The 114,918-nt window shown below is 42.0% G+C and overlaps 13 protein-coding genes across 23 annotated transcripts; 8 read left to right on the forward strand and 5 right to left on the reverse strand.

The window, feature by feature from the left end:
- Positions 1–445: 445 nt before the first annotated feature.
- cdca3 (cell division cycle associated 3) lies at positions 446–3,025 on the forward strand. The gene is made up of 6 exons (XM_079165012.1): positions 446–520; positions 980–1,121; positions 1,212–1,314; positions 1,409–2,293; positions 2,371–2,438; positions 2,626–3,025. The coding sequence occupies exons 2-6, from the start codon at positions 993–995 to the stop codon at positions 2,716–2,718; spliced, it is 1,278 nt and encodes a 425-aa protein (XP_079021138.1). The 5' UTR covers positions 446–520; positions 980–992; the 3' UTR covers positions 2,719–3,025.
- Positions 3,026–3,323: 298 nt separating this feature from the next.
- Positions 3,324–10,568, reverse strand: gnb3a (guanine nucleotide binding protein (G protein), beta polypeptide 3a). 3 transcript variants are annotated; one of them, XM_079165015.1, is made up of 9 exons: positions 10,438–10,568; positions 7,525–7,646; positions 7,197–7,342; positions 6,701–6,764; positions 5,476–5,638; positions 5,300–5,366; positions 5,013–5,214; positions 4,713–4,929; positions 3,324–4,527 (listed from the first exon to the last, which is right to left on the reverse strand). In XM_079165015.1, the coding sequence occupies exons 2-9, from the start codon at positions 7,579–7,581 to the stop codon at positions 4,421–4,423; spliced, it is 1,023 nt and encodes a 340-aa protein (XP_079021141.1). In that variant the 5' UTR covers positions 7,582–7,646; positions 10,438–10,568; the 3' UTR covers positions 3,324–4,420. The 3 variants fall into 3 exon arrangements, with proteins under 3 accessions (XP_079021141.1, XP_079021139.1, XP_079021140.1); XM_079165013.1 differs by lacking the exon at positions 10,438–10,568 and adding an exon at positions 8,603–8,732; XM_079165014.1 differs by lacking the exon at positions 10,438–10,568 and adding an exon at positions 7,820–7,919.
- Positions 10,569–14,258: 3,690 nt separating this feature from the next.
- Positions 14,259–20,509, reverse strand: p3h3 (prolyl 3-hydroxylase 3; the record flags this gene model as incomplete). The annotated part of the gene is made up of 16 exons (XM_079165526.1): positions 14,259–14,710; positions 15,454–15,594; positions 15,677–15,752; positions 15,929–16,046; positions 16,202–16,352; positions 16,483–16,578; positions 16,665–16,792; positions 16,882–16,961; positions 17,048–17,100; positions 17,180–17,269; positions 17,436–17,578; positions 17,715–17,846; positions 17,976–18,168; positions 18,776–18,934; positions 19,020–19,204; positions 20,215–20,509. The coding sequence occupies 16 exons, from the start codon at positions 20,507–20,509 to the stop codon at positions 14,540–14,542; spliced, it is 2,211 nt and encodes a 736-aa protein (XP_079021652.1). The 3' UTR covers positions 14,259–14,539.
- A 573-nt stretch (positions 20,510–21,082) lies between these two features.
- On the forward strand, positions 21,083–31,545 carry usp5 (ubiquitin specific peptidase 5 (isopeptidase T)). Of its 4 annotated transcripts, none has more exons than XM_079164998.1 (20): positions 21,083–21,307; positions 21,870–22,004; positions 22,166–22,232; positions 22,332–22,459; positions 22,852–22,997; positions 23,302–23,486; positions 24,151–24,245; positions 25,118–25,311; positions 25,444–25,515; positions 25,854–25,941; positions 26,092–26,217; positions 26,299–26,452; positions 26,675–26,837; positions 26,928–27,016; positions 28,153–28,338; positions 28,664–28,807; positions 28,899–29,035; positions 29,452–29,602; positions 29,743–29,827; positions 30,614–31,545. In XM_079164998.1, the coding sequence occupies exons 1-20, from the start codon at positions 21,200–21,202 to the stop codon at positions 30,705–30,707; spliced, it is 2,547 nt and encodes an 848-aa protein (XP_079021124.1). In that variant the 5' UTR covers positions 21,083–21,199; the 3' UTR covers positions 30,708–31,545. The 4 variants fall into 4 exon arrangements, with proteins under 4 accessions (XP_079021124.1, XP_079021126.1, XP_079021125.1 ...); XM_079165000.1 differs by having other exon boundaries at positions 28,153–28,281; XM_079164999.1 differs by having other exon boundaries at positions 21,870–21,998.
- Positions 31,546–31,704: 159 nt separating this feature from the next.
- On the forward strand, positions 31,705–36,257 carry cd4-2.2 (CD4-2 molecule, tandem duplicate 2). The gene is made up of 9 exons (XM_079165018.1): positions 31,705–31,902; positions 32,951–32,993; positions 33,334–33,492; positions 33,615–33,755; positions 34,575–34,799; positions 34,901–34,975; positions 35,101–35,249; positions 35,390–35,457; positions 35,672–36,257. The coding sequence occupies exons 2-9, from the start codon at positions 32,966–32,968 to the stop codon at positions 35,754–35,756; spliced, it is 930 nt and encodes a 309-aa protein (XP_079021144.1). The 5' UTR covers positions 31,705–31,902; positions 32,951–32,965; the 3' UTR covers positions 35,757–36,257.
- A 9,281-nt stretch (positions 36,258–45,538) lies between these two features.
- LOC306700100 (T-cell surface glycoprotein CD4-like) lies at positions 45,539–52,024 on the forward strand. Its single transcript, XM_079165010.1, has 10 exons — positions 45,539–45,577; positions 48,433–48,503; positions 48,598–48,759; positions 48,848–48,985; positions 49,405–49,647; positions 49,748–50,116; positions 51,045–51,302; positions 51,452–51,552; positions 51,649–51,692; positions 51,892–52,024. The coding sequence occupies exons 2-10, from the start codon at positions 48,446–48,448 to the stop codon at positions 51,920–51,922; spliced, it is 1,404 nt and encodes a 467-aa protein (XP_079021136.1). The 5' UTR covers positions 45,539–45,577; positions 48,433–48,445; the 3' UTR covers positions 51,923–52,024.
- Positions 52,025–52,365: 341 nt separating this feature from the next.
- Positions 52,366–54,268, reverse strand: LOC306700110 (perlucin-like protein). The gene is made up of 5 exons (XM_079165024.1): positions 54,148–54,268; positions 53,644–53,838; positions 53,386–53,537; positions 53,168–53,289; positions 52,366–52,650 (listed from the first exon to the last, which is right to left on the reverse strand). The coding sequence occupies exons 1-5, from the start codon at positions 54,170–54,172 to the stop codon at positions 52,488–52,490; spliced, it is 657 nt and encodes a 218-aa protein (XP_079021150.1). The 5' UTR covers positions 54,173–54,268; the 3' UTR covers positions 52,366–52,487.
- Positions 54,269–55,286: 1,018 nt separating this feature from the next.
- Positions 55,287–62,136, forward strand: LOC306700108 (C-type lectin domain family 4 member E-like). Of its 3 annotated transcripts, none has more exons than XM_079165020.1 (6): positions 55,287–55,646; positions 56,844–56,954; positions 58,516–58,647; positions 58,743–58,894; positions 60,161–60,282; positions 60,661–62,136. In XM_079165020.1, exons 1-6 carry the CDS (start codon positions 55,556–55,558, stop codon positions 60,821–60,823), a joined length of 771 nt encoding a protein of 256 aa, XP_079021146.1. In that variant the 5' UTR covers positions 55,287–55,555; the 3' UTR covers positions 60,824–62,136. The 3 variants fall into 3 exon arrangements, with proteins under 3 accessions (XP_079021146.1, XP_079021148.1, XP_079021147.1); XM_079165022.1 differs by having other exon boundaries at positions 55,566–55,646; positions 56,797–56,954; XM_079165021.1 differs by having other exon boundaries at positions 55,624–55,684.
- A 502-nt stretch (positions 62,137–62,638) lies between these two features.
- cops7a (COP9 constitutive photomorphogenic homolog subunit 7A) lies at positions 62,639–73,585 on the forward strand. Its single transcript, XM_079165019.1, has 8 exons — positions 62,639–62,701; positions 65,940–66,062; positions 67,517–67,592; positions 68,353–68,441; positions 70,202–70,404; positions 70,492–70,597; positions 71,597–71,766; positions 73,040–73,585. Exons 2-8 carry the CDS (start codon positions 65,940–65,942, stop codon positions 73,077–73,079), a joined length of 807 nt encoding a protein of 268 aa, XP_079021145.1. The 5' UTR covers positions 62,639–62,701; the 3' UTR covers positions 73,080–73,585.
- A 2,885-nt stretch (positions 73,586–76,470) lies between these two features.
- pianp (PILR alpha associated neural protein) lies at positions 76,471–81,703 on the reverse strand (the record flags this gene model as incomplete). The annotated part of the gene is made up of 5 exons (XM_079165527.1): positions 76,471–76,492; positions 77,153–77,299; positions 80,604–80,682; positions 81,087–81,493; positions 81,693–81,703. 5 exons carry the CDS (start codon positions 81,701–81,703, stop codon positions 76,471–76,473), a joined length of 666 nt encoding a protein of 221 aa, XP_079021653.1.
- A 1,320-nt stretch (positions 81,704–83,023) lies between these two features.
- LOC306700098 (uncharacterized protein) lies at positions 83,024–89,787 on the reverse strand. Its single transcript, XM_079165005.1, has 13 exons — positions 89,535–89,787; positions 87,990–88,108; positions 87,310–87,545; positions 86,856–86,979; positions 86,460–86,581; positions 85,831–85,917; positions 85,518–85,607; positions 85,150–85,238; positions 84,229–84,451; positions 83,962–84,084; positions 83,654–83,819; positions 83,350–83,438; positions 83,024–83,188 (listed from the first exon to the last, which is right to left on the reverse strand). Exons 1-13 carry the CDS (start codon positions 89,622–89,624, stop codon positions 83,106–83,108), a joined length of 1,641 nt encoding a protein of 546 aa, XP_079021131.1. The 5' UTR covers positions 89,625–89,787; the 3' UTR covers positions 83,024–83,105.
- Positions 89,788–91,318: 1,531 nt separating this feature from the next.
- On the forward strand, positions 91,319–99,292 carry znf384b (zinc finger protein 384 b). 4 transcript variants are annotated; one of them, XM_079165006.1, is made up of 12 exons: positions 91,319–91,508; positions 92,160–92,287; positions 92,762–92,829; positions 92,970–93,189; positions 93,741–93,854; positions 94,776–94,924; positions 95,013–95,104; positions 95,855–96,079; positions 97,210–97,377; positions 97,509–97,587; positions 97,712–97,870; positions 97,993–99,292. In XM_079165006.1, exons 3-12 carry the CDS (start codon positions 92,764–92,766, stop codon positions 98,350–98,352), a joined length of 1,632 nt encoding a protein of 543 aa, XP_079021132.1. In that variant the 5' UTR covers positions 91,319–91,508; positions 92,160–92,287; positions 92,762–92,763; the 3' UTR covers positions 98,353–99,292. The 4 variants fall into 4 exon arrangements, with proteins under 4 accessions (XP_079021132.1, XP_079021133.1, XP_079021134.1 ...); XM_079165007.1 differs by having other exon boundaries at positions 95,028–95,104; XM_079165008.1 differs by lacking the exon at positions 95,855–96,079.
- A 755-nt stretch (positions 99,293–100,047) lies between these two features.
- Positions 100,048–108,710, forward strand: gnl1 (guanine nucleotide binding protein-like 1). The gene is made up of 12 exons (XM_079164109.1): positions 100,048–100,226; positions 101,184–101,331; positions 101,799–101,935; positions 102,063–102,214; positions 103,651–103,722; positions 104,324–104,516; positions 104,725–104,823; positions 104,940–105,122; positions 105,403–105,581; positions 105,692–105,878; positions 106,147–106,287; positions 106,393–108,710. Exons 1-12 carry the CDS (start codon positions 100,154–100,156, stop codon positions 106,659–106,661), a joined length of 1,833 nt encoding a protein of 610 aa, XP_079020235.1. The 5' UTR covers positions 100,048–100,153; the 3' UTR covers positions 106,662–108,710.
- Positions 108,711–114,918: the final 6,208 nt, after the last annotated feature.

Consider the following 114,918-nt stretch of genomic DNA (forward strand, 5'->3'; position numbering starts at 1 on the left):
TGTGAATATTCGGGAGTGACACTACAGCCTTTCTGTTTTTTTGTAAAAAATAATATTGCATCGTTTTCAAAATACATTTCAGCAAATAATGTAGAACAATCTATTCATGATATATTATTGTGCTTCGTTCTCCCTGATTTCCATAACAACTGTCACTTCATTAAATACGACATTTCTTTACGAGGCAGTTTGAATATGGAGGCACGGTTCAGCACCAACGTAACATTTCATTTTTCTCCCCTCGTGACAAAAACAAAGCATTCATTTGAAATTTCAAATGTGTTATCGGCGAGTCACCACGCCCAGTTCTGGAACGCCGTACTCTAAACCAATCAGCGTTGAGGAGGCGGGAGGACGCCGGTGTTGATTGGTTCGTTCAAAAATAACACGTACGCAACCCCGCCATTTAAATGTTTTAAAAGTCTTGTGTGTTCCTCCTGTTTATCACAAGCGTTGACTGTAGAATAAGTGAGAAGAAGTCCTGCGACACTCCTGATCGTCTGTCTTCGTCTCGTGTTAGGTAAGCCAGAGAATGTTATCTAAACTGTACACCTGAGTAGTCTACACTCACACTATCAAATGTATGACCGTGTAACGTTAACGTGCAATCACAAGGTTACAGTTACATGCGAGTATAAGAAATACTAAATGGGGAAACCTCACGCTAACCGACCGTAGCTAAGCTAACGTTAGCTATCTGTTAACGTGCAGATGTTACTTCTTTCATTTTCAGCTTCTGCTCTTATGAACTTGCATAGTTAAAAGTCAGCAGGGCACGTTTTTCATTGTATGGAAATGCGATTTTGGCATTTTTATTTATGAATTACAATATATTTCTTAAATCCTTTTAAATATCTTGTGTTTTATACTTCGACTGTGTTGTGTTACCATATGTGTTTGTGTTCTGTTACTTTAATCGTACTGCTTTTGTGAGACTTTAATGGTGTATTTTATTCTGTTCTATTTACCTGTGATCCAGGTAAAATAGCATCATGGGATCCAGTGAGAGTAAGCCGGTGTCTGCACCAATAAAACCAGAGCCAGCAATCAAAAACGGCCGGGTCACTGATCTGATGGATCCACGCTCTCCTTCAACAGCAGTTGATCGTACGCCCATTCAGGTAGGTTGTGGCTGACTTGCTTTCAGACATACTGTAATTTGTGGGCGAGCACTTATAAACGGATTAACCAGATTAAATGTTCTCCCATAGGTCGACGGGCTTGTTCCCAAAACCAAGTGTCCGCTGGCCTTCACTGATCCCCGTTCACCTACTGTTGGCGTTAGCCGCACCCCTGTCAGAGAAGGCGTGACAGGTAACCCTTTATTAAAGAATAACGTTCAGTTTAACTTTTTTTTTTCACCTGCATTATGTCCTGTAACGTGATGTTCCTGCATTTGCCCCTCCAGCAACAATTGGGTCCTTTGCCCACCGCCTGGGCAAGCTTCTGCTCAATGAGACTGAAGAAAAAGTCCCTGAAGCCCCTCAGCAATGCTTCAGGGATGCCGTGGAGGAGGTGGTCTCGGAGGAGAGTGAAGAACTGGCTTCCACCGAGCCTCTCCTGGCTCCGCAGCCCTCCCTGGACACCCCTGTGCAGCCCCCTATTAAAAATGTGGGTGACTCGAGCCCCTTAGTGCTTTGTGAGAAACCCCGGTTTGAGGTGGAATTAGAAACGGAGACGGACATTAGCCTGGAGGAGGCTGAAGAAGCAAGAGAGTCTCCTCTTCACAAGAGACTGAGCATGAGCCTGATAACCTGCCATGAGGGGGCAACCTCATCCCAGATCTTTGCTGAGGTGCACCGCGACAGCATTTCATCCCCGGCGCCTAGTGCAGAAGTGGAGCCACTCGAAGATGGTGCGGATCAATCGCATGCCCTTCCTTCTATCACTGTTGAACCAGGGACCCCTGTTGAGCCTTCCCTCCCCACTGATTTAGATAGTTTCCCAGCTCAGGTGTCCCCTGCACAGTCAGAGAAAGCAGAGCCATCTTCTGAAGAAACCAACGAGCTTCTTGACGAATCGTCTTTGCCTTCTGCACCAGAGCCACCGACTGTCCCCAGCCCAGAGCAGCCACAGCTCAGCACCGGCATCCGCTGCCCCACCTTTGACCCAAAGAGCCCCAGTCAGGTGGTGTTCAAGCCGCAGTGGTTGGGAAAAGGTTTTGGCGCCACTGGGCTGAGAGCTAGAGGAGTGCAGGGTGGGAAAGGAGGCTCCTCTCCTCTTGCTGTCCGCATGGCCGTGAAGAAAGTAACCAACGAGAACAGGCGACAGTCTGGAAAACTAAAGCAGAAAGGTGTGTAGAACGTTTGTGGCTTCCCGTTTTTCTAAGATGACAAGCTGTTGTTGCCTGACGTTTCCTTTCCTTTCAAGGTACTGAAGGTCGCTCTCCACTGCAGATCCTGAAGGGGACCAACTCACCCCGGGGCCAACGTCCTCAGGTATTGTTTTTAACAAACATGCACTCACTGCTGGTGATGCCCACGCTCCGTATACACTGAAACTTCATTTGAACTTGTTATTGACTTGTTACGGTGAAGTTGAGTAATTTAGTTTGCCGTTAAGTGAATTCCAACACAAAGTTAAAAAGTTGCTGAGATAACGTAACGCGTCCTCTCCACTTTCCAGGCGAAGCTGAAGGTGTCCACCCCAGATAAGCAGAGACTCGGACAGATTGACCGCAGAGTGCTGGCGGTGTCTTTGGATAAGGAGAACCGATGATTCACTGCAACGTGTACAGAATCCTACCGCCTTTATCTCTCTTAAAACAAGCCTTTATGTGTACAGCCTTCTTTGATTGATTTTTGTTCGGTGTATATTCGTTTTATTACTGCCGTTTTTCTATCCTGTTTGTCTTCTTGTAAATATAAATAAAATGATTTTCATTCATACTTCAGCTTTATATCTTTGTATTGGTTGTAAACTAATTCTGCTATTCTTTATCATTTGCTTTCCTTTTGTATTTTGATTCCTTTTTTTATAGAATAAATTTCTTAACCAAATTGTAAAATTCCTATTCTTTATTTTTGCCCAAACAGAATAAAAGCTTAACACTAAATGTTTGTTTATTTTGTTTTAAATATATTTAAAAAAGATTGCATTTGATTCACACAACGCTTTGACAGTTATTTATACCATTAGATTGTAATAAACACTAGAGGAACCCTGTAAATTAGAATAATAAAATGTTAAACACTTTGTATATATAACTATAATGATGCAGTATTTCATGCCACTCTATATGCAGTGGGATTTAAATATGGACATGTTACAAACCAAATAATGAACTCCGCGTGTCAGAAATCAACAGTTAAGACTCGTTTAATGCAGAATCCCATGTTTATTGGACAGTCTTTAAGAAAGTTAGTATTGCTTTACTTTGCAGTGTGTATCCAGTGTTGGAAAAAGAGGCAGTCCAAATCCTAGTCAGAACTCGGATATATGTTTTCTGTATGTACAGAAACTCCTTGAGGTTTATCTTGTACCATGCAGAGGAAAAAGTAAGTGGTCACATACAGATTCATTTTGTATTGCTCATATGCACACAATAGCCGTTATCATCCATGTAACACTCACACAAATAGTCCTCCTGTCCTCAGACAAATAGGGTTATTGTTTTTTGTAAGTGCTTAGTGAACCATGAAAACCATTTTTATTATCCCATCTGTCAGTGCAACAGTTTACCCAAAGCACTTTTCAGGTCTAGCTACAAGGGAGGGGGGGGAGGGGAGACCCCAAATCCTGGTAAATATTGTCCATCAATCACATAAAAAACAACTCGACACTAATATAAACATCTGCAAACTAGCACTCTATTTTAATTAAAGTTAGAAAATTAAAAGAAAGTAAATGTAAGCATCTAGGGAATCTACCAAAACTAAGAACAAACAGTCTGAAACAAAAACAACGCAACTGCTCATATTATTCATACGACATAACTTATGCTTTGATATAAAACACAGCGTATTAGTATAGCTAGAGTGAACCTTCACAGGCTGTAACTTGACACGTATTCAATTCTGTCTCATCCAGCGTGCTACCATTTCCATTTGGCAATTGTTCTCATTGGGTGACTTCTGAATTGCTGCGACAAATGTGCATATGTTATGGTTATTTTAACCGCAATGTCATAAATTATTAAGAGGAATGATCTTTTACTGACCCACCCCTAAATTCCCCCATAACGTGAGAAGAAAGGTGAGACCGCGATGTGAGAAGAGAAAATCTTCACATTACAACCCCTCTCCAACATTGGACAGGACTTGGCACAATTAAAATACCCTCTTCTCACCCTATGCGGCTCCTCATCCTCCTACCCCCCACCCCCCTACCCCCCCAAACTCTTGTTTCTTTTTTTATCTTCTTCAATTTCTACCAGACTGATAATCACCGCTCTCTTTCTGCTCGCTGGCGAGGAACAGCCTCAGTTCCATATCTTGAGGAAGCTGTCCCAGGATCCCGTGCAACACGCCATCCCATCTGAGGACACTCCGATACAGCTCACTCTGTTGTCATGACCAGCCAGCACTCCTTGACCACGGCACAAAAGAAAAATAGTGATGTGAGCTGAGCAAAGTACCACCGACAAATACCACTGACATGACCCAGATGCAGAACACTGCGTCCAATATCAGAAGTTTAACACCGGAGCTTTTAGATGCTTTGAAATCGGTTTCTAAAACCACTTAACGTCTCTAATTTCCGCCTGTACTTACCCACTCTCTCAGATTTCAGTGTGTCCCAGATGTTGACATTGAAGTCGTCATAGCCAGCCAGTAACAGGCGTCCAGACACAGAGGGGGCCAGGGAGGTGACCCCGCACATGATGCTGGAGTCCTGGTAGGTGATGAGCTCCTGGTCAGCTCGCAGGTCGTACAGTTTACAGGTGGCGTCATCCGACCCTGTTATCACCGCGTTACCATTGGGGAAGAACTGGAAGACAGAGAATGGATTAGAAACTAGGCCTTCTTTGAGCTCTGATACGGAAGTCTGGTGGGAATCTTCCTCATCCTCACCCCAATTGCGTTGATGTCACTCTCATGGCCCGAAAAGGTCTGTCTGCATTGGGCCTCCCTGATGTCCCACAGCTTGGCTGTGAAGTCACACGCCCCTGAGATGAAAAACTTGAAGTCTGGGGACACGGCCAGGGACATGCAGTCTCCCAGGTGTCCTGCAAAGATTGTCTTTTCTGTCCCTGTCTCAATGTCCCATAGCACGCTAGAAGGAGACAATATGTGTTTTAGCTACACAGATACAAGTTGCAACATGCTTTTGAGTTCAGTTAAGCATACTGTATTCTTACCAAGTGCAGTCTCCAGAGCTGGTGATGATCTCAGTGTCACTGAGGAAACGACAGCAGGACAGGTAACCTGGGCAAACAAAGAAATACCATGTAAGGAGTAGTGTAAGTGAATTAAAGGAGGACTCAGAGACATCAGAGACTTCAGGAGATTTACCTTCTGAGCTGCATTGTCCTACCTGTGTGTGCCGCCAGCTCACGCATGACTTTGACGTTTCCATCCTTGCCCTTGAGGTTGTAGATGGAGCACATGTTGTCCAGACCGCCACAAGCCACTAGGTTCCCCGAAGGTGCATAGGCACAAGTCATCACCCACGATGACTTGAGAGGGATGGCATTCACCTGGGGGACAGAAGACGGGTGAAACTCTTGTCTTCAACCACTAAAAAACAAATGCACTTCAATGGATGAATCTGAAAGTGAGCCACAAACATTGAAAGGCCCTGAAAACACATTTTCTTAATCAGCTTCTTACTATAAGCAACAGGGTCCTGCATTAACATAATATATTCTGCCAAAGTTGGAAACATTTTAGTAATATAACATAAGAGGTTTTTGTTGCTTGTTGCTTATTTAGTCACTTTAGTTTTATAGAAGATATTAAGATGTGAAGACATGTTTGAGTGAAGTGAGGTTAAAGGTGAACAAGTGAATTTGCATGTTTAAGGGAGGACGTACTCTGCAAGGTTTGTTTCAGTAAGTTATGACACTCTTGATCTTCTTATTTCATAGCTTCTGCCTTGTTTAACACCTATATATTTCTTTTATTCCGAATCCCCAATAGTTAGGCCTATTGAACTGCCCTCTTTGTTACTCTGAGTTATGCCAGTTCAAATGGTTGTTGATCGTCAAAATTCCTGAAGCACATCTCAAGGTTTTTTGGTTTACAGGTACATCTCTTTTTCTAAAAAATAGATTTGAAGTTTAATTCTCTTCATGTCATGTCTTTACTTGTCAGGGGTATTAGGGATATTACTACTACTAAAACAGTCTTATACAAGAAATATACAAGAAAACTGTGGCTGATTTAATTTACTTCAAGAAACACATTCTTGTGATTCAGATTTAAAATAAACCCACGAATTTTGGACAGACCTGAAGTTTCGCCATTTTTGTATATTTTTTTAACCTCTTTTACGATGCCAATGCAGATGATGACGCTTTTGAACATTTAGTTAATTTCAGTATTTTATGCCAAGTTTTGACCTTTTCTGTTCAAATTAAATTATCCTCATTTTACTGACAGTATATCGGAAAATGATGTGCGTATTATGTATAATGTCATTGTCCTATAATCTTATTTTTTGTTCTCTGTGAGTTGGATTTGTGGATTCATTTTGTTTACATTTACCCTCATCTCCCATCGCTGTAATTATGATGCACCTCTCTTTTGCTCTTTCCTACCTTGTTGGTTGTAATGCTGTCCCACACTATGAGTTTTCCATCTTGAGAGGCACTGACACACAACCTGGGGGTGTAACAATGACAGCGATATAAAAAACAAAACAGAGACAGAGACAGATGACATGTAAGCAAAACAATTAAATTAAAGGCCCCATATCGTAAAAAGTGAGATTTTTATGTCCTGTTTAATTATGAAACAGGTCTAACTGCTATATAAATACTGTTAAAGTAGTGAAAAGCTCAATCCATGAAAGAAATACACAAAGCCCGTATTCAGAAACTGTTCCTTTAAAGGAGTCGTCAGAAATGCAAATCCGTCAAACTTTGCGGTTCAGACGGAGGGTGAATACAGGTATATTCAGACAGACAGATGAGCACAATATGTCTCCTCCTATTAATTCATCCAGTTAAAAAGTACTTAACTAATCTAATACACCAATCAGAATTGCAGGTGCAGGTGCTCTTTCAATATGTGTACAACATGCTGTGTATTTACGTGGAGTCAGCGCCCCAGTGCATAGCGTAGATCTTGGCAAGGTGACCCCTTAGTGTTTTCCTGGTCTTCAACTGGACGCGTCCCACCGCGGTGATCCCGGCCGCTGCTTCTTGCAGTGTGGTGTCCTGCACCGTCTTACGAGCTGCCTGAGGAGCAGACACAAACACAAATACAGGTTACTGCCGGTATTGATCTAAGATGTGGTTGGAAATATTTGGGGAAGAAATGTCGTCAGGTCAAAGTGAAAAGCAAAGCCACATAATGGTAATGATAAATACTGTGGGCAGCCACATTGTTTATTACAGATGATACGGATGGGCCTACTGACAGTGATCTGGTCTTTGAGACTTTCCGCCTCCTTTCGCAATTCCTCCATTTCACCCATGGCGATGATTGTTAGGCGCTGTCACCAATGGAGACAGGAGAGATATGGCAGGAAAGCTGATAATCCTGAAATGAAGAAGAAGAAGAAGAAGAAGAAGAAGAAGAAGAAGAAGAAGAAGAAGAAGAAGAAGAAGAAGAAGAGAGGTGGGGAGAGAACAAAAACAGAAATGAGTTACCAAGATATTATTCAAGAAAACGTATATTTTCCAGTAGTTCTAGCATTCATGCCGGACGTTTACCTGCACCTGACGATTTTTAATCCTCCCTAGCTCCAGTCTCCAAGTAAGTGCTATTTTGCAAGTCAAACCGGCCCTCGTCTACTTTGCAAACGTTCACAAACACGCAGGAGCACACAAAGAAACCCACAGAACAAACCTACACCTGGACGCGCACGCACACACACACACACACACACACACACACACACACACACACACACACACACACACACACACACACACACACACACACACACACACACACACACACACACACACATACACACGCAGGCTGCATGAATATTCAAGCAAGACGATATTAACAGAAAAAGTATTTGCTCTTCAGATGATGTCACACCTATCGAGAGCACACATCCTCACCCAGAATGTACACACAAACCAGTATGTCCTGTAACAATGTCATCAGTGCTTCAGCTCCCACTTCTCAACAAATTCACAGTGATGACAGGTGGTTTGAGCCATTTAACACTCCAGTGAGCTGTCCCCTAATGTTGATGGCTATTGAATTTGGTAATGTCATGATTAAACGAGCACATTTTAGCAGTAAACCAATCACCTAATGGACAAACTCATACACCGTGTCAAATGTAATCAAGGCACAAGTGGAAAAGGCAGAGTCACGAAGCTGATTTTACAGATTCAACCAAAGAGACATGACACTGACTTGATAGTAAAGCAGCAAAACCAACCTCAACAACAACACCCCCTCCTTCAACCGTACACGTGCAGATATCACAAATTGTGAAGAACTAATTGTCATGATGCTATTCCCTTTTATCTTACCTTGAAAACTGATAGGGGGGAATAACTTGCGTTGATCTTTTCGTATGCGTGCGTCCCTGCAGCAATCCCTCTCTCTCTCTCTGTTTCTCTATTTGAATGAGTGTCCCTGTCAAAACACATGACCAAGTGGATTTGCTTCTAATTTGTTTGAAGTGAAAAGGAGAGGAAGGGAGTGAAGGAGGGAGTGACTCTCTGAAAGAAAGAGATTTGCTTTAATTGTTTGCCACTTGGCTCTATCCTTTATCTATCTGTAATGCTTAAAGGATGGACTGAAATGTGTTGAAATAAAATGATAGTGCTGATTCATGGCCTTTATAGTAGTCCAAACACCTCAGCAGCTACAGTATAGGTGTCCGGCCTTAAACCGCTGATGTCTACATTGTCCCTGAAGTTGGTAACAGGGGATTTTAGGCCTTTGTTCCAGATGGTAAATTGCTTCGATAATGAGTGTTGTAATGAATGCTTGAGTGTTTTAGTCGTGCTATTACCCTTTTGCCATTCTGTTCCTGGGTCCCTTCCATTGTTCCATGTGATTAAATGACTGCTAGAGCTTGCTGGATGGTGAAGTGCATTAATACAGCCAGAGAGAAGAGGAGGCAGAGGGAGGGGAGGGAGAATGGGGGGGTGGAGGGTAAGAGGCGAGGCAGTAGAGTGAGTTTTAAATCCTACTGGCTGAGATTTTAAAGGGAAGCCTTTTGAATCAAATCTGCTCTCATCCGCTTACTGACTGCTCTTTGCATCTGGATAAGAGATGGAGAAAGGGATGTGGGGGCAGATGGAGGACGCAGAGCGAGTTGTGAGAATGGGAGCCTGTTTTCGGTGTGACTGGGCCAATGAACTTGAGTCTGATCAGTGACAGCTTGCATCTTCGCCCAAACTCAGATCTCCGAACCAGTTACAACTGAAAGTCCAGTATTCTTCTAGTGCATTAGGTACCGAGTCAAAACAACGACAAAACAAGATCCGAGAACATGGCCGTTGAGATTAAAATGACTGATGAGCGATGCCTTTTGTGTTGCAACTCCTTATATTTACCTGCATTCCTCATAGCCTAAAATAACCTGATGTGTCTGTGCAGTATTTTACCACATTGTTTATACTGCGATAGCGAACCGTTTAGTATCTCTGGGTGTATAAAGCTGTTGTGGGCAATGTCGTAAATCAATGGCTTGATTTATGGTAATAGCTATGTGAGTTTGGCATTCAAATGTTGGCTATTTCATTATCAGTTTCTTGAAACTTTACATATGTCAATATAAAATGTAAAATAACAAAATAGAGGATTTTGGTAAATGTGGTTTGGTAAATATTGCTAAATCTGGTCTAAACTAACAAGCCTTTTTCTTGTGTAGTCAGTTTAATTTTTTCAAAATGAATTTTACACCCTGCATGGGACAGCCACACAAACAATCTAACATAGTTTTATCATGCAGATTATATCTGAGGGTATTAAGAATTAGACAACAAAAGGTTTTTTTGTTTGTCAGATTATCAATCTACAAGTCAAAACCATTATTGTATGCTGATCCCATATAAATCCCTCCGCTGTGTGTGCGTCATCAACACGAGATAAAACACATATAAGTGCATTAAATGTGTGTCGTGACATTATTTTGAACGGCATGTCCGTATTTGATATCTAGATATTATTTTGTACGTGTGTCCTACATGGTACAATGTAAGATCGCATGTGTCTGATATTGTAAGTGTGCTGCCCTTTCATTTTTACAAGTTTAAGGATATATCATCACCGTCACCATCTGAACGTCATGACACAACTTCACAACTAGCAAGAACAAAAAAACGTGAACACCAACATGAGACCATCCACTCACCAATTAGGAGACTCCACTCAAAGTAATTTGGTAGATGTTCAATCACTCTTCCTCCAGCGGTCTCCCTCCGGTCGTTGTCATAAGTTCAGCCTGCGTGTTACTACACTTTCTCCCGCTCATTCACTTTTGGTATCACAGACAGTGGGATATTCCTCCGTCACTCACTCTCTCCACCGCTCCTATGAGGAACAGATGAGGATTGGAGGGATGAAGGGAGATCAGTGATGAGGGGATAAACCCTGGGATGGACAGAAAGAGGGATGGGGGGGGGGATGTAGTGGGGGTAAAAAGAGACAGAAAGGGAGAGGAGACAGTGGGGGAAACCAAACAAGGTGCAGAGCTTGGTTATGGGGTCATGAGACATAAGCTGGGGTGAATCTGAATCAAAAACTAAGAGATGGAAATCATGGAGGGGAGGGGGGGGGGGGGTAAGAAGATAAATAGAGGACCTGGGAACATGGCTTTTTATGGTGCTGAGTTAGACTTTGAAAGATCTATGACTGGCAGGAGGGTTTGTGTTTAGTAAACCCGAGGTGAAGCTAATTTTAGAAAGCGTATGTGCATAGAGGGAGATCGGCAGTGCAGAGATCAGACAGGGTGATATGGAGACCAACTGCAGGATCCATCTTACCACGCAAACAGCACCACCAGGCATGGACATACTTACAGTGTACAGGATATGTGCTACTAAAACTAGCTAACGCACTACGGTGTCTGTCCTCCTTGTTGTGTGTGTGTTTTTTTTTCTTTGTCATGTTTGACCTGATGACACACCCACTGGGCCCCCTGCTTGGCCCAAATACCCCCCTGGTTAGCTCAAGTTCTGCTCTGGTGGGACCTAAATGCAAAACAAACACCTAAACTTGAAGGTTCCTCTTTTCATTTTCGCCCTTGCCTGTTAGAGAGTGTGCAACCTACAGCTGTTACACATTATCTAACAGTAAATCACCTGTGTTAGTTATGAAATAGCACAGCTTGTGCTCACTATCATGAGATAGCACTTTCAGGCAGGAGGGTGCTCTGTTTGTATACGGTGACCACATTTCTCCCAAAAGGCCCCATAAAGCCCTTTGATCAAAAATCATGCTTCTTTTAAAAGACGCCATCCGTTCCTCCCTGAAGTTTTCACATTGATCCTTTAACTGTCAGGAGAACAAGTCCGCAACTATGTTTACTTACTAAGTAAAGTAATGGAAATTGTGTCTAGAATAAATAGCAATCGTTTGCTGTAGACAAACATGGTGAAACAAACAATGAATAATGTTGATCAACTTGAACATCCCGCAATAAATAGCATAACGCTTTTTTAATTATTAGTAAGACGTATGTTTAATTTTGCAGATTGCTGATATTTGTAGTTCTTTAGCACGCTGGAGGTATTCATGCCTCCTGCTTTTCGGTGCTAGATGCTGTGCAGAAAAACAATGAAAACATATTTAAATGAGATGAAACAGGGTCTGAATTCTCACCAGTACCCGGGACGCTGCTCGAGCTGATCGTGAACTGTGACCGCCCTGTAAGAAGGGGGCAAAAGGAAAGGAAAGATTCCTACTAGGATCAAGTATCACATTATTACTTCCTGTGGAAACCCTTAAGGAAAAAGATTCGGATGAATAAAAAAGCATCACTGCGACTCTTACACAGTACGGACTTCAGCCGGCTTGTGTTGTGTGTGTGTGTGTGTTTCCTGAATCCTGTGTTTATTATATGTTTCAGTGAGAATAAATTAATCTTTGCAGTTTAAAAGTATCCAGCTTTGCTCACTCAAGCACGGTGACGACATAAGCAGACTGGTCGTTTTGGCGGATGTGACTCTAGATTTGGAGAAATTGAGTTGCAGGCTGTGAGACGGAGCGTAAAAATGATAGAAAACCAAAACGAGGGAAAAAAAAGGATTTGTTAGGCATCGCACTGACACTGACCAGGAAAAAGACAAACAGAGAGAGAGAGAGAGAGATTTGGAGTTTCTATTTAAAGACCAGTGTTGTTACTTACTATAAAGTGTTGTGCACGTACATGTGTACATACGACTTGGTGATTGGTGCAGGACAATAAACACAGTACAATAGTATAAGACATGATTAAAGATTAAAAATAAGAACATTTACAATAGAATATGAAAAATAAACAAACAATGTAAGAGTATGTGAAAACACATCTTTTATTAAAGTGTTGTGTGTCTATTTAAAGGGAAGAGTTGTGCAGGGACGTGTGAATGTATGTATTTGTCCTGAGGATGTGAGACACAGAGTCAGTGGGCCTTGATGATGAGCCTGACTGCTGACAGAAAGAAACTGTTTTTGTGGCGTGAGGTTTTGGACCGCAGCCTCCTGCTCGAGGGAAGTGACTCAAACAATACTTCTAGTACTTGTAGCTTGCTTTATAACTGGCATTGCTTTAGTTTTTGTGTCATATAAAGTCACATGAAGTTTGTACAAATACCAACTCATTGTTAGGGAAGCAGATTTTTTTTAAAGTCTATAAAGCCCAGCAAGGGTCACTAAACCTTTAAACATGTTTTCAATAAATGGGTCGGTGGAGAGGGGAGGGGTGACTGGATTAAATGCTATATCGGTCAGTCACAAACAACTATTGTGACATGAATGGAGAAACATAAATGTTAATCCTCCTATTAGTCCTCATGTTATGTTTTTACATAAAGGTAATGCAAAGCATCACACAGGAAGGCCAGAAATCCTTTGTAGACACCTAATGATATGTGTGGGCCACATTTAGTAGGAGAGTTAATGTGTGGAAGTGCAACATAAGGGACGAGTGGTCACGTCAACTACTCACTACACACATCGATCAGTTATGACTATAGGATGCTTTGATTTCAGTTTTATAACTAAACTGTTAGGCCTTACATACGTTCTGCTAATCACATACAATATGGAAATATAACATCATACAGCTATAAATTTCAGTGTGTAAAGTGTGTCATCAGAACAGTAGACGGCCAGGGTGCTTAGTGAGGATATCTAGGATGCATTATATAGACATAACACCTACTTAAGAGAAGATTAATGCACACTTTTAGGGTGCGACATGGTTTCAGCGTGTGAAGGAGGGAAAAGGTTAAAACCAGGGCTCCATTAAACGGCCTGCTGACCCAATTCTGCAGCGGCGGGGGATTATAACACAGGAGGGAGTGAGAGTGTTAATATGGGCCATAAACAGTAGTTGACTCGGTATCTGATGCACTAGACGAAAGCCGAGTGGGCTGAAAAGGAGGCACTGGTTGTAATGGGACAGATAAGATGGAAGTGGGTGGTCGAATGTCACTCTGCCAGACTTGAATGATTAAATGATCTCTCGCTGGATTACTATTCCATATTCTAAATGGGAGATTTTTTAAGCTTCATAAACAAATGCACTCATTTATGAGAGATTAACCGTAATCTCTCTATTTCTATCCTTTTTCCCTCCTGTGCACCTCTCTCTCTCTCTCTCTCTCTCTCTCTCTTTCTCTGTTCCCTTTTCTCCCTCTTACTGCTTCGGATTGTAGTTTCTTATGTACTGCGCTAATGTAACTTCTTTTACAGTTTCTTACTGCCGTGATGTCTAATAGCATATTTTGTGACGTGCTTCTACTCTGAACAGACAGGAACAGACTGAGAAAAGTATTAACCTTCCAGTTTTAATTTTAATCAGCAGGCAGCCACAGTGGGTGTGAGGTAATCTCTTAATCGATTACCGTGAACATTTTCTGTCCTCTCTTTGTCTCAAATGCTCTTTTAGTCCCTCACTTGTGTGGATGTGGAACATAGTACTCAAGTGACATTTTTATTTCTTCTTTTATTCTCTTGTGATTTCGGTCAGTAAGCTGCTAAAAACAAAAGTACAGATTGACTTTAGAGGAAGGAAAGGACCATGTTTCCCCTCACTTATCTCCATCATATACAGTATAAATACAGTATATACAAACAAGCAAGCAGCTTTACAGAAAAAGGCAGCAAGATGAAGAGAGTGACTCTGTGGCTAAAAACGGAAAAACATGTGTTGGTGGCGGGTGTAATGGTCCTGTTGTGGGATGGTGGATGCAGATGAAAATGTATTCCAGTTGTGTGAGGTTCAGTCTGTCAGGTTTGTTCTGGCTCTCTCACAGTTCATCTTTGCCTCCCGTCACTCTGCCTCTCCCTCTGCTCCTCTGCGTCGGTGCTTGGCTCCGAGCGTTCCTGGCAGGGGTGGCGCCGCCGTCCGGCTCCTCCTTGTCCTTTGTTGGCACATTCTGTCCACCTGCAGCCCACATGGCCTCGGCCTCCTCTCGCTCCTGAGGGAGACAAACAAAAGCATAGCAATGACCGATCAAACTGGTGACAACTGATTACATGTATTCCCTTTTTAGAGTCATGTTAATTAAGGTCCTCGTTCATTCTGGATAAATATTCTGAAACCAGTTATTTAAATTCTTCTTGGTTTTTTCTTCTTCTGTGGTAAGTGATATTAGTGGGGAGGCTCAGCCAGCACAAAGTGGTTCTCCTCTATTAAAGTGAGTCCATGTAGCTGTGGCTGTACCAGCGACAACTCAATAATGGTAAATATTAAAATATAAAGCACTAATAAAGTAATATCAGTTACACAGTAATATCTGCGTAGATTTAGCTAACTTTACCCAGCATTAACCTACTGATGACACTAGACCACGTAAGCTAGGGTTTTATTGCTTATGAACTGTGTTATTTCTTCCTTTTAAAATTTACACAGTGTCAAGTGTAGGAGGAGTTAGACAGTCTGCATGATGCTAAACGTTAGCAAGCATTGAACTGGATAAGCTACTGTAACTATTTAAAGATTTGTACAAATATAATGATGAATCTAAAGGACACTGATGTGGTACGATCTAAGGCCGGGCATTGTAAATGCTCAAACATGGAAACAACCACCAGATTTGCATTGCACTCCAGCTGGTCTTGTTATCCAACACCGGTGTCACGACATTAACAATCACGTGACTGCAGGCGACAGGTCCGGCCTGAGGACGAGGTCACTGCTGTGTGCCGTCATAATGCTCACCATGTCCCTGTATATCTTCTCTTTTGTGAACCAGAGCGCCAGCGCGCACCGCCGGCCTCTGGTCAATGCAGTAACACCGTGTGGATTTACTGGACCTGAGGAGAAGCCCACCAGTCGCCCGCAGCTGGGTTTTACTCGAGCCTGGAGACACGGAGGAAGAGGGAAGAGGTTAAGGAAAGTGAGCTCAGGTGGAAGCTGGAATTAAGGTTAAAAAGTGACTCACTGTTATTGTCTTGGCATCCCTTTTAGTGAAGAACAAATCGCCTCCATTAAAGTTGTCATTCAGGTAGAGAATGGCACTGTGGGAGAAATAGGTCATTCAGCCATAAGAACAACCATTATGGTCTCAGTTAAGCTGTGAATTCAATTAAATGAATGTCCATTTCGTTGATTTAGTTTTACATTTTTACATACTAGTACAATTTCTCTTTTTGGCTGCTGTGTTCTCCCTGCTGCTAAGACTATTGGTGTGTACCTGAGGTCTCTGTGTGTGAATGCTGGTGGTTCCCTCCAGCACTGATTGGTCTCTGGCTCAAGGAGACAGTTGTCAACATGGACAGGATGAGACAGATCCAGCCTGCCCTCCTGATTACCTAAGGGCATAGAAAATAGTATTTCCTTACCCAAAAGAAAACATCTAAAAAAGTCCTCGTAGTTGTTCTAGTTCCACATGGTCAGCACTAGTACATTTCATTCAGCAAGTAATAATGACCTCCCTTAAGAGAGTTGTGGGTAACGTTGGTGTTACCTGCGACAGCACTGCGGCAGACCAGGTGTGTGAAAGAGGTGAAGAGTCCTGAGGGGCTCCTGAAGTAGGAGTGCAGCAGCTCTCTCACTCTCTCGCCCAGCTCGTGTAACAGCCGGGCGTCTGATTGGTTCACCATACCATCATGCGCCAACTGGGAAAGAAGATTATGTTAGAAAAACACCAGCTTCATAAATTATGTTACAGCATGAGATCAGCACGTTCACACCAAGACAATATGATGCCTGTCATATTTCTGTTTCCATTGTCCCGTGTTCACCCACCTTTACAGCCTTGAGGACGGTCAGACCCTCAAACGTCTCATGAGGCGTGTGCGGAGACCGTCTTCCCCGGTAACCATCCCCAGCAGATGCTGCAGCCTGTGAGAGACAAGAGGAAAAGGATAGGAGAGAGCGCCCCCTCTTTCTATTTCAGCAGGCCGGACTCTTTAACGAGCTGAACTTACTGTTGCTAACTGCAGTATTCTGTCACACTCTTTCTCAGTCATGACTCCGTCGAGCACTACGCGATTGGTCCCGTTCATAACCTGGTCATCCATGGTGATGGTCACACCCACCTGGAGGACTGGACCACCTGGAGCAAGGACAATAGAGAGAGGATGAGAGAGGAAATTGGTAAATTCTTAACTGCTACAGACTGAAACCATAGGGTGATTGTCTCACCTGAAAAAAAGCCACTGTCGTCCACTTCCTCCTTCTGCTCTCCTTCCTTTATTTTATCATTTATTTTCTCTTTTTCAGCTCTGAAAGTGAAACAATAAGTTTAACTTTCCATAAACTTTTACAAGAGATCTTGACACAGAATGGATTTTTCTTCTGTCATTCTCACCTCCAATTATTTCTCAGTGATTCAGGTACAACATCTTCTGGAGTCCAAAGATCCTAAAGGGAAAAAAAATTCATTACATTTGGGGATGTCATTTTGGGGATCACAATAGCCTGCGTTTGCCTGAGTACTTACTGGGTCTGTGAAACTGAAGTCAAGGTTCTCCATACCAAAATAGAGAAGCCTCTTCTCCTCCAAAGCACGACTAATGTATCTGGCAATCTCCTGTGTGACAAATACACACAAACATGTAGTCAGCATGAACACAAGTAAGGAAATTAAATACATAGTTGAAATCTGTATCTCTGAAAGGACTAGACAGTGAATCCTAAGGACCTTTGATTATTACTGCCATAGTTGTGATTAGAATGTAATGGACGTTACGTGTTACCTGAGCAGGCTGTGTGCCCTGTGACTCTGTGTCGCCCCCTAGCGTCTCATAGTAGAGCTGCAGGTTGTCTAAGGAGTCCTTGTCAGACGGGTAAAACAAGAGAAGGGAGCGAAGTGTCTGCACTGCTCCACTTATATCACCAGCTGTGACGAAGCAGGAATACAAAATAAGGAGGATCGGCACTTAAGAGTGAAAATATACTGACACAAAGACAAATTCAGAGGAAGATACACAGAGACTGTATCATAACATGGGAGTTATCTTCCTCTAAACACTGACCTTTAAACTGCGCAATATGCAGATGCTCCAGCTGTGTGGGCAGGAAGTCCTCCTGAGAAGAAATCCTTCCGGGTCTTGTGGCTACCTGAGTCACACAGGACTGCTTGCACGACAGCACGGAGAGGGAAAGAGCTAGACGGGAAAGAAATGTAGGGTCATCGGGTCCTTTTCAGTCTCTTTCTGCGGAAAAGTAAAGCCTCAGTCTGGGGGCCTTTGTGCGTGTGTGTGTGTGTGTGTGTGTGTGTGTGTTTTTTTTCATACCTGCAGCCTTCTCGAACACGCCATCACTACTGTCCACTCCCCTGTGCTCTGGCAGCCTTTGGGGGGCCATCTCACACTGCACCCTGCACTCGTCTGTCTGCCGCAGTGTGTTGTTCACACAAGCTTTCCATGTCTCTGCTGTTTGCACCCAGTCGGAGGAGGCCTCATACTGAACCGCAGAATCATACAGGACCTGAGTTTGATGACACGTAAAGACAGAAGATACTGCTTTCAGTATATTGAAATAAAAGTAAAAACTTTGACGTGTTCCGTATTTTTTTGGTAGATTTTAAGGCATGCCATTACATGGACAAGTTAAGCCTATTTCAGACGAGCCTTATCGTGTTATAACAAGAGTGTCTGATAGACAGAGTAGGTTTCTTAGCCAGAGGTCTTCAATAAGTAAAAGCAGGGTTGGATTACATGGTTGGATAATAGAAAGTGAGAGTGAGAGTAAGGAATTCAGTCCCTCAGGCCATGGCTGTCTTTCTAAACTCACATCTTCAAATATTTTTCTGCAACAAAGAAGACTGTCCCATCCCTCCTTTTGATGTTGACCCAATAGATCAGTCCTGTGTAGCCAAATTAAATCATGTACTTCAGCATATAAAATTCCAAGCCCCAAAGCGATGAACTGAAATGTAAAATATGAATATTGATCCTTTTCCTAGTGAACAAACATAAGAACAGGCAAACCAAGGCAGTTCATGCACTACATGATTTCTGGGTAATGTTAACCTAATACCTGCTGCTTCTCCACGCCCCTCTCCTTAACAAAGACATCATCCCTCCCTCCTCACCCAGTGTTTCTCATTCTCAAGCTCTCTGTCCTGGAAGGCCTCCTCGGTCACTCCCTCCATGCGTCTGTACTTCTCAATGTTGTTCCTCATCTCTAAGTGACTGGGGTTGGCCACAAAGTAGGTGTGAGCTGCTGATGCCGCCTTCTGCAACTTGTCCAGCTGATGTGCAGGAAGAGGAGAGTAAATGGGGTTAGAGAGCCACTGCATTGAGCTGTATGTCTCTAAATGCCGCTTTGAGGCTTACCTTGTAGTACGTGACCTGCAGGTAGTTGTAAGGGTTGCGCGAACTGAATTCATACTCTATGTCGGTAGAAACAGGGAGCTGTCCTGCAGGTGTGACAGAGCCGCCGACACAGAACCTCAAACATTCAGCCTTCTGCTGAACCCAATCCAAGGTCCAGAGGTCCCACAGACTCCCCCCTTCAGAGTCTAATGATACAGAAAACATGATATACAGTTGTGAGTGAAATATACTGTATCATTGAACATGGTCCATCCTTAAAACAGAAGATAATAATGTCTAATTAATAAATATAGCTTTTCAGCATTTGGGGTATACAGTTGCACACAGCCCTCATTGTCGTCTACATTTTTTAACATTAGTTAACTTGCGAGTTAACTCACCACATGGCCCATTCCACACTGTATGAATTTGACACATTAATGGATTTATTTGGCAACGTAATGGATTATGTCTGCTTATGATATGGCAATAGGTTAATTTCTCTATGACATGGTAAATAGCCTCCAGTCTGAGCAGATAACGTTAAACCCTATTTCCATTTTATTACCGTTATTTCATTTAAATTACCATAAATTAACACAGGAAGTCTCCAATTTAAATATATTACCGGAACTTTGCAACCCTAAAGAGTTTAAATTCTACATTTAAAAATTGATTTATAAAGCAATAAACCTAATTTAAATTTACGTTTTTTGACTCCTTTTTTTGATTTTGCAAGAATCAGGGAAGCGGCCAGTAACTTAAAAGTTGTCTAGTTTTCCATCGGTAATTATCTAAAGCAGTTAGTTTGTCTAACTTCAAGGCCTAATTCTGGTTACAAAATGTAAAGGAAAACAGATAAATGTGATAACTTAAAGCAAAAATGTTGTAATTTGTTTTGTTTTTTATTTCTATGAATTCATCAATAACTTAATACATGTTTGCATTGCATAGGTCAGTGGTTACCAAGACAAACTGATGGGTCATACGATGATTATAAAGAAAAACAGTATATCTGTTACACAAAGTTATGTTTACTGAGTTTTCTCTTGGCCTTTTCTGGGGAAACATTTGATTACTTGTCAATGTAGATAAAGGAAGTACTCATAAATACCTACTGAACAAGCCCATAATAACAAATTGGCTCATCAAGAGCACCCACTACTCTCTCTCTCTCTCTCTCTCTATACACACACACACACACATCGCAACTTACCCAGTTTATTAAATGCATCTCTGCCTGCTGCCACACACTCATCATGACACTGCCTGCGGACTCTAAGCAGTGATTCCTTGGTTATGATAGCTTTCTCCAGCAGCTCTGCAGCCTTCACCCACTCCTGACCAAAGTATGACCGTACTCCACTGTAATACAAGAAATCATACGGCTGCAGCTGTGACAATACATGTGAGCTGCCTCTTCCCGGAGTTACTGAAGTTAAATTAAGTAATGCAATAATAACTAAATGAAACGCCACGTATACAGAGGAATGCTCCGAGTGCAGCGCCATGGTGAGAGAAACAAACCCCGTGGAGGAGTTGGGAGAAGAGGAGGGACTATGGAGATATTTGGGGAATGAAGGAAAGTGCAATCCAGAAAGTTTGTAATAGGGATTGTCGTTTCACATGTATTCACTACTGCTCCCCGCTAACGTTGATACTTCCGTTAGTTTAAGGTTTAAATCAAGCTAAAAGTAATTAATTGACGTTTTTTTAGGTAGTCAGACGATGTGTTTAACGGATTATTATCCAGCGAGTCAAACTGCAGTATGTCCATGTCGCCGCGAGAGGAAGCGGTTGGTTGAGTTCAACGGCCGTTACCGTAACTCTAAGTAAAAGCGGTTGAATTAAAATGAATAATTACCTGGTGAACGTGTAAAATCGCTAGTCTATTAATTAATCGATTCACCATTCATCTATATCATTTTAAGTAATAACTTTGCTTTAATAGAAGCGATCTGAATGTAAATTTACTGCATTACAAAATCACAGTTTACCAATATACTACACATTACGGTAACGAGACGCAGCCCCTGAGTTCGTTCGGCCTCCCCTCAACACAAGGATTCATTCAGCCGTACACAGACAACACCAGACGGGCTAGACAACAGACACTCTTCCGAGCCGGGGAATCAAGAGGCTGGGGGTCCAAACATAGAAGAACAAGTGTCCGACTAAAAGGCAGAATTAGCTAGCTTGTCATGGCGGAGGTTGGTGATGTTTTGATGTCGGTATTGTCCACAATTCGGGTTCCGAAGCCCGGGGACCGTGTCCACAAAGACGAATGCGCCTTGTCATTTTCCACGCCGGTGAGCCATCTTCCCTTAACAAATCAAAACGTCAGCCAACAAACAGTGTTGTTTCATTTCTCATTGACTTCCACTCTTTCCTGTCTTTGTCTAATTGAACGTTTGGTCATTGTGTCCTACTTCAACTGGCTTCCAATATTTTCCGGTTTCAAATAACTAGCAAGCTAGCATCAAGCTAAGCTAATATTGCACTGTAATGGAAACTTAGCTGCCCTCGCTTGTTAGCTAGCTATGTCAGTGTAACTGGGTATGCTGTCAAACTAGCTAACAAGCTAACTTAGTCGATTTATGGTCACAAATGTGGCAGCACTATATGCTTTTCAACGTGTTATAGCACATAGTTTCTCAATATTTAGTTAGAATTTTCCCGTGGACTTCAATAACATTAAACCTGTGTTGATTTGAATTGCAAGCGTTAGCAGGATGCTAAAATATTTCAACTGATGATGTGACTCATAAAACATCCACATTGCCTTAAATTTTAACTTCCCAGTGTCGTGTCACATTAGAGAGAGATAAAGAAAGGTTGTAACATTCAATATTGCCTATTTCTTCTTTACAGGAAAGTGAAGGAGGACTGTATGTGTGCATGAACAGTTTCCTTGGCTTTGGGAGTCAGTATGTCGACCGGTACCATGCCCGGACTGGCCAGAGGGCTTACTTACACATAACCCGGACTCGCAAGGCCAAGGTGCAGGTGAACACTTTAATCTACTTTATGACTTTATTTTCCTAAATACTGTGGTCAATTCCATATTGACACATTTTCGCATTATGTTTGACACTGTCTTCACCATCTCTTAATACGTTGACTGAACTGATCTCTACACGCACTGATAAATTATGTTATTACCACAGAAGGAAGATGACACTAACTCTGGATCTGGACACCCGCCAAAGAAAAAGCCCACCAGATTGGCTATAGGTGAGTCAATGAGAGAGTACACAAACACAGATAAAAACAGGCTTCCTCTTTTGAGACATGGCCTGTGTTTACCTCCCCTCTTGTTTCTGTTCTGTCCAGGGATTGAAGGAGGGTTTGATGTGGAGCAGGAGCTGTATGAGGAGGATGTAAAGGTGGTCATTTTACCTGATAGACAGGAAGTGACATCAGAGGACCTTGCTACCATGCCTGACGTTGTGAGAGAGCGGGTAAGATCTTGTGTCTCTTCTGGCAACAGAAATGTTATAATCTGTTAAGCTTCTGTCTGCGTTATCACAGTAGGAATATACGTACTACTCTACAATATGAGAATTGACAATATCACATTGTCATAATACAGAAAACAGTTTAAAAATAATGTGATTGCTCGCTTAATACAATGACGTAGCACAGAGGCAGTCTTTACAGATCTTTGACAAGTTAGTCTTCAAACACTCTATTGTACATATTCCTTAATAATATAACATTAGGGCACATGCACACAGCAGACATATGGATATTCCATTTTGTTACCTTCAGTGATTAAGTACTGGAGAAGTTTCATCATAAGCTGTTAGTCCGGTCTGATGTGTTCCTGTTCATTCATTTGCTGTCCCTCAAGGTGTCCCTGTCAATGGCGGGTATCATGGCAGCCGACTCAGTGTCTCATGCCTTACAAGTCCAACAGTGGGATGGAGAGGTGAGACAGGAGTCGAGACATGCTGCTGACCTTAAACAGCTTGACAACGGAGTCAAGATCCCTCCCAGGTGAGACACTATGTCCATTCTGTCCCTTGAATAGACCTACCATGGAGTTCCTCCTAGATTAGTGACTTTATAAACGAAGCTTCTCTTATATTACATGTCTAACTGCAAATGCGAAAATGTACGCAATAATGCTCTTGCATTTAGGATCCATTGCTCCATTATTGCATTGCTCTATTGATGCTGTTGTGTCTCCAATAATGTCATTTAGAATAGAGAGCTGTTAAGTTCTAGTGCAAGGGTCAAATATTTATTTCAGAGCACTTTTACTGTTGAGTTTGTGTGACTTTTCTTTTCTACTTCCTAGTGGCTGGCGTTGTGAGGTGTGTGACCTCCAGGAGAATATTTGGATGAACCTGACAGACGGCAAAGTGATGTGTGGTCGCAGGTATTTTGATGGCTCCGGGGGCAACAACCATGCCCTTCTACACTTCCAGCAGACAGGATACCCGATTGCTGTCAAACTTGGTACCATCACTCCTGATGGAGGAGGTAAGCAGATGGCATGATGGGTTTTTTGTCGTAAAAAATGTTAAAGTCTAACTGAAATGAAAAAGCTTTTTTTTCTAGGACCTAAAACTTGTTTCTGTACATTCAGCAAACAGCAGCCCGCTACACAACATAAGAGCCACAGACCTCGAACATTAACCCATGTTAGCTTTTGCCCTGAAATCTCCTTCTTATCTAACTTACAAACATGAGCACAAGTTGTCCTGCACCTCAGCTTGTTGAACGAGTCACCAATGAAACACCATCCAAGGTAAAATTCACCGCTGGTGTCAGTTTGCAGGCTAGCAGATAATCTGTTCAGCTGCAGAACATTTAATGCCCCCTAAACTTCCTGCACATGTTACTTTGGTCCATTTAGATGATTGCTCATGCCTCGTAAGACACAATGCAAGTTTGTTTACTTGCTCTCGTGTTCCCCTGCTGGCCATTCAGCCTGCTGTCAATCACACGCAGACACCAACATCTCCCTTCTGCCGGCTGAGACATTTCTAATATTTCTCCGGGGTTTTTTTTCTCACTTTTTATAATAATATGGACTATGGGGCTTTCTATTATTAAAGCTTGTTTGACTTTATGCACTATATGCATTCGTCTAAAGCTTTCGGCTTCATTGCCTTTAATTGCCGCTTCTGTTTTGTATGTCCAGATGTGTATTCCTATGATGAGGACGACATGGTACTGGATTCCAAGTTACCAGAGCACCTGGCTCACTTTGGCATCAACATGATGACCATGGAGAAGGTAAGCTCTGGTTTTCTGCTGTGTTTAGTGGAAGCAGACCTTTTCTTTTTCTTCACATTGATGATTGCAAATATGAAATCTGCCCATTTTCCCAACTGGTTTGCAATGTTCAACAACATCGAAGTAAGTTCTCGTTTAACCCTTTACTTTACGATTCAAGTGGTACAACTGTAGTCAGGGGTGTTGGACACATGGGTACATGGTATTACTGAGGGGTCTAAATTCAGCTGCAGTGTCAGAGAACCATATTATTCCAATGCCACGAAAACAATTACCACAAAAAAATAATGTTATTAAATAATTCGCCAAATCTTCTTCCTGTTTTTCTTTCTTTCTACGAGCACACTGTTAATTGATACTTGTATATATATATATATGTTTGTCAAACATATCATTAAAAGATTATGATAGTATTACTGATGGACAATAATAATAATATTACAGTGAACTCTTTCTTTCACAGCATGCTCATCACCATATCCGCCTACTTTACTCCGCACCTGTTTACTCTGTTTCCCTGTTGCTATTCATTTCTTTACCATCTGCTCCTCTTCTTATGCAGAGTTCAGACTACACAGCTGTCAAAGCCTAAGATGTCTGTACCTCTCACTCTGAACTGTCGCGTTGTTTCGCACACACGTAATGATGTTGCACAGACAGGGGGTTAAAGCATTGTGCAGAAGACAAAGTGCAGCACTTAGTGCGGCGATGATGCGTTTTGTTTCTTCCTCGTCTGCTGTCATTGCTCCTTCGCGTGGGCACATTTTGCTTCTCATTTTCAAAACTTGCGCTGAAGGCTGCTGCATAGACTTCCATTTGCTTTGTACCCCGCGGCCTTCATTCTCTTATCACTTTGACCTCTCTGCTCTCAGACCGAACGGACGATGACGGAGCTGGAGATCGCCGTGAACCAGCGTGTGGGGGAGTGGGAGGTGATCCAGGAGTCGGGGACCACCCTGCGGCCCCTGTTTGGCGCCGGGTTGACCGGCATGAAGAATCTGGGAAACAGTTGCTACCTCAACTCTGTAATGCAAGTGCTCTTCACCGTTCCAGATTTCCAGAACAAGTCAGTACCTTCTTCTACTCGTAGCGCCTTTCCTCCGGTCTGTTCTTCTTCTGTTCTTCTTATGTTGATCATTAACAGTAAGATACTGAATGTCAATAATTAGTTTCATATCATTCTCTTAATGCCTTCCAGATATGTGTCCAACATCGACAAGATTATTGATGAAGCCCCAAGTGACCCTACCCAGGACTTTAAAACCCAAGTGTGAGTGTCCTCTTCTCACATCTAACTTCTAAGTGCTTTACTTTGCATACCTCTTCTCCTACAGCAGACTTTCTTCACAATATATTTTATATATAATATGTTTTCCCTTGAAATTGAAATCTGTGTGACCTAATTCAAACAATGTCTACTTTTGTTGCTGTACAGAAACTTTGTTATTCCCACCAGAGATGGGAATCTTCTCCCTGATTAGACATTCCCCCATGTTGTTTTTTGAAAGTCGAAAATACATCTAGGCCTTTATCCAAATCCCCCTCCTGTGTGAGTCTCTGGTATATAGATGGATGTGCAGTGATGTCATCTTTGTTTATTCATCACAGAGCCAAGCTCGGTTACGGTCTGTTGTCGGGAGAGTATTCCAAACCAGCGCCAGACCCCGGAGATGAAACTGGTGCATCTGAACCCAGGGTAGGAAAAAATCGGTCACAGTGGATTTACAAGTCTTAGTTTTTACAGTTATCCGAGGCACATGGGGGAGTTAGAAACGAGTTAAAAACTGGTCTACCTAATATTAGCCCTCACTGTTGACAAATCTGACGGTTCATGCTTTGTTTGCAGGGAGACCAAATCGGAATAGCACCACGAATGTTCAAAGCACTTGTTGGGCGGGGCCACCCCGAGTTCTCTACGAATCGACAACAGGATGCTGAGGAGTTTTTAATGCACTTCATAAACATGGTGGAGGTAAAAGTAACACTGAAATTCTGCATCTCTTTTTGGTCCCCAGCTTTTCCTCTTTATGTTATTATTTATTTTCACCCACAGAGGAACTGTCGCACTGGGTCCAACCCATCTGAAGCCTTCAAGTTCCTGGTGGAGGAGAGGATTGTGTGTCAGCAGTCTCAGAAGGCCAAGTACACGCAGCGGGTGGATTACATCGTCCAGCTGCCTGTGCTGATGGACCAGGCTACCAACACAGGTGAAGGATACAATGTCCAACTCAAGCTGACATTATTATTGTTTAATTCTTCTTTCTGAAAGAAACGGCAAGCATTACGTAACCTCATGTAAACAAACCACGTAACCGATCAGCTGTGTGCTCGAGATCAGACTGGAGACGTAGCCGCTTAAAAGAAGGGTGAGTGGTAGTAGCATTAGTTCTAGTTGTGTTTCTCAAAAAATGAATGTATTTCTCTAACAGAAGAGCTTCAGGAGGCAGAGCGCCGGCGTGAGGAGGGGGACTCCTCATCCCCCATAGTGCGAGCTCAAATCCCCTTCACAGCTTGCATGGCGGCCCTCAGTGAACCAGAGATCCTCACAGACTTCTGGAGCTCGGCTGTGCAGTCCAAGACGACTGCTACCAAGTAGGAAGAGAGACAGTCGCACATACTCAAGAGTGATGAAGCAAATCTCAAGATGTATTTATTAATGCCAGCTTTTGTCTCTTTTGTCAGAACTACCCGCTTTGCCTCTTTCCCCGACCACCTGATCATCCAGATTAAGAAGTTTACCTTCGGCCTTGACTGGGTGCCCAAAAAACTGGGTGAGCAAAGATATTATTAAATTACTGTGTTGTTGTTCTTTCTCTACACACAAGTGTGTATTCCTAATCCTAACAGAGTTGGAAATCTGCTCACTGAGACACGTTAACTCATAGTACAGTCTGAAGGACTGAGTATTGTATTAATACTCCTTAAACACATTTGTGTTGTACAAGCTCACTGTCATTTATACAGTTGTCGTATACCGCGGCCACATGCAAAGTGCTTGTAACTGATTGACCGGTCAGTGTCTGTTACTGCAAGTAATCACAGCGAGTCTCGTTTGCCTCTCATAAGCATAAAGCTTGTGTTTAGTGTCGAGACTGAAATTTACATAACCGACTCTGATTACTACACTGGCGCACAGCAAATATGTTAATTTCCTGTGCAGTTAAAGTTAAATTGCAGAGATTTTGGAGGCCATTGATGGCTTTTGCTCCATTTTGTTTGAAGTGCATTGATGTAGTTTGGTGGAGTAGAGAACAACTCTGGGGAAATCAAAAAGAGTGCAATTGTTTGTCTCCAGGTCGTTGCTATTGCATGTGTTCGAGAGAAGGAAGTAACGTAAGACTACATGAAGAATATGAGTAGATATGACTTTTATTGACAGGTATAGAAGCTGGATTTTAGCTAGCCCAAATAACAAACCAATCATCCCTACGTAGAACTAAATCCACAATAACTAAATAAACTAAACAAAAAGAAAAGTTACAATTCTAAGCCTGACTACACAGAAAATCAGGAGGAACAAAGAAAGGAACAGAACGTGCAGCTTTCTATTACGGAGCTTTCTGGCAAAGACTTGTTGTAATAGTTACGATACCAAAAAAACCAATAACTTAAGAAAATGAAGTGAAGTTTGGCATTAACCTGGCAGCCACATGCAAAAGAGCTACAAATGAAATCTTTACAAAATATCTCACAAGAGGAAGGACAGCTGTTCTTTACCTGCAGATGGATATTTACCAGCCAATAGCACACGAGGACTCTGAGGAGCAACACAACACATATTGGCATTTATTTGACATTTTAGCAGCTGGCATTCACCTATATAGTTTCTAAAATTAAAAAGTGTGGAAAACAAATATTCGGACCAAAGTGCATGATGGGTAACCGATGATTTTTTTTTCCTCTGCAGACGTGAGCATCGACGTTCCAGACACTCTGGACCTGAGCGCCCTACAAGCTACTGGCCAGCAGCCAGGGGAGGAGCTTCTACCAGAGGTGGCCCCGCCCCCACTCATGACCCCAGATGTGGAGGTTAAAGGTATCCTGGGTTTCCATGGCAACGAGGAGGACGACTCTCTCTACTCCCCACTGCTGTGTTAGTCTGTCTGTCGTTTCTGCTCTTCTCCTCCTCACTCCTATTGGTCCATCCTTTGTTTCCTCCTTTTCTTTGTTTCCTCCTTTTTCTTTTTTCTGGCGTCCTTCTGTTGCCTTATTTTTTTATTTAAACTTTTGTATCTTGTGAAGTGGTTTGAGTTTCATTTCAACTAAAGGTCACACAGCATCATCCCCCCACCTCTGATTGGAGGACATTAACATGTTTGTTTTTTTTGTGTGTAAATTTCATCACATAGAGGAGATAACAATGTGAAATGCATACAGTACATCCAAGTAAATGAACCTTTTCCTCTCAACACATTCAGCTCCAGTCCTGGATGACTCCACTGTGTCCCAGTTATGTGAAATGGGATTCCCACTGGAGGCCTGCAGGAAAGCGGTGTACTACACTGGGAACACTGGAATCGATGCTGCCATGAACTGGATCATGGGCCATATGGATGACCCAGGTGTGCAGAGAGCTGTGGGATTTTTACCTGGAACGCAAGTCCATCAATCACTCCTCCTCACTAATGTTCTGCTCTTTCTGATTGGCTGCAGACTTTGCGGCCCCCCTGGTGTTGCCAGGCTGCAGCTCCGGGACCACGCCCACTGAGAGCCTCTCCGAGGAGCACCTGGCCACCATCGTGTCCATGGGCTTCAGCCGGGACCAGGCAACCAAAGCACTCCGAGCCACGGTTAGAATCACTCTCCCTTCAGCTTGAGATGAGGATTTGACTGATTTCATGTGCCACTAGTCTAAAAGTAGAGCAGTGTGAATGCAGGAACAGCTGGCCCCTTTTCATTCAGACTCTCATGTTTCCAAGTTTCCTCATTTGTGAGAACTTACCAGTTGTTGGCATGAATACCTCAACAAAGATTAAAGTTTAGTCATCATAATTTGATGACCTGGAATCCATGGATGTGGTCAAGATCTTCATTTTTGGGGGAGCCTCACACCTCCACTCCAGATGATGGAGATAAGCAAAGCTTTGTTCTGCTGTTGTCTGATCATTAGCTACAGTACCAGAGAAAACACTTGATAATTTGACCAAATAGTCCATTTGTTGACATTCTCTGACTATGTCTCCTGTAACTGGTGTCTGTTCCACAGAGCAACGTCCTGGACCGGGCCGTGGACTGGATCTTCTCCCACCTGGACGACCTGGAGTCCATGGACGTGTCTGAAGGCGGTCGCTCAGCCGCAGAGAGCGAGGGTGGCAGAGAGCCTCCGCCTGGGCCTCGCGTCAAAGACGGACCAGGAAGTGAGTCTCAAGGACCAGGATGTTGAGAAACATGACATGTAGACGGCAGCAACATTGCCATCATAATTTGATTTATGTCATATATATATATATATATATGTTCTAATTATCATTTAACATTATTCCTCTCCTTTATTCAGAGTATGAGCTGTTTGCGTTCATCAGTCACATGGGGACAAGCACCATGTGCGGCCACTACGTCTGTCACATCAAGAAGGATCAGCAGTAAGTGTTTTTTTTTTTTGTTGGCACATTTGGTTTCTAGCTTTAAGGGATATTTTGCTGTTTCAAAGCCCCAATATGTCATCGTGAAAAATATCATTGAGAGAATTTATTTCATGAACATCCCACGAAAAACAAATCTGTTACAGTCACAAAACATGCTGTTTGTTCTCTAATCAGAAGTTAATTCGTTCATTAAAAAATAGGAATATTGAATACAAAATGTCGTTCATCGAACCTAAACTTCTATTTTTTATTGAACTCATGATAGTATAGTTATTTTAGGAATGGTGCATGAATGTTATTTTCACAATTAACATTTGATTGAACTCTCACATACCTGCTGCAGTACTCTAAAGTACTCCTGCGGGTACTAGTACCCCCATTTGAGAAACACTGATGAAAAGTAATGAAGTAGTTAATTCTGCAGTGCCTCAACAGGGGGCACCAGACTCCAGGTCTGGTCTGAACCTGAACACAGGAAACATGTCCTAGAAGTGAGGTTTAAATAGTTCATATCCACCATTCATAACGCCACATTGATTTTATATTTTGAGAACAGTCATTTAATGAAATCAAATAAATGACCTGAGCTTGATTTAAAAAAAGGACCTTTTTATATGTTCTTAAATGATGTTAAAGAAACTGTCACTTTACCCAAGTGGTGGATATTTTATTCTCTAATAAGATTTAAAAAGTCACTCTATTTTGTGCATATATGATCAAATCAATAACCTGTCTGTCATCGAGTAGCTCTCCGTGAACTGAGTGATCTCTCTGTTTCATAAGGTGGGTCATCTTCAACGATCAGAAGGTCTGCGCTTCAGAGAAGCCTCCCAAAGACCTGGGATACCTCTACTTCTACCGGAGGGTGGCTGAATGAGACACGGGAGTGTTAGACCCGGGGTGAAGCAGGAGAAATGTGGACGCTAACACAAACACACAAGACAGCATTTATAGTCACACCCCACCGAGCTCTTACAAATGCCCCCGGCATGCTTCACAACTGACATAAGTGTAAATAAATCTCTCAGATTGCATATATACACAGTTAAATACATTGGTGCAGATGTACAGATGCGGTGTCTGGGAGGGAGCTTTTTTTCCTTTTATCCGTTTATTACAATCCGTGGGCATGTTCAGAGAAGCATATCCAGTTATTTACCTGGACTACTATGCTGAGTAAAACTGGTTAAAACACGTGTTCCAGGTTTTACTCGGGAACTGTATCCAGATAATTCACAAAGCTTCATGGAACAGCCCCCCCCCCCCCCCCCCGACCGATCATGAGAGGGTTGCTAAATCCATTCACTCCTTGCCTAACTATCACCTCGATCCATGTCCTGACTATTGATTTCCACTGCCCCACCCCATCAAAATATGTTGCTTCCAGCCCCCTCTATTATTGGACGGTTACAGTTTGGTGTCACCATTTTAACCGGGCGCTAACGTCTCCTCTGCCCGTTTTCAGTGAGGAAGTAAAGAAAAGAAACTGTTAAACATCCATGATGAGAGGAAATGAATCAAACCAATGAATAACGGCTCAAATGTGTGTTGCAAAAAGGAAATAAAAATGTCAGAACAAGTCAAAACACCAATCAACCAGTTTCTTTAAAGTTTGGTGAGGGTGATATCTGGGTGATTTTTGTTTTATTGTTTTATTTTGCAAACAAATCCTTTGTTACTTCTGCTGTGACAAATAAAGAATTGTCTTTCTGTCACTCTGCCTGTTTCTTTTTCAACAAGTCTTCATGGAGTTATCGTTGCATTCAGCTTATTTCATTTCTCCATTTGTTTTTTTTTCAATGTGAAAATAACTTTTCTCAGCTTCATGTAAAAACTACTACGTAGAGAATCCCTGGCCTAGTTTGTGAGAAAGCGCAGGCATGAAGAGCAGAACCCACAAAGAGCGAGGGCTGGCATAGGCCTAAAACTCCAAAGTGCATGTTTCTTCTGAGATGTCTTCCGCCTTCTGCAGTTTTTGCATCCTTGCTCTTTAGTTTTCGATGAAGTGAAGCACAGAGGGGATGAGGAAAGATTTTGGCCTTGAATAATAACGGCACTGCTTCGAAATTAAGGTAAGATCTCAAACTAGATCATGAAATCAAGTTTCATATTGTAAACGGCAATTGTTGGATTTAATGGGACCATTTTAAAACTTCCTTTATATCGTAATGTCGTCCAAACTTAACATAACGGATGAACCACATTAGTAAAACCTGTTTATTTAACACTTTATAAGTTGCTATTGTGTGTCCTCTTGTGTCTGTGATCAAACAACAATTTGTTTAGAAACGGAAGTGTAGGAGTCTAGATTGATCGTGAAGAAGAGAAATGTGCGTACCCATGTGTAGAAGCCTCAAGTCTACATGTTGAGGTCGATCTGATTTTAAAGGTGAACGATTCTTATCTCAATTTTGACTATTATTCGACCAGTGAGGCGAAATATATTAATATGTCAAACGAGAGTTTTTCAGATGTATACTTATTAAAATTATATATACTAATTATCTGGGCAGATTGTAATCGTTTTTGCTATTCAAAGTAACTAAAATATAAAGACATGATTTGTGGCTTTAAAATCAGTATTTAAGCTTGCTGAAATTAATTCTTAAATCTTTCAAATTCATGAAACGGCAATCAAAATAGACTGAGACGGAGTGATTTGGGCTTGTCAGAAATGTTATGAGAATTATTATTTATTTACTATTTGTTTGCCGTATTAGTAAGAAAACTGCACATTTATTTTCTGACAAAGTTCTTATTTCTGATGTACCATCAGACCAGATCTGGTCTGCAGTGAAGCATCTTTACATGCGTTATTGAGCGTGTTAATTAAATGCAAAAGAGAAGAAAACACATGCTGGAATTTTCCAAGTGACATCTCTTTTTTTTTTTTAATGCAAGTCTACAAAGTTTTACATTTTTAATACAAGAGGTAGCGAGAGGAAGGAAGTAGAGAGCTAGCTCGGTGGTTAGGGATCACATGTTTTTTTTGGTGAAGTGCTCAAACAGAAGCTGTGTGTTGTATCTCGTTCACACCATGAACCACTGCATTATATTTGTTTTTCCTTAAATACTTTTGTCTTGACTGAAATGCACATTCGTGTTACTTTTTCCGCTTAGATCCAACTTTCAAAAATGAAGACAATCGTGTGGTTTGTGTTTGGTGAGTTAAAATACTTCTACTAAAAATCATTGTAATTAGTTCTTTAAAAATAAAGGGTTAATGAGTGGCCGGTAACATAGATCCAAATATGTCCCTTTGTGTTTATGAGACTCTTCGTCTTCCTGGGGAAATAACTGCATTTGTGTTTTACTCCCTGATTTAACCTGAAACCCTTAAACTTCATATTCACTCTACGAATCTCCAATGCAAAGTAATAACATATGTTATACAATAACATCAGTTTGTCTGTGTCTAAATGCGCAGAGTTTGTGGTATTCTCCTGTGAATACATATCACACTTAGTGAAATGTGCTTCATGAATCTGATCTTCTCTCTTCAGTGCTTTGTGCACTTTCTGCTGCAGGCAAAGTGATCCTCACAAATCCAGGGCAGAAGGTCACCTTGGAGTGTGGGGTCAACACCTACAATGACCGCCTGGTGTGGCATTGGGGAGATGAGATGATACATAGTATTCCAAAGAAAGGCTTACCTCTCAAAGGTACAGACAGACTTGTGACAACGCTTTTGAAAAAACAAACAATTTAAATTACCTGTAGCAAAATATATTGCGTTAAGAACGTCACACGTGTGAATTACACGAAATTGTATGTTCTGCTTTAGGGTCAGCTAAATTTTCCGGAAGGTCAAGGGTGAAGCAGGAAACAAAGCTAGAGATCTCTGCAGTGAAAGAAGAAGATGCCGGAAAGTTCATTTGCACTGCAGACGGGACACCTCACAGACACATACTTCTTCTGGTCTCAGGTGAGCAGAGGACAAAAAAAAAAAAAAAATGTAATTGTTACAATGAAAAATAATGCATGTTAAATACATCTTCTTTTTTATTCTCATTTTATTGTGTAAAATAAAAATCCTCCCCATTTATACTCACAGTTGTTAGATTGATCAAATATTTTAAAATACATCATTATTTGAAAACAAAGAGAAGTCAAATTAAATAAAGTTTTCAAACGACTGTTTATTAATCAGAATTATTTCCAGCCATTTTACAAAACGAATATAGTAACTTTTGAAGAATTGATTTTAAAAGAAATGTGGGCATTTCATTCAAAAGATTATGTACACACACATATAATATATGTCCCTTTTAATATATGTATTTGAAATGCCTTTAAGGGGTATTCCAGCAATTTACGATTGCATCTTATAAACAATGGGGGATTTAAAACAGACATATTTAAGAAATAGTTTGGTCAAAATCGAAGCAGCAGAGGCTGAAATATCCTGATTCTAGTCCCTTAAAGGTCTAAAAACACTGGGCCCCACATTACCCATAATACAACTTGAGAACGTTTTTCACTCCCTGCCTGGTAAACTTCTACATCTTTAAAACAAAGCCCAGTTTGTAACGTAGACCTCCTTTTGAAAGGGTTATTTCTTCAAACCTATTAAAACAACTAGTTGTGCAGACAATGTGATACATTTTCATTTAACTCTTAACATCATGTCATAAGGGTGTGTCACGTTCCCAATGATCTGGAGGAAGTCCTTAGTCCAACATGGCCTCTGCTCTCTCTTTGTGGCTCTCACCTCTCCCCCGTCTGTTGTCCCTCTCTGTGTCAGTCCGGGCCACACCCTCCGGTGAGCTCCAGCTGGGCAGTGAGGCCACGCTCCACTGTCAGGTAAAAGGTCTGGACCAAGAGCCTTCAGTGCAGTGGAAGAGACCAGATGGAAGTCCACACTCGGGGTCACTCAAATCCGTAACCCGCTCTGATGCAGGGACCTGGAAGTGTACGTTCTCCCATGACGGGGAGACGTACAATAACGACCTAACCATCAAAGTTCAAGGTAGGACACTGGCTTTTACCAAAGTCTTTGCATATGGTTTGAAACACGGCAAAACCTACCTATGTGGCCACAAGCAAGATGTGCTGTGTTTTTACCTTCAGAACCTGCTCCTGAAGCAGCTACAACATCCTCTTCTCAAAGCTCCAATGACGTCCTTAAGTCAACCTGCCCCGGCTGTGAGTACCGCTTGTGTTCGTTTGGGTAAACCCTCTGTGAGCACACATTAACAAAAGTGACCCTTCACTTGATGTGTCATTGACTCCTCGCTTTTTGCAATGGTCTGTTTTCATGGCTCAACCAGGCGTCACCCGCCGGGCGTCACCTTCTCCATCTACTGATCTGCTGGGGCTCAGCTGGTGGGTGTGGGTTGCAGTTGGAGTAGGCTGCCTGGTTGTGGTTCTCCTGATGGTCTTTGTCATTGTCCTGTGCAAGAGGATCAGAAGAAAGAAGGTCAGTAATGAAAATCATCCAGGGAATCTTCACATGCTGCTTTGTAGATTGGAATTAATAGGTGGGACGAAGGAGCATGGGTCACTGAGGCAAACAAAAAAAATTATAATTTGATTTTTTTTCTTTTTTTTCGGCTACAGAGAAAATTTCAAACGATGAGGAATGGACGACAGCCATTGAAGCCAAAGACGTACTGCCAGTGTGACTGGTAAATGTTCTTAACAGGCTTCTATCTAGTAAAGAAATTACTTTATCCCCTCTCCGGTTCTATCTATTCACTTTACAGATGCTTTCTAATAGACTCTATTCACTTTATATTAATGACTGTTTGACCTTCATTTTCACTGTGCCTTTTACCAAGTGCTTCATTATAGTGTCGTAATTAGTGTGAAAACTTCTCTTCTTTCCTCTCTTTATCGCAGCCCAGCAGCTGCAGCAAAACCGCGGCAAGGACGCCGGAGAGAGAAGCCATCAGCTCCCCCTCTGAAACCCCTGCTAATGCTGTAACATGAAAGACAGATCGAAGAAAGGAAAGACGGACATGAAGAGAGAGAGAGGGAGAGAGAGAGAGAGAGAGAGATTGAGAGGAAGGGAAAGTGAGGAACAGATAAAGATAAAGAGAGCGAATGAAAGAGAACCCCAGTGTGAATGCGTCATGAATGTAAATTGGCTTTTGAATGCTCAAGATGGAAATAAAAATCAAATGTAATGATGTGGGCACTTTGAGCTTTTTCACCAAATATAACCAGTGAACTGAATGCAAAATAGGCTCCTCCACTGCTAGGGAGTGCAACAACAGTCTGTGCTTATTTTTCTCATTTATGCCTCATGTTAACATATATCTTTGAAAATGTGTTGAAAAAATAAATTTAGCAGATTTTGAAATACTTTCTTGCTTGTGTTTCTGTGTGTTTGGTTGACGTTTATGTATACTTTGTTTTTTTCAGTGGGTTGTAAATGAAAGATTAGAGTACTGTTGTATGTTTTTCTTTTCCTCAGACAATAAACTAAGGATACCCAAAAGCAAATTTGAAAAAATGTTTCTTTATCCACATCTAAGGGACCGGGGAGGCTTCTTTCTGTAAGATGGAATCACAAAAAGCTAAATGCGCATTGTTTCCTGTGAGTGCGTTTAGGTACATTCAAAACAGTGCAGGGAAGGCCGCCAGTAACAATACAAACTACCTTTTAAAGCGGTAATCATTGACAGGATGTGTATATTTAATGGCTATTTCAAGAAAAAAAGCCAACCATGAGCCCAAAAGGGCTTTAAAATAATATAATTGTTAAAGATTATAACTTTTACCTTGTTCAACATAATAACAAACAATATCTTGACAATTGTATGCTCTTGAATATACTTTGCCTGCATTGGTTCAGAAGCTCTGAATTCCCCACAACTGGTGCAGAACCAATGCAGGTGTTGACACCAGTGCAGCGCTTAACGTAACAAAACACACAGTAAACACCTGTTACACACACTAACACAAGACCACCAACGACATACATACATACATACCAACATACACACATTAATACATACATACATACATTAATACACACATACATATACACATACAGTACACACATACATACATACAAAATATATGATGCCTTATATGAGTTAAGGAATTCTGGTATTTTGCAACGTAAATATTCTTTCCAAAACATCTACATTGCTTACATAGTGTGTGTGTGTGTGTGTGTGTGTGTGTGTGTGTGTGTGTGTGTGTGTGTGTGTGTGTGTGTGAGAGAGAGAGACTATGTAAACCCAAATCTTTGTAATCCTAAACAGAAAGGATGGGATCCTAGTGGTGTCTGACTTCCTGTGTGTGAGTGTGTGTGTGTGTGTGTGTGTGTGTGTGTGTGTGTGTGTGTGTGTGTGAGTGAAAGAGCCACCTGCAGTGCATACAGTCGACCAAATGTCAGAGCTCAACTCATCGCTGCACTGACAACATCACATGTGAGTACTTCTAAACATACTGTATATATATATATACACTCAGTATTCTACTTGTTTTGAAAGCTGATCTAAGGGACATTGCTACTGGGAGTAGATGCATAATTCAGCATTGCAACATGTTTGTCCGTGAGGGAAGAAATTGTTTCTATATACACAAATACTGGCGAACGCTGCCTGAGATGCTCTCTCGTTGACAGAAGCAAAGGGCACCGAGGGGCAAAGCTGTGGCACTCAAACCTGGTCTCATCCACAACACACTGATTGTTTCGAGTTGTCTTGGCCTTGGTTTGGTTTCCTCCATCTTGTTCGCAGTTGGCCTCAAACTGACACAAATGATCTCAAATAATTACAACAAAACACTGAGCCAGAATATCTCCAGTACTCTGGCTGAATGTCTCGTGATATTAATCTAATAGAAACGCAGATGACTCGGATCGAGGAAAAACAGTGCTGAATGATTTGCTTGTTTTGTCACTAGCCTTTAATCGTTGTTTTAATGTGTCAGCCTCGATGTGTTTGTTGCACCTTGATGATCCTCTTTGTGTCGTGATGCTCCTGAGGAAGGATTTCAAAATCTCAACTCAGAAACGCCTAAAATAGTATTCTTTGTTATTCAGTTTCTTGAAGTGTAAAGTTCAGAACTTATGCAATAACGGTGGCAACATTTTCTTGATTTTGCAATCAATGGGGCGCCGTACGCAGGTGTTACACAAACTAATGTCTATGGAAGAAATCACTGGAAATATAAAAAGTGTTAAACAAGGAGATAGTGAATGTTTAATCTACATCGTGTTCCTGTTGGTATCAGCTGTTGCTAAGCGGAGAACCTTTGAGGAATTCAAACTGTCAAACATGAACATTCATTTTTGCAGCTTTTAACCTTTTGAAGCTTTTTCATGAAAAAAGACATTTGAAATAATTCACTGTATATCAGAAGCTGTTACTGACATACTAAGTCTTTCTAAACGGAAGAATGAATCACTTTATTTACACGATATATCTTCTGAGGAGTGATCTGATTGAACAAATAGCTTTCAATGTGCCTTCAATAATTCCCAATGAAATGCAGTTATACTGTTGACATGTATGTGCTTGTCGCAGTCCACGTGCTTAATGTAGCATACCTGCTATATATATATATATATATATATATATATATATATATATATATATGTAATGTGACTCTCTTAACAGGAGGCACAATAATCAGATTGTAAACAGTGGGAGCTTGGTGCAGGTGTAATTGTAGCTTTAAACAAAAGTTTAATCCAATCTGAACACTGAAGAAAAAATAAAGCCTTAAAACATATTTAGAGTCCATGTTTGGTGAAGATTTACCGTAACAATTTTCCAAAATCTGTCATGTCCTGTTAGTCAGGTAATCTGAAATAAAACTAATCTATGTTTTGAAATATATTTTACAAACACTAATACTGTAATTCAGTCCCGAAGGTATTTCGAAGCATGAAAAGATTAAATATTTGGTGCGAGTATCCCGAAGACGGCAGTCTGTATTTCATCAACATATGAATCACATGATTTGTTTCTTATTTTAGGACCATGAACACAGAGAATGTTATGATAATATCAACGTAAACATTATTCAGGACATTAAAAAATCTAATCCAACATGATTTCTGAAAAACACATTATCCTTCTATTAGCCGGCAGCTGTAAGACGTGAACAGGCTCGGCACAGAGATGGTCAGTTTAACTTGAGTATAAATTGATAAATGCACTTTCACATTTTGTACATATGTAATGTTCCTTCGTAGTGTTGGCCAGCGACGGGTTGGCCATTAACCCTTTGTGTTTCAACTCTCCTCACATTGCCATATTTCGTGTTTTCTTTGTTTTTATGTGTGTCGACCAATTGTTTGTGTTTTTGTATTTGTAAACCTGCTTCCCTCGAATTTCCCTTTGAGGGACAAAGGAAGTATTTTATAATGATATAATTAAAGCTTCACACTTTTTACCCAGGTGCATTAATGCTAACTGTTTCATAGCATTAAAGGCCACAAGAGAGATCTGCTAACCTCTTCTGTGTTCGTCCATTCTGCATTCACTACCACTAAAACTACACACACATCAGTTTAGAAGAAGTCACCCAAGGCGGCCCACATTGTGTAATATTCTGTGCTACGGAGGACTTGTTGTTTGTGACTATTTTGTTTTGTGTGCACATTTCAGTTTATTCAAAGTGTATTGTTGTGTTGGCTCGTTCTTCCCGCACATCTGATTTCAAATTAAGGAATAAGATTCAGAAGTTGATGCTCTTATATCTCTCATACATTTAGACTTTTTTTTTTTCAGTAGACCCAAAATGTATTTACGTAATTCAAAAACAACAACAACCTATAGAGAGTTTTCATATTCAATATTTGGTTGCAGGTTTGTAGATTGAAGTCTGTGCCCGACAGATATCAGCAGGTATTTAACCTGGTGTAGTTCTGAAGGACCTGTAATGCAGTGATCGTCATGCCTTGCTTGTTTTGGGGGCTTTCATCATCAGCTTGGTTTCCTGTAAACAGATGCGCCGGTCAATAAAATGACCATGTTTGGTCACAGGAAACTATTTCTTTAAGACCATTCTCCGGGCTGCATTGTCCCAAAATTCAAGGTACTACGTGCAACAAACACTCAATAACATCTTCAAACAGAGACGAGGCTTGAAGTCAGCTCTTTACCCGTCGTTGGTTGTATTTGTGTGCTGGAGTTCAGAGCCAAAATAATGAAAGCGTGTTAAGGACTACATCGTATATAGTAACAGAAAAAAGTCATGAAGTCTTTTCTCCCTCTCAGAGCGGCGAGGAGCTTGTCAACACACATATTTAGCTGCTCGATGTGTATTTCATTGTCTCTTCTGTAGGCGATTACTAAGCCGTGTTTCCCTCACTCTGTTGTGAAAATGTAACGTCTTTGGGGGTGTTTTCATATGAGACAATAGGATTCCCTTTTCATGCCTATTACTCAGTCCTCTTTCTCATCGTCTGTCTTACACAAATGAACACACACACACACACATACACAATCATTCAAAGCGAAACTGATATTTCTGAACCAGTGTGTGTCCCTCCCTCTTGTATTTCCATCTGGATCATTCCAGCAGGAGCATGTATCCAGTACCTGAGAAAATCATGATATACAGAATGTAAAGTACCTATTGGTTAAACAAAGCCATGCAAACACCTGGCATAAAGTTGCGTCATATTATGTTGAATGCCAGTCAGCAGCGTTCGATGGCCGCAAAACAGGTGCAGCAGTCCGCATGTTGAAATGTGAGTTTTCAGAGCACCAGGAGACAGCTAACAAACAGTCACCTGCGCACCAACCACAGGTGCAAACCGCACTCTTCATTTCTAGATAATTCAAAATCCTTAAATTGAAAATGATCACCTGATGGTGATTTATCATTCTGTAAACTCCCCTAACGTTTAGCGCCAGTTGCACGCAGGTGTCACATGTCAGCGCTGTGATAAGTGGAGTCGGTGTTTGAATAACTGGTACTTTGGGATTGAGCACTGATCAGCCTCAGATTGAATTTACACATTTTTGAGTTTGTCGTTTCACTTGTAACAAGAAGGCAGTTGAGTGATGCCTCTTCAGTGTTGCAAATGTGTGTAAACTTGTGTGCAACTTCAATGTTAAACTGCCAAGCAAGACGATGTTTCCCAGAGGGCCAACGATAAAGTACATTGAACCAGGAAACGAAACATAACGGTTAAACTAAACGGTTAACTAAAGCTTTTACTGTGAGGTAGATGTGCGCACTTGTGTATGTCGGACACTGAGCGTTGAGCGGTTTGATGGAATACACTGCAACTGTCTGCGTTGTGACATTATTGCTGTGTGTATATGAATAATAATAATGTGTTTCTTTTCTCATTTATGCGCCATGGACTGTGCTTGTAATGTAGAACACATTTCAGAGAAATATTACAGTAAATAATGGAATTCCTGACTTATATTAAAGGCTACTGCATTGATGTGGCGCCGCAGCTTCTATGTAGCAGTTGTGTAATTTATTACTGGCAAATAAACTCTTGTTGTCTACCACAGTGCATAACATGTTCTACTTATGTACTTTAAGTGAGTGTTTTTGCTCAAAATAATACAAATACTACTCTGTGCAAATACATTTGGGGGGTGTTTTTGTCTTCATTTGATAGTTGACACTGTCGAGATGGACAGATAACGTGGGGTGACATGTAATGTCGGCTTGGATTGAAACAAGACGTGGCGGTTATTTGATGCGGCTTAACCGTTGACTTATTGGAGTGCCCGAGCAAATGCATTAAAATATCAAAAATGGTGCATTTACGTTCATTTTAGAGTTCTGCTGCTGAACATTTCTTTACATATATTACTGATAATGCAGTATAAAATTGTAGTAAATGCATGAAACCTGAATGTACTGTGGTGCATCAGTAAAGGTTTAAAGATGCTTTGATTTTGGAAATTGGGGGTTGGCAGGCAAGCTATTTTATTGAGAGATATCGTACAACAGGGTTTACTTTTTAATTTGTGCTTTGTATCAATAACCCCATTTAACAACTCCTACCTTCCATGCACAGCTCACCCGTTAATAGAGATGTCTAATTCTGACAGTAATTGGATGAATAATATGGTCAAACTGATTATTTACAGGAATAGTCACTTTAACTGCAGATATAGTTATTGCTGCATGTATGCATGTACTGTATGTAGGCGCTGTAGGAGCAGGTTTTCCATCATATAACCAACGTCATCATTTTACTTCCCGAAAATCAGCTTTATGTTATCGACAACTTCACAGTAACAGTTTGCACTTGCGAACTATGATGCATTTTTCCGATGACAAAAACAATTCAGGTTGGAACTTCTTAGAAATATTACACAAACATGACTTGACATTACAACAACATGACAGTCCTGCTCGTGTTGGAATCCAAACCGGTTATGACAAAAATAGCTTATTTTTCCATTCTGATGAAACGATGCAGCTGCCCACAAACAATACAGTAACGCACGAAAATAAGCATCGATGTGTACGAATGGTGTAGTGAGTGGGAGAGACATCTATTGTTTCACAAATCTGAAGTTTCAAAGAAGCTTGAATGAAGTTCCCCCACATGATGAAACATGTTTTCAGTCATTGAGCAGAATGTCACTTGTTTCTGATTCTCAACCTCTTTTCCACTGACATTTTGTTTATTTCTGAAACATCAGAGCAGTCACATGCAGCACAAACCCGGTACCTCCCCGTAGACACGCAGGGCTTCAGACAGCCTACAGTGTTTTGGCTACGTGCCTCGGGTTAAAGCGCACAACATTCGTCTGACTCGAAATGGTTATAAAACACACAAAGTCACACAAAGAAAATAGAGATTGCATGGTGAGGGAAATCCTCAGAGGGAGTGAATGGAGGATGAGGAAACGTAGAGATATATATGAAATAAGTGAATCACCCCTTCCTTCTTGCTTGTGGCCCACACTTTCTGTCTTTTTCTCTTTCAGTAATGAAACGATGTGGGCCACACGCCCTCGTTAGCTGCGTGACTAATGAGGGAGTCCTCACTTTCAGGTGTTTTCCATCGAAATTACAGTTCAAAAACAGATATGTATCCAATGAGAAAGCGTCAAATTTGAACCTTTTCTGTATTCCACGTTTATGTCCAGATGCTCCGTAAGTGAATATGCGAGGCCCTAGAAGCAAATGTTTCTGTACGGCAGCCATAACTTGAAGGGTTTCGTTCTAAGGAGCAAACAAAAGGCTTGTTTCATTTCGAGCTCAGAGGCAACAGAAGCAGGTGTGAGCCCTTCATGAAGGCAGTACAGAGGCAGGCAGACAAACCTCAGAGAGACACATGAGACGTGTGTGAGATGTTTGCTTTGTCCTTGTTGTGGTTCAAGTTTCTAAACCACCTCAGCAGTGTGTTTCTGCAGCTCCAGTCCCTTAATGGATCCTGTAGCTGTGAGGACGAATTTATATCTGTTAGGATGCCTAAAAATGAATGTGTCAATGTGGTACAATGAAAAAATGATACTAAAATGAACCTTAAACCTTGACACCTTCAAACTATCTGTATTGTTCTCTTACTTCTTCTACATTCAGTGCATCATTTTGCAAACTTTCTTTTGTGATTTGATGTGTTAATAAACATGTTTTTTAGTGGTTGTAGAAATGTTTGTTGGAGGATTTTGTTCCTCTCAGTATTTAACTCCGGTCAGTGCAGTTGTAAAGCGATATTGTAACAGTAACAATCTTTGCAGTTTTGTGCATTACTTCAGTAAGGAGCCCAATAAACTGGAAGAGACAAACTCAGACAACAAACAGAGAGCAACAGATGTTATATTACCGCCGGATTGAGTGCAGACGAGACTCTACAGAAGGTTAGGAGTGGAGATAAGCACAAGCAGATGTTTGGCTCCCGCACAGGTGTACATTTACCCAAAAAGTACGACAAGAACTACTTGTCATGCAGAGTGCAATCTGAATCTCTCACTGGATGACTGGCAATCGTTTTTCTTCATATCACAAAAATACATACAAATATATCATGAAATGTGAACTAAAACACAGATTTTGACCGTAGACCGTAGGCCTGTCTACTTTAAAATGGACTGTAATTATTCTGTTACAAAAACACATATACAAAGAAATAATCATTCCTCAATGAGTCCACCAAAAGCAGCACCACAAGAGGTAAATGAGTGCACGACGACATTTTGTAATATTGTATTTATTTCGGGACAAATATTGGTTATCACAGAGCTGAAACCTGCACTTTGCATTTATAGGTTTGTTTGTTAAAACCCCGGCTGCTCTCATTTGCTTTGTTGATTCTGATTGTTTTGCATATTATCATTGAATTCTAATTCTTCGGAACAGAAAACAAGAATTAGATTAGATGAAAACATTTAGTCGGAACTGTTAATCTCTTCCAGCCGTGCGGACCGTTTGGCGGGATCGTGTTCAAACCTTTATTTAAATTCCAGTCAGATTCTTTTTTACTATCAAACATTCAAACACGGCATGCTGAAGTACGAGGAAATGTGTCTAAAATCATGCACATGAAGTTTGGTGCTGACAAAAAAACAGTGTTTTGCATTTGAATGTTTGACGTGTGATATATCATCAATGGAACAAGAAAATACAGCTTAAGTTCTGTATGTCAAGTTATCAAACTGATGGAAAAATACATTTCTTTGGTTGGTAATCAGTGTTTTCACATACGTAAGAGCAGTTTGACTATTTTGACAAAAGACATCATGTTCCATGGCCAGCAAAGTCTTTTTGTTTGTCAGACGGAAGACAAATCACCCGCTAGAATTTATACAACTTTTACATCCATTTATCTCATAAATTTGAAGACTAAAAAGCAAAGCTTCCAGTTTTCACACAACAGCATGTTCCCGTTTATTAGAAGACATCTAAAGACTTTATCAATGTTAAAGTAGTTGGATGAAGAACATTTTCATGAAAAATAAGCTTGGTGGTAGGTCAGAGTGTAAAAAATAACAGAGGGAGAACACAGTTGACCAGAGGAGACGATGAAATGTGTATTTTCTAGGATTTGAACTCTCCTCATATATTTGTTGTGTTTTATATATATTAAACTCACATGATCGCATTTCTCCGTACAGCCGTCCCAGCGAGATAATTTCCCGCAAACTATCTTTTCTCCCCTCACAGCACTTTATCTGACTGTTTCTTTTTTAGGAACTGTCTCATTTTCAATTTGCATTTTCAGCTGCTTTTGTGAAGATTGGTTCAGCACTCCATGGCTTGAGTTCTGATAAACTAATTATGTATCTAAATCAGTACAATTATATGACATGGGGAAAATCAACTGAGCAATTATAATAAATTAGGCCGTATGCCGCCGATGTGCTATTTAGAACCCGCTAAAGATAGATAATGAGTCCCCGGAGACCGTTATCAGGCAGCAACTCAATAACAAATTTAGCCAATTAAGATTATTTGTTTGTTTTTCTGTTGGAGAGATTAAAAAGTAAAAAGGAACAAAGAATATTATGAATACATAAGAATTTACCGATTAATATATGGCACCATTACACTGCCCAAATGATATAAAGTGTGATATGATATAATATAAAGCATACGTTTGTAACACATGAAGGGATTAGTTTCTGCTGTCTACTGTCTTAAGAGCTCTTGCCCTCTTCTTCTGTAACAACCAATCAAGGATCATTGTTCTGATTTTGGCTTTCGTTGACGACTGTGTGTTTTGTTTCCAGACCAATCGGTGATGAGGGAGGTGCAACGCCATTTAAAAAGAGAGTTTGTTTGATAAATATTCAACATTTCCACCCGACTCCGGATCACAGAACACAGAGGGACATTCAGCACTCTACAACAGATGTGAGTATACTGTAATTAAACAAAATGTTTTGCTAAATATGCATTTTACTTCAAAATGTCAAAGCATTTACTGCTGTACATACCAAATATTAGTGCAATCTCTTTTTCTGTTACCTGATACTAATTATTGATTATGAAGCTGATAGATCTCCGCGTGCCCAGCGGGGCCGAAAGAGCAAACAGAGTTTTATATATTCATCTAATTACAGCGGCAAAAAACAAGATGTATTAATCAAACGCACAAATACCGATCATCTTAGTTAAACAGAAAGAAATATTAGAATATTAAACACGAAAATCATAAACAACAAACATCATAAAAACGGATTTTTATAAAATTGTCAGTATACCTCAAATCATTTTTTGCTGTATTTCTTGTATTTCTTCTTTCTTGCTTTGTGCTTTGTTGAAATTCACAAAATAGTAAAACACTAGACGCCAAATGAAATACCGCTCTACACACAATTTACAGATTAGAGACGTAAAGTATTAATGCATTTCATTTATATGGACCTTTAAAGAATACGTTTAAAAGTCATTCTAATATGACAATCTGAACTGAATATGTTGAGATGCCATTAACGGCGATTTGTGTACCACTGATTTATCAGTCCGACGGTTATTTTCCTGCTCAAACCTTGTAAACTATATCTGTGTATAATTCATTAAGAAGTAAAGTTTTAAAAAATATGTTAAATTCAGTTCAGTGACAAGCAGATGCACTTTAATCAATGAATTCCACTGTGATGTCCTTTTCCTTTTCCTGCTCGCTCTCTTCACCTCCCCACGGTGTCTGACCCTCCTCTCCCCTCCCCCTCCATCTCTGCTTGCTGTTGAAGCTCCATCCTGACTGCACTCATGACCATCTTGGTTTCCGGGTTTCAGCTCCGCAGGTGCTGCGACTTTGAACGTCTGTTTATCATCAACATCGCTCTGTCTCCGCTCTCTTCTTTTACTTACTGTCCTCACAAACCCAGATGTCAGTTATAATAAATAATGCAACATCATTTATTAAATCTCATACGTTTCTATCTTCACATGTTCACAGTCCTTGATCTTTTATAGATACAACTCAAACATATAAACCATTTGCTTTGAGTCATTTCTCCTTGACACACTTCACCTCAGATTTGAATGTTTCTTGTTGCTTTTCTTGAGGTAACTGACTCAGACGGATGAGCGTAACATTTTTAAAGCATAAACAGACTTTTATCAACGTCTGTGCCGGTACAGTAAAAGATACTTTTGTGAAATATTCATCCTGGTACTTTTATGTAGAAGGCCTTAACTCATTTTCACGGGTCATTGCGGATCGTTTGTGAAGAGATTTGTTTGCCTCTAATGGCGAGACAAAGAGACGTTTGAAGATATTTTTTGGGCATTTCATGCATTTACTGGATAGCTATCAGAAGAGAGATGACAGGAAACAATGGCAGCAGGAGGAGGAATGACATGCAACAAAGGTCTCTGGACGGACGCAAACTTGGGACATTTCGTTCATGGCTGGCGCCTTGACCCCTCGACCTCCAGGGTGCTCAAACTTTTCTATTTCTTACCACAAAAATATTTGTCAACACCAAATATGAAAACTTTTAAGGAAATGCATAGTTAAAAAATTATTTTTCTCATTCTCATTATATATCATTTTGTGAGTTTTTGAAAGTGCAAGTAAGAAGCCAGCGCTCATCGTGTCTACTCACCTATATGCATTATTTCATCTTGAGGCAAAACACCTAATAAACATTAATAATAGAGTTCCAATCTGCATTGATTTTGATGTTAGATTTATTTGGTCTGTGCGGCTACATTCACGGTCTTTCAATAAAATGTATCCATTTATTTATGAATTAGATTGATTTTGATCTTCGGGGGTTTAATTCAAAATTAAATCTGATTCATAACCTGTGTGTTTTATTTCAAAGGGTCAAATCAATACAGGAGCAACAATAAAAGAAAATGTGTTTTTTGCACAATGATATACTGTACAAACCATAGAGATAAAAAAAAAGTGGAGGAGGAGAAAGAGAGAGAGGGAGAAACATCTACCTTTAAACCACAGTCTAGGTGTGCTGCTGGTGCTGTGGTCTCTTTTCTTTTCTCTTTTTAAGCGTGAAGAGATCCGTCTTTCGTGGAACAGGGGAGGAAGAGAGGGGGTGTGAGAGGCAGAGAGGGAGGATTGGGATAAGAATCTGCACCTTAACTAAATCAAGGCCCACCACAACCCGGCGCACGCCCTGTGTCTCTTCCCCCCGACATTTGTCTGTTTCTTCTCGTTCAGAAACCCACCACAGGCCGCCCACTCTCAACTCTGTTCACTCGTTTTCTTTTATCCCCTCAAATCTCTCTAAATCTGAGACCACCACAAACCAAACTTTGCTTCCTGCTGAATGATTTCTCTTTGCAGCAAAAGTTCATACACATACGTAATAAGACAAAGTACGGTAGTAGTAAACAAGATTCATTTACTTTTCAAGTATTTTGTTCCAAATCTGTCAACAACTTCGTTCACACTGAGGGCTCTGATGCTTATTTTATTTATCTTTAATTCATCTTGATTCATGGTCTTCTCTGATCTTTACCAGTGCAATGCTCTTTTAATTGGACTAGAAATCAAGAAATCTGCAAAAGAGAGCAGATCACATCCATTCAAACGTCTTTACAACAGCACTGAACTTCTATTCAAATCAATTTAAACATTCATCAATAGTTTTATTACATTTTTGTGATGTAGTTTAAACTACTGTGAACTGCATTGTATGAATGAGAGTTGCAATACAAATAAAGTGTATTATTATCATCGTACAGAATCTATATAAATGTGTTTTCTGTATTTTTCTAAACTAACTTTTTTTCAGACGTGTGACTAAAATGAGGAACGTAATTCAATCCGTCGTCCTCCTCCTGGCTGCGCTCACGTCTACAACAGGTGAGACACACTGATGGCAGATGATTTTATTTGTTTCACTTGAGGATAGTTTGGTTTTGTGCAGCAACAAATAACATCCTTCTCACTCTCTTAGGGGCAGTAGAGAGGATATATGCTCAGGTGGGAGAGACGGCTACCCTTAAGCCTCCAGGGCATATTAATTTACAAGGGAAGTATGTGTACTGGTATGTAGAAAAAGAGGATGGCGTTCAGCTTGCCTGGCGCAATAACATGGGCGGATCGGGGACCACTTCAGGTGAACAGTGCATTAAGCTATTCGCAGATATAATGAAATAAAGAAAGGTACTTTTGACAGTAACAATAATTAAATTCCTCCCTTGCAGCTGAACCCTGGAAAGACAGGTTGTCCTTGTCTGACGCTTCACTGATCATCAAAGACATCCAACAAAAAGACTTTAGGACTTTTTGCTTGAAAGTCAATGATGACCCTTGCTTAACATATAAACTTCTCAAACTCACCGGTAAGAGTTAGAATACGGTGACATGATCACTTCAGTCAACCTGCTACATTTTCATTTGAAAGGCCTCTTGTACTTTTTTACGTTAGTACTTTAAGTAGTTGTCACGGGCAGATATATTGCGATAAAATCCAGTGTATGCTTTTATAAAATGTGTTCTGTAAAGTAAGTGTAATTGTTATGTTTTCCATGTTTTCATGCTGTGGGTTTTATTTGTCAAGCTCTACAATCTTTTGTCTTTTCAAAACCCAGTGAACAAACTCATCAACATGGTAGTCAAGCTAAACGACAAGGCCGTTCTCTTACTTAAGAACCTTTTGGGAGGTTTTTACCTAACTGCTCCTGTATTTCTATTTGTTTTAAACATGTTTAAAAAAAGTCAAACCTTTAATCATTTTCATCATTTCCATTCTGTTTCCTAGTGAGTGTGAACCCACCCTCTCCTCTGCTGCCTGGGGACTCACTGTCTCTGTCCTGCAACCCACAGTCTCTTTCGGGTCACAAGGACCCAGAGATACAGTGGCTGAATCCCTCGGGAGGGAAAGTTAAAAAAGGCCAAGGACCACATACTGTGAGAGTCACAAGCCAAGACAATGGCCAGTGGACTTGTGTTGTGACATATGATAAGAAAGAGAACAAGGCCATAGTTTCTGTTACGGTTTTGGGTAAGTTACTGTGTATGAGCATGTATGCACTTGTTTTACAGTAGTGTACCCTCAGCCTGAAGATAACTTTGCTATTATCTCTCTTTTCCTTCCTATTTAGACCTCTCCCCAGCTCCTTTACATCCTCAATATACATCTAAATCCTGGCCTCTCACCATCCCGTGTTCCCTTCCTGCTCACATCTCCTGGGATCAACTCGAAGCCAAGGAGATCCAAGATGTCCGCTGGGACTTTGTCCCTGAATCAGGCTTGAGTCCACAGAGGCTCTTCTCCCTTTCTCCGAAGGATCCACTGACCTGGGAGGCAGACCAAGACAGAGGACTGCGCCCTGTACCAGACCCTAAAAAAAAAGATCTGACTTTGACCAGAAATCGAGGGACAGAAGAAGACGAAGGAGATTACGTGTGCGCCCTGGAATTTAAAAATGGTGTGACTCTGAACAGGACTGTGCACGTAAAGGTGCTGCAAAGTAAGTCGAAATAAATTGATTTGTACAAGCCTAGCTCTGTGTTGAACTCACATCCGTCATATGAATTATTTTTTTTTTTTGCTTGTTCTTTTGTTATCGCAGTGTCCTCATTTATCTTCTTGACTTCCAGTTTCTTTTTTCCTTCTTAATTGTCATTCAGAAGTTGGAGACAGTCGTTTATTTTCCTCCTCGCTGCTTCTGCTCTGTTGTACCGTGCAAGTGTTTTCATCTCTCTGCTGCAGAGTTTATTTGGAAGTGTCCCTGGTGTGACATTTTTAATTCAGTGGCTAATACACTTGTCTAGCTCCACTTGTTTTTATAGAGTATGCCAAGCTTTCCCTCCACCATTAGCGTGAGATAACACAATGGATTTTAATTGGACTCTGTGATCTTAGGACTTATGGTGTAAAACAAAAATTGCTCATTTTTATCTGAGTTATTATTTAACCAGGAACATTGAAACAAGTCCACCAATCTGATTTCAAGAAAGGGGGCTATCTTGCAAATATGGGTCCCCAGATTTTCTCTTCAACCCCCAAGTTGTACTAGATCCCTCTAAAGTCCTGCTGCAACTTTTGTGGTTCTCTCCAACTTTGCCCCCCCCCTCGGAATCACTACCAACCATCCAGCAAACAACATTTCATTTGTCTTTGTTTATTAAATATGGTGCTGCGACTGAATGGTTGTGCGCGTTTCGCATTGATGCCGTCATGTTTTGCTGTTTCTGTTCTTATTTGAAAAAAGTGTTTTTCCCCCCTAAGTTTGGCAGGTTTGGCTGGCACACTGCAGCAACAGATGCTCAGTCAGATTCAGATAGTAAATGTAGGGGGAACGAGAGCACATGATTTATCCAGCCTGCCAAATCTTCTCATGCTCATGACATTTTTTCTTCCCCTCTTTCTGCACTTCTTCCTTTCTGTCTCTTCAGTCATCTCCTCTCCAGGAACAGAGTTAATTTCTGGCCAGCAGCTCAACCTGACTTGCAGCCTCGGCCACCCGCTGCCGTCTGACCTGCAACTGAAATGGTTTCCGCCCGAACAATCGTCCCTGTCGTCGCTGACATCTGACCGTCACCTCGCCCATCTCACCATCCCGGAAGTGGGGACGGGAGATGGCGGAAAGTGGAGATGTGAGCTGTGGCAGAGCAACGCACGGCTGACGTCGGCTGAGATAACGCTGAAAATTGGTGAGGGCAGGAAGTGAGAAGAGAGCAGGAAATGTGACACGGGCATGACCTTGTGGCCACAAGCTCTTTTGCGACAGAATCTTGGCTTCATATGAAGTGCTCTGTGTACTGTATACTGTTTGATGCCTCTCTGTTTCTGTTGTACACAGAACCCAAAATGAGTTTGTGGATGGTGGTGGTCATATGTAGTGTCACAGTCATCGTAATCCTCCTGCTCATCCTGGTATTCATCCTCTACCGACGCAGACAAGTACAGTCAAACCATTCCTATTCCTTTCTGTTCGATTGCACTGGCGTATTAATGTGGCATTAAGAGTAATGTCTCTCTCTCTCTCTCTGACATTAGCTGAAGATGACACACCTCAGGCGCCGACTCTGCAAATGCAAAACGTACGTAACAGCCATTTCCTGGACTCGTGAAATTACTCAAGACACACATTCACAGTCATCAGCACTGAAACATTTAGCCACAAGGTGTTTTATGAAGAAAATCAACATGAATCAAATCAACATCTGCACTTTGCTTTTTGTAGCTCTGTGTCTCTTTCCATAACTCAAAAAGAAACCTGTGACTTCTTTTGTGTTTCAGCCCCAAACCCAAAGGATTCTACAGAACATAATATCTCACACGGAGACATTTTCAAGAGGACATCAAAAACAATTGAATTCCTGTCCAGATAAGATGGATTTTTCTGTCACGTCCAGTAAGCCGTGAAACTCTGTTGGGTGTGTTAGTGAGGGTCAGGAAGTTTAGAAAAAAGTTTGTTTCAAAGACTGGTTTATCACAAAAAGGTATTTCACATGTACATATCAGCCATTTCTGGATTGTTTTTATATTTGTAATATAACAGAATTGCTGTATTCTTTTTCTAATCATCATTTTAACATCGTTGTTTGTGATCATTGCTTTTGATAATTGTTTCTGTTATACTACATTTTATTCACATTGTTTCTAGATATGTAATGTCTTTTCTATGAAGCTCTATTATAATAATGCACCGATAGGCTTGGTTACTTTCTTTTACACATATTAAGAAATATATTAAATATATTAAAATGAGCATTTCTTGCTACTAAATACACAAAGCAGGAACTTTTTTTCAGATAATTGTTTATTTTGTCGATCAAATTGCAAAGAGAGAAGACTTTGGATTGAGTGGTGGTCCTGCAGTGGTGTGTTGGAGCTCACTGGAGCCGGAGGGCGTCCATCTGACAGATTCGGGGATAGGTGAAGGAACAGGGAACGTCGTACCAGGTCTGAGTGTAGCTGTGCACCACCGCACAGTCCTCTCCATCCAGACCACCGGACAGGTTGTTGTCTGGCTCTGATTTCAAAACATCCCAAGATCTACACAGAAAGAGCCAAAATCAGTGTGTGCCAAAGTAAATGCAGATTGATTCTTTGTGCAGAATAAAATGTTATTTTTTGAATCTCTTTGGGGGGCATGTTCAATAATTAGCTAACTTTGCAGGGGCAGCGACTGATGTGAAGCATGACATGTGTCTGTGTGACTGATGCCCATTCATGAGAGGGAATCTTTGCTGTTTCTGGATATGCTGACTCGGATTAATGATGACGACCCTTAAATAAGAACTTTTCTTGGAAGTGAACTTGTACATATTATATTTATAAACTAAGTAGTTTTCCAATCAGGTCTTCTATTTTTTAGGAATAGGCCTTATTTAGGCAACAAATTTGTCGACACAAATTTTGCACAGGCAATCATGGTCCCCAGAGGATGAATCACACTGACTTGGCCGACCCCCTGACTAATGGACAGTATGGACAGTATTCTTAGTGCCTACAATATATTTTCTTATTATGAGAAGAGTGTTTTATTTGCTTTTAGTCGTTTCATACATACGGGGTTTTAAGTTTTGAGCTGTCCACCCATTTCCAGTCTCCTTCATTGTCAATGTCAGACAGTCCGATCCAGTAGTATGTGTACATCCCTCCGATCCTTTTGCCTTCTTGTTCCAACACATCCTAAAAAGGTATGGCATTCAAATGTATTGTGAATATTTTGTGACATCAACACATCTATTAAAATAAAGAGAACAAAACATACTGGGAAACTCTTACATGCTGTTCTTTGGTGGTCAAGATGGCAAGATGGGCGCCTATCTCTGTACACTTATTTGTACTATTGAAATAGTCGTCCCTGTCAGTGCTGAGGAAGAAGCATTGATCCTCTATGTGAAGCCAACCTTCAGGGCACACGGTGCAGTTGATCGCTGTGGGAGAGTGCATGCATAAACAAACAAAAAAAAGAAATATGCAGAATACATGTGGCATTGTCCACATCCATCTACAGAAGCCTGAAAGAGGAAAGTGCAGTACCTGGAGCTGAGCAGTTGGTTGCCAGGTTGGATAATCGGTTGCACAGGAGACTGTAGCGATTCATCAACAAGTTAAGTTTCAGCTTCAGAGAGGACACCTCTTGCTCTGGAGTGTCTGCAGCTTGAGAGGAGGCTCCCGAAACCAACAGCCCGATGAGAACATAGAGGACAGCGTGGCCTCTGATCCCCAGGGTGCCTAATGACACCAAAAGCATATACAACATTAGCGTGCATGCAGATCCACATATATGTGCACACATGGGCGTAAATATAATCAGTGTAGGCAGTGCTGTTGCACTGGGCTGCGCATGGTAGAGCAGGCCCCTCCGGAGGAACAGGCCCTTGCGAGTGATTCAGATTGCCACCTCAGAAACACGGCTGTTCAAAAAAGAAAAGGAGGATACAGCAGCAAAGCTCCCTAATCTGGATTCCTTTCCTACTTTGCACCGGGGCCCGTCGTAACTACCGTACGCAACTGGTGCACATTGTTTAAGGGTGCACTTACCTTTCTTTTGGATGAGGTGCATCATGTCCCTCGGCTCATAGAATATCACAAACTTTGGCTTCCTCTCTCTGCTCTCTGGGTATTTTATAGAGCAGGGGACAGAAAGTACAGATTTAACAAATCTACCAGACAGACTGGAAAGTTACCAGACCATGTAAACTCAGATGGTGCAATATCCTGTGGCCAAACCCCTTTGATGACCTGCCATATTGGGTCAGATAAACAAACATTTCATGATGGAACTCTGGCATACAGGTTGGGGTTTATTTTCCGTAACGTAAGCAAAGACAAACACGTTCTTTAAAAATTGATGTAAATGTAAAAAGTACACTCAGCATTAATCGACTCAGCATTAATCAACGCAGCGTGTGGCCATGTGTTTGTGTGTTGAGAGTTATTTGTATTCTCTTCGTTAGTAGAGCAGCTGCAACAATATCACCTCTTCACCACACACACACACACACACACACACACACATACCAGATGCCCACTCTGTTGCTTCAACACACTGTCAACATGTTTATGGGGGGGTTTTTTTGGCACCTAATTCCTACAGCCATTGTCAGCTATTCTTCTTCATGAAGTTTTGTTCTTCAAACCAGGCTAATTAAAGCGAGAGAAGGATTATTTAGTGTTGTTCATGTCTGTGTTTGTTTCAGTGACTACTGCGCTAAAATATGTGTGTTTGCACCATCACCACAAATTCTCATGAATCTGTGGACTTTCTACTTGATTCAGAGCTTGGCTTTATTTTCTTTGCAACACACACAGCACACACACACACACACACACACACACACACACACACACACACACACGGCACAAACACACAGCTCCCAGCTGCTTTCCCGTCACAGCCTTGTCACAGTTCCAATTTTCTTTTTTTTTATTAATGTCAGGAAGTTGAAGTTACTCAATATTTTTTCCACCTTTCTCAAAAAAGGTTTTTCTGTTCTGACTCACACGCCCACATAATGTGCGTTGTTATCTTTCGCACAACTGTCAGATCCAGAATCAGTGCTTCTCTGCAAACAGAGCTCGAGCGTGAGGAAAATACTGGGATTGTGCAATAGGGCAAGTTGACAGTGAAACACCACAGCAACAAGCAGACACAGAGCCAACAAAGTGAGGAAAGACTCTCCAACTTTGGATTAACACTGTGGTCTCTTTTCCAGAAAGAGCTGGCATTATTTAGTTGTAGATAGAGGACAGTTTAACTGAGCACATTCGTTGTAGCACTGCAGCAGTGTTGCGGGCAGGGGGACCTGCCTCGATAAATCAACCACCAGCGACAAATTTAATTTCAAGGAGAAATATCGCTGCTTGGGAGAGGAGATACCAACGCCTTTAGGGACCAGAGGAGGTACAGTACAAAGAGAGACAGAGTGTTAACAAGGGCATCAAAGCCATGGAGGAGAGAGAAAACTACAACAGCCTGCAGGAGTTCACAGAGGAGCCGACCCCTGGAGGGAACAGGCTCATTCTCCAACGCGACAACGGTATTGTTTGTTTGTGTGACAAAAGATATTGAGAGAGTGTAAGAGCCAGTGGTGAAATATCATCTACACATAAGTACAATTACTCAGTTACTGTGACAATTCTGAAATACTTGTACTTTAATTTTCCTCTTTGTAGTGGAAAGTCTACTTCACTTGCCTACATTTTATAGGGAAAATGGCATACGTATTGTCCTCAATAACAGTGGTGAAAGAAGTATTCAGATTATTTACTGAAGTAAAAGTAGCAATACCTGTGTATGTATGTAAAAATACCACATTTAAAGTGAAGGTCATGCATTCAATCTTTACTTAAGGAAATGTACTGTCTATGTATTATCAGTTAAATGTTCTGAAAGTAAAAAAGTAGCTCACTAAGCAGGCCAAATGGGCTTTATCGTTACATTATCATATATTCAACTATTGAAGTACTATCACTAATCTATGAGTATGTAAGCAGCATTTTAATGTCCGAGTGGTTGAGGTGGAGCTGACTCTATCTATGTTATACTCTGTTGTGTGGTTTAATCTAATGTACAACATCTGGTACATTTACTCAACTATCATTTTACTTTACTTGAGTATTTCTAGTTTAACTTACTTTATACTTCAACTCCACAACATTTGAGAGGGGAATATTGGAATTTCTACTTTACTACATTTATGTGATATTTTTAGCTACTAGTAACTCTACAGATTTTTTCACATTATGGAACATGATGCTGTAAAACAAAACAATATACAATAGATCAAATCTGCTCTACCTGAACAATATAGTATAAGATAGTAAGATGCTGCCTCATGGATACTTTTTCAATTGGTGGTAAAAGTGCATTTTGCTGATTATATTTCTGTACTTTTACTAACATTTTACACGATTTTGAATGCAGGACTTTTACTTGTATTTTTACAGAGTGCCATTGCTACTTTTACTCAGTAAAGGATCTGAACGCTTTGCCACTGCTGAATATGTCTACATGCATATTTAGTTTTTCAGCAAAAGACAAATAAAGTATCCACTTGACCTAACTTTCAGCAAATGTACAGTGTTATCTTTTGGGAATAGTAAAACCTATGAAGCTAAATTCTGGTCAAACGGTTCTGCTCTACAATCTCTTTTTACTCAACGGCTGCACTCTGGGCTTCACCACAGGATTAAAAATGGTGAATTGACAGCTTCCATGTTTTGGGTCTAATCAGGCTCCCAGGGACTGAAGCGGGGCGTTGAGTGTTTGAGGAGCCGGACTGCTCTCCTGATGCTTATTGGCTTTTTGGCCTCCATCTGCGCCAACATCATACTCACTGTGCTCTGTAAGTATAAACAACCTGCCCTCTAGTCTGAGTATGTATATCTGGCTGCCTGTCTCTCTCTCTGTGAGACTCCCTCTCGCTGATTATTCTCTTTTTATACCAGCTCAGTGTGCTTTTGGACACCTATAATTGGCAATAACAAAGATAAAGCGCTCCCCTCAGTCCGGTGAGGGTCATGTAATAGAAAAAGCACAAAAGTCCATAATTGTGAAATATTTCTCCTGCAGGGCCAAGAGGCTCTGGCAGCTCCGCCTGATAATGTGCTTGTGAGGACACACTCATTTAAAACAAACACCACTGGGGATGTACGTGCTTGATCTATTACCACCAGACACACACACACACACACACACCCACACACATTCATAGACAGACACAGATGCTACAGTACACATTTTAGTATCTGAAAATGATGACTTGCAACAACAGGAGATAAAAAGAAACATCTAATACATTCTATTACAACATATTGTAAGAATAATGATTTAATTCTATGAATAATATATGAGAATAATATGAATAATATATAAGAAGCAAACATTATGTACTGTATCATGACAAATCAGCCAATATTCTGAGCAGTTAAATGTAACTATTGTGGGTAGAATACATGTTTTCACTTTACTTAGGTAGACTCTTTATTTGCTTTGTAAGCAATATCTGCCACACAAAAAAATGCAGCACAATTTTAAAATACTGTTCATGGGTATATCATTGTGTTTTTGTGTAATATATGTGTTTGCCACATTTTACCTCACTGCAGCACCTGAATGTGTTTCACATCAGCAGGCTTTCCAGGAAATGGTGATATACGTCATTCGTTTTTATCAAGAATTACTCATTATTATTTAAAAAACCGCAAACTCTGATATGAACAAGTAAGCACAGCAAAACGTTACTTACAGTTAATAAAGGTAAAACGCTATAAAAGGACAGTGAGTGGCTTGACTCTCTTTTCCTCTGAACCTGATCAGTGACACCTTTTTTATCAAGTTTCCTCCAGAGATGATGTCTGTCCCTTTGACAGTATTGTTTAATAAAAGCCACATAAATACATATCTATTACTCTTCTTAGAAAACATTACAGAAACATGTTTTTAATAGGCAAAGGGGAAGTGGCGCCATAAACGGGGGAAACACAAATGTGGAAAAATATCTGGCAATGAAGCCAAAGAAAGTTCATATTGTAAATTATCTTTTTTTTTTACAGCCGCAAGGGAGCTCATATAAACTCAATTATCTCCAGTAACAGCAGCAGTAAAATCAGAGAGTCACAGACTGTACAGAGGAGATTCATGTTTGTAGAGGGAGAAATCAGTAGTGGGTGAAAACACAACAATATGACGATTGCATACGTTTTTAGTCGGGCTTCTGTTGGTGGCAATGCCGGTCCACCACTTTGGTCCTGACTGAAATCTATCTATCTATCTATCTATCTATCTATCTATCTATCTATCTATCTATCTATCTATCTATCTATCTATCTATCTATCTATCTATCTATCTATCTATCCTTCTTTCCATCCATCCATCCATTATTCCTTCCTTCCTTCCTTGTCAGTGATTGGCAGGCTGGTGCCAGGTGCCCCCCTGGACTCCTCATCTCTGGCTTTGAAACTGAACTCGGCACAGAGACGTTACATCCAGCTGTGTGAGGACTACAGCGCTCTGGGACGGAGCTGTTCAAAGACAGGTGGCGGGATGTAGATCAAACGTGCACACAACCTTCATTTCCCGCTGTCCTTAATTTACTGTTAACCCTCATCCTTTTTCATATCTCACCAATAGTTAAGCAGTGCAGGGAGTGTCCTGAAGGATGGCTTCATGTCGGGGATCAGTGTTACCAGTTCAGTAATGACAAGCTGGACTGGCTGATGAGCAGAGATAGCTGTGCAGCTATGGGCAGCCATCTTACCATACTGCACACCATGGAACAGCATGTGAGTGTGTGAGTGTGTGTGTGAGTGTGTAAGTGTGTGTGTGTGTGTCGGGGTAAAGTCAGCAAACTTTATAGACAGAAATGAACACCTGCTGACTGGCACAGGTGTTTCTCGTTCCCCTTAATTGGGTCAGTTACTGTGTTGTTTACTGTGTGCTGTCCGCGTGAGAGTGTGTGTGTGTTTCTCTGTGTGTGTGTGTGTGTGTGTGTGTGTGTGTGTGTGTGTGTGTGTGTGTGTGTGTGTGTGTGTGTGTGTGAAACATAAAGACATCTTTGCAAGGCAAGGTCACTTTGCAGGCATAGTTTAAGATAGAAAGTTAGATTGAAGTTACAAACTGAATATGCCTTTTTCACAGCAGACATTTTGACGATAGCTCTGTTTTATTCAAGTATCTCAGCCATGACAGCATGATAGTGAACCAGCATGCACAGTACCAGGAGCCTGAAACTGAAGAGCCTTCATTTTAATATTTACACTTATGCTTTTCCTACTGTGACAAGCAAACAATGACGTACATAATCGGAACACAAAAGTCTCATGCCTATATCCCTATACGCCTGCTCACCCATGGTCCACCCACAATGGTGATTTCCTCGATGTTCTTCTGATTAAACCATAGACTGTAGATTAAACCTCTACTCAGGACTGTGTAGGTGTCTACAGACTGTGCTTGACTGACACCAGAGTGATTCCCCTTTTCGCTCTGTTGGAGCGGGATGAAGTGAACCTTTATCAACCTTTGTATATATTGAGTTCAGTGACCCAATGCAACAGGCCTTTTTCACAGCAGACGTTTTGACTTTTCATATTGTAGGAAAAGAACAGTCGTAGATAATGAAATTGATGATGGCTGAATTACATTTAGCTGCTTCAGTTTCAGGGTCCTGGTATCGTACATGCTGGCTCACTGTCATCGTGACTTACTGGGACACGTGAATAGAGTGGAGACATTATTCATGTTATTAGTAACACTTTTCTTATAATGACTATGTGTGTTTAGTTTACTGTAAATAAAGATCCTTCCAAGTACATATATAATAAGAAAGTGAGTGTTTAAATTTGTGTTTTAGCACACTATTGGAAAATGAAGACATTTAGGTTGGTTTTCCCTTCTATATATAGGACTGTCAAAGTGTTAAGACATGGTCTTAGAGTTAAGATTTTAAAAAATGGGTATGGGTTAAGGATTTAAGGATTTAGTCTTTGGCACTAAGGAATGCATTGTGTCAATGATGTGTGTGTGTGTTTGTGTTTGTTTACTTTCAGGACGCTCTGGAAGAAGAAGCCAAGAAAATCGGCGGATTTGATTACCACTTCTGGATCGGCCTGTCTGACATAGAGAAGGAAGGAGACTGGAGATGGGTGGACAACACAACATTAAAACACAAGTACTATCTGATTTAATATTTAATGCCGTAAATAATTTATTAGCTTATGTTTTGTATTAAAGTTCAATGACAGAATAAACTGTCCAGGAAGAACCTAAACCATCCAAAGCTAAATAAGCTGCCTGTTTTACCTGGCCTATAGATACAACAAAATATGAATATAAATAAAATAACATAACAGTTGCAACATCAAAAGATATACAATGCAACATGTCCATTCTTGTATCAAAACCTCAGATAAGAGAGTTCAAAAATGTCATGAATGAATCACAGGCTTAGGCGAGGTGAGCTTGTTTTTCACGTTTGTCAGAAATGTTCACAGTTGTTATTTATAGCTTACCCTATCAATCCATGTTTCCTCCTCTCCATCTGTCACAGATACTGGGATCAGTGGAGCTCAGAGCCAAATAACCATCAGTCAGGAGGGGAACATGGAGAGGATTGCGCCACCTTAGACAGCCACGCAAAGGCATGGTTTGATGTTCCTTGTGAACACATTTATAAACGGATCTGCCAGATGGATGTCATTCAGCTCAACTGAATCCCAATACTACTGAAAATACTGCAAAACTGGGAGGTCTGGAACTACACGTGGTTGTGAAGAAAAAAAGTAATGATTACAGGATAACAGGAAACTAAATGCAGCCCAAAGGGTTATTCCTGACACACAACATATGCACACAGGATATTTTCTATTTTTTACTGAAGGTATGGTTGCTGAAAATCTGTTGAATTGAGATAAAACATACTAGGGGGAATTAAAAGAAAATATACATTTTATAGTATTGCACAACTTTGAGATAGAGAAGATTGTCAATATTTGACAATGACATCAGCTAGCCCAACATTGTTTGGAGTGTGCCAATTTACAATTAATGGGTCTATTGTTGAATTTAGCTTTGAATGTCAGGCTATCCGGTCTCACGTTAGAAAAAGGTCTTCATGTTGCAAAGCTGAATGCCACGAAGGCTGTCACTGTGTTCTAGAAATGTGGGCCTCTGCTGTTAATCGTTGGATTCTCAAGTAAACTCAGCTGCAAATTATTTCATAAATATCACTGTGTATTTTATATTAATAATATCTTTTCAATGTCAATGTAACACCCTGGATTCAATAGAGTTCAATGTAATAATAGATTTACTGTGCATCAATAATACAGCAAGCCGATGGCTGGTTCATGAAGCAGCTCACTAACTTCAGAGTACATAAACACATGTATAGACTTCAATATCACCTCTTTTTGTGGAGCCTGCGTCAGTTCCATACATTATTGTATCAATAGCCCTTTTCCTTTAACCATATTTGGAGTTGTTTTTCACAACACAACACTGTCTTATCTAGCGTCTCTAAGTTCTTGGTCAAACTGACTGAAAAGGAGCATCTCACAGTGAATGTATTCCAATCTAAATCACTGCTGGCCTCAGTCTGTTGGCTGACCAGCACACACTCACAGAGAAGTATAGCTCAGGCCACTGGTAGAACATTGCAAATAGACATTAAAGAATATAAGCAATGGAAACAAAAAGTAAAAGGTAAAAAATGCAATTTGTTACTGAAATGTAATACATTGATTGATATGCATTATAACAAAAACACTAGCTAAAACTGGACAAACATTAGATGAATGCAGGCAGGTGATATAAGACAAGTAATCTTCAGAAGAATACACCACAATGAGAAGCTTGGATTAAAACTATACAGTATCCTCTATATTCTTACAGCTAATAGTTGTTTGTCGCTATGTTAATGCTGTAAATGTTGTATTTGTTCCTCTAAGATCAATAATAATAGCTTTCCTGCACTATGTTAGACTTTTGAGACAAAATTGATGTCAATAAAATTGTCTATTGTTTAATAGTCTACCTTGTGTCTACCTTTTTTCTGTCTATGACATCCACATTTCCACACATCTCACATACAGGGTAACCAGTTGAAATCTCTTCATTGATGTAACTGCATCCTCCTACTGTACTGAAAAAAGCTTAGCTTGTGACGACTTAAAATGAAGTCTTGTCTTGACCCCCCTGTCACGTGTTATGGCCTTAGCGTGGACATGGGAGTTCATGGATTTGAAAGTATTTCACTTTACAGACAAGAGACAATACAGAAGACAAATGCCCTCCCCTGAATCGTTTTGTGACCCCCTCAGATGTATCTTTGTACTGCTGACCTCCAGTTTGTTCACCCCCGCTCAGCAACGTATTGATCTCGACTGTTCCCAGTGTGAATGAGATCACCGCTAGATGGCGCTGTTCTCCCGGATCCGCCGTTGCAGATGCTGATTGACAGCGGCCCTTGTCCCGCCTACTTCGCTTTTACCGTCCAATCAACGCTTACGTTGCTTTGTTGTCGTACGTGCGCTAACAGCGGAACTGAACAATCGAGAGGGAGGCTGTCTGCTAGAAACCAACACAACAAGGTACATTTGGACACACACGGTCTTCTTTAACACTTTTGCGGAAGCATTTATTTACCTATTTTACTTCCCAGTTACTTACGCAGTGTAGTGGTATGATTTAAATCACTAGAAAGGCTTACAGTGAACTGAGGCCTAGCGTCAACGGATAAGTGAAGCCTTCGGTTGGTCAGCCGTTAGCAACCGAGCTAGCATGACACATTGAGACCGAATAATAGCTAACATACATTTTGATGAGACCGCATAGCTTAAACACAAAGTCGTACACTGAAACGATGCGCTATACGTTTGGTACATTCAGCAATTCATCTGTCTTGCATTAATGTCTGTTGTCACGGTCATTAGTTAGCTTTAACAATAGCCCCTGTGAGCGGTGTTAAGCTAGCGTGAAAACGGGGGTGTGAGTTTGGCTGGTTAGATATCTTAAAAGACCACTTTAGGTTTCGGTTGAAATTTGACATGTGATTTTAGATGCTCTCGTGAAACTGTAAAGAGTGTCTATGTGCCAGTGTCATCCCGCAGTCTGTTACTGTCCTTTATCACAGTCACACTCCCAAGGATGGAGTGTTTGTAAACACGTGTTCACGTAAATGTGTGTATTTGTTGGTTTTGTGTATATTTCTTTTAAATCACAGGTATTATTCAGTATAAATGCTGTTGACTCTTCCCTTTTGTGAGCAACAGAAACCCGACAATATCAGTCTTTAATATCCATTAAATTAGAGCTGAAATTACTAGTGGATTAATTGAACAGTCAATTAACAATCACTGACAAATAATTCCTGATTATCTGAGACGTTTCTTGGCTAAATTACATTTTTAAATAAAATCTAGTCATGTTTTAGATTGTTAATTGGATTAGGCTAAACAAACAATTTGAAGATCCCCTTGACCTCTGGAAGAAAACTAATGTGTTTTGACACTTTGCCAGCTGATAATTTAGTGCTCAATCAAACAATGGAAGAGAAAATTGACTGCTTAATCAATAATGATTGTTGGTTTTCAGCCTTGTCGGCTCATTCTTCACACTTAAATTACACAATAATATAATTTGAACTCAAAAGTGTTTTGTTTTGTAATGACACATACTGTATAACGGCCGTGTTCTCCTTTCTAAAACAAATCTATAAATAAGTAACCAAGACTTTCTGACACTACTGCTCCTTTGCATTTTTTGATTTTTTTATACCTCAGTGCTGTCAACAGCTGTAGCCAGAGGCCGACAGGTTGTCACTCGATCATATCTGTACGTCCGTCTGTTTATCCATCGGTTTATCCGTCAATCCATCCACCCGTCAGTCACTCGGTGCCATTCTCATGAACACAATATCTCGGTGACACCAAGAGGTTTTTTTCAAATTTGGCTCAAATGTCCACTTCAATTTGATTTTTGTTGAAAGGATACTGTGACCTCACAAAACATGTTTTGGGCCATAACTCAAGAATTTACATGCTAATATGAAGACATGGGGAAGTGATGTCAATTTAGACAGTAAACTGCAGCTTGTCTTGTTTGAGGAGGCATACATACTCTAATGAGATTGGCCACAAACGTTATCCCGGCACGATCTAATATGTAGTCATTCAGTGTTTGGAGAATGTTTCTCCTACTTCTTGGTCTTGCCACCATTTCTGCTCTGCTTCAGAAACTCTTAGCCTCTCAAAAGTCCTCCTTCCTACTCCTGACAGTTTCACAAGATGCTTAGTGAATATCTTTTATCTTTACCGGGATCTTGTCGTATATGTAAGGGGAAATTCTTTACAAATCTTCTTAGAATTTCGCCAATAGGAGCAACTTTTTGTTTTAGGAAGCTTCATGAATACAGCTCCAGATCATCTTATGTAGACTTTCTCATCAGCAGAACAGCACACATCGGTCCGTATATCTCTTAAAACACAGCTATAGATTTCACCAAGTTGCACTTCATTTCAATAAAAGTGTTAGAAGTGGTTTTTAGTTATCTTCAGGAGCCATTTAAGGTCCACTTGTTTGAGAATATGCTCTTTACACCCCACATTTAGATGTGCATGTGTGTGCATCAGATGTAGGATGATACAATATGTCGGCCCTCTCTGCACTCACTGACTGTGATGAATACAAACCAGTCCGACTAGTCTGAGCTCAGCAGTTGGTATTCAGACTCTCTTTTGCATTCATTTTAGGGAATGGCCTCAGGTAATAAAAACAGTATGATGCAATTGCAATAATTTTATCATGCATAAGTAAAACTAAACTTCTTCTGTGTCCCAAGACGTGTCTGCTGGGATTAAGATATCTTAAAATATCCCATCAAAGTCAACACGACAGCTTCTCAGATTGAAATATTTGTCAGTTAAGGCACTTTTGAATTGGAAGCCACGCACAAATAGATTCAGACATCCTGCCCATGCTATTTTTTGTTACATTTTTTTTACTATAAAGCTTGTGGATTACAAAGGCTGAGTCCGGCCAAAGTAAAGAATCGGGGAATGGTCTTGTATTGTTTTTGTTTTTTTTGCTTGTTTGTCCAGATTCACTTTCTGGAGATCAAGGCTACATCCACACTAATACGCTTCATGACGATCTACGTCCACTCAGGCATTTCAGCATCGTTTTTAAATGATTTCCGTTTACACTAGCACGCCTGAAAATGACTATCACATGACTATTCACGTACCCTGGGCATTTGGGTGTAAACAGGAAGCGTGGACGGAGATCGCTTAAGTTTTAAAACCCCGGTTTTAATCAGAAACATAATATTGTGGATGTAGCCTAAATCTCTGCTGGAGACACAGGCAGATTCCTGTCAGCTAATTATTCTGGTGTTGTCCAAAGTGCATTTGCATCGTGTATGCAGGGAATTGGTTTTGATGAATAAACATGTCCCGTTCCTTGCATTCATTACCCTTGTTGCCTGCAATTGGTGCGACCCAGTGCAGCTACTCCTCCACTGTCTGAGTAGCTCCTCGGGTAAATTGAGGGTTAAGTGTGCTTCGGTCAAGAGGGCTTGGCTGCTGTGCATGACAAAGAGACCTACATCCTGTGGAGTCCTAGAGCTTTGCAATAGTGTTCATGGCAGACTGTGATACGGTGTCCCTCGGTGCCGTTTTTCAGATGGCAGAGCCAAGGCGGCAACAGAAATGTAATTTCCTTGATTTGTATCTGAACATTCCTCACAACTCTGCTGCTCTTATGTGTCTCTCTGTTGTACTTTTTGTCTAACCCGCTCACCTCTTCGTCTCCTGTGTCCTTTGGCGTCAGATGGAGGTGGAGCAGCTCCTGTCTCTGTCAGGCCCAGCACTGGCCCAGGCTGTCAGCTCTCTGCTGGAGACCCCGGGCCTCTACGTCTTCTCTGACATCCTGGAGCTGCCTAATGTCAGAGAGGTAAACACACTCTCGCACTTTATCTTCCTCAACCTTTGTGTCTTTAGGGACCTTTTCAGACCTGGCATGAAAACAAGCCATCTTAATCACAACGAGACAGTTAATCTCAGAGGTGTTCATTTATCCAGGACGCATTGAGAATGTGATCAACCAAACCACAATCGGACGGGTCAGTGATGCAGGTGACCACATAGTTAGCGTCGCATCAACACACGGGTATTTTCTAACCACATTGGTCCACATTCATCCTCTATGCATGTGGACATGTCTATACATTTGTGCATCAATGATGTAATCAAAGTCATGACTCACCTCCCAATCAACACATCTAGAAATAGAGTTCCTGAGCGAGATGCTGCTATCAGTTTCAAAATGTGCATTACCAACATACTGCTTATGTTGTATGACACATTTGCATGATAATATGCAGTAAACACCCTATTTTAGAAGTGAAATGCTGTTAAAGTAGAGTGAGATTGTGCTGCATTCTTTAAGAAAGGCCCTGAAAAGGATGGCGGAAAATTCTGACCAGGGGTGATATTACTAAGAATCTGTGTCCCTTTCTATGCACTGAACAGTTAAATTGCAGTTGTTGTTTTTTTTTCTGTGCATGTAAAAGGGACGAACAAGCACAGCTTCAACACAAAGCTTGACCTCTCGGTTTTCCTCAGTGGTTTTCTGCTTCAATATGTGCTCAGCTATTTGTTTCCTCTGAGGACTTTTAAAGTTAAAAATCTCCCACAATCATATATTTATAGCTCATTCTGTTACTAATCTGTTGTTGAGCTGATAACATTGGCTATTTATAATATTTATTCCTATACAGTCTTCCTCTTGGGGGATGATGCATGTTTTAATTTCAATTTCAATATCAGGGTCTAGATAAATAATAATTAGAAAATAGCAGTTCCGCAAAATGTTGCGCCCCTGGAGGTAACTGTAACAGGTGAAGCCTTTTTAAAGAACAGTAGAACAAATACTTTAGAGTCGAGAGTCTTACAGAAGACAGGACAGGCATCAGCTGATGTCTTCCAGTCAGCCATAAGGACACTCTATGAAAGTGGTTCCTCTGTTGTTCACTGGAGACAGATCAGACCGAAAGACGCCTACCGAGAGAGGAGCAGCACGGATGACCAAAACACACTCCATTGTGCCTTGTGCACCAGTTTAAAACCCACCGTTTTCATGGGCCTCGCATCCTGGTTAGTTATTGAAAGTAAATGTATTTTTTAAACCGTCCATGCGGACAGACAATCGCTTGTAACCCGGCGTACTAGCAGCACGGTGTCGTATCTTAAAGCCGCGCCGCCTGATGTGGTGATTGCAGCCGTACTCTCAAAGAGTCTCAGCAAGGCTCAAATTGCAGTTGCACAGTTTTTGCGGAGAGAGTCTCATTACCTTTGTGTTCTGCCACCTCATATTTTCTTTCCCCTCATCTTCCTTCTACGCCACAGATGGAGAATGGCCCTCATGCACCAATGTACCAGCTCCTCAACCTCTTTGCCTATGGAACCTACTGCGACTACAAAGGTATTGCTGTGGCAGCACAGTGTAAATAAGTAATAGGGCGTCCTCGCGACTCTTTTATTATTAGCTGTATTTTCTTTGTTGCAGGGCAGGTACCCTGACACACGCTTTAAACGCCCTCGACTGAGACAGGTCATTCACAGACCAAAATTACTGGTGTGCTTTTATCTGTTTGGGCAACTTTTTATTAAGTGTTCTGATTGGCTGATGATTGTATGTGCAGCAGCAGTGCTGGCACAAATGGGCAGTAAACTAATCTTTTGTGACTTAATTTGCCGTCTGTGTAATGCGTCGGGAAGCTTCATCGAGAAGCGGAATGTTAATTATGTCTAATTTTATGCCGAACATCAACCAATAGCCTGGAAAAAAAATCTAGCCTACTTTTATTGTTCCCGTCCCTTTGGAGTCACGCCGACAGGAAGCGCATTGACTTTCAGAGAGCTGTGTAGTGAAGCCCGTAGAGGAACTGTCAGAGCCGCCTTCTCGGAGGGTGTGAGTCCTGTCACCAGGGGAGCAAGGCAGCAGGAGACACAGACGCTGGGGACCGACTTCCTCCCGACTATGTTCTCCGGCTGCTTAAAGGGCCCCACACTTACCTGCGTGTCCCCGTATGACATTACGCTTCAAAGTAATAAGTAGTGCCTCGATTATGTGCGACTGTTTGACCCTCAGCAAGCGACACTTCCACACTACTCTGGTACATTTGTCCCCATTGTGTCTCTTTTTTTCCCCCTGTTTCCTGTTTCTCGTGTGCTTGCCGTAGAGAGAGCAGCCTCTCTTCCAGAGTTGACCCCCGCTCAGAGAAATAAACTCCGCCACCTCTCCATCATCAGTCTGGCATCCAACCTCAAGGTACTGGTTCATTCTTTTCACTTTGCAGTTTTCACAGGGAGGTGCAGATTAATTGTGCAGTGTTGCGTTTGCCTCAGAAATAGAAAACAAATATAATTCCTGCAGCCACCTTATTGCTGTAGGCTTCTCAAAGCGAGATGGTAATGCGATGTTAATAATTCTGCTCTTAAATATGGCATGCAATCCACATTTTACTAAATGTTTGCGTTACGTGTGACAAATCATGAAAAACTCACGCGTTAAAACTTAGCGTTTAAGACGGGGTGAATACTGGTGGTGTTTTCCCCGAGGATGGAGTTGTAGCAGCAGAAGTGAGTCTTTTGTGAGCACACACACTTAATTTACTAAAATGTGTTGACGTTTTAAAAGATGATATTCATGACGAAACTTACATTTACAGTTTCTTCAAGGGAATCCTATCCAAATAGCATGTAACGTTAAAAGAGCTGTATTTCACATTCAGGCTATTATTATTATACATACGAATACTATACATAGCAACTAAAAACTCTGGTGCTGCACACTATTATCAGTTCTAAGCAATTCATTATGAGTTGCCCAGAGAACATGATGGGGAGAGGGCAGACAGGAGCACCAGCAGCTCGTGAGAAGTGCTGCTGTGCAAGAAAAAAATCAAAATGTAGAAGTGCCGGTAGCCTGCTGCGCGTTGGTGAGTGAGTACCTGCCCACTCCGAGCTCTGAATATATGGAATACCTACTATCTTCTTTTCAAGATGGATCTTCCAAATGTCGTTTATTTCACAAATATGTGTTTCCTTGCATATTCCTACCAAATGATCGCGTTTGCAGTGTTGCGTTACTGTGCGACGCGTGAAGTTTCAGGACGTTTTCCCCTTTACGAATGATAATCCTGAATCTGTGATCAGCATTTATAGTTGATCTACCCTGTGCTTGTTGTTATGATTGTTGTGCTGACATTATGAAGTGTAAAGTTTCCTTTATGCTTTACTCACACAAGTGTGTGAATTGACCTGCATATGAAGCCCTCGCTTCTCCTCCTCGATTCTAAAAATACTCTGAAGTGGTGGTTATATTGAGAGGAATATTCAGACAGTGAGTACGAGGGAGTGTTTTGAACATTAAAGCATGCAAACAAGTTTTAGTAGAAACCCGAAATACAAGTAGGAACCTGAAAATGAACTTGACACGCGTCCCCTTTAAACTTTAAATCGGCTAAATTAGAATTTCAGAAACCGACAAGCCTTTCAGTCTCAAGCTTCTAAAGGAGTCACCAGCACAGCCACTGCTGCTCATGTCACTTTAGACTTCTCACCCCTCCCTCCATGTGCGTGATAAAGTATTTAATGTTCTTTTATTACGGCATCTCTCACTCGCACCTTCCAACCTTACTGCACATCTCCTGCCCTTTTCTTTCTCTGCTCCTGATAAATAATTGATTCATTATTCTCACCAGCTCTGTCCTTTTTTTTTTTTAATAAACTTAATCTCACTTTCTACGACCGTTGCTCCTTTCACTCCTGCCCCTGTTTTTCTCCTGAATATGTCACTGCTTTCCCCCGCGTGTAGGCGTGAACTCTCTAATTACCCGGTGAAGGATTGCTAAATTCCAAACCCTCCTTTCACCTTTCTCTGGCAGTGACATTTAGACAAATAGGCAATTTTACTGTAACAATTTTTTGTCATCTTCTATCAAACCGTTAAAGTGGAATGAAAAGATCTGCCTGTGTAGCTTAGTTAAAAAAGCAGAGAATATGTAAAGTCTCTTTTGTTCCCCTCAGTGCTTGCCGTACTCGCTGCTTCTGCAGCAGCTCGAGCTGAAGAATGTGAGGGAGCTGGAGGACCTGCTGATAGACGCTGTGTACTGCGATATCATCCAGGGCAAACTGGACCAGAGGAACCAGCAGGTGGAGGTAGACTGCAGCGTGGGTCGTGACCTCGGCCCCAACGAGCTGCCAAACATAGTCAACACGCTGCAGGAGTGGTCAGTATCCCCTCAATGTGTCTGTGCTTATTTATGTCTGTTTTCAGCTTCCTAACTCCCTCCATGCCCTTCTCTCCTCTCTCTCAGGTGCACAGGTTGTGAGGCGGTGCTGTGTGGTATTGAGGAGCAGGTCTCGAGGGCAAACCAATACCGAGAGAGCCAGTTAAAAGTTAAAGTCCAAGTGGAAACAGAGGTTAGTCCCGCATCTCTTCAGCTTACAGTTGTTTAAGTCTTTCCCCCCAGACAATCCAGTAAATGTGACTCTTCCCTCTTCAGCATCTTTGTTTTTATGCTTCCAGACACTTGTGGTCTTTTAAGTTTTCCTTCTGACTGCATATTTCCTTTTTTTTTTTGCATTTAGTTTGAGGGTAAACTCATAAAGCAACGTGTTCATAAACACATTAAATTATAAACACATGCTGCTGTGTGAATTCCTCCACAAACCTGAGTATTGTTATACGACCAGTGTTACTGTAATTTGATTACATTATGAGTAGTGTAAGGGATTACAATCTCCAAATCAGTCATTATATTGCAGTTATTACTCAAAGTAGTGCTGCGTTACTGCGATTTCTCTTTTGTGCCAAGTAAGATTATGTTACGTCGCGGCAGGTCAGTATGCATCTTTGCATCACGTAGAGTTGAACTCTCAGTCAAATATCTCCTCGGGCACATGCGTGACTGACCCGAGGAGAGGAAGAGACGGGCCCGGTTCAGTTTAATATTTTGTACCCTCAGTTAAAATTTAAATACTGAAGGCCAAGCGCAAGGTGATAGGCGCACGGACCGCGTGGGCATCGCCACCTTCTATTTTGGCTCATGTATCTGCAGCAGAGTAACGTGAACGGCTGGCTGAAGGAGACTGTCGATCAGCAGGTGGTGTGATTTGAATCATTTTCTCAGCCGGTCACATCACTGGTCTCACAGTTTGGTAACCGGACGTCTCCTTTGTAAACAAGCAGAATAGCGAGTTATAACCGACCAGCGGGATAGCGAAAGTAATGTAGTATTATAACAAGTAACATAACTAATTACTTTTGATAGCAGGTAACATGTAAAGTAATGCTATTACTTCTTTTTACTAAACAGGAATAAGTAAAAAGTAACTGACGCTTCCTGAGTAACTTGTCCAACACTGAATTAAAAAGTTGTGAACATGTCCTTTAACTCCGTCTTCTCTTTTTTACTTCAGGTCTCAAACCTACAGAAAACGTTAAAGGCCAGCGCTGCCTCTCCGTCGTCAGGCCCCGCCCCCGCTGGAGCCGCCTCCAATCAGGACGCAGATCAGCCGGCAGAGCCACGAGACCCCGCCTCCTCTCAGGAGCCGCGACAACCAGGCAAAAAAAGTTCAAAGGTGAAAGGGTGAGTACTGTGATGCAACCTTTTGTATTGGCTGCGTGCACAAAAATGCATGCATGAATGATGTGCTCTGCATGTTGTCGGTTTTTAAACGAAAGGAACCAGCAAGAGTTTGCATATAAATTGCATTCATAAAGCATGAACAAACATCCCAGAAAATTGAACGCATAAAAACTTTGGCAATGTAGAATAATTTACTGAAAGGTTTTATTCAGAATTGTGGTTGCTGGTAAATCACGGTTGTTGTTGTTTTTTCAGCAAGAAATTCTATTAATGCCTGCAAGTCTCAAAATTGAACAAAAAAAGCTGCATGTTGAAATTTTTCCCCATTAAGTTTTTTATTGCAGCTTTTGTTTTGTGAAACACTTTAGCTTTATAAATACACATTTACCTAGTTACCTAGCAGCACTACAAAGACTACTTCAAACACTAAATTAACGCCATTAGTCCAGTGTTCTTGTAGAGAGAGGAAGTTAATTCAACACAGAACCGCTATGATTCTTTTTCTTTCCATAAACGTTAAAAAGCCAGCTGCCGTTGTAAGTGGTTTGTCTGCGTGTGAACATGTGTCTGCATGAAGTAGCTTTATTATCACGTCGGTGTTGTGCAGCAGTGTTCTAACCCTGCTTTCAGGGGCTCTCTTCCTGCTCCGCTTCCATGCGGCCCAATTACCGACGGCTAATTTCACATCTGTCCTGGATTGTAAAATGTCACTGGATATACAGATGCCCCACGTGTTCTCCTTCTGAAAGACCCCCCCCCCCCCCCCCCCCCCCCCCCCCTCCAGTGATCAACAGAGACGCTCTGCTGTTTATGTTGTTGCCGCCGCAAACAGAAAGCGGTGATTATTTTCTGGCTGCCTGTCATATTTTGATGAAGCATAGAGCTCTATAATTTTCATCACTCAGCGCTGCACTTCATTCAAAATGAAGATCCACTTGAAATCCAAATTAATGATAGCTTAACCTCAATCCTCGAATTAAAAATGAGTTTTGACACCATTTCTTTATAAAGCTATTTAAAGGACGGGACTGATAGTGCAGCCGATATTATTAGAAATGTCTTCTTTGCACAAATTATTTTTAATTGTTGAAATAGAAAATCCACTGAGATCAATTCCGATGCAGATATGTTAGATTTGTTATCACAAAGACACTGTTGCACCGAGGTTGCATCAGTAATATGCTGGTTTAGTAGTGCACGTGGAAAAACTTTGTTTTGATAAATCCTAAACAAAGTGCCAATGCAGTGTTTCATTCTGTTTCTGCCCTTTCAGGCTGCGTGGCAGTGGGAAGATCTGGTCCAAGTCCAACTGAGAACAAGAGACAGAGATGTGGAGACAAGGCACTGATGGACACTATCACTGATTAACAGACGCGTGGACATGTTGACGGACAAACGGATGTTCATGGTCACACACACAATATTCACAGTAAAACCAGGAAGCTTCATGGGAACTTTTCTTGTCACCAAATCTCACCTTGATGGATTCAGAAACACACCGGCTGATGGAAAATGACAGGTGTGACATCAACTCTTGCAGTTGTTGATAGCGGACTGTCAGTATATTCAAACACACACACACACACACACACACACACGTGTCACTTGTAATACAGTACATGAAGACAGAGCAGTCTGCAGCAGGAGTCGGTTGCCTTTGACCAGAAGCAGGATCAGTGTATTTGATGTGTATGTGTGTATCTCTATTGGTTTAGATTGATTCTATGTTGCTTTGTATTTTTTTCTCTCTGCTGAGTTGAGACATGTATAAAATCAGAATATAAATTGTCAGGAAATAAAACGAAGCCCTGTACTTACATACCCTGACTCTCTCATTAATGTCACTGTCAACGTCTTTTATTAAATGCACTTCAAAGTGCATCTCTGGAGGGTGCACAGCTAAATGTTAACTCGCAGAAGGGGGCTACTCGTTAGGAGGTCAAGCCATTAATTAGGGCATGTCCCTAAAGAGACTAATGTATTATAGAGCTGAGGCTTCCCCTGTGCGCAACCAGCATGGCTACACACACACAAAGCACATTCATATTTCATGTGCGTATGTTTTGCCCAGAGCTTCTGTTTCAATGTCAAAATTGCCTGTTGGAATTGCTAGCCACCCTTGTACCTCCATCACGCAGTCAAAACTGCCTTCATCATGCCTGCTCCACCCGTCTCTCACTATTTTGATTCTGTTTTCTCTAATTCTCCGCTCTCCATCCTGCGTGACATTAATGGTAGCAATTATCTGACCGGCAGCAGCAGTGAGAGGGGAATAGACGACGGGGAAATTATGGCCCTGTTTCATTTAACCCTGCATATTTCTCAACAAAATCCGCCCCCCACCTCTATAAATAGTGCCGTTAATGCCAGTCTGTGTGATTGAGCTTCATTGGTTCACAGATTGAAGCTGTGATTTCTAACTGCTGTTCACCTCTGAAGTGTTTGTTAGTGACAGAGGGTTAGCTGGCCCACGTGTCGCGTTGAGAGAAAGTCGCAGTTGAGTCGTGTGTGTTTATTATAAAGCATGTGAGCGATGACTCGGCATATACGTGAGTTCACACCTAACTTCTGCGTCAGTGTTTGTCCACCGTTACAGATTTCTGCAGCGTCTGCTGGTACAGTATGTGTCTCATAACTAGACGGTCATTAACATTTCAGAGTGGAACAAAGGCAATCAATTAGTTTGATTGATCAGTAAAATACCCAGAGGAGATGGAAACAGCAGCTGTGGAGAATCTCAATGGACGCGAATGGCACTTCTCCCCTGGAGCCTGCCTTGATTTTATTGACATTCGTTTGAAAAACTGTACACAGAGGGAATTCTTGCTTTGCATGCTGTTAATCTTTCTGAAGCGAGAGGAACCCATATTGAGGTGAGGAGATAAGGAAAAGCTTCAGACACAAGCAGCCGCCTTATTCTTCGCCCCCTTCTTCGACATGATTGGCACATGCAGTACTTTTTAATGCCAAGCACATGGTTCAAAATCAATGCAAGCCGAAGGACTAAATGTTCACTTCAGGGAGAAAAAGATAAGGATACAGCGGTAGCTATTAAAAAGCACATCGTAAGCTTTGTCCTTCCCATAAAGCATTGCAGATCACACAGCTCCCAGGGGAATTCATTCAACATGCATAGAAATAAACAGATAGACGCAGAGCTAAAACGCCAGTGTTGAGTCTTTATTGAACTTCCATGGTACAGAAAGACCACATTTCTACAGGAATGCTACTAAAATTCACACGACTAGATATCTGGAGGGTAGCACGAGCCACGCATGATGCCACCAGCACTATGTCTGTAGTGGGAATATGTGTAAGTGTAGGGGGGGGGGGGGGGGGGGTTCATGTCTCAAAGCTGCTTAGAAAAGTTGGCAAACACAAACTGACGTTTGGCTTTGAAAGGTTCGATAAGACATCACTCACTGATAGATAAAATAGACATTTATAAATAATAGATTTGAAGATACTCTCACAGGTTTTTCTTACTGTGTACATGCAGATTCATTGGAGAGACAGAAATGATGCTCCTTGATGTACCGCTTTCATTTGGTGCACCCAAGACAGTTGATATACAGGGACTTGAAAAGTGATACGAAGGGAAATTATGGTGGTTTTGTCTTCCAGATTGAGACACTTGGCTGTCAGGTGGGGGAAAAAAAGAATCCTCTTCGTGGTAACATCAGTCCTTTGATCACGCGTACAGTTCACAGATGCTCATTTCCATGACAACATAAATCTGTCTTTGTTGTGCACCATCCAAAACCTTTTGGGAATCATTGATTTTCAACACTAATGCCTCTATCCATTCCCGCTCTGAATATTTTATCTCCTCCACTGGAAGCACTGTATGCTTAACACACCTCTAACACAGTCCAGCAGGAACAGAGGGTGCTCACAAAGGCTCGACAAAGAGGTGAACGTCAGCCAGATAATTAAGAGAACAAATCATGAGGAAAAACTCAAATAAAACAGACTCCTCTACACACTGCAGAGGGAAAAAGCCACACTATTTGCATTCCAGGCGCCCAAAGCGGGGCGTAAACAGCAGTTTTTGGAGCGTGACATGTTAAACACATTGCCTGTTGGCTACAGCCGTGCCAAACAGCTTTGTGAAATACCCCGTTCAGTGTTTGGAGATGCTGAGAATGGCTTTTTAACCATTTGCGAACCAGATACAAGCCTGCTGAACTAAACTGAATTTGAGTGTCATTTCAAGAAAGAACAGTCCGCTGGATTAGAATGAATACTGAACAGCTTCACGTGTGCAGCCGAATCCCTGGAAACGGTTGCGGAGGCACAGGTAATACATTTCAGATGTAATGGGATGTTGCAGGTCTGTTAAACTGCTTGTTTGTGAATTAGTCATGGCGGGTCGAAGCGCAGAGCAGAGCAGTTGGCTTGGCAGAGCTCGGGGGCCATACAGGGGATGGAAAACAGGGCAGGTTACAGTGACGCATGAAATTCATTTATACCAAGCACAGAGGAAGTAAGGAAGGAAGGAAGGAGGGAGCAGCAGGGAGATGTGTTTGGGTTTTTAGACCTCAGGGAAGCCCAGGAGTTGTGTGATGGCTGGATACCTGGGAAACCTGGATTCATTTCACAGTTTCAGAGAAGATAAACGGTGCTGCAGGCACACCCTCTGGTCCCGTTGATGTTCCTCTTCAGGCCCGCAAGAAATGTTTACCATATGGAAAAACAGTCACCTCAGAGGTTCACAACTGGGATCCTGACACAGCAAGAGACAGAGAGGAGAAGAGTGAGAGAAAACAAAAGAGACAAAAACGAGGCAGGGAGGGTTGTGGGAAGCTTTGGGAACTCTGAGGACGGGAGAGGAGGGAGCAGAGGAGAGGAGAAGAGGAGCAGGGAGGCCTGAAGCTGGAAAATTGGTGTACACCCGAACGGAAAGCTGCATCGCAGGGGACTGAGAGGGCGGCGAGGAGAAGAGGCGGAAGAGAAGGAAGAAGGGGAGGACGGTGGAGGAAAAGCTTATGGGGGGGAGGAAGTAAGGAAGGGAGTACAGCACTATAATTATCCTGATTGAGATTAACTTTGAATACCCTCAAATAAAAGCATCATTTCATGGACGACGGCTGGGGCCCACTATGACTCATCCGAAGAGGGATTTTAACACACTGATACATCTTACAGCAGTACCAACACCCCAGGCCTGAATACTCCTCAGAGAGTACCACTACTGCCCATTTACACTCCATGTACATCCTTTTAAAACAAAAGAAGTAACAATGCTGCCGGACACACACACATACACAAAAGAAGCAAACTTGAATCTAGAGGTGCACAGAAACTCAAACATGCACATCGGACTCATAGACTTAAGACACACACACACTCGAGACTGTGCAGAGCTGGTGAGGCGACTCATTACCTCTCCCTGTCGGTGAAGGAGGAGGAGGTGCTGTGCAACGTCTGCCGGCTGTCCTCCGAAGCGAGGGAGCGAGGGAGCGCGAGGGAGAGCGGGGGGGCCACGCCACGGGAAAGAGGGGGTGGATGCTGGAAACAGCTGCGATCGTAACTGGGAGACAGAGATGACACAGATGGGGAAGATGGGGAGAGGGGATGGAGGGAGGAGAGAAATTGGGGGAGACTCGTGGAATAGGGATGGAGGGGGTAAATAGAGGAGAAATGCAGACGGAAGGATGGGAAAAGAAAAAGATGGGAATTATAGAAAAAAGAGACCAAGAAGAAGAGGGACAGGAATAGAAGCCAAGATTAAATGACTCAAAGAAGTTTGAGTTTGAGTTTTAGAGAGACAGATAAGGGTGAAAGAAGGTTAGCGAGGGAGAGACAGGGAGCAGGAAATTATAGGGTGGAATTAAGGGAGACGGACAGAGACACAGATAAAAACAGCAGAATAAAGAGAAAAGACAGAGGGGGGAGAGACAGAGAAACAGAGTCAGAGACCATCAAGAACAGCCGAGACATTTAGCATCAGCGAACACATTACTCTGCCACTGTGTGAGAGAATTAGTGCACTCATCGGACTCATTAAAACGCTGTCAGCTGAGGGGAGAGGGAGGGCGGGAGGGAGGGAGGGAGGGATAGCGAGAAACGGGGGAAGGAGACCAGCACTGTGGGATTTGGGAGAGAGGGAGTCAGGAGGGGTGAGGTGGGGAAAGGATGCAACAAGGTTAAGGAATGGACAGAGGGGTGACGCATCACAGAGGTGGTGTGCCATTACTTCAGTGAGGAAGGTGACGACAGAGAGCCACAAGTTCACACTCTTAAGAATACTCAGACACACAACAAAGCTGTTCTTGCAGCCATAAAAGCTGCACCCTCATCTTCCCTCAGTAACACCTGTTCTGGCTGACTCCTCTCTCCCTACGTGCACACACACACACATGCACACTCATCGTCACGCTTGATAACATTAGCCACACTCACGATTTTAGGGCTGGGAAAATCACTGAGCACATATGCCGCTCTTCTATAATCATAATGAACTGGACGGTGGCCAATTTCCACTATAGGCTATCATTTCAGTCCATCTGTACCCCCTCTCCCGTTCATGTCGCGGCACTCTCTCCCTCTAACACATGGCGTTATTTACACATTTATGACACTGAAGCACGAGCCAGTCTATAGAGAAGGGCCGCTGCCATGTCTCCAGCCTCGAAATCTCAGCCATTCTCTACTTTTGTAGGGCCACTTTGGATCCACCAGCATCGTGGGGCTTTCCTCCACGGCGGGGGCCGCTGGAGTAAGTTATCGAAACAACAGCGAAGGCAAGTCTCCGGAACAGAGAGAAAAGGGGGTTTATCGTGTATCAGCTCACAGCAAGCTGCAGGATTATCTGTGGATCAGCAGTAGGACTGGCGGTGCTGCGAGAGATAGGAGACTGGTGAGGGAGATAAGAGGAGTACCAGCTGTGCAAAGACAGGCAGCATTAGAGCAAGGCGAGGTGATAACTGGAACTAAGCGAAAGAACCTGAAGGAAGAAGGGAAACACAGGTATTCAGAGACAGAAAAAAAAAGACCTGGGGGGGTGAAGGGAAAGGAGGGCCAAGTGGGAGGAGGGAGTGATGGTTAGAATGAGAGCAAGCGGAGCTAATGTAGTGTGGGAGCAAAACAGATTTTAAAGGGACAATTCCTTTATTTCCCCCCTTGCCTGTTGTGCTATCAGTCCACATTGTTAATAAAAATAGTTCCTACTTGAAACCGCTCACAACAAGGTCCGTGGATTATCTGCGTCACATTTCTCAGAGAGAGACTGACTGTTGAGTTTTTTTTAAATGTATTATATTTTCATATATACCATTATAGAGAGAAGGCAGACATCTCTACGGCTGATACCTCCAAAACTAGGCAACTCACACCAAAAACAATCTAGATTGAGAAACAGCAAAACAAGTAAGAGGAAAAATGTGAACTTTCCCTTTAAAAGAGAGTACGAAAACGTGATATGAAGGAGAGCTAATTTTATGGATTCAGGCAATGAAATGAAAAATCATGTTGCAATAGATCTGTGGGTAAGATGAAGCAGACACGAGAATTACAGTAAGGAGGAGAGTAAAAGTATAAATGGGTGAGAAAAGATTGTCAAAAAAAGAGTGTGAGCTGTGTGACGAGATGGAGAGAGGAGTCCCAGTGGTCAAATGAACTAGGTGTTATTGGTTTGATCAGCAAAGCGTGGAAGTGCTCCACTACATCGCATAGATGACTCCCCATTTACAGCTAATGACCATGTGTGCAGCAAGCTCTTCCTTACGAGGCCTGAAAAGGTAACGTACACAGAACCCCCACCTTGCTGTTACAGTGCTCCGGGAGGCTTAATGGCCGGTGAAGCCATGTTATTGCTCAAGCCTGTAAAGCAACAGATCTGTTTTTGTTTCCAGTTCCATCCTACTGGTTAAAGGGAATGTTTAATCATTGCAACTCTAATGGAACCAAATGACACAACTGTGCCAACTGTGACTTTCAGGAACACAAGTGTTGTTAATAAAGTCGTTAGTTAGCTATTACTCAGCTCTCACTTGAGGGAGGAGTGCGTAGACACATTACGTAATCGTGGCGGCGCATGACAGACAGACCAACAAGCACTTGCAAACACATCTGCAACTATCAAAGTCTCATCTGGCCTCTTCCTAAATCCCTACACATCTGGCACAACTCATTAATGTTTATCTTGACCCATCAGTGGGTAGAAAGGGGCAAGTCTCCAATTTTCCAGTACAAAAATAACAAATTCTAAACTCTTTAAGCTCCATCTTTCAAAACAGGGAATACTTCAATCTCTCAACAGTTCTGCAGAGCTTTAACTAATCTCCAAATCAGCTGTTCCCAAGACATTTTACCACTCAAAAATAAGCTATGTCTACCTGTAACTCCTAGTGTTTGGATGTGTCTACGGATTATAACCAACAAGTCAACAAAAGAGTGATTAGTCCCCTTAAGATCATTTAATACTAAAGAAGTACAATTATCACGCAATTAACAAGATGAAAAGCAACAAATTCGACCAGATTGCAAAGCACCTAATCTAACCTCAATCTCTCGGTCTTAAAGTACCCAATTTAGAAATACAAAATGCCGTAATATTAAGGGAGACATCTTGTGTTGAAGCTCAAACTGGACTGCACCTCGCTGTGTGTGTTCTTCGAATGATACATTTTCTAATTCACAACTTTTACTATAAAAAAAACCCCTTTGAATCAGGAGAACCAGTGCTGCTCTCTTACTACAGAGGAGAGGTGTCTCATAAAGGGAAAGATTACTAATCATTCACTCTTATTCAGCAATGCCCAGTTCATATTTATATGGACACATGGACACACACACACACACACACACACACACAATATTTTGTAGATTCCTACCAGAGTTTGGCTGTAATGATGACTGCCGTCAGGATGAGCAGCGAGGAGATGGTCACGGTGACGTAGAACTGAGGGTCCACTGTAACACACACACACACACACACACACTCGTGTATTTACTAATCTCAGACCATGACCATGTATAATTGTATCCCGAACAAAAGAAGAGATCAATAAAGCCATCTGAAACATGATATTGAATGTGCGAGATGCCGTCCTCCAACGACAACACAAATCCGGTGACGTCTTGTATCTTGCATTGTGACAGCGGCCAATTCCTCCCTCTGAGTGATGAGAACTTTATTAGGCATCCCCCGCCACAGACACAGCCGGCAGCACACAGCAGCCTTCACACCGGTGACAGCTAATTCCCTGGAGGACTTGCGGTATGTGCGTGTGTGTGTGTGTGTGTGTGTTCACATGGGCATCGGCTCATGGCTATCTTTATTTAGAAATCCTTCATGTGCATCTCCTGATGCCCACCTTCCTCAGGCTCCGTCTCCTCCGCCGCCGTCCCTCCGTCCTCCACTCCCTCCAGGTCCTTAGACTCCAGCGGTGCCTCCTCTCGGGGCTGCATGCTTGCAGGCCAGTTTGACTTGGTGCTGCTGGCCTCCTGCTGAGTCCCATGCTGGTGCAGGGGGTCAGTTTCCTGGCTGGAAAGGAAGTGATAGGTCTCATCCTCCAGAGGCTGCGTGGGACCCCAGACCACCGCCCACAGAGGGGTGGGTGTGACCTGGGCTGTGACGGACAGCTGGACAGACAGGGCGTCCGCCTGCTCCTCGCCCTCACTATTGTCACGGTTACAGGTGGAGGGCTGTGTCACCAGAGCAACCAGGAGGATGGAGACGAGGCAGCGGAGGGCAGTCAGTCGTGCGACAGGAGAGATGGAGCTGGAAGAGAAGTGGAGGAGAAACAATGAGAGGTGGTGGAGTGACAGAGAAGTTATCTAAGAAAATGTATTGTCCACAGGCGTCCTGCACAACCTCATCAGCTCAAACATTGATTCTTATGCCGGCCATCACTCAGAATGACATTTTCTGCATCGGCACCACGTACATCGCTCCTTCACCTCAGGTACTATCATCTTACCATCTCTCCATCGCTTCGCTCTGTTCACTGAGACTCCGCTCCTCCGATCATCTCTCTCTGTAAGATAGGACAGAGGGGCAAGAGAGGCAGAGAGAGAGGGAGAGAAGGAGGAGGGTCCAGCTTTTTTTTCTTCTTTTATGTTGCCAGATAAATAACATGTAGACACCAGCAGGAGTATTGACAGAAAGCCAACTCTGTCATCTTTAAAAAAAAAAAAAAAAAGCATTTAGACTCCCCTGGGCTTTTAAATTATACGCTCAATTATGCGCCACATGTTTGAACAGAATCCACATCTGCATTCAAAAACACCCAGAAGTACATACTCACTGTCCGTTCTGCTCTCTCACACACATTTACAGCGCACACACCTGAGCACAGCACATTAATCACCATTAGAAGCGTCATGCATGGAGCCAATACTCTTATGTGGCACTTTGTGTGGAGAAAGGCAACTTCCCATCAAGAACTGCTGCCTAAATGCCACAGAAATGTCACTTAAGAGACACACGAGCACACCGGGAGACGGACACAAACACACACGCACTCCGACACATATCAGTTATCATGCCTACCTCTGGCAGTGAAGAGAGGGAATGAGAGAGGGAGACAGAGAGAAAGGGGGAGATACAGAGAGCAAGTGAGGAAAAAAAAAGCATCGGTTGCCTTAGCGACTGAGACATGTAGAGTCTGCTCGAGTAAGAGAGGGGAGAGAGAGAGAGCGATGTAGGGAGGGAAAGAGACTGTAGGAGAGAGATTTAAATGCTAATTATGTCTTTAAAAAAAAGAAGCTGGTTCAATTGAATGGACGCAGAGGAAAATAAATTAATTTGACGAGGCAAAAAGAACTGATACTGAGAACGACACTGGTAAGCTCATTTTAGAGGCGGGAGGTGAAAAAAAACTCTTCAATTATGTTTACAAAAACAGGCAAGGACACCCCAGAGAGCAAGAGACGGAAATACAGACAGCAAAGAGGAGGAGGAGGAAGAAGAGGAGGGGGAGGAAGAGGAAGGAAATGGGGGAATTAAGGTAGAATAGAATTTGATTTACATTCATTTACACAGGTTGCGCCGGCAGAGCGGGGCGGCGAACTGGTGTTTGAAGAGGAGGCAGGGTCAGATTGAAATAAAAAAAAAGAGACAACAAGTGATGCAAATGTGTAGGTGAGAGTCGCAAGGTGACAGCTTTATTGTGTGTGGAAATAATATTTACATAGAAAACAATCTGCCTACCACTCAACGCACACTCTCGCAGTCTGCATCCATACGCTCCCCCCCCCCCCCCCCAACACCGACACTCAGTCTGTCACACTTCATTCCCCTGCACCCTCCTTCACTGTCACTACGCTCCCTCCCTCTCATTTCCTCTTCATGGCTCCAGGCCGTGGTGTCCTCAGCATTGAGAAACCGGCACTCACTGGAGAACGCAGCGAAACCACGAGCCGGACCCTCCATCATCCTCGTTTGCTTCAGCATCGTCGTCATCGTCCTCGTAATCTAAATTTGACAAGGAGGTCAAGAGGATTCGCCACAACATGCATCATCTAAAATGAACATGATAGTGAAATCTGCAATTCTGTGGTTACTTATTAAGCGTGCCAGTCAGTAAATGAAGACACGAGGATGTGTGAAATTGTGTTGTGTGTGTGTGTGCGTACCGTCAGTCTCCTCGTCATCCTCTGTGTCTCCCTCCGACTCCAGCAAACACGACTCCAACCGACTGTCTCTCTTCGCTGTGACATCACCCCTATAACATTCACACCCGCAATTAATTAAACACCTAATATCAATAGAGGTGCGTGTCGAAATCAGTTATATTCATTAGCACCTCTTAAATCCCAGTATAGCTTCAGAATTAGCAAAGCAGTTGACCTTGGAGGAAATATGCAAATAGAAAATATAATTGAGCCGTGTAGATTAAAATCTTTTGAACTGAGTGGCGTTGGCGTGAACTGTGCCCACCTCAGCTTCCCAGAACTGGGGAGCTGCTCCCATACGATGAGGTCGCGCCCTCCAGTGACCCAGCGGTGGCCTCCGCTCCCTGTGGTCCACGCCGCGAAGCAGAGGATTCTGGGAGCATCGGGCCAGGTCAGAGAGGCCAGGTACCGACACTGAGGCAGAGAGAACACTAGCGGGAGATGAAGGAAATGGGGGGTCAACAGAGGAAAACAAAGTGCTTTCGATTTTTGTCTCAAGTCCTTAATGTGCTTTCACTCTCTCTGAGTGGAGCGAGTTACTTGTGGTTGCACACGGTTTACTCTGCGACTCACAGTTAAGCGAGCTCTCTCCATTCGCTAGATCATAGCAGGAGCCAATTAGGAGGCCTCCTGTCTGGTGGACGCAATCTGTTATCCCGGTGATGCTGTTGTGATTGGTCAGTCTGGACATGGCTCCTGTGATAATTGGACAGATGTTAGGTGGAAAGAATATGCAAATGTTCTTCATCTACCTTCCTTTTTCAGTCATCCTGACACACACACACACACACACACGCACACGCACACACAGACACAGACGCTGCTCATTCCAGAGCTCACCGGTCCTCCAGTGCAGGATCTTGAGCCAGGCTCGACCGTAAGCCAGGAACGCTTTGTCTCCCCGCGGGCTGAGTGTCAGACGCCCGCCCGACCCCCCTCCACAGCCGGTCACCTCTTCGCCCCAGTGGTGCAGCAGCCTCAGGGGGTCTCGATCCGAACACCGGTTCTCCCACACCGATACCCCTCCCTCGGCCGCGCCGCTGAACACCATTGGACCCTGAGTCTGTGGAGGGCACAGGAGACACGGTTGTCATGGTGATCTGAGTCTTTACCCAGTGTGTGTGTGTGTGTGTGTGTGTGTGTGTGTGTGTGTGTGTGAGAGAGATACACAGAAAAAAAAGGGACAGCAAATCTATGTATGTTTGAGTAAGTGTAAAAGAATTGTGTGAACAGTTTCAAAATGTACATTTTTCCAAGCGGCTGTTGGTTATAAATGGATCGTGCGTTTTGCATGAAGAACAACAAAGAGCACGACAACGATGCGCTACGCTTTAATGCTTTAGGCATATTTTGATGATTACGAATTGAGAAAGAATGTGCATAATGCGGCTCCGGATTTCAATATTCATAAAAAGCCTTTTTTTTGCTCAAAATACGTACAGTATGCTTTCTAAAATTGGCCGAGCTCCACGGCTCACATCTTAACAAATATCTTTGATTTCTATTTGAAAGCGATAAACAAGGAATGCTTCTGTGAGGATAAGAGTGTAGAAACATAACCGTTTGATTCCCGGAGGAGGGGCTTTTTCACAAATTAAAAAAAATCAAGAGTTCTAAAACTTTGGACAGCTTCAACAAGGGAAAGAAGCATTGGCGTGCTTTTTGTGTTCAGCCTTTTAAAAATAGGCTGAACACAAAAACAGCTTGAGCAGCCTCGGTGTGGACAGCACATCACGGCACGCCGGTCAGTGACCCACCCACCTGGATGGAGGTGACTGCTTCCTGGTGAGCGTTGATTGACTGGCAGTTTTCGAAAGTGTGCCAGCTCCAGGCTTGAACTTTCCCCCCGTCTGAGGGTTGACAGAGTGTGAGGGTTACATGTGCTGACAGGCGGCTGGCAGTCATTATTGTTGGTCATGGTCGAACCCACCTGAGCCTGACTGCCTAATCTGTGTGCCTCCATCTCTCTGATTCAGCCCAATAGCCCTGCGCTACACTCACTAACTTGACGGCAGATGATGCCTACATGTACAGAAGTAGATTCAACATACAAACACAAGTCTAGCTGCAATTATTCAGTTCACTGTGTCACTAGCGCTTAAGATTTGTGCATAAAAACAACCCCACACCTGATCCGGTGATAATGTAGCCGTCTTCCTCTGGCACAAAGCAGAGTGCAGTCACAGCGTTGAACGTGTAGATAGATTTGACACACTGCCCTGCAGGTAACAGGAAAATACTAATTTCACTGACAGTACACAGACCACCAGTCACACAGGCATTCATTGGTTATGAGGCACAGTCAGACACAGACACGTTTCCCAGACAGAGCCCGGAGGCTCTGTCTACCTTAATATATACAGTGTATAAATATATATATATATATATATATATATATATATATGTGTGTGTGTGTGTGTATGTTTGTGTGGTTAAGCGTACCAATGCTCAGGGCCCAGATCTTCACATTGCAGTCTGCCGAGCCACTCAAAATAAACCTCTCGTTGTCGGACAAAGACAGGGACCGGGCTGGCAAGAGGGCAAACACAGACAGAAGAGCGGGAGGGGACAAAGGAGGAGGAGGAGGAGGAGGAAGGAATGGGGATGAGAAAAAGAGAGAGAGAGAAGATGACAAAAAGATTAAGCTGAGAGGAAGCTGTAAATAAGTGATGATGTACAAAAAGACGACAGATTGCAAGAAAGAGGCAAAGAGAGAATGATTTTAAGAACAACAACAACAAATAATCTTTCAACACAGCGTGACTATTAGTTCGACTGAACGGCATCATCTGTACTTCCAAACTTGGTATTTGAAGTCAAGGGAAGCAGGTGGGGAGGGAGTGTAGGAGGAGAGCCGACGAGGCCGTTGGAGTTTAAGTGATGGAAGGCTGCCTGCTTCAGACAGACAGTGAACTCTCTAAAGTGTCTACCGAGGTTATCTCTCACTGGGGCTGATCTGATGAACTGTTCCTATAATTACCAGACTGCAGGACACAGGCATTACTCAGCTGTAGTCGCCGCACATGTAAGTTTGAGTGTGTGTATATATATATATATATATGTGTCCTCACCCAGCCTCTTGCAGTACTCAGGGGGAGGCGCAGACAGACAGGTGACTCCACCAGTGTGACCCCCCAGGTTCTTCTGCTCCGTTGCTGTGGGAACGTGCCACACCTTCACCGTTGTGTCTCGGCTTAAGAGGAGGCAGATGGACGGCGTGAGGAAGAGAGGATGCGGGAAGGTAGGAAAGGGAAGACAGAGGGAGTGAGAGAAGGGGGAAAACAAGCAAAGTTAAAAGCCGTTAGACATAAATTGTGAGAGATTTGCGCTGAGCCATCGAGGCAGGGGAAGAAAAACAAATATGTCAGACAGCGGGGGAGAGAGCGGGAGCATATCAAGTGATAAATTAGGTGAAATGTTCACTTTGCACATCCATTATGCAAATTGAGGCTTCTTTCCTGCTTTACCTTCCAGAAACCACCAGGTTGTCAACAGCAACCACGCAGGTGACGATGTCATTGTGACCCTCCAGCCGCCTCAAGCGAAACTTCGCCTTCTCCCAAGACGATTTGAGGGATGCAAATTCAGCTTCTGCAGGGGAAATCATTTGTCCAATTAGCACGGTTGACTCATCAGCGCCCCAGCTTGTTAATCTACACAGTTCTTCAATATGGATTAGTCTGCCACAACGAAGCATGGGGCTAATTTAGCTCAGAGGACGCGAAAAAACGTGGGGTCCTGTCTTCAGGAGAGCAAATGCAGCCTATTGGTTCTAATTCTGGCAGCCACCTGAGCTCGTTAGGACTCCTCAAGGCTCACGTCTCATCTGATTTTTAGATGTCAATGACGAGTCAGGGCACTGCATTGTGCTTTTAACTGCCTGCGATAAACTGTGATAATCATTTTCTTAATTAATCCAACCTTCCCGCTGCAGTTGGTCCGTGTCAGAGCCGCCTCCTGACACGTCTCGGCAGTGATCTGACACCTTGGCCGGCTCCGTCCTGTCCCGCTGCCTGCCTATCTCTGCTCCCCTTCCTGCTGCTTCCTTCTGCCTGGCAGCCGGCGCTGGCGTTGCCTGAGCTTTGGACTGCTCTTCTCCCTTAAGGATCTTGGAGGCTGGAGGCGTTTGTGATGGAAGGGCCTCCGGGGCATCCTCCCTGTGCCAGTGCAGAAAAGCGAGAGTTGAATGAATAATCAAGATGCATAGGCACATGGTTTGCTTTGTGACGGGGAAACCTGTAGAGCATCTCCGAGTCCCACACAAACAAAACGTTTACTTTTTAATGAGCGCCTAGTCCTAGAAAGTGTTACATTCAATTTGATGTTAATATCCACACATGCTGATTTCAGTGATCTGCATAAAGCCCGGAGGGGCTTTAATGGGGTGAATGACATTCCTGAATCATGTTTACGTGACACATTATGCACAGTGGAAAATTCCCATTTTATTAAAGCGTGACAGTATTTGACCTCCAGTGTGTTTGGATAGAAATGCAAAAAAAAAAGATCAAAGGCTTCAAAGTGAATGTTTGTTGCTTTTGAAGAATGATGTTTCTCTCCATCTGCCCCCTCTTGCTAGTACCTCTCCCTCACTTCCTTACACTTGTCTTTTCATCTTCTCCTTTTTTCCGTCTCCCACAATCCCAAGAGTTTGCTGCGGGCCAGAAAGCTGCAGCTGAAGCTCAGCCAATCTGGAACGCAGCTCCGCCTTCCTGGAGATCTGAGAGGGAAGAAGGCACGAGATTGGTTGCAAACCAAGCCACTAATGCACAAGTTGTTTATATGCACAACCAACATACTCAGCCTGTCTTGATTTATTAGACTGCAACTGGCAACTGTACTCCTGTCTGAGTGTGAGTTATTAAATATGCATGAATGAGGGAACCAGGCATGTCAATTTGAAATACTTGACTGTTTTCTGCGTTAAAGGAGCACTTCACCAGTTTTACACATACAGGTTTTGCAGTGATCTTATCTGGGCTTTTTTGTTTTGTTTTTACGGAAACCAGGGGCACAGAGTTTGACATTATTTTATAAAAATCTTCCTTTGATAGTAGAAGTCCTGGATTTATTAAAAGTAAGAAAGTTGTATACAGAAGTAAAGGTATCAAAAGAAAAAGTACTCTTTGGGAAGCAGAATAACCCCTGGTGGTATATTATTTAATTATCTTTATCAATGCATAACAATGTAAGCATTATGTCAATTTTGTGAGTGTTCTGGTTTTAGCTTATTATATAAACTATTTTCTACACTGTTGGGTAGTTTTGTCTGTGACAACACATTTTATGAACTCATATCTTTTGTAAAACCTCCGTCTGAAAAGTAACAAAAAAACGTAAAAAGTCAAACATATTTTCCTCTAAAATGTAGTTATATGAAGTAGCATAAAATGAAAATAATCAAGTTTAGTACAATACTGCAAAATTGAACTTAAGGATGGTACTAGTCAGTATATGTACTTTCCACTACTTTATATGTGGTAAGACTAAATACATGATCTGTTACTTAAACAAAATAAAGCTGTAGTGTGTCTTCAGCTGTAGTGTGCTCATTTATTTTCCTTTTTCCAATTAGTGGATGCAACGGCAGTGCAGTAAAAGAAGAAGAAAAAACAGTTGTAGGGCATGACAATAATTTATAAAATTAGTGAGGCCCCTGAAGTTCCTGATATTTATTTTTTTCTCATGCACTCTACTCATCGTGAGAGCTTTCCTGGGGCGAAAGCTGTCAAATTATTCATTCCACCACCATCATAAATTCATGTTAACCACACATTTTTCTTCTTTATGGTGTTATTCCTAGTTTAAGAGACCTTACTTCATAACGTTGTAGCCTCACAAATCACCATTAAAACATCATCTTGATTTAACCGTGTGCGCTCTGATATACTGGAATACTTTAATGGTGTATGAATACACAGCTCTGCTCTGCTGGATGTTATTCAACCTGTGTCAGCTAGTGAAGATGGATAATGTTTTTATTTCATATTTTTGACTGAATGTGTGCCTGAGCTACAGTAAAAACCCGCAGTCATAACCTGTTGTTACACATGAGGGAAATCTTTTAAGGATTTACAGAAGTCACACAGATTACACACACATACAGTTAGCATTGGGACAAACAGGCAGATGAGGCGTTTCTGTACCTTGAATCTCTCCTCTGGGGTTTGACTGATTTTTATTTCCAGACATCCAATCTGTCTCAACTTCTTCTGCAGCTTCCTCACCTCCCCCATCTGGAGCTCGGGGCGAAGTGCTGCGAGTTAACTTTAAACTGCCTGGCTGATTCACAGGTTTGTCAGAAAGTGTCAAAGACGAAACATTGGCCTTTAATGCAAAGTCTGGATTGGTTTAAATAAATAAAGATGCACCAGGCGGCTCGGCAGTGTGTGTGTTTGGGGAGACGTGTCGCCGGATGTTGATGATACTGACGGCGTGTTTCACTGTCCTTACAGCGACACTGTGTGGACAGTTTCAGTGCTGCATTGAAAAACGGTAACACATAAATATAACAATAAAGTACATTTATCGTTGTCGTGATTTCCTTTAAAGCAGAGGTGAGTTTGTATATGTTGTGTGAAGTTCAAAACAAAAGTCTAACTGACTAAAAGTCACTCTGTGGGTCAACGGCAGGAAGTAGCACTGTGCTGCCTTCAAGTGCTAATCTATCAGCTCATATTTTCGAGACTCCACGTCGTAAATAACCTTAAGAATGAAGAAAAGATTCAAAGGAATAACGTTTGTTTTATTTTGGAGATTAAGCAGGAGATGAGGAGAAAACATGTCCTAGGAAAGCCATTCATACTTCAGTGTTTTAAAATATAAAAACAAATGTACATATGTTTAGTGTGTACACATACAATTCAATTAATTAGAAAAATGTGATTCAGCTTATATAACAAATTGGCTAATTTCACAATTGATTGTCAGGAAGGCATCCTCTAAAAATCAAATCCGTGCAAAAGACAGTGCAGTAGAATGTAGGTGAATGTATTACATGATATATGATTCTTCTTTATGGTGCAGATTTGGAGATTTTGGAGCGATATTCCATTTACTCCAATGTAGAGGAAAAGCAACAAATGGTCACATTTGAGAAGATGGATTTATGTGTGAAAAATTATTCAAATTATTAATTATTGAACCCATTACTGTTGGCTAATCGTTGCAGCTTGAGTCACGCGTATCAATGCTGTAAAATATCACAAGCCATAATGATTGAAAATGTCTCACTTAGTGCTCCCTGATCCCTCAGACTCAAGGTGGATGGGCCCCGGGGGCCCCAGACCTTCAGGGTCCAAAGGCCTAAAATGTAAAAATCATTCCTGACCACGGGCCTGTGTCAGCTCCCCCAGGTAACCCAGTAATAGTGTGAGGAGTACAAGGATTTATAGAATTAAGGTTGAAAATTATGCATTTGATTGAATTAGTCATTTCAGAGCACACATCATAAACTCAAAGGAAATGAATACAGTATAATTTACTTAACTGAGGAGAAGGTGTTTTAGCCGTGCAATTTTTTAATAGGAATATTTTGATTAGGAATTAATTTGTCAAATTATGAATTATATTTGGCGGAAAGATTTAGGCTATAAAAAGTTTCTTATGACCCTGACACTTATGCCACTCTATTACTTCCGACAGCACGTGAACGCAGCATGGCATGCTGGCTGCTTCCCCCTCAGAACTTGAAGCTAAAATAAAATAAAGTAAACACAAACCACTACAAACGGATGTGGGTTGAAACTCCGTGTACGATCACCATTTCACTGCTGCAGTACGGATGTCAATCAACTAGTAGTAGATGATACATTTTTAACTACTTTTATTTAAATGAACTGCCACTCAGTGAACGATACCGGAAGTGACATCACCACAGATACTCCTTTTGTCTGACGACTTTATCCGGAGGAAGTGAAGCTGTAGACGAGGCAGCTGCTTTACCGGAGGGAAAAAAACCGACAGAAAAAAAAAAAAAAAAAAAAAAAAAACACCCTGAAGAGGCGATAAAAAAAAAAACTTGACTGGGTCACAGGAATTTGGACACATTTACAAACCGTGTCCAAATTGTTCGCGAGCTACGGGGAGTTCCGGGGAGGAAGACGGAGTCGTCGTTGCCGGTAAACGCCAGTATTCTCCATGCAGTCGCTCGTGTTTTTTGGTAGATTTGCATGACTCTGCTGCCGCCTCTCCGCCCGTCCACAGCCGGAAGTCTGTGAGGATGGTCGGTTGGCTTTTTTTTTTTTTTTTTCCTTCGCTTCAGTTTTTTTTATCCTCTGCTTTTTTTTTTTTTTTTTTTCTTTGCTTGTTATTTTTCCCCCCAAGCAGCTGCAGGAGGGCTCTACAGACACACTGCTGTCTGCTAGCTCACTGTATGTTAATCAGCACGTCGGGCCTGATTAACTACAAAATACGAGCAGCCGAAATGGAGTCCTACTGTAGCGCTACGGCTAATAGTAAACACTGTCTGATTTGTGTTATTTCATTAAAGTTAGCGCTAGCTGCGGGGTTTTGTACTTCATTAAGCGGGATGTGGGTCTGTTGAGACAACTTCTAGCGGAGAAGTTGAATCTTCCGTAAATAGCCTGAGGTCAGTTGATGTGTTGTGGTGCACAAAACAATCCACACCTTACAGTTGAAGTAAAGGAAGTTGAACAGTCACGTTAGACAGTCGATGTAGTTAACGTTCCAGAAGCGTAATCTGCAATGTAAACGTATGCATTTGAGACGGTATTGATCTAAGTCTCCTTTTGTTTATCTCCTGTTGTTAGAACTTTGCCATTAGGATCCTGCAGGACCAACCGAGCAAAGTGAGCTACTGCAACAAGAGCCCCACACCTACAGGGGCCCCTAAACCCCCCCCCCCCCCAGCTTCACTGTGTGGCAGTTAGTTTGTGTGGTAAGATATTTGACTTGTCATAGCAGGGGAAACGGTGATAGTGAGCCATGCACGTGAAACTGAAGCAGAATTAAGCTGTCATTCATTTTATAGTAATTGTCAGTATGCGATGGCCTTATTACCTGATAATGACACTGTGCCTTGAAGAGAGGTGGAAACTAAAGGGGGGCTTTTACACAGATTTTTACTGGTCTTAAATAGTATAGATATGATCTTGATATATTGCCCTACAAGATGTATATTCCTAAACTATATTATGTGTAGTAACATTACCACACAGCAACGGTTTCATGGGGGATTAATTGAGGCGTAGGAGCTCATCTTCGCCCGAGTACCAATTCAATTCAACTTTATTTCAGACACATTGGTCCTTATGAAAGTCAGATTGTCATATTTCTTACTGCAAAGTAATCAGTGGTGGTACTTACCGGGTCATTACAGTATTTGATCGTTGCTGCATTTGTGTCGTTGCAGAAATGATGGAAGACTCTCATTTTAATTCATCGTATTTCTGGTCTCCCATCCCGACTGTACCGGGACAGGTGAGTCTGGACAAGAAATCAAGAATATGGAGTTTCTTCATGATTGACAGGAAGAAGAAGCTCCTTTTTTGAGGAGTGTTTTTGTGATGATTGAAGAAGCCCAGTCTGGTGAGTCAAATGACAAATCTCTCTACTTACAGATTGAGAATGCCATGTTCCTGAACAAGGTGAAAGAGCAACAGGAAAAGAATGCTTCCTTCGCTTCCCAAGCATCCCACTACCAGACAGCTCTCCTCACCATCCCCACCTCTGGGATGAAGGCAGATGGAGGAGGGCAGGTTGGCAGTGTGGCACACCTCCACCCTGCTCACAGCACCCAGAACATGCTGTCTGTCCCGTCCACGGGCATCATGACAGCAGGTGAGTCCGTCTCTCTGAATCTTTCCCCGTTTGAGACTAATCACGTTAAATTCCACGATACAAGACATAATATCCAATGCTCAAAGTACAGCATAGAATCAGAAGAACAACAAAGGTTTAGGCTGGATTAAGTTTAGTTAGAAACCATAAAATAATAGCTTTGTATTTAATTATTTAGTTAATGAGAACAACAACAACAGATTCCAGTTCCCTCCAAGCAGCACTATGGGCTAAGAGCACAACTTTGAGTAAATGAACACCCGCGTGTCTCCATTTGCGCTACAACCTCGGGCATTTCTTTCACATAATGCATCAGCAGCGCTGTGCTGTCACACTCCTGTAGCACCACCTGAACACTTCCAGGTTTAGCATATGGTATATTGGTGGGTAATACTTCTGAATACAAGGGAATTAAAGAGAAATTCCTGAATCTCAAGGATCGGCTGTAATCCTGTGAAGAACACCGTCCACAACTTTGTATTCTTGGATTTCGTACACCTTTTGTGATGAGTGACTAATTCTTCTTCTTTTTTCTGTCACTTTCTGTGAAGCGGGTCTGGTCATCACAACTCCTCAGGGAACACTAGTCTCTCCCACCTGCTCTCAATCGTTTGTCTCTGGTCATCCAGCAACAACCATGATTGTTTCAGCACTCCATTCTGCAGGTAAAGCACACATTACACGCACATCATGTGATATGTTTATACGTTTATGGATCCAAAATGTAATGCCGACATAACATTTCCTGTGACTGAGACTCTCATTACAAGGTATAGTTTGAATATAAAGTAAGATGACATGATCCAATGTTTCTTGGGTGCATCTGCAGCCACAACTACATATAAGAATGTGAACTGACAATACTGTACTATAGCAACACTAAAGACCAGGTCCTGACTGAAACCAGCATTTTTTCACAAATGTCAATGCTTGCTAGTTTTTGTACATGTATTTGTAACATAACGCTGATGTTGGACTAACCTTTTGAGGCTAAAACAATCGGTAAACATAACAACTAATTGTATTTGAAGTCGAGACGCAGGACACGCCACATTTTTGAATGTTGTCTTCGTGATTTGGAACATGATCAGACCTGTTGGCTTTTGTGAGCGTGCTCACTGACTATGCTATGCTATGCTATGCTATGCTATGCTATGCTATGCTATGAGAGCAAATTGAGATTTTGTTCGGTGTGCTCTTAATGATATCTCAGAGTTATGAACCCAACTGAGCACTTCTCTTCAAAGCAAAGACTGATCTCCAGAATTACAAAGCAATAAACCCAGAAAATGAGCAGCTAATGATTTCATTTATTATTCAAGCTGTGCCAGTAACTTATGGTTCTTTTTTAAAGTATCTTCCACATGCAGGAGGTGCTGTCACAGCAAATAGTTGAATAGAAGAAATAATTTCACTACGATGTCCACACACACTGTCAATTACACCTGAAAGAATAAGCACGGTTAAAAACATTTAACTTTTTGCAGTATGCTTAGATTTTTGGTTTGGTGTAGAGAACAGTAAGCATACAGGAGGGCTCCAGAGGATTCTGTTCTATTAACCGGCTGCTGGTGATCCTGTTGTAGACAGAAAAGAAGGCGACGGGGGGCCCCATGTGGTCGTGATGCCAGCGCCCTCCAAACGAGGCCGAAAGAAGAAGACCGCACTGACCAGGGTCGGTCATGTGGGTGGAAATGAAACGCTAATACTGGCTCATCTGACAGCCGGTGGCCAGGTAAGAAAATACAGATCTACACAGTCTAATAACAAAATAGATAATTAAAAACACGATCAAATAACGTTTAATGTTGTTTTGAATACAGTTGGCCTCTTTGCAGCATCATATTGGAGACCCATATGACCTGTCGAATGAAGACGAAGACCACGGCCCAAAAGATAGCACTAAGACATACAGGTACGGCGTGCAAAAACACACACCTGCTGTGCCTCCCCACTTCTCCCCGCTCTAGCTGTGGAATGCAAACGCACCTGTTCCTCTGTGTCCTGTCCAAATCAAAATAGAGATGTTCAGCTTTCATAGATAACCTAGGCGCTGCTGCACACACACACACACACACACACACACACACGCACACACACGTACGCCTCTTCTGAACACACTTCACTGCATGTTGTGGCAGAACGTGCCTGCTTTTGTAGCCGATGGTTGATTCCTTCTCGTTAATGTATTTGAGATACAAATGCATCAGTGCTTCATAGGCGCTCTCTCCACCTCTGCACACACTGGACTACCTGCCCTCTGCTGTCCTCTTTGTCTTTATATAGCATGCTCTTTGAGTTGTAAACTCTCAAGCACTCTTGTGTCCTGCTCTTTCACTTTTTTTATAGTATCTACGTACCTTTCCCTGTCAGCTTTCACTGATTTCTCTCTTGGAATCTTTCCTTGTGTTTACCCCTCCCCCCACCCCCTTTTCCGCCTTCATTCATTTACCCGATATAATTCATTTTCCTTTTTATTGTGAGTTTCATTTTCTATCAAATCTTATTTATTTCTGTGGGTCAATGCTTCATTCCCCTGTCTTCACCTTCATCTCCGTATTTCCCTCCGTCCTCTCTTGTGTCCATGTTTCTGTATACGTGTCCCTCTTCTTCCTTCTTTGTTCTTCCATCCCGCCCTCCCATTTCTGTGTCTCTCCGCCTGTAGGTGCCGGATGTGTGCGGCGACCTTCCTCAGTAAGTCTGACATGCAGATCCACTCCAAGTCGCACACAGAGGCCAAACCTCACAAGTGTCCTCACTGCGCCAAGTCATTCGCCAACTCCAGCTACCTGGCCCAGCACATCCGCATCCACAGCGGGGCCAAGCCTTACACCTGCTCCTACTGCCAGAAATCTTTCAGGCAGCTCAGTCATTTACAGCAGCACACACGGTACTGCAGACCCCTCCTCCCCGTTACCGACCACGTACCCTTCCCCCCCCCCCCCCCTGTCCTCTTAACTTGTCCTGCCAAGTTCCCATTTTGAAGTCCAGACTCCTGTCCTCTTCCTCCTCCTGGGGGGAAGAGGTTGGAGTGGTGTGCAAACGCATAATACACTGCCATGTAGATGTTGGGTCGCATGCTACCAGTTCCATCCAGAAGTGACCTTTTTCAAAATTGTTTTGAATTCAAATTACGCTTTAAGTTTGGGCTTTGTCCATAAGAAGATTTTCCATAATGTATACAATATCAGAATGGCCATTTGAAATGCATGGAGCTCTTTAATACAAATTTAAATAATTATAATATTTTTTTCATTTGTGTGTGTGTGTGCACCGTATGCATTGCATTTTCATCGCTTTCCCCCACTTTTCATGTTTCTTTTGTCTGCATGTTCTGTCATTTCCCCTGCCAGTGCTTCTCCAACAGAAACACGCACACATTTAGAACAACATGTTGAAATGAAGCTTCCCCATTTAACACATTGTGTTATTGTTTGGAACACATTCTCTTCCATTGAATTGGGATGTGCGATAGAAACAACTTGCTGCCATGCTCTGCTTTCCTTCTCTCTGCGTAATTTTTAGTCATCTTTAGTTGTTGCTGTTCTTTTTGGCTGTCATCAAATCAATGTACATGTCATTTCTGGAGGAATGCCAATCTAAATGGATGCATTTGTAAAACCTCTAAATCATAATTATTATATATAATATTTTGTTCCTCTGTTTATAAATCTAAATTATCCAGAGCACAAGGATTTAATTCTGTGATGAGATTTGGGATGTTTATATTAACACATGACATTTAAAGGAACATAAATTGCAATTGACACTCAAGTGTTAAGTTAAGTGTAAAGTTATACAGAATATTTGTTGGCTTTTGTTAACGGTTTCCAAATATTTTAATAATCCAATCTCCTTTTTACTTGTCTGGAATGGCCTTCCTGACAGGTTTTGATATATTGAAGGAATCACTTTGATGTATGTGTCAAGCAAAGTATTGTTTTTTTTTGTTTTTTTTCTCAATCTACCTTTACAACCCTGTTCCCCTTTCTCTTCCACCCTCCCGTCTGCCTTCATCAGGAACCACACAGAGTCAAAGCCTCATAAGTGTCCCCATTGTACCAAGTCATTTGCCAACTCCAGCTACCTGGCCCAACATGTCCGCATCCACACCGGAGTGAAACCCTACACCTGCTCCTACTGCCAAAAGCACTTCAGACAGCTCAGTCATCTTCAGCAGCACAATAGGTAAGTGAGTCACCGGTCTTGGGTTTCTCATCTGCCTCGATGTTTTTCAGACTTCCTGTCAGGTTAGATCACTATAAAAGTGATGGGAGACCGTGTATGTACATGTATATGTTTTTGTGTTTTTCATGCAGGATTCACACCGGAGATCGGCCATACAAGTGTATCCACCCAGGCTGTGAGAAGTCCTTCACGCAACTCTCAAATTTACAGGTGTGAAATAATTTAGTTTTCTTCTCATACAGAGACTGTGTTGCTTATTACCTGACTCTTTCACGATGTAAAACATTTTTAGCAAATTATTATTTTTATCTTTCAATAAACATTTCTTTCCCAGTCCCACCGGCGTCAACACAACAAGGACAAGCCCTACAAGTGCACCAACTGTAATAAAGGATACGTAGATGCAGCGAGCCTGGAGGTGCACATGACCACACACACAGTCAAGCACGCGAGGATCTACTCGTGTGGTCTCTGCAACCGCACTTATACCTCAGTAAGACAAACCTCCTCTTCTGTATGAATCGCCTCACTTGCATCAGACACCTGGCAGCTATTTGTATATAATGTAGTCACGCATCCACTGTTTCCCCTCTACCTATCCTCCCCTCATCTCAGGAGACGTATCTGGTGAAACACATGGAGAAACACAACCCAGACCAGCTGTCTGCAACAGCAGCACAACAGAACCAACGGCAGGTCCCGGGTCAGAGCCGGCTAGACGGCGCAGATGGTGGATCGAGCCGACCCGGGGGTGCCGGGAGCGGAGGAGCGGGCGGAGGCCAGCAGGGACAGAGCCAGGGCAACTACCCTCAGACGGAAACCATCTCCTGTCCGTTTGACATGCACCAGTATAAGACAGTGTCCGCCAGTGACATCCAGTACAAACCCGTCAGCGTTGCCGACATTACTTCCCACAAGGACCTCTGTCTCACTGTGTCAGCATCCACCATTCAAGTGGAGCACCTTAACTCTTAGAGGTGACGAAAGGAGGAAGTTTGGGGGGGATGGGGTGGGGAAGGTAAAATTGATTCAAGAAATTGAGGATGGAGAGTCAAAGAATAAAAGCAATACTAAGGTGATACAAGAACTTAGGAACACATGACTGTGCCTGAACTGTGGTTTGAGGCAGACAGGACAAACGATATGGTGACACATTATACCGAAGACTATAATTTTGTCTTATATTTTTTTAGTTTGTCTCTTTTTTTTTTTCTTTCTGCCTTGTTTGATTTGTTTTCTTTTTACTAAGCTGTCCTGTCTGAGTAGAAAGTGCATGTATAGGCGGCAATAAAGTATGTTTCAGTCCATCACAGTGATGGTTTTATGATAGGAAGAGAGTCAAAGTGCTTCTCTTTATTGTTTTATCACCTGCTCTTCCCAACAAATACAGCATTGGCCATAGCAGTTTAGGGTCTCTCTGTTGATGAAATTGATGGTCGACTGTGAAGGTAAATTTTGATACTTTCATGCAGAGACTTTCAGTTTTTACATCGGTGTTATCAGCTCTACTATGTTGTAAAATATATGCCCGCGACTCATTCTTTTTAACCTTAAAAGGGACAAAGAGGTAATTTCCTGTTGAGGAAAGAGAAATGTCAATCAAGTATATATAGATATACTGTATATACTACCAGTTTATAACGTATGATTGTGTGTTTAAAGGATGTGGTAATCCATATAACCTATTTAGACCCATTCACTGGCCTTCACATGACGAGTGATGAGCCAGTTCATGTTTCATGTATCCCTATTGTACTGCTTTGTGTGTATGTCCTAAAAGAAATGTTATCCACATGTGCTCTTGCTATTATACTTCCACGATAATGTTTATAATACTTCTTTATAGACATATTGACACATATGAAATTTGTCTTTTTTTCAGCTTATAATACAATAAACCCTCTGATATGTTTCTCATTGGTGGTTTTTTTTCTTTCTGTTTCAGTTTAATGCCATAGTGACTTTAAGAGGGCACATTGCTGTTGCTAATATATTGTAATTATTTTCTGAGTTTGGTCTATAAAACATCAGAAAATTAAATGACCATGACAATTTTTCTAAAGCCCAAGTTGACCTTTTTAGAATGGAGGCCAAACCCAAATATTCAATATCAAATACCAACATTTGAGAGGGTACAAATTGAATTTATCACATTTTTTTGTAATTTTCTAAATAATGGATCGACACATTGTTTCAGCGCTGTATTCATAACATGAAAATGCATTTGTTGTTGTTAAGAAACAGTATATATTATATATATGTATTAACAGGATATTTGAGATAACATCTGAAAATCAGAGAGGCAAACACTATGCAGCTTGTATTATGTATGCTAGTCTTAGTCAATGACGCTCTTGTGCATTCAGGTATATTTATTGTTTTATGCTCTGCTGGAATGTGCAAATGTGTGAGGTGTTTACAAAAGTGGACTGGTCCATTAAAGAGGAGGGGATTTCATATTGGTTTAGGCAACATGTTCTTGGTACATGTACATAGTTACACTCTGAATAACGCGGTTTACTCGAGGTAGAAGTGAATTCTAAATAAGATCATCTAAATAAAGTCAAAATGAGGAAAACTGGGGCAGTGTGCAAACACTGAGACGTGGTCTCGTCCACCATTCTCTGCGGTCTGCAGTGGATATGGCGTCACTGAAAAAGTGTAGGAGTCGAGAAACTTCACCCATGTAAATAACGTCAAGAAGAAAAGCTGTGTGACAAGCTGCGGACAGCGATACGTACAGCAGTACATAGATATATTAACCAGCTCACTAACTATGCCCCGGAAAAAGCCATTTAGCAACAAGCAGAAGAAGAAACAACTACAAGTCAAACGGGATAGAAAGAGAGGTAACCGCATCTGCCGTTAGCATCATGCTAGCTGTAGCAGAGAGCTAACGGTTCTTGCTCCACAGCTAAATGTAGTTCAGTGTGTGTCTGTGATGGGTTCAGTAAAAGATGTACAAGTAGAGCATCAAACCACTCACTTAGCCTGTGAAATACCCCCCCGTGTGTTCTCTGTTAGCTAACATTAGCTGTAATAACACGCGATGTGACATAACATGCCCTTCGGATTTGAGTGTAACGTCACGGTAGTACAACAGAATAGCACATGCTTTCGCTTTTGTCAGAGAAGCGTCAACACTTGCATAATCATTTGTTTTCATTAAGCCTTTAATTGTCAAAGTTCAGTCCCACATTAGAAGACTCCGTGGCGTGAGATGCTGTCACGAAGAGAGCAATTGTCATCACATGTTGGCTCAAAGATTTTCAAGCACAGGACACCGTTTTATTCCTCAAACACGTGTTTGTGTGACTGTCAACGCGGGCGAATTGCGGAACAATTATATCATACTAGCGCTTTGAAAAGGTCAAGAGGTCTTTCTTAGTTCAGTTACACCATGACTTGTAAATTAAGGCCAGTCTTTTAGTGTTAACACTCAGTTTCACTTAAGATTTGGACCTTTTTCATTTCAAATATAAGTATGAAGTCATTCCACACTGTGCATAAGTAGGTCAAACAACCTAAAACACCTAATCAGTGCAGGAGGCCATTGTAGAGCCAGTGATCAGGGCAGTAAAATGCCATAAAATAATTTGTTTGTTATTTTCAATGATGAAAACATTTTTGCAGTTCATCACAATGTAAGTTGTCAGCATTTAGCCCTGTGAGGACGCTGAATGTCCTCCTGGATTGGGACGTGGCTACTTACAAGCATGTCGTGATCTGTAACAGACAACTATATATGTGGGAAAAGTAGATCTGTTATTGTCTGTGATCCCTGATCTTTCCTCCCCGACTTCTAGGTGACACGGGTTCAGGGCCGAGCAGCCGCAATGCCAGTGTGGAGCGAGGAGCAGGGAGACAGTCGGACACCTCAGACAGTGAGACCACCGATGTTAGGAGAATAAATCAGCAGCCCTCCGCCAGAGAAGGTAGATATGACCCCAACAGGTGAGTTGTTGTCATCATCATTATTACTAATACTGTCTTTGATTCACTCTCATTAAATAATGTAAGATGAGATAAATGCACATTGTGCATTAGGTGTTTAAAAGGCATTTCCTGGAGCAGCAGTAGAATGCGTGAATCCTTAATAAAGTGGCTATTCTATGATAATTAATTGGAGCACTATGTCGGAGCATAAGAAGAGAGAAATTCCCTGTATTTGTGTTTTTATTTGTTTAGAAATGGCTTTCTTTTGTGCTCTAATTTGACTGTAGAAAACATCGTACTTGTCAATGTTCTCATCGTACTTTGATGGAGACATTTGTTTCTTCAGTGTATAATGTGAAGACAACTCTAGAAAACGTATATCATTATATTAATAATTTAAATCATCTGTCTGTAGATAAAGCAACGCAATGCTAGGCTAGCCTTATTGACGTGCCCCCCCCCCCCCCCCCCCCTCCTCTCTCCAGGTTTCGACTGCATTTTGAGAGAGAGAGTAAAGAGGATGTGGAAAAGGGGAAGAAGTTGGCCATGGAGAAGGTGCTGCAGCCAATCTCGGAAAAAGAGCTTGAGATCAACATCAATGACATCTACCCCTCAGAGAAAGGTCTGCCTGTTTTGTTTTTTTAATGCTTTCCACATGACGGCCTCAAAATAAGCCGAAACAGATAAGCAGAGTAGGTTAATGGAGTGGGTCACTGCTTGACAAGCTTAATTCAATTATTCACCGCCAGGTCTTGGTTTCCCACATCGGCCGTCCTGGAGTTATGAGATGACACGAGAGAGCCTGCTTCGGAAAGAGGAGAAGTCATACAGAGACTACCTGGACGACATGCACGCCAAAAACCCAACTGGCTCTCTCAGCCACTTTGAGCACAATCTGGAGGTAAAGAGACACACTCTTTAGAGCCTTTCTTTAACCGACAGTGCCAGGGCTGGACTAGAAATTCATTTTTCTGTTTGTTTGATGTGGTGCATGATGAATGCTCATCTCAACTCATTTAGCAAGTCAGAATTTGCTCTATTTATTGAGTTGAATCACCCAGTAATAAAGGTCAGACCTCACAAATGATCTGGGGAGCCAGGATTAGTCTCTATATTAACGTGTTCTAGTGTATTCACGTGCTTTTGACCCTCTTTGCCCTCCGTAGTAATTGTTTTCCTCAGCTGAGAGTGGTAGGGTTAGCAAGCAGCCATGGAACCATTTTTATTTTATGGGGGTTTTAAAAGCTCAGACTGCCAGCACCTTCCCCGTGTAGGATGAATATTTATGAATCCCGTTAAACCCTTTGACAGCAGAAAACAGCATGAGGTAATCCTGCTCGTTTATGAGTGGCCTGTAAACCGATGATTATCCAGCACACTTGCTTTGCCGCTCGTCATAAATACAAAACTGTTATCCAGTATCTCATTCCAGGACGTACCATGGACTGAATTTCACTGTGGTAAATTTGGATCATGTGGCGATCTGTAATCATTTTTACTACACGCCTGTGTGTGTCGTCTGGTATTTTCCACTGGGGACAAAGTACCGTCGTACCTTACACGCTGTGATATTGCTCAGGTTGTGAAAATGGTAACAAAATCAAAAGACGCTGCAGATCATTTCATTCCAAAGCGTGGGCGGAGCTCAGGAGGCACATCACGGCAGAAGCCAGGCTTGAGCTGCTGGTGGTACAATAAGTGACTCCCGGTAATCTAGAGACGACGGCCTTTTAAGTGGAAGATCAAAGTGATGCCTGTTTGAGTGGATATCAATTCTACAGCATTAAAACGTTGAATTAAACAGAATGAGGAATATTATCTCAAAGGACCAGTGTGTAGGATTTAAGGGGATTTATTGGATAATTGGAAAATGACAATCATAACTATGTTTTCATTAGCGTAAAATCACCTGAAATTGAGAATTGTTTTGTGTTTTGGTTAGCTTAGAATGAGCCCTTCATCTCTACATAAGGGAGCGGATCCTCTTTCACTGAGTCCGCCATGTTTTACCTCCACATTTCTACAGAAGCCCCATCAAAACACTGGCTCTAGCAGGAGCCTTTCGCTAAGTTTTTTTATGTTACATGAAGTCCACCGTAGGTACTCTACACACTTAAACAGGGAGAGTTTAGCAGAGGGGTATTCCGTTTATTCACTAAATCCTACACACTGGGCCTTTTTCAGAGTAGTTTTTAAAATCCTAATCGATCATTCTTTCCTATTAATGTGTCATGCTGAATAAGAACAGGGATTGTGAATTCATGGACTTTACTTTCTTTTGTTTATAATATTAAACGTAGTCTTGTTTCCCACTCATTTTCATATTCATTCTTTCAGACGTGGAGGCAGCTTTGGAGAGTGTTGGAGATGTCCGACATCATCCTGCTCATCGTGGACATCAGGCACCCGGTAGGTGAAGGATCAGACCACTAGATGGAGACACCGTCGACATCCATCTGAATTTCTGACATGGTTTTTTATTATTTATCAGTTTATTTAGCTGACACACACATTTTTAAATGTGTCATGTCTTTGTTTACTACTATTTGGTCTCATCAAATAATTGTTCACATTATAGCCGACCTTATTTTAACACTGACAGGACACATGTAAGGTGCTGTATGATGGAAAGTGTCGAGACAAAATACAAGTAATATTGACAAGATGGGGAGCTTTAAAGACTGTTATTACTGAACATAGCAAATTTGGAAGCAAATAAAGAAAATGATCCCATCTGATATTTGTACTTCAAACACATACTGAAATGTTACTAGGTCCAAGCATTTAGATGTAATTAGATTTGAGATATTTATTCCAACTTTCAAGCCAGATATAGTTTATGTGAAGTGGATTCACTTTCTCTTTTAAGAGGTTCCAGTATTAATATGAAGCTAAAAACAGCACAACTCGTCTAGTTTCCTATTAATAAGTATATGATTTAGGGGTTTATGTGTTGATTATGCCATAATTACTATTTTATTAAGGGTTCGTCTTCATTTAAACCACCCAGGTGCTGCAGTTCCCTCCAACCCTATACCACTACATCACAGGAGATCTCCAGAAGCAGGTGATCCTGGTGTTGAACAAAACCGACCTGTGTCCTCCTCCGCTGGTGATCGCCTGGAAACACTACCTGACCTCCCAGTTCCCCCACCTGCACATAGTCTGCTTCACCTCCCACCCTGGACAGCCCTACAGCACAGGTGAGGAGAGGGGGAGTAGGGGGAGGGTAGAAAGTGGTGGGATGGGAAGAGGGCTGAGTGACACACAGGAAAGATAACATCAGACAGACACTGAAATTGAATACCTGCTATTCAGTGCATTTATTTGAGTGCAATAGCACCAGAATAACCCGACTGGCTCTCGTTGCGATCAGAATAACCATCCGTCTGTCTGTCTGCTGGCTTGTAGTGCTCCAGAAGAAGAGGATGAGGAAGAAGGCTGACTGGAGTCACGCTGGAGGTCCTATAGATATCCTGAAGGCCTGTCAGGCGATCACAGCAGGGAGAGGTGGGTGTCTGTCTTACCCATAATACTCAGATGCCGTAGTTGTTATGGCAGTTGTCCACTCTGTTCATTTTCACATCGGTGCTGATCGTGCAAGTGTTACCTCCTTGTTTTTGAAGTTGACCTATCCAGCTGGGAGCAGAAAATTAAGAGAGATGCTGTTGCTGAGCGACTGGATGGGGAGGAGCCCGATGAAGGAGCCGAGTCGGTGCTGATGGAGCATCAGAGTGACAGAGCTATGGACATGGGCAGCCCCTCCCAGGAGCTGTACAAAGATGGGGTTCTCACACTGGGCTGCATAGGTATTCATCTGATTGAACCCTGTAGCCAGATTCCTAGAAAGTTTTTTTTTTAAATTATTCCCAAAAAGAAAATCTAACAAAGTCTCAATTGTGATATTTTTTGAAGATCTTACCATATTTTTTTTTTACTTTACGAAGATAATTGCATCAACTGATAAAGCGCCTTTCTCTCCGTGCCCCTGGACAACTTCAGGCTTGCATCAGCAAACCACATCTGCACACAGGGACATCATTTGTAGATCTTAAAGACCTTAATCCATCCATTTTTCTTTTCCTGCAGGCTTTCCAAATGTTGGTAAGTCTTCTGTTCTAAACAGCCTGGTGGCGAGGAAGGTAGTGAGCGTGTCCCGAACCCCCGGCCACACCAAATACTTCCAGACCTACTACCTCACCCCAACGGTCAAACTCTGTGACTGCCCTGGACTGGTGTTTCCCTCCCTCGTGAATAAACAGTTGCAGGTACAACCTTACTTGTGTGTACTTGAGAGCAGATTCTTTGAGTTTACTTGCCTGTTTAGGCCCAATAGAAACTATTACGTTTTTTTAAACACTCTATGCCATTTTCTTAGATTCTGGCAGGCATCTACCCAGTGTCTCAGCTGCAGGAGCCCTACACCTCAGTTGGTTATTTGTGCGCTAGGACCCCTTTCCTCTCTGTGCTGAAACTCAAACATCCCAGTTTAATGGACATCAAACCCCATCAACGAAACGAGGGGTCTGGAGAGCTCGGCTGGACTGCCTGGGATGTGTGTGATGGTAAGTCTATTCTCAGGGACACCAACTGTCTAATGTGGAGCTTTCAGCATCATACAGTATGTGCACAGTTACTCGGCTACTTCACTACTACCTCAGTACACTGAGAGATCTCCCTAAATGACCCTCAAGTCAACCCATTATTGTGAGATTTGTTAAAAAAAAGAAAATCAGACGTGTATGTTTTTAATTATGGTCAATACCATGATGTGTTGTACTGTCACTAACACCTGTCATGTCTCTCTCTTCCATCTGTCTTTTTGTTCTTTAGCATGGGCGGAGAGGAGAGGCTATAAGACAGCAAAAGCAGCTCGCAACGACGTTTACCGTGCAGCTAACAGTCTCCTGCGGTTGGCAATCGATGGCAGATTGTGCCTCTGCCTAAGACCACCCGGTTACAGCTGCTTGAAGGGTAAAAGAGGCTCTTCCATGACTCGTCATTTCTGCTTCAAGTGTATTTGAAAGATTAAAACGGCAGGTGGGTGGAATTCATTTTGTTATTTTTTTTGATCTACAGAGCACTGGGAAAATCACCCAGACTTGCCGGAGATCGTGGCTCTGCAAGGGAGGGCGACAGAGGAGGACGGAGCAGGAGACAGGGGGGACGACGACGACGACGGAGAGTCCAGCACCGAGCCAGAGGAAGAGAGAGACCGGGACGCAGACGACGACGAGGATGGAGACGATGAAGACGAGAGCTTAGGACATCCGAGACAGAAGGAAGATAAGCCGTCTGGTTTCACTGTCAACATGTACAATGTCCTTCGTGAAAATGAGTGCGAGTGATAACGGAGGGAGAGACGAGCAGGAAGACATAAGTTGTTCCTCTTCCCTGACTTCTCCCCGTTTATCCCCGTGCATTTTTCATTCATTTTTTCCCCCTAAATCCCTAAAAAGAAAATCCTTTTTTTCTTGCATCTCCACTCCTCATGTCATTACCGTCTCTGTACATTAACATGATCTATTCTAATGAATTCACCCTGTGTCCCTCTCCCTATAATATTCAGAGCATATTCATGTTTCCATGCTGTGCCTCTGCTCTGCTTGTTCATCCATGAAGCTTGTTCTTTCGTGTTTCTTCTAGGACTCTGTTTGGTTTGGTTTGGTTTCTTATTTATTTTTTTTGCATGTAGCTCTCAGAAGCAAGTGAACAAAGTAACTTCCCTCAGTCTGGAATAATCAACCGACTGTTTATCTCTTTATTTACAAGTGGCTTTACAGCTGAGATGCCAAAGTTCAAGAAAGGATGATGGAACAAATCGGATGCACTGTCGATGATGATGATGATGTCATTCACTGGATCAGCCATTCGGCTCTCAGAGCAGCTGGAGATTTAGGACCGTGACTCTAAATCTTCTTTATCGGCCATAGTTTGTCACGACTTTGGTTGAAGGGTGTGGGGAGGGGATATGAGAGATTTTAGGACATGAAAGTGGAACGAATAAAACCAACATTCTACACACACACACACGCACAGCTTTGCAGTTGCCAGTATTACGGCTCTTTTAGAGGTTCATTTATCTGAACTTGGTTTTGATTTAGATAATACTGTATCAGAGAGTGATATTTTATTTGGTGTGGTTCTACACAGTCAGCTGGAAATTTCAAAACATGTTAGGTGTGAGGGGAGGGGAGGGTTGTTGCGGGAAGAGGCTGTTTCAGGAACTTAACTCGTAGTGTTTTAACTACTACAGATATTCTCCTTACATGCTCATGGAGATTTACAGGATTTTAGGTACACTCATTCAGCAATATTGTCTGTCGGTGGCAGTACAGTGGGTTTGATCCAACCGAGACTGCTTAACAATCAATGACAGGAATAGTTTGGACATTTTGGGAATTCCCCATTCTTCCCTAGAGTTGGCTGACAAGATGGACGCCACTCTTGTATCCGTCCGGTAAATATGAAGTTATCGACAAAAGCTTAGCTCAGCACAAAGACTAGAAACAGGAGGAAGCAGCTAGCTCATCGATGTCCAAAGGCAAAAAAACCCGCCTACCAGGGCCGCTAAAGATCACTAATTACCATTTTATTATCTTATTTGTTGAACCTGTACAAAAAAAAGCGTAAAAATGACACGTGGTTTTAAGACTCCAAAAGGCCCTGGCCAGTAAATAGTCCAGTACATACCTCCTGGAAAACCTCAGTGTGATTTTATATGAATTAAAAAAAACAAGATATAACGTGTTAATTAGTGAGTAAAGTGTGCTTATATATTTACCATGCAGATATGAGTCGTAACGATCGTTTCACCCGACTCTCTGCTTTCACCACGCAGAAAGGGAGATAAATCATCTTTGCCTCCATCTGCCCGTCTTTACAAACATCATTACGCTCTCCATCTGTGTCGTCGTTAACTATACCTCTGAGGCGGGGCTCGACTTCAAGGTCTGATCTTTTAATGCTGTCGAGACACATGCTGCAGACGGTTCTCTGTGTTCGTCGATGCCATGTTTTCGTCTGATTTTCCGTTGTGTACTAGATGCATTTGACAGTTTTGCTGTTTGACTCTCTGTGTGACGGCCCCCCGCTGCAATCCTGAGTGCTGTATTATCGTGTGCTGCTGTTGAACCTCATTCGTGTATTCACTGAGGGAACTCTACAGCACAGTGCTGTGTTACTGTGTAATACATCACGCTGCAGCCCCCTTGCAGTCATCTCTTCCATTGGTACCGTGTAAAGCAGACACTCAACGCTACCACGCTATTAGGAGCACAACAGACTTTTAGTTGTGTTGATGGGGAAATGTTTTTTTGTTGGAAATATTTAAACTGACGGCGGAGTGTGAAGGCTTGAGGAGTTCTTTTTGCTGCATTCCTCATTTCATTCCTAGTACACCTAATGATGACTTGACTGCTCTCTGCAATAAAAGAAAATTCATCTAAACTATATAGTTGTCTGTGGCTGTTTTGTATTTTGTTTAAAGATTTCTTGAAGGCATTTGCTTGTAACCTGTTTCAGATGATGCAAGTTTATTTATCATATTGTCAGGGAAAGTTCTTTCAATGTCTCCATTGTTTTACTGAAAAAAAGAGACGCTATGCCAACTCCCTCTCACTTCAAATGTGCGTAAATAAAGTGAGAACAGATGAACATAACTTTTCCCTTAAATGTTGTGACAAACGTTTAGAGATATGTGATCAGAGTGGACAGCTTGGACGTGTTTGGATAAACTTTGTCAGACTAATTACGCTGCCTGAATGCCAAATAGAACGTTTTACATTTATTCTGATTGAAACGTCGGTGCTTTATAATAAAAGTCGTGTCGTAATTAGTTAGGGGACTAGATAATTACTACGAGGAGATTTGCTGATACTGCTGCCCGCCACACTCTGATCTAATTAAAGTCCTTCCAAACTACTTAATTGGTCAATTTCCAGATGGGTGATATTTTAAGCAGATAGCTTGTATAAGTGAAATGAACAGGACCTCGAATAATCTAACCAATTAACGAGCTTGAGCTCTCATGCTATAATCGTATGTAAATGTTTAAGTACGTGTAACACTAATGTGATGCTAAATGTCTTATGACCAGGTGCTCTCCTGCCTTAAGCCCAATGCATCCTGAAATACACTCCAACCTAACCTGTGTAGAAAATGAATGGATGCATCGTCCAATATTAAAGCATATAAGCTTCTGATAATAACGGTGTACTTCATTTAGAAGAGAACTATTGAAAAGCATCACATATTGTGTTATAAGCAATGTTTGAAACACTCTGCATGTGATTTGTTTTCCCTCATAAGAGGCAAAGGGGAGAATCTCTTGAAAAGATGCTACAGTGGGAAACATTGTGTGTTTGCTTTGGTTATAATCATATTTGTTTGTCAAAGCACTTCCAATTTTCCTTTTCATTACACTGTTTGTCTTACATGACTATTTAATGAAACGGGATGTGTGTCGGAAGAAGAGCATTGTTCACTGCGCCACTGCTTTTCTTAACTGTAAAGCATATGGATTAAATGATCACCCAGCTACTAATAAAGTTATTTCCATAATCGTGCGTTAAAAATGCTCTTGAGATTTATGACTCATTTGAGCATTGTCTGTCATTGTCATTATGGGATGTCTACTGACAGTGTTTGTCCAATTATTCACACTCTTGACGCCGATCCAATCCTCTTGTCAAGAGTAAATCTGGCTGCAGCTATTATCTCATTATGTTTATCGCGACCCATTGGGCACCATTCATGAGCGAGCTGAGACGGTTTGATGATAATCACCACTGAGGACTGCCACAACCATTATTTACGGGATGGAAGTGGGTGGAGATCACTCTCATCCCACATAATTTGGATTCAGTGCCAACTTGTGTGGTACTCACAGATGCTTTTCGCTGACTAGATAAACTCAGAGGCGGGAAGAGAGGAATCATCTGGAATTGTTTCCGATTCGCAGCCGGAGCCACGAGCTGCTTAATTTCCCCAGCTAGAGCTCTAACTATGTTGTGGCCCTCAAACCTGTATGGCAGTAATTACAGCCAGACAAAGACTTCAGATTTACTGGAGCATCACACCATCAATTTCAGAACTGTTAATTAAATTCTGCTGTGTTGAATGTCTTAGCTGCCATGCATCGGTCACGCCAAAAATGCCCATGTGGTTTGAATATGATCTTTTATTCCTTCTTGGAAAGCTTTCTCTTGACGCAGTCGGGCTGTTGTGGGGACTCTTGTCCTCCATCCCTTCACTCCCTCTTTTATTTGCCCCATTCCTGCTCCCTATGTGACCCCCCCTAGCCAACATGTGGGTGAGACTGGGGGGAGGTAGTGAATTAGTTTCATATGAGAGCATGAGCATAAGCAGAGCAGGAAAATGTATTAGTCTGGTTTTATATGGTCCCCTGGGCACTGCAGACACACACACACACATGCAGGTGAGAGTGAGAGAGTGAGTGGGAATTTGCAAAAAGCAATCATCATGAGGGAGAACAACAATAGCCACAAGTGTATAAGCGTTTCCTTTAAAGACAAAGGCTAAGATCAAATGTCCCAGCTGGCATAATAGGGACAACCAAAGTGCAGTTTGTCTCACTTTAGTAAATTATAGTTCTAAATGTCAGCTAGCAGGTACACCTCTGTGGTCACTAGAGGGCTATCAAAACCAGCTTTATTATGAGTCTCTGCTACAGTTAATAGTCAGGTGCAGCAAGATGATTGTACACAGGCTTCTCATTTGTGGTGTTAATAGTGTGAATGTGCAGTATGTTTTACAACCACGATCGGTTTTATAACCGAGGGGGTCACACACTATCATGAGGGGCAGTGGAAGGGAAAGTTATCAGCTAAATTAACTGTCAAAAGTAAAAGCGCTCATTTGGCAGTAAAATGTCCCCTGTGACTAATATATTATATAACATTATTGGATTGTTAACATTAATGGAACAATAGGCACTACTTTACCGGTGCAGCTGGTTGATGTGGAGCTCGTTCAAACTACTAAATATAAAGGTAGTTTAGTCCAGTGGTTCCCAAACGGAGGGTTAAGACCTTCCAAAGGGTCACAAGATAAACCTAAAGGGGTCATGAGATGATTAATGGGAATGGCAATTTTAGTTTTATTGTATTGGATAATTTGATCTGAGAAGTTTAGAGGTGACGGTTTATTCCAGAACAATACATCGTACGTGTTTTTTTTGCCCGACAATAAAACAAACCTGTAACTCCAGCTGATAAATGTAGTAAAAAGTACAATATTAGTAGTGGAGCAGAAGTGTTACGTGTCAAAAAATAGAATCAGAAGTACCTTAAAATTAAGAACAGTGCTCGAGTAAAGTTACTCAGTTAGTTTCCACCACTGATGAGGGATTTGGTTTCTGTTGCGTTCACAGATCACAGATCAGCTTTCAAACCTGCAGGGTTGTTGTTGACTCTACAAGTGTTCTTGGAGTTTGGACCCTGAGAAGTATGTGAAGTTGAGCTAGAAATCCTTATTCTGCTATGTTTGCAGAGTCACACACTTTCCACCCACCCACACACACACACACACACACACACACACACACCCACACACACACACACACACACACACTCACACAAACACACATTTACTGATTTACAACTTGGGCAGTTGTCCCTCCAGTCAGCGTCCCGGTACTCCAGCAGCGCTGTGGGGGGGCGACAAGGCTTCAGCCTTCTCTTCTCATGTTGGTTTCCTCTGCAATCAATCAAGTGGTGGAAAGTAACTAAGTAAATTGACTCACATACTATACAAAGGTACACTTTTGAGGTACTAGCACTTTAGTTGAGTCTTTCCAATTTATTTCCTTACATTTGACCGAAACACATTCTCTTTATATCAATGTTTTTTATAGTTACTGGTTACTTTTCAGATTAAGATTTCACAAAAGCTTATAAAATATAACTTTTGTTAACTTTTTGGCATGTGACCTCTTACTAAAGGGACCCCTTATCACAATGGCAGTTCCACTAAAGGGAGTGAAATAAAGATTTCCCATCTATACTAAATCTTTACTATAAATAACTGTTCAAGACCCAAATAGGTAAGATTCTACATCATTTCACAAAATAAAAAACTTTAGGGCAAAGTTTAAAGAAATAATCTGTTGAAGAACTTTCTTTCCAACTCCATCAATCATCTCATGGCCCCTTATGTTCTATCTTGTGACCCTTTGGAAGGGCTAGACCACCAGGTTGGAAACAACTACAGTATATATAGTTAGTCGCTAGCTAACCTCGACCAGCTACAACAGTAAATACTTCTTGCACGCTGTTGCATCAGTTATCAATATATAACACTGTGCGATATCCATATTCTTTGCAATATCAACATTTCATATTCCTATTTCATTTGAGCAATAATGAATATAAAGTCAACCATTCATACTGTCTTCAATTATGTTTTATATTTTATTTTTTACGGTTTATCTAATCTTATCTTATAATAATCTAATAATGTCATAGATAATGAGAAATCACTACTCTGGCGTCTGTACTCATATTTGAGTATTTTTACTTGTATTTAAGTGGTTCTTCAACCACTGAATATCATTTTGAAAAGACTCTGAACACTGTGAGGATTTGAATGAGGTTTTTGTTGGCAAACTGCAGGTTACATCTACAGGCACAAACCTGCGTTTCAGGGGCCTTCAGTTCAAATCTTTCCCTGTCAGGCCAGGTGTATAGAAAGTAGAAATGTATACTGGGTGGTATGAAAAGAAGAACTCGCCCAGGTGAAGACCACACCTATATTTTGTGATAATGGCTCTTTAAACGGAGCACAAAAAACACCAACAAAAAGCAGCTGGTCATCGCTTGGCAAACCGTCCCAGCTGCATGTCGTCATGAGGTAAACTCAGAAACAATATTTGCCACAGCAGGTATTCAACACAATGTGTACTGAGCAGCTTTCCCATATTCCTCCTGCAGAGGGTCACAACATGGCAGCTGGGTTTGCTTGCTCAGTGGACTCATATTTGAGTGTGGAAAGTGCCTGCTCTCTGTTTGACATGGAGCTGTCCAAAACAAAAAGCACTGCCAACGCAAACTGAGAGGAATTCAGTGTTTGATGATTCAGTTATACTGTAAGTGGCGGTTTTGTGTATTCTAATTGTCACAATGATGTGTTTGTATGTGTGTTTTTCTGCATGGTAGAGCATACATGAGACCTCTTTGGTCACTGGCTTGTGTGTTTGTCTGTGACCCTGTTTGTGAGTCGGAGCCCATGTGTCAATAGGTATTTTTAGCGCCCCCTCTCACTGGATTGCAATGGCACTCATTCGCCCCCCTTTGAGTCTCTCACCCCCCCCCCCCCCCCCCCCCCCCCCCCCCCACCCCCCCCACCCACCCACCTCCACAACCGCCCTCCCCATCCACCCACTGCGTCCAATCCGCCACAACATTCACTCTCACTGGAAGGACCCAGCAACAGTCTGCCTGAAAGTTTTTGTTTTAATTGAGAGACGGGAAGCAGCTCAGACTTGGGTTACCAGGGCGATAAGGCCCACAGGCAAGGCGTTCAAAATTGCTGCAGTATATTAGATGAATCTTGTTTCTCCCGTGGGCCTCGTCCAATTTGAATATTAATTAAAATAATTAAAGGGTAGCTATAATTATATGTCTTTACACACACACACACACACACACACACACACACACACACACACACACACACAGACCTTGGGAACATGACATGGCTGCTCAGCAAACTACTGTTTGACCTGTGGAAAGGCTGAACATGTAATTGGTAAAGACAGCAGGGTGGAGGGCCAGATAAAGAAGATCAGAGCACATCCGATGGTGGTTACAGTGAGTAATTCCCAAAGCTCTATTGTTAGCAACACAGAGAGATTGGAAAAGAAAGGGAGGCCATTCATTCAACGGCTGGCTCAGACAGGTGAGGAGAGGAGAGGAGGGAAGGGGTGAGGAAAAGGGAAGAAAAATCCGGGAGGGTTACTGTTTGAACAGAGGGCGACAGTTGTAGTTGAGCCTCCCAAATGCCATAGCACAGGCTGTAGTCCTCCACACTGTCAGATGTGTGTGTTCGTGTGTACAGAGGGGATTTCTTTGTGAGGGGGGGGGCGGAGGAACCTGACACCCAAAAAGAGTTGGCACCCCCCCCCTTCTCTCCCCCTCCACGTCCAGCCATGAGGAAGAGGAGACACAAGTGTGTGTGCTGCTACAGCTGAGAGGGTCTCCAGGGACTCCTGATTGTGTGAGGGGTCATCTAGAACTCCCTCCCCCACACCAACATTCCCACCTCCCCTCAGCCTCTCTTCCACCTCACCCCCCCCCCCCCCCCCCCCTCTCCCCACATTCCCCTGACAACACTGAGCTCATCACACTTCCTGCTGCATGACACTCCACTCCTGCATGACACTCCACTCCAGGCCGGATCGGATTTACCCACGAGACACTTGATTATCTGCATGTTGTCAGCCAGTATAATTAATTTATTAAGAGTAAAAGTAATTCATGTGTGTAAACAATGTCTGGTTTCAAAAGAGAAAATAATGCTTCCTCTAACAACATTGGAGAGTCTAAGGAGAGTTTTATTGGAAGAGAGACCTTTTTGACTGAATGA

Source organism: Pholis gunnellus (genome assembly GCF_910591455.1).
Source record: "Pholis gunnellus genome assembly, chromosome: 8".
NCBI lineage: Eukaryota > Metazoa > Chordata > Actinopteri > Perciformes > Pholidae > Pholis > Pholis gunnellus.

Bases quoted from the DNA above. Each gene is read 5' to 3' on its own strand.
- LOC306700110 (XM_079165024.1), bottom strand. From the start codon at position 54,172: ATGATGCACCTCATCCAAAAGAAAG. The intron at 53,538-53,643 runs GTACTGCACTTT...ACTCTCCCACAG, and splicing joins AACCAACTGCTCAGCTCCAG to CGATCAACTGCACCGTGTGC. The intron at 52,651-53,167 runs GTATGTATGAAA...CTTTCTGTGTAG, and splicing joins AGCTCAAAACTTAAAACCCC to ATCTTGGGATGTTTTGAAAT.
- cops7a (XM_079165019.1), top strand. From the start codon at position 65,940: ATGGAGGTGGAGCAGCTCCTGTCTCTGTCAGGCCCAGCACTGGCCCAG. The intron at 70,598-71,596 runs GTTAGTCCCGCA...TTTTTACTTCAG, and splicing joins AAGTCCAAGTGGAAACAGAG to GTCTCAAACCTACAGAAAAC. The intron at 71,767-73,039 runs GTGAGTACTGTG...CTGCCCTTTCAG, and splicing joins AAAAGTTCAAAGGTGAAAGG to GCTGCGTGGCAGTGGGAAGA.
- znf384b (XM_079165006.1), top strand. From the start codon at position 92,764: ATGATGGAAGACTCTCATTTTAATTCATCGTATTTCTGGTCTCCCATC. The intron at 95,105-95,854 runs GTACGGCGTGCA...CTCCGCCTGTAG, and splicing joins GATAGCACTAAGACATACAG to GTGCCGGATGTGTGCGGCGA. The intron at 96,080-97,209 runs GTACTGCAGACC...TGCCTTCATCAG, and splicing joins CATTTACAGCAGCACACACG to GAACCACACAGAGTCAAAGC.
- usp5 (XM_079164998.1), top strand. From the start codon at position 21,200: ATGGCGGAGGTTGGTGATGTTTTGATGTCGGTATTGTCCACAATTCGG. The intron at 25,516-25,853 runs GTGAGTGTCCTC...TATTCATCACAG, and splicing joins CAGGACTTTAAAACCCAAGT to AGCCAAGCTCGGTTACGGTC. The intron at 28,808-28,898 runs GTGTGCAGAGAG...GATTGGCTGCAG, and splicing joins GGGCCATATGGATGACCCAG to ACTTTGCGGCCCCCCTGGTG.
- LOC306700098 (XM_079165005.1), bottom strand. From the start codon at position 89,624: ATGGGGGAGGTGAGGAAGCTGCAGAAGAAGTTGAGACAGATTGGATGT. The intron at 87,546-87,989 runs GTAAGGAAGTGA...GCACTGGCACAG, and splicing joins GAGAAGATGAAAAGACAAGT to GGAGGATGCCCCGGAGGCCC. The intron at 83,820-83,961 runs GTGAGTCGCAGA...ATCTCCCGCTAG, and splicing joins TGGAGAGAGCTCGCTTAACT to TGTTCTCTCTGCCTCAGTGT.
- gnl1 (XM_079164109.1), top strand. From the start codon at position 100,154: ATGCCCCGGAAAAAGCCATTTAGCAACAAGCAGAAGAAGAAACAACTA. The intron at 105,123-105,402 runs GTATTCATCTGA...CTTTTCCTGCAG, and splicing joins TCTCACACTGGGCTGCATAG to GCTTTCCAAATGTTGGTAAG. The intron at 105,582-105,691 runs GTACAACCTTAC...CCATTTTCTTAG, and splicing joins TCGTGAATAAACAGTTGCAG to ATTCTGGCAGGCATCTACCC.
- cdca3 (XM_079165012.1), top strand. From the start codon at position 993: ATGGGATCCAGTGAGAGTAAGCCGGTGTCTGCACCAATAAAACCAGAG. The intron at 1,122-1,211 runs GTAGGTTGTGGC...GTTCTCCCATAG, and splicing joins TTGATCGTACGCCCATTCAG to GTCGACGGGCTTGTTCCCAA. The intron at 1,315-1,408 runs GTAACCCTTTAT...TTGCCCCTCCAG, and splicing joins TGTCAGAGAAGGCGTGACAG to CAACAATTGGGTCCTTTGCC.
- LOC306700108 (XM_079165020.1), top strand. From the start codon at position 55,556: ATGGAGGAGAGAGAAAACTACAACAGCCTGCAGGAGTTCACAGAGGAG. The intron at 56,955-58,515 runs GTAAGTATAAAC...CTTCCTTGTCAG, and splicing joins CATCATACTCACTGTGCTCT to TGATTGGCAGGCTGGTGCCA. The intron at 58,895-60,160 runs GTGAGTGTGTGA...GTTTACTTTCAG, and splicing joins TGCACACCATGGAACAGCAT to GACGCTCTGGAAGAAGAAGC.
- LOC306700100 (XM_079165010.1), top strand. From the start codon at position 48,446: ATGAGGAACGTAATTCAATCCGTCGTCCTCCTCCTGGCTGCGCTCACG. The intron at 48,760-48,847 runs GTGAACAGTGCA...CCTCCCTTGCAG, and splicing joins CGGATCGGGGACCACTTCAG to CTGAACCCTGGAAAGACAGG. The intron at 50,117-51,044 runs GTAAGTCGAAAT...CTGTCTCTTCAG, and splicing joins GCACGTAAAGGTGCTGCAAA to TCATCTCCTCTCCAGGAACA.
- cd4-2.2 (XM_079165018.1), top strand. From the start codon at position 32,966: ATGAAGACAATCGTGTGGTTTGTGTTTG. The intron at 33,493-33,614 runs GTACAGACAGAC...GTTCTGCTTTAG, and splicing joins GAAAGGCTTACCTCTCAAAG to GGTCAGCTAAATTTTCCGGA. The intron at 34,800-34,900 runs GTAGGACACTGG...TTTTACCTTCAG, and splicing joins CCTAACCATCAAAGTTCAAG to AACCTGCTCCTGAAGCAGCT.
- gnb3a (XM_079165015.1), bottom strand. From the start codon at position 7,581: ATGGGTGAAATGGAGGAATTGCGAAAGGAGGCGGAAAGTCTCAAAGAC. The intron at 5,639-6,700 runs GTAGGAAAGAGC...TCTGTCCCCCAG, and splicing joins ACAGCATTACAACCAACAAG to GTGAATGCCATCCCTCTCAA. The intron at 4,528-4,712 runs GTAAGTACAGGC...GCCGTGGTCAAG, and splicing joins ACTGAAATCTGAGAGAGTGG to GAGTGCTGGCTGGTCATGAC.